This window comes from Cannabis sativa, chromosome 8 (genome assembly GCF_029168945.1).
Source record: "Cannabis sativa cultivar Pink pepper isolate KNU-18-1 chromosome 8, ASM2916894v1, whole genome shotgun sequence".
Taxonomy (NCBI): domain Eukaryota; kingdom Viridiplantae; phylum Streptophyta; class Magnoliopsida; order Rosales; family Cannabaceae; genus Cannabis; species Cannabis sativa.
Genome location: NC_083608.1, coordinates 27,675,278 through 27,819,456, shown reverse-complemented (window position 1 = coordinate 27,819,456; position 144,179 = coordinate 27,675,278). Strand labels below are relative to the sequence as shown.

The following is a 144,179-nucleotide window of genomic DNA, read 5'->3' as shown; positions in this document are numbered from 1 at the left end:
TTTCTGACTTCCAATCGCAGTTTTCTATTTATACTTGAAATTTAGGGTTCGATGGACGAAAATACCCCTGGTCCGTACGGGATCTCGCCGCGGCCAAGCTTCCTCTCGCCGCGGCGAGAATTTGCCAATTTTAGGTGCTTTCTGTTTCTCGTAACTCGCCGCGGCGAGCCTCTTCATCGCCGCGGCCAGATATGCAAAAACTCAAAAATTAAGTTTTTCTTCGGCTCAGCACGTCTTTTAATGAATTTCTGCACCCGAAACCTCTTTTACTCCAAAGAACCTGAAAACATAGAAAACAAGCGTAATTCCGTCCCAACACAGCTAGAAATGCACATAAATTGGATCCAAAACATAGGCTAAAAATATCCTAACAAACTCCCCCAAACTGACTCTTTACTCGTCCCCGAGTAAACTAAGACTAAACTAAAAAAAAAACTGACAATGATAGCTGAACTTTCCAACAATTAAATTGTTACCACCACCTGCACAACTTCAATCCATCAATAACCAGAATTTCAACTTGCCAACTCTAAGAACTAAGTTGAATGTGCAGTTTACAAGTAAGTAATTCATACAAACATAAAGCATCGCAATTTCCATCAATATCACAACTGTTCCAACTTTCCAACATCCCACTAACACATGATCAATAAGTTTGAATGACATACCTCTCTCCACTAATGTTGACAAATTTCTATCTGGAATCAATAGGTCTTTTTTCGGTTAAAATCACATGGCTTAGGTACATGGGTAGGTGAGAAGTCATTTAGGCTATACTATACCATAAGCACTATTATACCAAACAAACCTAGACAATTCTTTTGCTTTCTTCCCATATATCCCAAAAACAGAAATAAGAGATTGCAATTTTTCTTATGTGTGTACCTCATAATTTTCTTAACTTTTTTTTTTTCAAGAAGACACATTTTTTTTTTATAGGCACAACACACAATATTATTCTTTTTTTTTTCAATCAATCTCTCATTCCTACACTTTATATTTTTTTTTTCACTTACAGCACTTATTCCCCCCAAACTTGCTTCAAGGCTCATGGCATAATAAGATATGTTCAGGGTAAAAAGAGTTTAAAATAACGAATTTAGCTCAGTTAAGTGGTGAAATTTTTTTTTTAAAAAACAGGCTAAGGCTCAACTTTGGGTATACTAAGGATAAAACTTTTTTAGGTAGGCTTGAAAGGCTCAATCGTTCCAAAGAAAACTTGCCTAAATCACTTTCCATCCAAAAATCATCAAGGATTTCGCTTCAAGAGAGTATGTCAAACAAATTCTATTTCATGTTCAATCAGTCATTCCACAATCCAAATAGAACAGAGGTGATATGTGAGAATAGCAAATGTTTTAAATCTACATGAATCACTTCCTAGCACACATCCAATTTAATTCAAACAGTTGCAAGTCAAGCACACAGTTATGTTTCAATCCATTGCACAAGTGAATAACAACAATTTAATCCATCTTTCAATTTAGCTATCACACAAGACTAAAAAAAAACGAAAACAAACTAAACTAAAACAAATAAACTGAAAAATTTAAGTCTCCCCCCCAAACTAAAATGCACATTGTCCCCAATGTATGAAAATAAACCAGGGTGAGAGAAACTTACCTGAGCCCCATCAGAAGGGATCAAGTCCACCCTTTGCGTTCAAAAGAGCCCTTGCACTAAATGAAGAAAATTTACCACCAATAGTGTTGATTTCAGAGTTTTGCACAAGAGTAAGCTCACCTTCAGAACTACCACACATCAATCTTTTCCAACGACGCTGAATCGTTCGAAGTCGCTCTTTAGGCTTTGCTTTCTTCTTATCAGTTTTAACAAAAGAACCCTTCACCACCTCAATCTTGCAACAGGTAGGAATGTCAGTTGGGGCAAAAACATTAAAATTGACCTCTTCATCTTGGACTCGCAACTTTAACTCCCCCTTTTGAACATCTATTAATGCTCGACCCGTGGCCAAGAATGGTCTTCCCAAAATAATGGGAATAGTTGAATCTTCCTCCATATCAAGAATTAAGAAATCAGCAGGGAAGATAAACTTACCAACCTTCACCAGTACATCTTCAATTATGCCACGAGGATGAGTTAGAGAACGATCCGCTAGTTGTAGAGTCACTGTTGTGGGCTTTGCTTTTCCCAATCCTAGCCTTTTGAAGACAGACAACGGCATTAGATTAATGCTTGCTCCCAGATCACATAGAGCTTTAGTTTCCACTGAACCCCCTATAGAGCATGGAATATTGAAACTACCCGGATCTTTAAGCTTGGGCGGTAGTTTCTTTTGCAAAATGGCGCTACACTCCTCAGTTAATGCCACTGTTTCATAGTCCTCCATTTTTCGCTTCTTAGACAATATCTCCTTCATGAACTTCACATAACGGGGCATTTGTTCCAAGGCTTCAGCAAAAGGAATGTTGATGTGTAGTCTTTTGAAGACCTCTAGAAATTTTGTAAACTGCTTGTCTAGATTGGTCTTTCGGAGTCTCTGAGGATAAGGTATCTTCACATGATGATCAATACTGATTGGTGGAGACTGTTGTGGTGGTGCAGGGCTATCAGTAGTTTTCTTTTCTATTGATGTTGGAGTTGGTGCTGATTGATCTTTAACTTCTTCATTGAATGGTTGTACCACATCAGGCCCATCATAATTCTTTCCACTCCTCAAGGAAATTGCTTTACATTGCTCTTTTCCTTTTGCCTCACTAGTGCTAGCTGAATTTCCTTGAGCTTGGTTTGCCACTTGAGTAGCCAATTGTTCCATTTGAGTTTCTAGAGTTTTAATAGAGGCTCTAGTTTCCATCATGAATTGAAGCAATAAATCAGCTTGGATGTTGGAGCCACTAGGACTTTGTTGTTGGTTTTGTTGGGGCTGATTTCTTTGCTGGTAGAACCCCTGTTGGTTGTGCCCATAATTATTATTTTGGGAGTAGTTCCCAATGGCTTTTGCTTGATCCATTGGCAAATTATCCACATCTGCCTGACACTCTGAAAAGTGATGGTTGCCTCCACATATCTCACAAATAACTTGGGCTTGTTTAGCTTGCCCTGCAATCAGCTTTGTCAAGGCCTCAACTTGAGCTGTCAATTTTGTGATGGCATCAACCTCTAGCACACCAGCTACTTTCTTAGTTTGACTCCTTTCAGTTGGCCACTGCTGGTTGTTTAGAGCCATCTCCTCCAATAGATCATATGCCTCATTAGCACTCTTTCTCATAAAAGCTCCGCCAGCTGCTGCATCTATTAGAGTTCTAGTATTACCAACCAGCCCGTTATAAAAGTTGTGAACCAGCATCCACTTCTCTATACCATGATGAGGGCATTTTCTGATTAGATCTTTAAACCTCTCCCAAGCCTCATGGAGAGATTCATTATCTTGTTGACAGAAGTTGTTTATTTCTCCTCGCAGCTTTGCAGAATTTGCTGGAGGGAAGAATTTAGACAGAAATTTTGTTGCTAAGTCTGTCCATGTTGCTATAGAATTCGGTGGCAAAGAATTCAACCAACTCTTGGCTCGTTCTCTGAGCGAGAATGGAAACAACCTCAATCTAATGGCATCGTCGCTAACTCCATTAACTTTAAAAGTTTCACAAAGTTCCATGAAGTTAGAGAGATGCAAATTAGGATCTTCAGAAGGGAGACCACCAAACCGGGCGAAGACTGCACCATTTGAAGGATGGCAGGTTTGATCTCGAAGTTGTTTGCATCCACTGCCGGTGGCCTAATACATGACTGCACTCCCGTCAGAGTAGGGAGAATGTAATCTCTCAAGCTACGGCCATTAGCTTGATCTTCCACAGCGCCTCCATTATTACCATTATTACGCCCATTGTTCCCAACATTATTGTTCACATTGGCAGCCATGATTTCTGCTGTTTCAGCAGTTGCTGAAACTCTTTCTTGCCTTTTGTTCTTTCGATTCTTCCTGCAAGTTTTCTCAATTTCAGGATCAACTGGTAATATGACTGATTGTCCTTGACGGCGCATGCACTTAGGATTCCTGAAATAAATCAAGAAAATATTGCAAGAAAAAGGTTAGAAAAATCAGCAAGAGAAAATATACCAAAGTAGAAGTTAGTATAATTTTATGTAATATTAATCTTAGACAATTCCCCGGCAACGGCGCCAAAAACTTGTTGCAATAATTATAAACGTTACGCAAGTATACGCAATCAAGTAGTAAATCTCACACAGGTGAGGTCGATCCCACAGGGAATTGGATTAAGTACCACTAAATTATACTTATGATTCTATTCGGTAGATCGAAAGCAATTATGATTTAAAAACAGTAAAATATGAAAGAAATTCAGAAAACTTAATAACACAATTTAACGTTGAGCAAGATGAGACAATAGGGAGGAGAATCCTGTTGTTGTTTACCCAAATCGTTAATGCTTAATTACTAGCCTATTCTTGGAGTGAATGACAGATTATGAAATAACCTAGCTCCTTTCAGATCTTCTAGATTCTAAATCACATGTTATCTAATTAATTCCTTAATTAAACTAACATGAAATCAGCATTAAGCAATAATCTACTCGTCACATAAGTCATGCAAATACTTTCGTTTCACATAGAACATTGATTATCTTAATTTTAGCATTCTCAATTCTCACTTTTCAGATTTTGAATTGAGATCATAGAGCATGCACAAGGTGATCAATCTTAAACATGAAATTAAACACAAATTAAGATAATTTCACACACAAGAATTGAGGAATGGTAATTAAACATTAACTAGGCAAAACATTAAACAACAATCATCATCCTCCCTAAATGGGAAATTTAGTTCAGAAACAAATCCATAACCATTCCTATAGCAATATTCAACATAAATAAATTAAAGAGGAATAGAGAAAGAAACTGTTGGTGGATTGACTCTGGATCTTCACTTTGATTTCTTCTGCTCTTCCTGCCGCTTTCTACTGTGTTTTAGGGTTCCAAATCGCTTTTTCTGACTTCCAATCGCAGTTTTCTATTTATACTTGAAATTTAGGGTTCGATGGACGAAAATACCCCTGGTCCGTACGGGATCTCGCCGCGGCCAAGCTTCCTCTCGCCGCGGCGAGAATTTGCCAATTTTAGGTGCTTTCTGTTTCTCGTAACTCGCCGCGGCGAGCCTCTTCATCGCCGCGGCCAGATATGCAAAAACTCAAAAATTAAGTTTTTCTTCGGCTCAGCACGTCTTTTAATGAATTTCTGCACCCGAAACCTCTTTTACTCCAAAGAACCTGAAAACATAGAAAACAAGCGTAATTCCGTCCCAACACAGCTAGAAATGCACATAAATTGGATCCAAAACATAGGCTAAAAATAGCCTAACAACCTCCTATATGGTCCGATGTCGTCCGATGGTCCGTTGGGGTTGTGGGTTGGGTCCGATGGGTTGTGGGTTGGGTCCGATGGGGTATGTGGGTTGGGTCTTATGGGGTTGTGGGTTGGGGTCCGATGGTCATTCTCATGGGGTTGGGGTCCGATGGGGTATGTGGGTTGGGTCCGATGGGTTATGTGGGGGGTCTGATGGTCCGATGGGTGGGGGTCCGATGGGCTATGTGGTTTGGGTCTGATGGTGTTGTGGGTTGACGTTTGAGATTGAAGGTTATGTGGGTCGGGGTGGTGGGAGTCGTCTCGGTCGGATCGGGGCTGTGGGTCTCTGTCGGAGTCGTCTTGGTCGGAGGAGGGGGTCGTCTCGTGGTCGGATGGGGGTGAGGGGACTGGGTCGTCTTGTTGTCGGAGTGGGGGTGAGGGGTTTGAGGGTTCGGTTAAGTTGAGGGTTTTTTTTTGGGTTTTTTTTATAAAAGTGTTGTATATGTTTTATTTTGAAATGTATTGGTTTAAGAATAGAATATTAAAACTGCCCATATATGACTACATTTGATTTTTCCCCATAATACCCCTACCATTTGAAAAACAAATCCCAAACAAAAATTAAAACTTCTCTCTCTCCCTCTCGCTGACCACGCACGACCATCTTTCTCCATCTCGCTGACCACGCACGACCATCTTTCTCCCTCTCGCTGACCACGCACGACCATCTTTCTTCCTCTCGCTGACCACACACGACCACGTCCGCCCTACCACGCCCAGCCACAGACGACCACCCACCACCACCGACAGCAGCCCCCGACCACACATTACCACCGTCCGACCACTCACGACCACCACCCGCAGTCGCGAATATGTCGAAGGTTAGTTTTTCCTCGGTCGGTTTTGGGTTTTTTCAAATTTGAGGTTGAAGACATCGGACCTTCTATATGGTCTGATGCCGTCCGATGGGGTTGTGGGTTGGGTCCGATGGGGTATGTGTTGGGTTTTGTGCCCTAAATAAAACCCATTTCAATATAATCAGATTTACTTATTAATAAAGATTAGAAATAACATTTTATGTTGCATGGTTCACATGATTTATATTTCATGATTATATATATATAATGTATGAATTCTATTTAAGTCCAGAACATATGAATTTGTTAAAGATTATAGTGTTGTCAGCACAGTGGAATATAATCTTAATTATATGTTCAAAAGTTTATTCCCTGATTTGTCAGAACACTGGATTTAGACTGACATGGTATAATCAGCGATAGGTATTCTTACACCTTGGAAAAGTGTTATGTCCTTTCCAGGACATTGGCAAAGTTTACCAGTATCGGATGTATATAGTATACATCGAAAGGGACCGATATTGAACTTTGATTAGATATATTAGAATTTACTGTAATATCTATTCAATTCAATATCACATGTTGATCCTAGATCAAATGATCTTAATCCTGATATGATTAGGTTCAATCTCAAGAGTGTTATCCGTGTTCTTTGATTTGTTAGTTAAGCCTACTTTTGGGTCAGGGTGATACGTACATTTTGGGAACACGGTAGTGCAATTGAGTGGAAGCACTAACATAAATATGGAATCTATAGCATCTATCTGGCGAATAGAAGTAAGGGATGATTTCCTTCGAGCTTAACCAAACAAAAATAAATGGTGGAGTACTCATTTCACTTAGCTGAAATATCATTTATACAAGGTTAAGTATTTTAAGGATAAAGACATTGTAGGGTGTTACAGTATTTAATCCCTTTACAGTGTAGATCATCTATATAGAGGATCATTGATCACATTAGGATTATAACAAATGATAACTAATGACGTGTCTATATCGTGGAACATATAGAGCGTTCTATATGACTGAGAGTGCAATTCCAAGTTCTAAGAGTGGATTCAATAAGGAATTAATAAGTTGGGGAATTTACTTGGTAAATTCGGTTCGACTTATTGGAAGCTCGGATATATAGACCCATGGTCCCCATACTAGTTGAGACCATACTGCTTGTACACTACAACATTTTTACTCAGAAGTAATACCGGCGGAGCCAAACCACCGGTATTAGTGGAGTTATTACCGGCAGAAAAGGTATTCCGTCGGTATTACTTTTGAATAATTGAAAAATAATTAAATATTTATTTAATTTTAGTATTCCCGGCAGAATTTTAGTATTACCGGCAGAAAATCCGCCTCTAATAGTTTGGGCGGGATTTTGACCGCCCAAATTTTGAAAAGACTAATACCGGCGAATTATTGCCGGCGGGTTCCGCCGGTATTAGTAAGGAGATTCTGACCGTTTTATTAATACCGGCAGAACCCCTATTAATACCGGTGGGTCCCGCCAGTAATAAATTTTCTATATAATCCCCTCCCATAACTCAGAAAATATTTTCCATTTCCCCACTCTATTTCACACCACCCCACTCCGACCCTTCTCCTCCTCCTCCTCCCTAGGCCCAACCCTCCTCTGCCATAGTCCGATAGTCCGAGTCGTCCTCCTCCGCCATAGTCTGCTCGTTTGCCACCGTGAAGCGCCATTGCACCATCATTTTTTTTTACAGGTAATGTGTTTTTCACTATGGTTTTTTTATTTTCCCGTTTTATTTTTATTTTTCTTTGATAGTTATTAATTTTTTCTCCATGCTTGAAGTTTTGGGGGAGATATTTTACTCGAAACAGTAACGGAAAGTGAAAACGCGGGAAGAGTAAAAGCTTGGCAGAAAAATTTACAGGTCTTTTTTTTTTTTCAATCTTTGAATTTTTAGTAATTGGTATATTACATTTATATATCTGTGTATGTGTAAATTTTTATGTAAATGTATGTGTAAATATATAATTTTGTGTATGTGTGTATGATATATGTGTTATATGCAAATGCATAATTCTTAAACAATATATTATATGTATATATGTATATACATATATAATTTTAGAACAGTGTATATATTATATTATATGTATATATAATATATTATTAAAAATTATGAATATGTAAATTTATAAAAGTTTAGATTTTAGTGTGTACACATAGTAATATATATAATGTATTGTTTAAAATTTTTTAATATTTAAATTTTTATATAATAATAAATATAATATATATTATATATATATATTGCTTAAAAGTTTTGAATGTGTAAATCTGTAAAATTTTAGATTTTAATTGTATATAGTAATAAATGTATTTTATAATAATAAATGTGTATTTTTGTTTAATATTTAGAATTTTGAATAGTTACAAAATTATAAGCTTGTTAAATAATTAATTATGTAATGTTTTTTATTTTTTTTTTTAAAAATTAGAATAAGAATATATTAATTACTTAAAAAGTTAATTATAATAAAAATAATATTTTAAAATAATTATGTAATATTGTAGTATATAAATAATAAAGATTTAACATTGAAGAAAATTATAAATTAAAAGTGCTTTGAAAAATAAATATACAAAAATATAATTAAGTAGAGTAATATAAAAAATCATAAATAATAAATATAAAAAATTTGAAATATTTTTTTTTAAAAAAAATAAAATAAAAATAAATTAAATTAGTTATAAATTTTTTAAATAAAAAAATGTAATATATATATAAAAGTAATACTTACTTAGAAGTAGAAATATGAATAATTAATTTAATTAATTAATAGTAAAATAATTTTTAAATTATTAAAAGGTATTATTAAAAATAATAATTTATTTTTTTAAAAATACTGAAAATTTAATATGTCATAAATTTGAAGTAATGAATAATAATAATAAATAAATTTAATAAATTATTAAAGTAATATTTTTAAAATAATTATTTAATTAGTTTTTTATAATAAAATAAATATAAAAAATAAAGTAATAATAACTTAAAAATAAAATATAATTTATTAATAATATAATAACTCTTAAATGATGAATAATTTATTTCATAAAATGATATAAAATATTATAAAATTGTGTCATAACATGAAATTTTATATGGTCAATTGACCGTACATAGGGTATTATTGTTGGAGGCTCATCCCAACAACAATACCCTATGTACGGTCAATTTGGGTCATTGTTGCAGCAACAACCGGTGTATGGTCAAATGGGAGAATCTCCACAACAGCCTATGTATGGTCAAATTTTCAGTGCGCAGAGCCAGCAACAACAGCAACAACCTATTTTGGTTTGCCCGCATCCTCGACAGTTTATGGAGATCTTACCTACACCGCAGACTGGACAACCTTATTATCACCTTGCCCTTGACTCAATCCCGTGATAATCTTGATGGTTCAAGACTTAGCTCGAATGCAAATGAATTTTTAGAATATACTGATTTGAATAATTATAGTTAGGTTTTTTTAATTATGTCAATTTTTATGTTTTAAACTTTATCTCAAGACAATATCCTAATTTTATTGAAGGTAATATAGTTTATTTTGTAATGGACAAATTAATATTAATGCTTAATTTCTTAATACTAATGTTTTATATTTAATTAATAATATATTTATAAAATAATTATTATATATAATTATAATTAGTTTAATTATAAAATATATTAATTATTATATATATTAATTTAATTATATATTATATTTAAGATAATATATTGTTTTTTTAAAATATCTATAAATATTAATATCGGCGGATCCCACTGCTATTAATCCGCCGGTACTAATATTATTACCGGCAAAATACTATTTTCGTCGCTAATAGTCACTTATAGCGACCAATTAATACCGGCGGAATCCGCCGGTATTAATTAATGCCGGCGGTCTCGTCTATTATTACCGGCGGGTGTCTCCGCCGGTAATACTTAAATTTGTTGTAGTGTGTAAGACTCAGTTAATTGATTTTAATTAATCAATTATAATTCTAAAAGTTAGACTATGTCTACTTTATGAATTTTATCTAAGTAAGGGTAAAACAGTAAATAGAGAGTTTAAAGGGTATATTTATTAATTGGAAAACTTTGATTAGTTTTTATTAATAAATAAAATAAATGACAATATATTATTTAATAATTAATTATAGTTATTAAATAATTAGATTTGACATTTATGTGGTTGAATGAGAAAATTGGCAATTTTGGAGAATGGGAAACTAGGAATGATAAAATAGGAAAGTTGCAAAAGTGAGAGGCTTGTTTCTATTTTTCTATGGCCGACCACTTTGCTTCCCTTTTATCATTTTATTTTTCATTTTTAAATGCCAAGTAATTCAACCTTAACCCTATGTGGTATTGTATAAATAGAAGGTAAAGGCTTCAGGTTTCACAGAGAATTAGATCTAATTCTTTTCAGTTTTCAGAGTGAATTCCTCAGCCACCACTTTTCTCTCTCTCTTTTCTAGTCTCTGTTTTCAAAATCCCTTGAGTGAATGAGTAGTGCCCACACACATCAAGTGGTACCTCAATTATAGTATGTAAGACTATGGAAAATCAACCATCAAAGAAAGAGAGAAAGAGATCCAGATTCAGATCTTGATAATGCTCTGCTACAGAAAGGAATTAAGGGCTAGAGATCTGAATGGAAGGAGTCATAATATTCCGCTGCACCTACTGTAAGGTTTCTTAAACTCTTATGTGTTTATTTCATTGTTTTAGAATTTATATTAGGATGTTAATCAAACATACTTGTTAGTAAATCTAGATCCTGGTAAAATATTTCCAACAGTATGTGGGTTGGGTCTTATGGGGTTGTGGGTTGGGGTCCGATGGTCATTCTCATGGGGTTGGGGTCCGATGGGGTATGTGGGTTGGGTCCGATGGGTTATGTGGGGGGTCCGATGGTCCGATGGGTGGGGGTCCGATAGGTTATGTGGGTTGGGTCTGATGGTGTTGTGGGTTGAAGTTTGAGATTGAAGGTTATGTGGGTCAGGGCGGTGGGAGTTGTCTCGGTCGGATCGGGGTTGTGGGTCTCCGTCGGAGTCGTCTTGGTGGGAGGAGGGGGTCGTCTCGTGGTCGTAGTGGGGGTGAGGGGGCTGGGTCGTCTCGTGGTCGGAGTGGGGGTGAGGGGGTTGAGGGTTCGGTTGGGTTGAGGGTTATTTTTGGGTTTTGTATAAAAGTGTTATATATGTTTTATTTGGAAATGTATTGGTTTAAGAATAAAATATTAAAATTGCCCATATATGACTACATTTGATTTTTCCCCATAATACCCCTCCCATTTAAAAAACAAATCCCAAACAAAAATCAAAACTTCTCTCTCTCCCTCTCGCTGACCACGCACGACCATCTTTCTCCCTCTCGCTGACCACGCACGACCACGTCTGCCCTACCACGCCCAGCCACCGACGACCACCCACCACCACCGACAGCAACCCCCGACCACACACGACCACCGTCCGACGACGCACGACCACCACCCGCAATCGCGAATATGTCGAAGGTTAGTTTTTCCTCGGTCGGTTTTGGGTTTTTTCAGATCTGAGGTTGAAGACATCGAACCTCCTATATGGTCCGATGCCGTCCGATGGTCCGATGGGGTTGTGGGTTGGGTCCGATGGGGTTGTGGGTTGGGTCCGATGGGTTGTGGGTTGGGTCCGATGGGGTATGTGGGTTGGGTCTTATGGGGTTGTGGGTTGGGGTCCGATGGTCATTCTCGTGGGGTTGGGGTCCGATGGGGTATGTGGGTTGGGTCCGATGGGTTATGTGGGGGGTCCGATGGTCCGATGGGTGGGGGTCCGATGGGTTATGTGGGTTGGGTTCGATGGTGTTGTGGGTTGAAGTTTGAGATTGAAGGTTATGTGGGTCGGGGCGGTGGGAGTCGTCTCGGTCGGATCGGGGCTGTGGGTCTTCGTCGGAGTCGTCTCGGTCGGAGGATGGGGTCGTCTTGTGGTCGGAGTGGGGGTGAGGGGGCTGGTTCGTCTCGTGGTTGGAGTGGGGGTGAGGGGGTTGAGGGTTATTTTTGGGTTTTTTATACAAGTGTCATATATATTTTATTTTGAAATGTATTGGTTTAACAATAAAATATTAGAGTTTTTAAAATATAGTTTTTCAAATTTCCTTTTGTTTTTCCAATATCCAACATGCACGTCAATATAAATGATTTACTCATATATATTAAACAAACGTGCGGATTTATAATTGCATCATGATGAACATACACATAAAGCATGCATGCATGCATGTCAACTTGTCGTAAAAGCTTTTTATTAGAATCAAATCTTGGAAACATATATTTGCTGTACCTATATATATACTGCTCTTTACGACAATTAAGGTAATATTATGGCTATAATGTAGATATAGCTACTAAAAATAATAATAAAAAAAAAAAGTTAAACAAAAGCAATTTTCCTATAGCTAGCTATATATAGCTACAATCTCTCTCCCATCTCTCTCTGTATATACATATATATAAATTACATATAGCTCTACAACGATATGTATTTAGAGTATATATAGCTTTTGTTTACTTTTTTGGATTTTTTTTATTTCAAAGTTAAATTTTGGGAGTTGAAAAGAAACTCTTTTAAATGACTCCCATTGGAGGATGGACCGAAATTTTTGGGGTCCCTTTTCTACCAAATAAAAATTTAGAGAATAACAACAAAACGAAGGTGATAAAAGGAAAAGGAGATCAGATTGGATTTGGTAGAATGATAGATGTATGATACACAAGTGGGGTTTTCCCAGAATTTCATGCTGGATACATAGTCTTTTAGAGCTAGTCTCTCTAGATATGGTCCATATGGAAATGTAGTTTTTAATTAGACTAAAATATTATAATATAATAATGAAAAGAAAAACTATATATTAAATAGAGGAAAGGATATGAGGGTGTGGAAAATATGTGGGTACGGAGGGGGACTGGATTTAACTGCGACCATTATATTATTAGTGTGGAAATTATTAAAATAGAATATTATTATTTTTTTTTTGGAATAAAAATAGAATATTATTATTATTAATTAATAATATTTGTGTTTTGTTGGGGTGGTGGGATAGCATGAAACATATGATTATGGGTGTAGCAATGAGTAGTAGTGAGTGGGTCCCTTCTAATATTGTTTTTTTTGGATTGTAAGCGTGGGTGCACCACTTCCCACTATAAACTATCTATACTCGGCTGCACAGCCCTTCTCCCGTCAACTCAGCCCTAACACAAACCACCCACACACCCACCCACCCAACCACAGGCACACACACACTTTAATTTCTTCTTTTTTTTTGGGGGGTCACTAGCTCATACATAGTTATACATACATACATACCAATATATATTATATACTGAAATTGATACTATATATGACTGACATAAGTGTGGTTTAGAAAACAGACTGAAGTGGAGTGTATGGTATGAGATATAATTAATTGTCAATGAGAAGAAATAATCATACATCTTATATATATGTTATTAAATTTCTACATTATCCACTCTCTACCAATTTTTATATTGATTTTTAAGTGAACTCTATTACGAGACTGTTGTAAAGTAGTTCAAGATTTTGTTAAAGTTTTTTATTAAATCTATCACTTGGGAAAGAGTGAGGAACCGCGTACTTATTTTAGGATAAATATGTGTATGTATATATTGGAATTTTTTAATATAAGCTTGTCAAAAAGATCTACATATAGGAGTGCCATTCAATGAATAAAAGAGTGTCATGTACGTGGGGTTGTTTTTTGTTTTGAGAAATATGTAATTATTTTATACGTTATCATTTTTCTCTCTTTGTCTCTTCAATTCCCTTTTTCTTCTTCTTTGTCTTTGTTTTTCTATTGTAAATTTGTAACAGTAAATCTGAATGGTGTTTATATATCCACCCACCCAATCCTTAAAAGGCAGACGAAACTCAACTAATTTACATTCATATATTCAATTTAATTGAGGATTTGAGAATTTTATTCCAATGTTTATTTTGAAAATTTTCTTTCATTTTTAATTTTAGGTCTATAAATTTATGTGTTATTTATATTCTTAAACCTCTTCCCTGAACCTTTAAGACTAGAATCACAAAAAATATCCATTTATGGATATATCTCTAAAATACAACATATGAAAAAGAGATAGAAAAAAAATGAGAATTTGATTATAGGATGGGTTCATTGAAAGAGGTGGTGATTGGGTTCAGGTAGTGGGGTTGGACTTATCAATGGTTTGTGAAAGGAAAAAGGTCATGATAAAGTTTTAAAGAGAGAAATGAAAAACTGAGAAAGAAACGAAACGCAATTAATGTGACGCCTCCTAAATAATTTGGTAGATATTAAAGTTTAGGTAGCATGATTTAATACATAAATAATAACTGAAATTGAAAAATTGAATGAAATTAAATAAAAGTCCTCAAATTTAACAATCTCAATAGTTCACGAAAAATTTTTAACAACAAAAAAAAATTCAAAAAACATAATTTTATAAATATCAAAATTTAAAAAGTAAAAATCTTAATTAACTTAAAATAAAAATTATAATGACAATCGGTAAAATTGGTAGGAAAAAAAATAAAGAGGGGTGAGTATATATATAAATATATATATATACATATATATCCTTCCATCTATCAATCATGACATGATATGATGTAAAATTCATAATTTTTTCTATATTTATTATGTAATCTACTATCACTTGGCAAAACAAAACTAACTCATCTTAAGTGGATACCTTTAATAAATGAGTTTGGACTGAAAAAATAATTGGCTTTAATCACTTTTCTTTTTCTTTTCTTTAGAGGTAATAATATAGCTTTTTCTTGCGTTGATTAATTACTTTACGTACGTACTCTTTGTTACTTTCCCCAGTCTTTCTCTTTTACACACTTACGTGCCTACATACATGAATTTATATAGGGAAATTTGATTTTCTATACTTAGAAAATCAAAAAATTTGATTTCTAAACCAATAATTTAAACCCTAAAAAAACTATACTTTTTTTTTTCAAAACCCCAAAAATACCCCCAAACTAAAACTATCTCTCTTTCTCTCTCTATCTAGCCGGTCCCAAGAATCCCACACCCCAGGTCCGATGGTCGGACCATGGGGTCCGATGGGGTCCGACCAATCGGACCCATCGGACCCCAAGGTCCGACCATCGGACCTCTCTCTTCCCCTCTCTCTCAAATCGCAGGAAAAAAAAAAAATTAAAAGCCGGTCGGACCGATGGGTCCGATGGTCGGACCTTCGGGTCCGATAGGTCCGATGGTCGGACCCATCGGACCCGAAGGTCCGACCATCGGACCTCTTTCTTCCTCTCTCTCCAAAATCGCAGAAAAAAAAAAAAAATTAAAAGACGGTCGGACCTTGGGGGTCCGATGGGTCCGACCATCGGACCCATCGGACCCCCAAGGTCCGACCATCCACCTCTGTCTTCTTCCCTCTCTCAAATCGCGGGGAAAAAAAAAAGTTTCGGACGGGGTTGCTCTTTCGGGTTGGGGTTGGGGTCGGAGGGGTTGGGGTCGTGGTCGACGGGGGTGAGGGTGGTGATCGGCGTTGGGGTTGACGTGGGTGGGTGAGGGTGGTTCGGGTGAGGGTGGGCGGTTGGGGTGAGATCAAGGGAGAGAGAGATGATGCAGAGAGAGAGAATATTGTGAGGGGGGTATTTTTGGGGTTTTGAAAAAAAAAGGAATAGTTTTTTTAGGTTTTAAATTTTTGGTTTAGGGAAATTTTTTTTTGATTTTCTAAGTATAGAAAATCAAATTTCCCTTTATATATATTGTTGACAATCCTTTACTCCGATAGCATCTAGCCAGAATGTTTTTGTAAATTATGGCCAATACCAAATATATAAACAGTGATAAAATATATATATATTACACTTACGAATTTTGCTGTGAGCAAATTAAGAGTATATATATATATATATATATATATATAGATCACATCAGTATTTATTCTTCGTGCTACTATCAAATATTGTATCCTCGTTTATTTTCTTATTACACAGAAATTAAATTTTAGTGATAGATGTATATCATTCACAATTTACTTGAATTGCAAGCAATTAAGTAAGAAAAACAATAATAAAAAAAAAGGCATAAAAGTAATAAGCCCAATATTATATCAATCAAAGGATTTGATTTGATTTTCTTTTGTTTCTGTAGAGAGAGGACAAGACAAACAGAAGTTGAATATAAAGTAGTAGTAAATTCAATCAAAGTGTTGGAATTGCTTTTTCTCGAGAGAGAGGGCATTACAAGTGCATGTTTGACTGTCTTTCTACCTCCAATTTTGTCCAAATTAATGAGAAATACAATATTAATTATTATATCCTTCATAATATCATGTCCACATGTCAAAACGTTACAAGAGAGTCTCGAAAGCTCCATGAGACCTTAAGAAGGCAGATTCAATAGCTAGTGGATCGACATTCATTACTAAAAATAGTTAGTGACAATTTTTTTAAGTATAACATAAATTTTTTTGATTAAATATTATTTTTCGTTATAATAAAAAATTATTTGTAACAAAAATATTATTTTTTCATTGGTGCATCTATGTGAGCCATCTAGCTAAGTCTAAAAATCTCCAACAAGAATCAATCCAATCTCAAGACTAGAGAAGAACACAATGTGGAGCTATCCCACTCTACCTATTACCATTAACCTCTTCTTAACATAAGACATATATATATCTCATACCCTTATAACCCTAAGGGGTTATTTACTAATTAGGCTTAAGTGGCGCAATAATGATATACTATAATTTTATGGGCCAATTATAGTTTTAAGGGTGCTCTCATGTGTCTTTAATATAATATACAATTATTAACCATCCCATTATGGTAGAAAACGAATATTGGGCACATAGTTAATGATTGTGTTTGAAAAATCGTGTTTTTGCAAATGTTAGTTGTATATAAGAAAATATAAAAACTGGAAGCGTTTGCAGAAGCAGAAAGTAATTCTGCTACAGCAAAACGGAACAGGCAGAATATAAAATATTTGCAGAAAAAAAATAACTTGACACAAGAGATTTATACGTGGTATCAGTGTTCTCACGAACACTCCTAGTCCACGGGGCCACGCCTAGAGAATGAAATCAATTAATAAAGTATCAAAATTACAAAGACAATTGACTTAAACAAGTTTAGACTCCCTCTAAAGTATTGCCGCAATCCTTTGTAATCCACTTTATGAATCTGACTTCTTGAAACACCTTCAAGTCTGAACTCCCTTCGTCTTTGAAGTGTGAGTGCTTACTTCCTCCCGAAGTAAGGCTTCAACAAGTCTTCTCCCGAAGACCAAATGCTTACTTCCTCCCGAAGTAAGGCTTTACCAAGTCTTCTCCCGAAGACCAATCTCTTGTTCAGTGAAGTAGTTCTTCACAACCTCTAGGACAGAGTAAGAACAGAAATAGAACAACTAGAACCTAGATGAACAACTAGGCTCTCACAAAACAAAGAAACACTCTTCTCACAAAAAGATAAATGCAAAAAATGATTAATGGAAGAGATCATCCAAATGGTTGCTCGCTAGGCTCTATTTATATAACATAAAAACCTTAGAGGCAACCACAAGTTCAAATCTACAGCTGTACAAGAACTTTCCTAAAGAAACACGATCTGCTACAACAGATTCGGATGCTGACGCAGCAGATCACACCAGAAACGGGAAACTTGCTAAAATCGGGTCTGATCCTCTATCAATGCTTGATTCCTGCCAAAAACAGATTAGATATTCTGATTGTATCAAGATACAACCGAAATCAATAAGGAAAAGACAATAATCAAAGTTTTCCTAAAAAAAGACAACTTTCCAAAAGAGAATTCCTTCTCTTTTGAGAAGTTTTCAACAAAGGAAAGTTCAGCTGAAAGTGCAACTTTCCAAACAAGGAAAAGGGCAACTACAATCCGAATTTATAAGGCAAGAAATCGAATATGAATGCACAACAAACTTACCATAAAAGGAAAAATTATTTTGTCAACTAACTTGCCAAAAAAAAGACTTTACAGTGTTTATAGTATTAAGTTCATGATTATATTAGTCCACCATAATAATTCTAACATTCCCCCACTTGCACAATATAATCAACCACCATAACATTGTCTATCACACATATAAGGTAACCAATTAAGACGTACATAATATCATATCGACATGATACATATATATATTATGTATGAATTGACCTTGAAGACATTTATCCATTAACAATCAAACTAAACATGCATGAGGTACAACAAAATTAAGACTATGCGCATTCATCTCCTTTTATACCTGTCACTTCAATAAACAACACATATATGCATACATATGTCAACAATAACTAGAAGTGACTACAATATCATTATGCATGTTCAAAACACAAATCATAAGCATTCCATACAAGATACTAGCAAGTCTGATACATAATAATAAAACTCCCACTGAGCTCAACAAGCAAGGCTCCTAACAATCCCATTCGAGCAACATGCTCTAAAAATACACATACAGGTAAGCCTTTCGTTAGTGGGTCTGCTAACATGCCAGTGCTAGGCGTGTATTCAATAGAAATAAGAGACTTTGTAACTTTTTCTTTAACAAAATAGTACTTTTTGTCAATGTGTTTAGAGCGGGAAGTACTTCTGATATTTTTAGAGAAAGCTACTGCTGCGGAATTATCACAATACAATTTCAGCGGCCTCGAGATAGAGTCCATAACACCCAATGCGGAAATGAAGTTCTGCATCCATATTGCTTGACATGTAGCCTTATAACACGCCATGTACTCTGCCTCCATTGTTAAGGATGCTGTGAGTGTCTTTTTGACACTTTTCCTCGAAACAGCTCCTCCAATTATCATGAAAATGTAGCTTGATGTGGATTTCTCATCATCCACGCATCCTGCATAATCGGCGTCACTAAACCCAACTATATCAAGAGTGTCAGCTCGCCGATAGGTCAACATATGATCCTTAGTATCGTAAAGATACCGCATGACCTTCTTAGCTGCTTTCCAATGGCTAAGTCAAGGATCACTCAAGTATCTACCCAACACGCCAACAACTAAAGCAATATCAGGGTGTGTGCATACTTGAGCGTACATGAGGCTACCCACAACTGACATGTAAGGAACCACTTTCATTTCATCTCTCTCTTTATCATTTTGTGGATATTGGTCCTTTGAGAATTTATCACCTTTTACTATTGGTGCCTTTCCAGGTGAACAAGCATGCATATTGAATCTTTTCAAAATTCGATCAATGTAAGCTCTCTGAGACAACCGAAAAGTACATTTAGTTCTATCTCGAAAGATCTGTATCCTAAGTACATACGAAGCCTCACCAAGTTCTTTCATATCAAAATGGTCAGATAACAATTGCTTTGTCTCAGACAATAGATTTTTATCATTAGAAGCAAGCAAAATATCATCAACATACAGTACCAGGAAGATGAAGCAGCTCCCACTAACCTTCATATATATATACATTGATCAACTTTATTCTCCATGAAACCATTTGCAGTGACAACTGCATCAAACTTGAGATACCACTGTCTTGATGCTTGTTTAAGTCCATAAATAGACTTATTGATCTTGCAAACCATATGCTCCTTGACAGGCTCCTCAAAACAAACATGTTGAGTCATGTAGATATCTTCATACAAATCTCCATTTAGAAAGGTAGTTTTTAGATCCATTTGTTCAAGTTCCAAATCAAAATGAGCAACCATATCCATGATGATTCGCTAAGAATCATTGGTAGAGACAGGTGAGAATGTTTCTTTGAAATCAATACCTTCTCTCTGGCTATATCCTTTAGCAACAAGTCTAGCCTTATACTTTACTGGCTGGCCACTTGAGTCATATTTGATCTTGTAAACCCATTTACACCCAATGGGTCTGCAACCTTTCGGTAGGACAATTAAATTCCATACTTTGTTTCGCGACATGGAACTTGACTCATCTGTCATTGCATTCAACCATAACTTAGATTGAGGACTCCTCATGGCTTCTTAATAACTAACTGGTTCAGAAGCGTCTCCCTCATCATAATCATGTTCTTGCAAATAGACAAGGTAGTCATCATGAATAGCAGATTTGCGGGCTCTCTTTGATCTTCTCAACACAACCTCACCACCATTAATATCACAATTTTAATCTTGCATATGATTCTGAGGTTCATCGTGAGCTTCTGTTGGAATTTGTTCAATCACAGGATCAATAGTAGGAGCGAAAGTGGAAGTAACAGGTATAGGGACATAAATACGTTCTTCCCTGAATATAATTTCTCTTGACCCTTGACTTGAACCAAATTCATCTTCAAAATAGACAGCTCTATCTGATTCTATCACCCTGGTGGTGTGAGAAGGACAATAGAATCTAGAACCCCTCGAACCAATAGTGTAGCCTAAGAAATAGCCACTGATAGTCTTCGAATCAAGCTTCTTAGATTGTGGATTATAGGGCCTTACTTCAGCTTTTCATCCCCAAACATGAAAATGACGCAAACTCGGTTTCTTGCTTGACCACAACTCGTATGGTGTCTTTGGGATAGACTTGCTAGGCACTTGATTCAAGATATAAGCAGCAGTCCTTAATGACTCCCCCCACAGAAATTCTGGCAAGCTAGAATGAATCAACATACAATGTACCATGTCAAGAAGTGTGCGATTCCTTCTTTCAGCAATTCCATTTTGTTGGGGTGTCCCTGGCATTGTATATCTTGCATCAATACCACATTCGAGCAAGTATTTGGCAAAAGGGCCGGGGTTCCTTCCAGTTTCATCATAACGCCCATAATACTCTCCACCTCTATCAAAATTGACAGTTTTAATCTTCTTTCCCTTCTGAAGCTCAACATTCGTCTTGAAAATCTTGAAAGCATCTAAAGATTCAAATTTTTCACGAATGAGCTTAACATGGCCATATCGGGAAAAATTATCAATGAAGGTGATAAAGTATTTATAACCATCCATAGCAGGTGGAACAAAAGGCCCTCAAATATTAGTATGAATAAGCTCTAACACATCTACGTATCTGTGTGACTTACTCTTTCTAATCTTGGCAGTCAAGTTTCCTTATATACAATCAACATAGGCAGTAAAATCAGAAAAATCAAGATCCTGAAGTACACCATCTTTCACCAATCTCTCCATTCTATCTCTAGAAATATGGCCTAAACGTTTGTTCCAAAGCATAGAAGATTTCAAATCTGATCTTGCACGTTTAGAGCCAACAATAGCATTAAGAGAAGAAAAAGAAGGACAAGAGGGAGAAGTAGCAGGAACAACATCAAGTAAATCAAGCTTATATAAGTTTCCATACAAAGTTCCATTTCCAATCAACATAGAGTACGATACAAAGTCAGTTTTCCAGTTCCAAAATGAAGACCATAACCTAGTCTATCCAAAATAGATACAGAGATCAAATTCCTTTTAATAGAGGGTAAATAAGCAACATCGTGCATCTCCAAAAAATGCCCAGTATTCAGCTGCAGATTAACAGTACCAAAAAATTCAACTCTAACTTCAGTATCGTCTCCCATGTACACATACTCCTCCAACCTACTCCGCCTTCTCCAACTTGTCACTGCCTGCAAAAAATTCGTAACATGAATTGTATCACCAGTATCTAACCACCAAGTGTTTGAGGGCACATCAATAATATTGGATTCCAAACAAACCATCACAAGACAATTAACTTTCTTCTTTAAGTGAGCTTTGAGCTTTCGGCAATCAACTTTCTTATGCTTGAAGCATTGACAAAAGTTGCACTTCCCTTTGAAAAGCTCATTCTTATGACCAGTTAAAGAAGAGCTTGCTTGTCCATTTCCCTTAGGATTGATGGCTTTCTTCTTATGAAACCTTTGGTCACTAGAGTTGTTGGGAGTGAACTTTCTCTTGTGAGAATTGTTTGGATTGGTCACCATGGAGATACTTCTTGCTGTTCCCTTTTTCATGTCCTCTTCTTCTTTGGCAAGAATAGCAGTCATCTCCTTAATGATCCACTACTCTTTTTGAGCATTGTAGCTTGATCTGATCGAATCAAATTGAGAAGGAATGGTTTCCATCACAAACCACACAATGTAATCCTCACCAAGATCGAATCCCATGCCCTTGAGCTTTTGGTAACAACCCGTGAGCTTGTCAATGTGGGCTCTAATATCACCCATATCGGCATAATTAGTGCGATGGAACAAAGTCAAGCACTCATTTTTCTCATTCTTTGAGAACTTTTTGTAATTTTCCTTTATGGTAGCAAGAAAATCCTTTGCATTTTCAATCTGAGGAATACTATCACGAATGGACTCATCCATGTGATACCTCATAAGCATCAAAGAACAGCGATTGGAATGCTCCCAATCTTCATAGGATTTCTTATCCTTTTCAGTGGCATCATCAGTAGGTTTAGGCGGTGCATCCATTCTCAAAGCAAAATCCACTCTCATAAGAGTCAAATTCGACATGAGAGATTCTACCCACTGTTTGTGGTTGGTTCCATTCAGTGTCAACATGGCAGAGGTTCTTGGAATGCTTAAAGCTAAATGAGAAACAAGAGCAATAACCATTATATGCATGTTATAACAAAATCATGTCATTTGTGCTCTTTTTCTCATAAATAAATGATCGCAAATTAACAAATGATCATCGTGTATGCTAGAGTTCTTAGATGAAATTAATAAAGTAGAACTCATACACAGGTAAGAACAATCTATTAAATATTATAATCAAATACATTAATTTACTATCAAATGGATAGATAAATTGTGATTCATAATATTTAATAAATTTTCTTCATCATATTAAGCATCCTTAGCAAGCAATTATTATCGATAGGATAATTAACTACTTATAAGGATCTTAATATTATTTTGGAGGAAGATACAATATTTAAATGTTCCTCATTGCCAAATAATTTTCCATGCTTAATCTTACGATAGGTAAAAAAATAAGCACTAATTGTTTAAAAAAACATTAATTTATGCCACAACAAGATAATATTAATAACTAAGATTATGAATAAATTCATAAATTAATATTATGCATAAAATTAAGATATGGAAATGATAGAATGCTCTAAATGGAATAAATTGGTGAAAAATGGCCCAAAATTTAACCTTGCACGTGCCCCCACGTGCCCATTTTCTTTCCTTTTTTTTATAATTGGCGTACGACGTGTTGTTTTGAAAAAACGACACGTCGTTCGGTGAAAACGACATGCAATAGGGACATAAAAAGACCCGTCATTTTGCGCTGCTAAGGGGCTTGACCTATTATTGTACGACATGTCATTTTTGGGAAATGTCATGTCGTTTGCCCCGAACGACATCCAAAGGGGCAGGAAAAATGACCGGTCGTTTTTTCTCGGTGGGGGCTGAACCAAAAGGCGTACGACATGTCGTTTTTGCCCAACAGAGGCAAACAACATGTCGTTTTCTGTCGTCCCTATCACCCGAAAAACCCACACACGAGTCTGCAGGTCTACAACCCAGATTGGTGCAACATGGTTGTATATACCATCTCCGGCCACCAAAATTGATGCCGTTTGAGGGGTTTTGTTCCATTTTCAATCCTCTATCAATTTTTAACATCTATTTCATCCATTTTCACAAAATAAACATTACCCATAAAATACAAATCCAAAAATGGGTTTCACCATTAATGAACACCTCCACAACAATGAAAAATAACCATCCAAAAATATATAAACCCAATTGAAAAAGTAAATCTCATATTTACACAACATTAAGCATATTAATCCGAAAAAGCAAAAAAAAATAATAAATTTCAGATTTATAAAATGGGGGTTTTTTTAAAAGAAATGGAGCTCTAAAATCAATAATTTTGGCTCTAGATACCAATTATTAATCTCAAACACAGATTATGAGCTCATATTCAATTCCTCCCTATGTACTCAAGGGAAGTACTCGTACTATTGGTCATCGGGGTCACGTGCAAAGTAACAACAAAATTTACCCATTTCATCTCGAAAGTACTTTTGAGTATGAATATGAAGCGGTTCATCGGTCCTTACCTGCCTGATCTCGTAGCCTTTGGTTTCGAAGTAGTGTCTCCTACTACCTATTTTAGTTTGAGTAGCAGGTCCCTTTCCCCTCATAAGTTCTCATGTCTTGTTTCATGAGAACATTTAGAAGGACTTTGTGGAGGACTCTCGTTGTTTTGAGGTCGTTCAACATCAGGTGGAGGACCCATTGGTTGGTGCCCTCAAGCTTGAGTCCTCTCAAACTCTTGCTTGAAGGTACTTTCCCTCCAAGAGGTCTCCACACCTGGTGTTTGTATAGTACATGCCCGGCTACCAAGTGTGGTAGTGGTATTCCAAGCATTAAGGGTTTTTCTTTGAGCACAAGTTCCCACGTGACTAGTTGGTTGTGTTGGAAATTATTTTACTAGGATCTTAGATCTACTCACAAGTATGTTGATTAACACCCTAAATATGAACTATCTAAAACGATGAAATAAACACATATAAAGTTTCGTAAACCTTACATTGGGTGCAGCGGAATATAATGACTTCGTTCAGATATCTAGCCCTTGATTCCTTTCTGTAGCAGAGCATTATCAATATGTGAACCTGGATCTCTTCCTCTCCTTCTTTAGTGCTGAAACTCCTTCTTGCTGAAAGTCTTTCTTCACGATCTTCCTCACTATGATTGAGGTATCACTTGCTGTGTGTGGGCACTACTCTAACACTAAGAAATTTCGAAATTCAAGAGGGAAGAGAGAGAAGAAGGTGGCGGCTAGATAGAGAGAGGCTCAGGTTTTTCTCTGAAGGAAAAAGTAGAAAATTTAGTGTGTCAATTTCCTGAAGCCTTCACTATCTATTTATAGCATTCCACTAGGGTTAGCTTTGAATTATTTGGCATTAAAATAATGAAAATATCAGTTTGAAAAATCATTCTAAGTGGCCGGCCATATAGTGTAATGGGCCTTACTTGGATTTTGCAGTTTTCTCAATTCTGCATCTGATTTTCTCAAAAACGCCAATTTTCTAATTCAACCATTTAAATGTCAATTCTAACTATTTAATAACTATAAATAATTATTAAATAATATTGTCATTTATCATATTTATTAATTGAACCATACAAAGTATCATAATTAACAAATATGCCCCTAAAACTCTTTCTTTACAATTTCGCCCTTACTTAGTGAAAAATTCACAAATAGACATAGTCTAATTTTAGAATTATAATTGATTAATCAAAACCAATTATATGAGTCTTACAAGCAATATTATCTCAACTAGTGGGGGGACCATGGGTCTATATAACCGAGCTTCCAATAAGCAGATCAAGAATTTATAACCTAAATTCACTGACTTATTAATTCTTCGTTGAATCCACGCATAGAACTTAGAATTGCACTCTCAGTATATAGAATGCTCTATATGTTCCACCATATAGACACACCATTAGTTATCCATTGTTATAATCCTAATTTGATCAATGATCCTCTATATGAATGATCTACACTGTAAAGGGATTAGATTACCGTTACACCCTACAATGTATTTTATCCTTAAATCACTTAACCCCGTATAAATGATATTTTAGCTTATGTGAAATGAGATCTCCACCATTTATTTTCGTTTGGTCAAGCTCGAAGGAGATCATCCTTTACTTACTATTTGCCAGATAGAAGCTATAGATTCCATGTTTATGTTATCGCTCCCACTCAATTGCACTACTGTGTTCCCAAAATGTACGTATCACCCTGACCTAAAAGTAGGCTTAACTAACAAATCAAAGAACACGAATAACACTCTTGAGATTGAACCTAATCATATTAGGATTAAGATCATTTGATCTAGGATCAACTAGGCGATATTGACTTGAATAGATATTACGGTAAGTTTAATAAATCTAAGTCAAAGTTCAATATCGGTCCCTTCCCGATGCATACTCCATGCATCCAACCTGAGTTTTACTTTAACCAATGCTCTGGAAAGAACATAGCATTTCTCCAAATGCAAGTAAATTCTTATTGTAGATTATCATATCAGTAAAACCCTGTGTCTGATAAATCTAGGAAACTTTATTCACATAGTCATGTTCACTTTCCAATATGTTGACAATACAATAAACAGGATTAAGTATGTGAAAATGGTTTCAGATGAATTCATACATTATGTACATATACTCATGAAATAAATCATGTGAATCATGCAACATTAAATGTTATTTCTGATCTATATTAATAAGTAAATCTGATTATATTGAAATGAGTTTTATTTAGGGCATAAAACCCAACAAACTCCCACTTGCACTAATATAAAACAAAATGTGCATTTCAAATAATCTCAACTCCTTGATGTACAAATCAAGTGTAGTAGTAGTAAACTCCTCGTAATAGGATCTGAAAGGTTGAATTAAGCACAACCTTTTCTCCACCATTACTCTTCCTTAATCACAAAATCATTGATAATGTGAAATTCCTCTCTATATGTCTACTCTTTTTGGGATACTGGATTATATATCTTTGGCAACTACTTTTGGTTAATCAGGAAATAACACTAGTAGTTTAGGCAATTTGGAATGGTGCCAAAGATGTATAGAACTTTCCTTAGACTGAATAAGTACCTTTCCTGCAACTTTAACATTCAGTCCCTTTCTGGTAGACCTAGAGACTTCAGATAGGTTTTTACACTTCTCCAAAATCACTATTCCACCCCAGAGTAATCACCATCTTATGAGAGAGATTTTCTAGCACAAAGGCAAATTTCGAAATCTGATGTGGTGTAGTCTAAGAGCTTTAAACACACCCTTATAGACTAACATATAGTTCCTCTTCTTTATCTTAAGATTTACTTGATTGTCTTCCAATGTTCTTCTCCTGGATTAATCTGATACCTACTCATTACTCCCACTCAATAGCAGGTGTCTGGTCTAAGGCATACTAAAGCATATCTGAGACCTCTCACTGTTGATTTAAGAAATTCTTTCATGGCTTTATCTTTTCTGGAATAGTTGAGACTTTTCCTTAGATAAATAAAATCTATGCCTAGAAGTCGAGAAGCTTCTATAGATTTCCATTAGAAAGAAAATGCTTCAGCATCTTACTAAAGTAAGTTGCTTGCATTAGAGTAAGTAATTACCAAGTATACCACAAGCCATAGGTTTAGATAAACTCAAACCTATAATACTAGGAATAGGAAGTTTTGTTAAGTTTATTGAATAGACTTATAAACGAAAATTTCCTTTTATGTCCTTGTAATAGAAAACTTTAGGTTACTCCATGTGAATGGATCAAACTATAGTTCTTTTGGCTTTCTTCTTAGTTTCTTATCTTGACAATCTATTACTTGTTTAAACTCGCAATGGATTTTAATCACTAGTGTCTCCCAAGTCATAAGAAGGTGAGTTCCTAGAAACTCTCCCACTACGACAAGGTACCATGAATTATGTCTAAGAAAACTAAATGGTATTGATCTCTTCGGTTGTGACAAGACAACAGAGGCAGTGGGATCATCATATGTTAAATAAGATGATAGAACACTTTTGGAATCAAGAAATAAATATCTCCTTTATTTGCTACTTTGTTTTCAGACTTAGTCATTTTCTTAGAAAAGTAGTATTTGTTTAAACAAACACTTTCTTATCTATTGACTATGGGATGGTCCACCCCTAATCACTTAGAATAGCTAACAAACCATGGTTAACAGTTCTAGCTTTTCTTAAGATTTTGATTAGGTCATCAATGAATCTAGTAATGATTTACATTAAGTATACAACCATTACATCATTCTGAAAATGTATTACCATAGAAGGATTTAGGCAACGACTAGTAACTAATCATCAATATGCAAATCGAAATTTCTGGGGAGGTAAGTTTGGATATAATTCAAAAATCAATTTAATGATCTTTGAACTGCATATCTACTAACTATTTCTCCACCCCTATCAGTTCGCAAGATCTTTAACCACTTACCTTAATGGTTTTCCACCATTGCTAGAAATTAATGAAATTTTTCAAACATTTCAAATTTCTTTGCTTAAGGTATAATCTAGAGTGATCGTTTTAAGAATACAACGAAAAAACTCATATCCACCCCTGAATGTGCATCCATCTGCGAATGAGATGAACTTACTTTCAGTGGATATAGGCATATTAACTCTTTGCAGAGATTGATCTTGTCAAAACCACTATGAACAAGATACAAATGCCATAGATTAAAAAAGTGTGGTAGTGTCTTTTGATGACTTAGGTTTAGTTACATCAAAGAGTTCTTAGAATAGTGCAAGTGGATCCTGGTCACAGAATACTAAACTCATATTCCATACAGTTTGAATCCAATACTAGAAAATGGTATTAAACACTTGTGAAAGTGTAACTGTATTGTATCCTGGAATTAGAAATATAAGAAAATTTCTGTTTGGAGTCTAAACTTAAAGTCAAAGACTTAAATTTATACCAAATATAATGAGTAATTCTATCTTGGACCACCACTACTAATTTAACTCTAAGTCTGATTTTCCCATACAAGTAGGAGATTTCTAAGATTGAGGATTTATATCAATTGGGAATAAAATTTCGGGATTATAATCATATGCGTCATTTAATTTCTTAAGAGAAAATATAGAATGACATGATATGATATATTCATCCAATGAGATGTTATTGAGCTAATTTGAAATGAATAAGCTAAGAGGAATTAGGATAATTTCGTTTATAAATAAGAATCCAACGATGCTTCGATTAGCGAGAGTCAAAGTAATCTTCTTTATATATAATCTTCTTGTTTCATATTGTAAAAATACTAGTCTAAGGTGTCATCAATTGATGAACAGCTAGATATTGCATATACAATATTTATCTTTCGAGATCTAACACTATTATGTATGCCTAATGATGAAAATCCATTAGGGATTTATCTCATTAGATAAACAAACCAAGTTAGACCAACAATGAAGATTCGAAATTAAACTACAATTTAATAACAGAAAATAACATGGCTCAATATAAAATCATACACAATTCAGAAATTATTAAACATATAGCAAGTAGGAATGACCAGTGAAAATACTAAAACATACAATCCTAAATAATTTCCAAGGTTTCCAACAAACTGATACAGTGTCCCGGTAGGCGAGAGTCAAAGTATCATTCATTGAATAGAGTTGTCAGCTCATCTAAAATGCAAATCATTCTAGCAACCTTTTATTCAATCAAAATAAGAATCCAACGTTGTCCCGACAGGCGAGAGTCAAGGTTATTCTCATTGTATGAGCTTCCACCATTGTTTCATGTTTTATAAGTTTATCTCTAAGTAGTCACCGTAGGGGAGAGTCTAATAGAGACGAAAACTTACAAAACACTTATCAAATGAGATCTTACGGTGTTAAATGCGTTCAACGAATAACCATCCATAGGAGGACGAAGTCTAGCGTCTTGAGGTTATATTGAAAACATTTAACTATTGTAAGACCAACAATGGAGATCGAATATCCTAATAATAATAAAGCTCATTATTTAAAGAGAGTTGTATTTTCTTTGATACTTATTTTAATCTATTTATTTTAAATATATATTTATTTAATTAAAATTTCCAATTTAGAATGAAAAATTCTAAATATAAATTTTAATTTAATATTTATAAATTTTACTTAGATGGATATGAAAATAACATGAATTTCTTCCATCTTAGTAATAATTTCCCATAAATATTTAGAAAAATATTCAATTTAAGTTGTTACAAAATTAATTTAAATTAATTTACAACTCAAATTTAATTTTCTATAAATATATATTGCATTTCGAAAAATTAAAGTATTTAAGAATACAATTTTCGAAAATGCATGTAAAAATAAATCCTGGAAAAATTATTCTAATTTAATGTTGGCCCAAAATTAATTAATAAAATTAATTTACAACAAAAAATATAATTTTCCTATTTAATTAAATATTTAAGAAAAATTTCAAATATTTAAGTATGATGATGAATATCAACTTAAATATTAATTTTCTATTTAATTAAATATACTAGAAAAATACTTCAAGCAAAAACAAATAATATCTATCTAGATTTTCATGGACTAATTAATTCAATTTCTAATAATATACTTTAATTCAATTATTTTAAATTAATCAATAAATGAAAAAATTATTGATTTAAGTTGGTCCAAGAATTAATTAAAATAAATAATTAATTTACAACTTAATCTATTTTTCAAGATAAATTCAAAATCATCTTGCATTATGAAATGCAATTTCGAAAATTGATTAATAAAATAAAGAAAAAATATATTTTGAAAATTATTTAAATTTAGTTGAAAAATAAATTTCAACTAAAAATAATTTTCTATTTATTTAAGTGTCATGAAAAAGAAATATTTAAGTATCGTGATGAAAATCAACTTAGATATTTAATTTTCAAATTATTTAAATGTATTAAAATCAACAAATAAATAATTAAGTGTAGAGAAGACTTAATTATTAATCTCTAGTTTAATACTAGGAAAAATATACTTAAAATAAATTGTACCAAAATTAATTATTTAAATAAATAATTTCACAATTTATAATATTTTCCTATTTAATATTAGAAATAATAAGTAGTCTAGAAATAACTATCTAGAAAATATCTTATTTGACTAAGTATCTTTTCCACAAAATTTGAAAAATATCTAATTTAAGTTGTATTAAAAAAAATCTAGAACTTAAATATATCAAATTTAAATTTAATTAAATATCAAAAATTAAGTTGTAACCACGTAATTTGAAAATATTCCATTTTAAGTTAATATTTGAAAAAATATCAACTTAAAAAATATCTAAAGAATCTTAATAACCAATTCCTAAAATTCCTCAACTTAATTTTGAAATTTTAAATCCAAAAGATATTCAGATTTAAGCTGATTAGTTATAGATAACTAAATATCAACTTAAATAGAAATATTTAATGAAAAATTTAAATTAAGCTTCAGAAAGAATCTAGATGGTTATAATTCTATATTTAATTAAATACAAGAAAATACATATAGTTTAGCTTAGAATAAAATTCTTTAAACTATGGTTTTCTTAAATTAATTTCAAAATAAATGAAATTAATTATGTTGCTAATCAATTTTATTAGGTTAAACTAATTTAATTAACCTAGTACAGTTATTCAAATAAGGCAAATGGGCCTTCACAATTGGGGTGGTTCATGTGAGGGGGTGTTGGGTTCAGTATGTCGTACCCACTATTATGGCTCCCAACTCTCACACAAGGCCCAAAAGAGAGGAATTTAACCTTAAAATGAACAACTGTTATTAATTGAATAGGCCCACAAACTAAATGGGCCTAAATAAAATCTATCAAAAACTATGATTTTATTTAGTAACAACAACCTATATGCATCTATAATAAAATTAAACACATAGGCTCACACAGGCACATAATTTGGATAGATCCTATCATGTTGCTAGGTCATACACAGATGAAAGAAGATTGTAAATATACCTGTTACAAATTATTTACATGACCAAGGGAGCCATGAGTTAAAATCAGATCATTGGATCTGTTAACAAGTTAACCATGGCTATTTGCAATCAAGCAATAATAGGTTTTAAAAACTTACAAACAAGCTAAAACACATACTCCTGCAACAAGGTTAGCTGGATAGTTGAATGTAGGATTTATTTAATTTTAAATAATTAAATTTCGGAAATATAATTAAATAATAAAAATATTTAATTTTCGAAAAACTTTAAAAAAAAATATATTAATTAAAATAATATTTAAAATTAAACCTACAATTTTAAAAAATTAGGTTTCAACCAACCTAAATATCATTTCAAAATTTGCTAACTACTTTTAAAAATTTAATGTTATTTTATAAATAAAAATTAAAAAAGATAAATAAATATCTTTTTTCAAATTTTATAATTTAATTTAAATAAATAAAATAACAAAATTTAAAAGTTAGCAAAATATGTTACATCTATTTGAAATTACATGATTATAGTTATCTTATTTTAAATTTAAATAAGGTCAAATTATTTTAAAAAATTTAATTTGAAAAATTTAATATGTGACCTTAAATTTAAAAATAAAATAAGATATAATCAAATTTAAAAATAAGATAGATAATTAAGCAAAAAGGATAGATATTTACTATTTTTCAAATTCAAATTACACTAATATCATGAATTAAATTTAAAAAATATTAATTAATTTAATTATGATAATTAGAATTAAATTAGGAATAGTAAATGTATAAATACATAACTACACAAAAAATTGGAAGTTAAATCCATGAAAAGGCATGAAAAATCGAAGAAAAACGAAAAAAATGCGAGTTGTACGGATAGTATGCTGAGCATACATGTCCGCGCGCGCTTGGGGAGTGCATGGGCGTGGTTTCTCGGCGCAGGAGGGTCACCAGCATGATTTCCGCGCGCAGAAGCTGGTTGCCCGATTCCTGATTTTTTTCAAAACTTCAAAAAATCATAACTAATTCAAATTAAATCGAAATTGAGTTCTGTAAAAAGGTAAATTGCTTAATTTTTTCCATACTATCCAATAAAAATAATTCCAGAAACAGATATTCAAATATTTTTCACGAAAATTCACAAACATCAATCAATCATCAAATAACACTCAATACAACATGATACCATCCAAAACATCAAACAATCGTTTTAAAGTCCAAATTTCTTGCAAGAAAATCAATTACCATGGCTCTGAGGCCAGTTGTTGAAAATTATTTTACCAAGATCTTAGATCTACTCACAAGTATGTTGATTAACACCCTAAATATGAATTTTCTAAAACGATAAAATAAGCACATATAAAGTTTAGTAAACCTTACATTGGGTGCAGCAAAATATAATGACTCCTTCCGTTTAGATATCTAGCCCTTGATTCCTTTCTGTAGCAGAGCATTATCAATATCTAAACCTGGATCTATTTCTCTCCTCTTTAGTGCTGAAACTCCTTCTTGCTGAAAGTCTTTCTTCACGATCTTCCTCACTATGATTGAGGTATCACTTGCTGTGTGTGGGCACTACTCTAACACTAAGAAATTTCGAAATTCAAGAGGGAAGAGAGAGAAGAAGGTGGCGACTAGATAGAGAGAGAGAGGCTCAGGTTTTTCTCTGAAGAAAAAAGTAGAAAATTTAGTGTGTCAATTTCCTGAAGCCTTCACTATCTTTGTATAGCATTCCACTAGGGTTAGGTTTGAATTATTTGGCATTAAAATAATGAAAATATCAGTTTGAAAAATCATTCCAAGTGGCCGGCCATGTAGTGTAATGGGCCTTACTTGGATTTTGCAGTTTTCTCAATTCTGCATCAGTTTTTCTCAAAAACGCCAATTTTCTAATTCAACCATTTAAATGTCAATTCTAACTCTTTAATAACTATAAATAATTATTAAATAATATTGTCATTTATCATATTTATTAATTGAACCATACAAAGTATCATAATTAACAAATATGCCCCTAAAACTCTTTCTTTACAATTTCGCCCTTACTTAGTGAAAAATTCACAAATAGACATAGTCTAATTTGAGAATTATAATTGATTAATCAAAACCAATTATATGAGTCTTACAAGTAATATTATCTCAACTAGTGGGGCGACCATGGGTCTATATAACCGAGCTTCCAATAAGCAGATCAAGAATTTATAACCTAAATTCACTGACTTATTAATTCTTCGTTGAATCCACGCATAGAACTTAGAATTGCACTCTCAGTATATAGAATGCTCTATATGTTCCACCATATAGACACACCATTAGTTATCCATTGTTATAATCCTAATTTGATCAATGATCCTCTATATGAATGATCTACACTGTAAAGGGATTAGATTACCGTTACACCCTACAACGTATTTTATCCTTAAAACACTTAACCCCGTATAAATGATATTTCAGCTTATGTGAAATGAGATCTCCACCATTTATTTTCGTTTGGTCAAGCTCGAAGGAGATCATCCTTTACTTACTATTTGCCAGATAGAAGCTATAGATTCCATGTTTATGTTAGCGCTCCCACTCAATTGCACTACTGTGTTCTCAAAATGTACGTATCACCCTGACCTAAAAGTAGGCTTAACTAACAAATCAAAGAACACGAATAACACTCTTGAGATTGAACCTAATCATATTAGGATTAAGATCATTTGATCTAGGATCAACTAGGCAATATTGATTTGAATAGATATTACGGTAAGTTTAATAAATCTAAGTTAAAGTTCAATATCGGTCCCTTCCGATGCATTCTCCATGCATCCAACCTGAGCTTTACTTTAACCAATGCTCTGGAAAGAACATAGCATTTCCCCAAATGCAAGTAAACTCTTGTTGTAGATTATCATATCAGTAAAACCCTGTGTCTGATAAATCTAGGAAACTTTATTCACATAGTCATGTTCACTTTCCAATATGTTGACAACACAATAAACAGGATCAAGTATGTGAAAAGGGTTTCAGATGAATTCATACATTATGTACATATAATCATGAAATAAATCATGTGAACCATGCAACATTAAATGTTATTTCTGATCTATATTAATAAGTAAATCTGATTATATTGAAATGAGTTTTATTTAGGGCATAAAACCCAACAGGTTGATGGGGAGTCTCTCTCACCAACTCAGAAATACCTTTACGAGAAGTAGTTCTACGATTAGAGTGATAAGCTTTTCTAATCCGTTGTGACATGTTAGCTCTCCACTATTTCTGCTAAATGCATTGGCTTTCAATGTTCCTCTAGTTTTCCACAAACTAGTGTTGAAATTGTTCATGTTGTTTATCGAAAGATTCTCGCAGCTACTGTTGCAAGTCAACCACAGTTTTTCTGAGCTGGGCAAGACGAGGATTGGCCTCCTCAGGGTCATCAATCTCCACGTGAGGCTCCCCAGCTGGGATGTGGTCATTGGTGCCTATCCCAGGAGCACTTGGTAGCGTTAGAGGAAGAGTTGTGGAGTTTTGAGGTCTATTTCTACCACTTGAGGCCTATGAGCAATCCTAATTCTAATTCCATCAATTTGCATGCCCCCAGTTGATTGGCAAGTTGTAGGAATCTTCCTGCCAACACTTATAGAACGTGTTACCACCATCTTACTAATAACTTTCTTTAGTTATGCCTCTCAATGAAAGCATAAAAATGTTGACTAACAAATTTGGACTAGACTTCTAAGCCACACTCGCTTGCTAGATTGCAAGAATAAAAAAGTAATCAAGTAATCATAAGAGAGACAGAAAGTGTCAAAAGCTCCAATTTCTGGAGAGAGAAGCTCTGGCCTTGTGGGTAGTTTTTTAAGCTTAAAAAATGAGCTTATGGAGCTCTCTTTTTTATAGGTGAAGGAGGCCTAAAAAATAGGAAACATTAAAATTGGATATTTCTGACCGTATATGATAATCTAACGGTAAAAATTAGTTGATGGTGGTGATGGCCATATTTTTGAGCCCGATAGGTTTTGCTGCAGGTAACCCAGAGCTTATTTTTGTAACTCTCTTGGGCGTAAGATTTGATGACGATAAAATGAGAATTACGATTGAAGTTTCAAAAATTACATGATAGAGCATTGAATTAGCTTCAAAATACATTTTGAATCGCGTCAATCTAATAAAAATTGAGTGAGTTATTGTTGTTTTACTGAAGGCAGTTCATGACCTAGCGCCTAGGTTGACATCCAGCGCCCAAGTTGACATCCTAGCACCGAGGTTGACATATGATGTGAACCTTGATGTTGGGTAAGTGTATAAACTTCCAAGGGATGTACTTTAAGGTTTCTAAGTATTATTTTGACATCACTTAGCATATTTTTGTGTTTTAGCGAAGCTAGTCACTAGTTCTCAGAGATGTTGCTGTTCTGTAGAAATGAGAGACTCGAAACTCTTATTTTTTGAAAGAGTTGGAAATGAGAAATGCAAAGCTGTGAATTTGACTTCTCTAACTTTATGGATCTTTGTTATTATGAAAAACTAGATAGATGGTCGAAACGGCATCAAAATCGGATAAGCAGAACCCAGCGAACCAATCCTTTGGTCAGCCTAGGCACTCGGTACTTAATCCCGAGCTCCCTGGATCTTGTTTTTGATTATTCTAAGGCTTTTAAATTTGAGGACGAGGTCTCCTACCCCATTTCTAACCATTCTAGATTCAATGGTCGTATCAGATTTGACATTTAAGCAATTGAAGATAGCATCCCAAGTTGATTGTGAACTTGGGTGCTGGGCCCAATTTCTTGGGGCTTGGGCTTGTGGTTTTCTCCCCAAGTTTGCTTGAATCTTCATTATTTTTGATGATAGAGAAATTCCTAGAACATTTTTTGGCAAACTTGATCGGAAACAGTCTAGGTTGACAATATGTCAACCTGCCAGCTAGGTCCTAGTTATGCCCCTCTGAAAATTCTATTTGGTCCCTAGAAATAGTTGAATCTCAATATTTTTTATTTTTGGAGAAGATGCTCGAAAGAAATCTTTGAAAATACCATCAAAAATGGCCCAAGTTCACGAATTATCAACCTAGGAGCTGGGCTTTAGTTTTGGCACCCAAGAGTGTTGTTTCTTCTCCGAAAGGACCTATTTCCCCATTTTCATCAAGATGAAGAAGTTGCAAAAGTTAGATCTCTGATCTGATACTTGGAAGGTACCCAGATTGATAGATTGTCAACTTGGGCGCTAGGTGCTCGGGTCTGGGGCCTCGGGCGCTCAAAAATGAACTTCCTCCAATTCAAATTCTGATGCGTCAAACATTTCTATTGTATGTCTAGTTGATATCCAAATGCATATTTTAACCCATTTTTACTAAGAAGATCTAGGAAACTGAAACGCTAGTTGGACTTGTCAACCTAGGCGTCGAGCCAAACCCTAGGTGCCCAGGATGGCTTCCAGGTTGTAGGTTCGTGTAATTTTAACTCTTAGGGCTTGGATTAGGTTGCTCCATGTCCTCATGATATAAAATACTAAAAGATAGTGAGTTGGATTCAAGTTATTGAAGTTCAAAGTTCTATCTCGAATATCCTGAAGTCCACCTAGGTGCAGCGCTAGGGTTCCCTCCCAGGTTAAATGCTACAATTCAAGTCTACTCAACTTTGTGACATCATCCTTCATGCCAAATGTTAAACATTGATGTCCACATCACCATGAAAAGTTTCTAGATTAACACTCGCCATTTGGATCGGCCCAATACTTACATTTTGGTAACACAGTAGTACAATTGAGTGAGAGCGCTAATTATAGATATGGAATCTATAAGTTCTATTACTATTTAGAAGTTAATTGACAGTTTTCTTAGAGCTGGGATAATAGGCATAAATGGAAAGAGCTCTTATTTTAATAATTATATTAATTTACTGAGATATCTTTTATAAGAAGCTAAATATTTTAAAGATAAAATACATTGAAGGGTAAAATGGTAATTTTGTCCCTACTATATGTATGTCATCTACAAAGGATCTTTGATTGTTTAGATTGAAATAATAGATAATTTATAGCGTATCTATTCTTGGTGAATAGAGTGTTTTATGTAATTAAGAGTGCAATTCTAAATCTATAGTGGATTCAGGAGGAATTAATAAGATCGATAATTCACAGGGTAAATTCTAAAACTACTTATTGGGAGCTTCATTACATAGGCACATAGTCCCACACTAACTAAGATAATATTATTTTGTAGTCTCAATTAATTGATTTATTTAATCATTTAGGATTCTAAATATTTACTATGTCTTCTTTATGAATTTTACTAAGGAATATCATAATTGAGAAGAAAAGAGAATTCATGGTTTGTTTATTAATTATGAGACCTTGAAAGGTCTAATTAGTAAATATATTTAAATGGTAATTTTATTTGATAATTAATTATCATTATTAAATAGATAGAATTAGTACTTATAACTAGAACAGAAAAATGACATTACTGAAGAGAGATAATTTTATTTCATTAATGAAGCAAAATCATGGCAAAAATTAAACTCATGGGCCTTATAGGGAGTTCGGCTATGAGTGATTTATTTAAGTCATTGGATCTTTTGAATTAGCTCATTTAGTTCTAACCCTATACCTAATGAATCTCTATAAATAGAACATAATGGCTTTTGATTCATTACAACACTTTTAGACTCCGTCTTCTGACAAACTGAATCAAACAAAAGACAATTATTTTTCTACTTAGAATTTCGAAATTCTCATGAGTTTTCTACACAAAAATTCATGCTCATTGGTGTTCAGAAGTTGTCCACATATCAAAGCAATACTAAGCATAGTGAGGAAGACTATGTAGTCTAATTGTCATCAGAAGGAGAATTAAGGTTCAGATATTGATCATACTTCGCAATAGAAATAATCAAGGATTAGAGATTTGAATGGAATGATATTATTCTGCTGCCATCAATGTAAGGTTTTCTATACCTTTATGTGTTTAATTGATTGTTTTTAGGAAATTCATCTTTAGATTGTTAGATTATAGAATTATAATCCAACATACATGTTAGTAATTAATTCATGATCCTAGTAAAATATATCCAATAAATTTGTGGTCAGAGTCGAGGTTTAGTTCTGAGTTTGGGGTTAGGGTTGGAGTTCTCTTTCGGGTGAGGTCCAAGTCTGGGTCTGGGGTTATTGGGTTCTATATGAAAATCTTAGTATAATTTTACATGATTTATCAATATAGTACAATAATATATAATACAATACAACACAACAAAATATACAAAACGAGCCCTTATTGTACTTATTAGTTTAAATGTCACAAAGATATACGTTGTTGACAAGTTTAGGTACATGTATAAGTTCATGATTAATTAGTTAGTTTATCTACTAATTCAATCAATCTCTAAGTATATTTATTTTAACATTAAAAATAATTAGGGTAGCTTTTCTCGGGTGATCTATTTTTTTTTTTTTAATTTCTTATTTTCTCTCTTTCAATATATATTCTCTATTTCTCAGGTTTTTTGGAGAGGAATGAGATGAATGATTGGATATAGTTGTTGATGAATTAATTAATCATATATAATTTATTATAAGAATGATTTGTCACTATCACACAATTCCTAGTACCATCCTAATAAAAGAACAGTATGTGCTGCCAAACTCCACAACCAGTAGACGTGCCCTGATCTGACTCATTATCAAATTCTTTCTAATTCTTTCAGCAATGTATAGTGCCTCAATCATGAAATGTCCACATCTTTAATTCCTAATTAATTGAGCAACTATAATTATCACGGATTGATATTAATTAATCACTAATCTTACCTTAGTTAATCAAAATCTTAGCTCTTAATTTTCTTTTTTATTTTTTGTTGTTGTTGTTGATCAATTTTATTAGAAAATGGGTTTTGCTGATCCCTCTATATGAGTCATACCATGCATGATCTTTTCATGAATATTAGTTAGTGGAATTGATATTTATTTAATTAGCACATCATTTAGAGTTACAGTTTTAAATTAATTAATTAAGATCTTAAGATACCCCCAGCAACACCACAACCTTATCTCGCACCCAAAAAAGAAGAAAAAACAGAATTTGGTAGTGACATCATATACTAATTAATTGACTATAAGACAGCAGCAATAACCATTATTGTGTGTAAGAAATTAAACTAATCTTGCGGGCTATATAAATATATACATTTGTATTTCTAGAAATACATTTGTATATATATGGAATATACATACTTATACACTTGGAGCCTATCATCATCATAATCATCTTTGAACTAAATGAAATTTGCGTAAGCAATATGTCTATTTCGAAGCTTTTGGGTTCTCCACTATTAAATTTCTAAACCAAGTTGGATGGTGGCTTCTGACCCTTTTAGTTTTGTCCTCTGTATTATTTTTGTTCTCAGTTAGTTAACTGAATTAACTAACTATTTTCCCCTTTTCTTGGGTTGTTTTAGTTGTGTCAGAGAGTTAGTTAATTCAGTTAACTTCTCTCCCTTAGCTGTTTTTGATCACAGCCTTTGTATATATATAGGTTCCATTGCTCTGTAATCTTTTAACTCAACTTTAATAATAATCAAAGCTTTTTCAATTCCGCATTATGGTATCAGAGCAGGGAAAGACATACTTTCCCTGATCGATCCTGCTTACTCCGGTCTCCTTCTCCGGCTTCCTTCTCCGGTGCAGACGTCGCGTTTCTTGTTCCCTCCGACGTTCTAATCACTGCGTTCATCCCTCTGTTTTCTGTGTTTCATTCATGTCGAATGAAACTCCTTCCGTAATTCAAATGGAAAGTGAAGATCCCAATTCAAAGTCTGCTGATAGTCCTTCTGCTTCTACAGGACATGGAAATCAAGATCTTCAATTCATCAATCACAAAAACCCACTGGAAGATCCGTCAAACCCGTACTACCTGCACCATGGCGATAACCCAGGTAACGTTCTTGTCTCTCAACTTCTCACTGGACAAGATAACTATGCTTCTTGGAGTAGAGCTATGCAACTTTCTATATCTGTCAAAAATAAAATTGGGTTCTTGGATGGAAGCATTCCTAAACCAATGACCTCAGATTATACTTTGTATAATGCTTGGGTGAGGAACAATAATATTGTCATTTCTTGGATATTAAACTCGGTTTCAAAAGAAATTTCTTCCAGTATTCTATATGATGAATCTGCTGCCAACATATGGAATGATCTAAAAACTCGGTTTCAACAAAGAAATGGTCCTCACATCTATAATCTTAGAAAGAATCTAATGAATTTAAGGCAGGAAGCACAAACAATCAGCATATACTTCACCAAGTTAAAGACCATTTGGGAAGAATTAGCCAACTATAAGCCAAATTGCACCTGCAATGGGTGCTCCTGTGGTGGAGTAAAGAAAATGCAAGAATACAATCACATGGAGTATATAATGTCCTTCCTCATGGGACTCTCGGACAACTTCTCTCAAGTCCGTGGGAGCATCCTTTTAATGGATCCTCTTCCTGATGTAAATCGGGTTTTTCACCTTGTCACTCAGGAAGAAAATCAGAGATCAACCATCACTGTAGGAAACGATCCCACAACCAGTCATGCCTTTGCTTTTCAAGGAGATAAAGGGAACAAGAATGATAATCCAAACCAGAAAAATCAAAACCCCAAGAAGGGAAGACCCTTCTGCACACATTGTAACATTCATGGACATACCATTGAAAGGTGTTACAAAATCCATGGCTATCCTCCTGGTTTCAAGACAAACAAGCAAAAGGAAGGTATGGCAAATCAATTCCACACCAGTGAAGAAAACAAAGAAAAATCAGAGGAAGCTCACACTCTTTTGCCACAACTAAATGCCAATCAATACCAACAACTTCTTAATCTTCTTGCCAATCAACAAACCACTGTGAGTACATGCGATCCTAGCAATTCAACAGGTAATTCAGGTATAATTCTTACCTATGCTTCATCTAAATTCTTTGACACATCATGGATAATCGATTCTGGAGCAACCAGACATATATGCAATAATCCTAAAATGTTTCAAAGTATTTCTTATGTGCCCTCAACTAGGTTGATCTTACCAAATAATGAAGCTATAATGGTGAATCAAGGTGGTACTGTTGCTATCTCAAAACAGCTGGTTCTTGAAAACGTTTTATATGTCCCTGGTTTTAAATTCAATATTGTATCTGTTAGTTGTATAACTGGGACTAATGAACTTAAAGTTAAGTTCTATACTGACAGTTTTTGCATCCAGGAAAAACTATCCAAGAATGTGATTGGCAAAGGTAAAGCTTGGAATGGTCTATATGTTCTGGAAGATGGTCAGATTAATGCCTGCAACAATATCATTACAGCTGATATGTGGCATTGTCGTTTGGGCCATCCCTCTCATAAACGACTGGCCTTACTTTGTAATAAAATTCACTGTAGTATTGACAATATTCATAAACAAACTACTTGTTATGTTTGTCCTTTGGCAAAACAAAAGAAAATACCCTTTTCTAAACATACTGGTTTTGCAGAATCTAAGTTTGATTTAATACATTGTGATACTTGGGGACCCTATCACATTCCCTCACATACAAATCACAAATACTTTCTCACTCTTGTTGATGATAAGACAAGATTTACTTGGATTTTTTTGATGAAACAAAAATCTGATGCTGTGAAAATCATACCTGAATTTTTAGCTTATGTTCAAACCCAATTTAAATGTGTGTTTAAATGTTTCAGGTCTGATAATGCACCTGAATTAACCTTTAAGGATCTCTTTTCAAAATTTGGTATCTTACATGAATTTACATGTGTTGAAACCCCCGAACAAAATGCTATAGCAGAAAGAAAGCATCAACACCTTCTAAATGTTGCTCGGGCTTTATATTTTCAAGCCAAAATGCCCATACACTTCTGGACAGAATGTATACTCACTGCTGCATATTTAATAAATCGAACTCCTACACCAAATCTTGACAACAAGAGCCCCTATGAAGTCCTTTTTGACAAATTGCCTAAGTATGATCAATTGAGAAACTTCGGATGTCTTGTTTTTGCAAGCACTCTTACTGCTCACAGAAACAAATTCTCACCAAGGGCTAGAACTTGTGTTTTTATTGGATATCCACAAGGTGTAAAAGGGTACAAGTTATATGATATTAATACTAAAGAAATTTTTATTTCTAGAAACGTTATTTTTCATGAAAAAATATATCCCTTTCATCGTTTAAATGTCTCTCAAAATTACATTGATCCATTCTCCACCATGGTTCTTCCTTCTCCCAACATATCTAATACTGATGTTGATGATTTCCCTATAATTACTAATGATAATTCCTATACTAATGAATCCTTTGAAGAGCAAGACAACGATCCCCTTCTGGACACACCAGCAGCATCACCTGCTGAACATGCTACTGCTGAACAAGAAATCGAATCTCAGACTCCTCTAGTGCAGCCAAGAGAAACCCCTCCTGTACCCAGGCGCACCAGCAGAGTCACAAAAAAACCAGCATACTTGCGTGATTATGAATGCCATTCTCTATTACAGGACAAAAATTCTACTCCCCATATTCTTGATAAGTTTTTGTCATATGAAAAATTATCTGACACTCATAAAGCCTTTATTTCTGTCATAACAGCACTATTTGAACCTGCTAACTACAGCCAAGCTTCTCAACATCGCATATGGAATCACGCTATGCAGCAAGAATTATTTGCCTTACTCAAAAACAAGACCTGGACCTATGTTCGCTTGCCTTCCAACAAGAAAGCCATAGGCTGTCGTTGGGTATATAAAATCAAGCTCAATAGTGACGGTTCTATTGAAAGACACAAAGCCCGTCTTGTCGCTCAAGGATATACTCAACAAGAAGGCTTGGATTTTTTTGACACTTTTTCACCAGTTGCAAAAATGGTCACCTTCAAACTTCTCTTAGCTATTTCTACCATCAAGAAATGGCATACCTTGCAACTTGATGTCAATAACGCGTTTCTAAACGGCGATCTTCATGAAGAAGTATATATGCAACTTCCCCAAGGACTGGTTCTTCCCCCAGAATTTGCCAAGGATTCCAATATAGTGTGTAAACTAAATAAATCAATCTATGGCCTAAAGCAATCTTCCCGACAATGGTACAAAAAATTATCCGAGGCTCTAATTCAAGAAGGTTTTACTCAATCCCAAGCTGACTATACTTTATTCACAAAGGGTTCCCAAGACGATTTCATTGCCATCTTAGTTTATGTGGATGATATCATCCTCACGGGTCCAAATTTGTCTCTTCTCCATCAATTACAAACTACTTTAAATGACAAATTTTCCCTCAAAGCTCTTGGGAAACTCAAGTATTTTCTTGGCTTTGAGATAGCCCGTGGACAAGAAGGCTTGGTTCTATCTCAAAGAAAGTATACTTTACAACTCTTGGAAGACAATGGATTCATCGGTTCTAAACCAGCCAAAGCTCCTATGGATCCAAGAATTAAATTGGATGATCAACAAGGAGAACCCCTTGCACAACCCTCAACATATCGACAACTTGTAGGCAAATTACTGTATCTCACTCTCTCAAGACCTGACATAACATTCGCTGTTAATTTGCTAAGTCAATTTATGTCTTCTCCTCGAACACCTCATCTCCAAGCAGCACACCATCTTTTACGATACTTAAAAGGAACTCCTGGCCAAGGTTTAATGTACTCTGCTGCTTCTTCTCTCCATCTCCGCGGTTATTCTGATTCCGACTGGGCATCATGTCCGATTACTAGACGATCCACCACAGGATTTTGCATCTTCCTCGGTGATTGTTTAATTTCCTGGCGCACTAAGAAACAACCAACCGTGTCTCGGAGTTCTGCTGAAGCAGAATATCGCGCTCTTGCTGCCACTGGAAGTGAACTTACATGGCTGCAATACCTGCTTCACGACCTTCAAATTCCCCAACATCAACCGGCATTTATATACTGTGACAATCAATCAGCTATCCACATTGCAAACAATCCCACTTTCCATGAGAGAACAAAACATATTGAGTTGGACTGCCATTTTATTCGTGACAAAATCAACAAAGCAAAGTTACGCCTCAGCCCTGTCAACACAAACCAGCAACTTGCAGATGTGTTTACCAAGCCCCTTGCCTCTACTATACTCAATTCTCACATAGGCAAGATGGCTGTATACGACGTATACCATCCATCTTGAGGGGGGGGTATTAAATTTCTAAACCAAGTTGGATGGTGGCTTCTGACCCTTTTAGTTTTGTCCTCTGTATTATTTTTGTTCTCAGTTAGTTAACTGAATTAACTAACTATTTTCCCCTTTTCTTGGGTTGTTTTAGTTGTGTCAGAGAGTTAGTTAATTCAGTTAACTTCTCTCCCTTAGCTGTTTTTGATCACAGCCTTTGTATATATATAGGTTCCATTGCTCTGTAATCTTTTAACTCAACTTTAATAATAATCAAAGCTTTTTCAATTCCGCATTATCCACTCTGTATTATAATTGACTTAATTGGCCCACACACAATAAAGTAATTAAGTTCTATTATAAATTATTATTATATAATGTAAAATAAATTTTCTTAAGTGGGTTGGTTTTAACATGCTATATGTGCACCTACATATTGGGTACTTTTCATGAAGTCATCAAATATATAGCTCTAGCTATATATAATTGATATCCATCTCTAGAGATTAGGGGTGTTCGCGGTGCGGGTGGTGCGGTTTTTTAACCATTTTTTCAAACCAACCTGCACATGCGGTTTTTCCAATTTTCCAAACCGCACCCGCACCGCGATACTAAAAAACCGCAAAAACCGCACCGCAAAAAATGATGCGGTGCGGTGCGGTTTCTACGGTTTATGCAGTTTGAACTATCACAATTTTTTTTTTGAAGTCATCACAAAATAATTAAACTATCATTAATATAATTATTCCAAAACACTTAAGAAAATACAACAAACTTGAGACTAATAAAAGTTATAACAACAACAATAAGTTAATAATCTTTTTAAAATTTCAACAACACACCGAAATTAAAATAATAAACTTGAAACTAATTAAATTCCAACAACAATATAAATGTACAAACACAAACTTCTAACTCCAAATTTCAATACACATGTATGGGCTTGAGTTTGTTGCTAAGAAGAGAGGGTTTGTGAAGAGTTATGAATTTTGTCCTAAGATTTATGGGCTTGAGTTGGGCTAATATGTATGGGCTTAATTAAATAAATATAAAAATTAAAATTTTAAAACATGCGGTGCGGTGCGGTTTGAATCGCGGTTTAATAATTCCAAACCGCAAACCGCACCGCAACGCGCGGTGTGGGGAAAATTCAAACCGCAACCGCACCACGAAGAATTTCAAACCGCATTTTTTTTGCAGTGTGGTGCGGTGCGGGTGGTTTGAGCGGTTTGAGCGGTTTGATGTACACCCCTACTAGAGATAATTAATTATACTCTCCTAAAAGTATTCTCCTAAAAGTATGATGAACTAGAAATGGTCAAAGTACTTGCACAATGTAGGGTATGTAATTTGAAGATTTAACTACTTTTTTTTATAGGTTTTAAACTAATTAAACAGACTAAGAATTGTGTTAGAAATAGTATTAATGCGACGCAGGAGATAATATAGTACTCCTGGTACTGTTAGATCAAATATCATGTATATGAAAGCAAAGCAAAGCCACTCATATATAAATATATATATATAGATATTAATTAGATTAAATTGAATGTCATTGAGTGTCTTTTTGATTGCACTTGGAGACACTTTGACGACGCTGCTTTCTCCAATTTTACCAAGAATGGGACAACTCTCTCTTAAAAGTATTAATTATAACCACAAATATGAGGGTTTTTTTTTTTTTTTTTTTTCAAACGTGTAGCTAGTATACACTATAATGATGTATATGTGGTCACTAGTGTTTGTGACCTGGCTCATATACATCCTTACGAGACAATAAATTATTATTTTCGAAATCATGAGATTTATATAATTTCCTTATCGTAAATTATTGGAGAATTAATTATTATGCACACATTAAAGAAAAAGAAAAAAAAAAAGTCCTATTAACACACACTGATGTCATTATTCAGAACTCTTTGCCCCCACCATCAAAACCCCCTTTTTGACCTCAGAACTTCTTTATTTATTGATCTCCTTTTCAGGGGTCACGCCCTAACAATAAAAACTAAAAAGCAAACGAAAAAGAAAGGCAAGAAAGATAACAATAATGTGTTTATAATTAAGTTTATTTTGTTTCTATCTAGCTATCTATAGCTTTGTTAAGTATATTATTATAATATTTTTATTATTATCATGCAAGCAATGGGGTTCCGATAGTTTTTTAAAAAAAGTATTAAGTGGTACTTTAAAATGCCAAATATGTTATTATTAATGTAACTTAATATTAAATTTTACATATTTTAATTTACATTTAACATTAAATTATATATATTTTAATTAAATAAATAATATAAAAAACCACTGAAAAAAATTACAATACTCTATATTTGTATGATATTAGACACAAATTACACCGCAATTTGAGAAAAGTACTATGCGTCTTGGGTTGATAACTAGTGATAATGATCAAGCTATATATGCACACATATATATAGCTCTAGAGCCAATAATAGCGAGGCAACAAAGTGAATCACAAAGCAGTCATAGAAAATTACAGTACCACTGGCATGCATATACATTATCTAAATATATAAGTATATTTAGCTTTTAAAGCATGATTTTGATGAGTTCAGTTGTTTATTGAATTATTATTTAATTATTATATTATATACATATATAGAAAACTTTTTAACGTGTGTATTAACATGAATGATTACTAAATAAATTTAACTATAAATATTAATTTTAAAAATATCAAACTATCGAATTTTGATCTAGTAACGAATAATAAAATCACAAATTTGAATTTTTATGCTTAATTTAACTACTTAATTAAAAAATATCAAAAAAATATCTCTTTTTACACTCTATCAAAAATATGTCCGTACAAAAATATTTAACTCAAACTCAACTTTCTTTTTTCTTATTTTTCTTGCTAAAAACCTTTTTTTTTTTTTTTTTTACCGATGGAACAATCTCGGCCCATATAATATAAAAATGAGAGATTTTTTTAATTAGATAAAAAAATTAAGCATAAAAACTCAAAATTTTCTAATTTTAGCCCTGCATGGGTAATACCCGGTCCACCCATACATATATAAATATATAATACGAATTACTTCTAAATAAGTATTATTTATTGATGAATGAGTATTAATAAAAAAATTAATTATAAATTCTAATTTTAAAAATATTAAAAATTTAATAACAAATAATAAAGAAAATTTAATTTTTATATTTAATTTAACTACTTAATTAAAATATATATAATCTCTTCTAAATTCTAATACTATATTAAAAATATATTTATATAAAATTTATTTAAAACAAACAATTTTTTTTTTCCAAATTACCTTCAGCCTATAATATAAAAATAAAAGAGTTTTTTAATTCAATAAAAAATTAAGCATAAAAATTAAAAAATTTCAAACAAAGAAAAAAAAATTCGCCCATGCTTAAAAAAGAAAGAAAATATAAATGGACCCAAAATTATTTATTGTATATCAAGCTAGTGTGTGTCCCCATATATATATATACATCTCTCTTTTACAATTTTGGATATTTAAGCTGGCAGCAACTTGATGAGCTAAAGTTATATAAATTGGATTTTTACTCCATACATCATCTTATCTTAAAATTTTACATATAAATTTATATGGAGTAACACAAATTTAAACTTTTTTATATTTTCATTTATATATTTTACGGCCACGCTAATCTCTTCTAAGATACAATTTTTTCGTTCTCTCTAATTTCACCTTCAATTTTATTCATCTTTTATTAACTTAACCTTCACTATATATAGTCACGTTTACCTTCAATAACCATGACCAACAATAACACTTTGAAAAAATTAATAAGCAATCATACAGTTCTTTAAAAAAGGCTATTACACATAGAGAAAATAAAATTATTGCACTTACCAAGCTAAAAGAAATGCTAGGTACCACAAGACTCAAGAGAGCAAAAAAGAACTATGAACAAGAAAATAGCAAGAAGAATATACTCTGTTTTTCTAGATGTAAAACAGAGCAACTCTTACTTATGGTACCTATATTTGTATATATATGTGTGTGTTTATATGAGCCAGATTGAATAGAAGTGTAAAAAATAATTTTTAATCGATAACTAAAAACAACTAAACATGATGAATTTTTTTCTTATATAAGGTAGAATTGTAAAAAACTTTTCTTATGCCATTCTCATACACGTACTCCATTATTATACATATGATCAACTCTCATGCACTTACTCTACTAGTACTTGCTCCACAATAAGTCTCAAAATACTACAAATGAATACTTCACATTTTTCAAAGTAATTAATATCTTGCATATTAAATTAGTTTGTGATATATGTTAGACTTTGAAATTATATTAGACTCTTTAGTGTGTGATATTAATGTGGTAGTTTCATAGGTATTTTAATACCTCTAACACTCATGTTTATAGATGCAAGTGTAGTATTATATTTTGTTGTTTTGTAATTTAGTTTTTGAATTAATATATTGTAGAATTGATATGTTGTTTTTTTGTTGTTTGTAATTTATTTTAGGTTGGTGCAAAATGAGATTTATGTCTTGTCGTTTTTGAGTTGTTTGTTGGTTGTTTCACATTAGAATAATATAATGTGGAGTAAAAAAATTTCAAAAAATACTAAGAAACCTCCTTCGAAATCATCTAAAGTTGATCCTAAAATGAGTTTTGAAACGCATTGCGAAGAAGGAAATGGATGATGTTGCAGAGCCATCTGGTTCTAAAAAGAAGACCTCTTCCAAATAAGATTGAGTCTCGTAAGGCAAAGAGAACCAAATCTTCGAAATCAGTCAAGGATGTAAGTTGGGTTCTGTTGTTTTTCGATTTTTTTTTTTAGTTTTTTTCTTGTTGTTGTGTTTTTCGTTTGTTGTTTTGTGTTTCAAAATTTTCCCCCATGTTTTAAGTTAACTCCGATTCTGACTTCAAGGATGAAGTTCCTGATTTAGAAGTGAAGCCTAAAGTTAAACCCAAGGTATGTTTACCTTGATTATTTTTCATTTTTTTAAGTTAATTTTTTTAATCAACTGTTGTTTTTCATTTTGTTTTTGTTTTACCTTTTTTATATTCACGATTTTATGTTTTGTCTCATTTTTTAGTGTATTTCTTTATGTATTTATCTTGATGTTGTTTTTGTGTTATTTTTTGGTTTTGTTTCTACTATTAAATAATTTGTAGCATTATTATTGGTCTTTTAATGTTGTATTGGCTTTTCCTAAACAGTTGTTTTAATGTTTGTTTTAAATAGTTTTCGTGTTGTTTAATATAATATCACGGTTGACAACTACTATAGTAATTTCATGTTTTGCAGATTGTTGTTAATATGTTCCTTGGAAGTTGTTCATCTTTTAGGCTGTTTATGTCTGGGTGTTTTTAAAATATTGTTGTTTGGTTTTTTTTTTTGATTTTTTTTGGATGCTTAGATTATGTTTGTCTTTTTCATATTTTTGAAAATTATTTATTTAGTTGTTCGAATTTTTTGTTTATAATTTTTATTGTTATACCTACTTTCAGGTCCCTCCTAAGAGTTCAGAAAAGTTTGAAGACTTTGATATTCCCCCCCAAAAAAAGTATGATTCAAAACAACATAATACAATGCAACAGACAAATTTTATTAAAAGAAAATCAAACTATTTGATAAATTATTTATATATATATAAAAAAAAAAAAAAAGAATGAAAGACCTATACCGCTAAAGCAGATGCACTGGTTGGTGTAGAAATTACAATCCGTAGCAAACGCTGATTCTAAACGTTTTTCATCCTAATCCCCAAAGATATATAAATTTTAATAATCGTTCTAAGGCATGATGTAAAATTGTAATAAATAATAGTAATCCAAACAAATCAACAATAACAATCATAATATAGGAAGATTAAGATAAACTTGAAACTTAAATCATCCAAGAGAAAAAAGTCACAAGCTTTATGGTTGAAATATTATTATAAAATCGGTTTCACAAAAAAAAAAAAAAAAAAGAAATATTATAATTGTCGGTGCATTGCGGGTTTGATGTAGAGTTTTTTTTTTTTTTTATATAATAAAATGTAATTAGTTGATATATATATATAGGTTATTTTAAGTTTTTTTTTACAATACTGATGTGTTTTTAATTTTTATATTAAAGTTGGGTTGTTGTCTAATTATTTATTTTTTGATATTCATAATTACAAATAATAATAAAAAAATGCTTAATTTCATAAGTATATTTTTTAGTTGAAGTCTAATTTGTTTCTAATTGGGTAATTTCTTTTATTAATTTTAAAATTTCATTTTAGTTGGCAAAATATTTTAATTTATATTTAATTAATATTAATCTGGAGTTATTCCCTAATGATTTTAAATCATGGTTTCATAATTTTATTCTAACAAAATTTGTTTATTTATTCCAACAAAATTATGGTTTTAGCTTATTTATTCTAAAACATTTAAACATTATTATTATTTTTTTTTATGTTTTTTTAATTTCTTTTTAGGTTGTTGTTGTGCGATTTGTAAGTTTTTTTTTCCTTTTCTGTTCACTTAATATGTTGATGTCGAATTAATTTGTATTTTGAAAGTTAGGTTGTTATTCAGTTATTATTTTTGTTGATATTTAGTTATTTTTGTGTTATTATTGCGTTGAGAAAAAAGGCCTAACAGGACAAAGCCCACTACGTCCAAACTTGCCACGTGGGGCCACTGACGAGTTTTGATGCTGTAATCCTACGCGTGTCAGTCAACTTTGATGCCTTTCCACTCGCGTGTGAGTCTCACTTGCTCGCATATCCACATGTATGGCTCACTTTCTTATCTGCATCTTGGCTTTCTTTTTACCGTAATTTTGAAAATAAAAAATTTAAAAGATAGTATTTTTGAAATAAGTAAAAAGTATAAATGTTTATTTTTTCTTGTGATGATATAAATATTTATTTTTAGTAGTATTAATCCCAAATAGAAATAATCCCTATATAAATATATATAGGGACACGATTTTATCCCGTGATGTACTTTTCACGAAATATATTTTGTGATGTACAGAATACATTAGATGAGTCTCAGGGTACGTTACCATTTTTTAACCCTAATTACCCTTAGATCAACCCCAGCTCTCAGATCAAATAACTCCACCATCTAACGGCTGTCGTACATCACAGAATACATTCTGTGAAAGTACATCACGGGATAAAATCGTATCCCTATATATATACTAGAAGAAAGTTACGTGCAATGCACGCATACTTAGTTTTATTTTAGATATCATGTTTCAAATCTTTTTTACCAATATAATTTATACAAATTAACTTACAATAAAAAGAAATAAACATTACGAGAAATTATCAACTATTCATTTTAAAAAAAAGTCTTACAAAGTAAAGAGTACAAAACTTTATAATTAGAGAAAGTATAAATGCTATTTATTATTATATTCATTCTAACCATTAATAAACCAGTTCAAAATTAATGAGACAAGAGGAAGAAAAAAATTAAACATCCAATTAAATTTCACATCATTTTTTTTTCCTTTTCCAATTCTTTTTTGGAATGAAATGGTAAAAACATGATTATATAATACATGCGTTCAATGTCATTGTAAACTAAATAAATCAAAATTACCTAAAGCATGTGTTATCTCCTGCTCAAATCACTTTATAGACTCACAGAAGGGATTCGTAATCTACATATAACTTATAGGGGTGTGCAAAAAGTCATCCAGTCCAATTATAACCGACCGATCCAATCCAACCGATCCAATCCAACCGATCCAATAGAATCGGATATCCAATCATAATTGGATCGGATGTAAATTTTAAAAATCCAATTGGATCAGATCAGTTGTTGGATCAGACATCCAATCCAATGGATAACCTACCAAACCGATCCAATTATGAACCAATAGTCATCCAATTATATTTATATATTTTAAAAATATATTTATAATTTTATATATTTAATATATTTATTTAAAAATATATATTAATTGATTTAATATACATTTAGCTATGCTAGGTAAGCAAGGTTGGAGGCTTTTGACGAATATTAGTTCTTTAGTGGCTAGGGTTTTTAAAGCCAGGTATTACCCCCATTCCTCGTTTCTTGATGCTGAATGAGGTGCTAATCCAAGCCACGTGTGGCGGAGTGTTCTTGAGGTAAAATCTGTGGTTAAGATGGGTGCGAGATGGCGTGTTGGCGATGGTCGCTCTATATCGGTTCTCAATCAACATGGCTTCCTTGTAAGGAAAATTCGCATGTTACCTTTTCTCATGTGGCTCTCCAGGACTGTACGGTCAATAATATATTAAAAGTGGGCTCTCTTGAGTGGGATGATGAAATTCTTCACGATTTATTAGTTCAAAGGGATATTGATTTGATCCGTTGTATTCCTTTGTCTCCGTCTTCGGTTGAGGATGCTTGGTTTTGGATGTTGGAGACGCATGGGGATTATTCTGTCAAAAGTCCTTATCATCCTTTACAAATAAGCAATGGTAGGTGAAATACACAAGACAATTCGGCTTTTTGGAGGATATTTTGGAACTTGAAATTGCCTCCTAAGGTGAAGAATTTTCTTTGGTGGGGTCTTACTAATTGTCTTCCCACTCTTGTGTCTCTGCGGTCTAAAAGGGTCCACGTGAGTGGATTGTGTCCGATGTGTAGTCGAGAGGATGAGATAATTCTTCATATAATGGTTAGCTGCGCTTTTACTAAGAGTTGTCTGGACAGGGGGTTGTGAGGGACAGTTGGAGGGGGTGAAGCTGTTGTGTTTGGCAGTTGGTTTGATAATGTTTGGCAGGTATAGCCTATGGATCATATTGAGAGGCTTGCTATGCTTCTTTGGGGAGTTTGGGGAGCTCGTAATGCTTTGGTTTGGAATAATAAGGCTTTGTCGGTAGAGAGAGTGGTGAATGCTGCAATTACTTACCTTGATTCTTGGAAGAATGCTCAGCTGGAAAGTAGAGTTGTGTTGCCAATTTCTGGTCTGAATACTTCCAGGTGTGAGCAATGGGCTAAACCTTGTTTTGGTGAGATTAAGGTTAATTGTGATGATGCTGTCTTTGAGGATGACAATAGTCTGGGTTTGGGGTGGATTGTTCGGGATCATAATGGTTTATTCATTGATGCGCTGGCGGTTAAAACATATGGTCAACCTGACCCGTTCTTGGCTGAAGCTATGGCATTGAAGGAGGCGCTATCAGTTGGGTGAGGGGGTGTGCCCGCTGGTGTGGTTATGGAGTCAGACTCACTGCTGCTGGTGCAAACCGTGCAACAGAAGAAGCGGTTGTTGTCTCCGGTGGGGCTTTTGATTTCGGATTGGGTTGCTCTTATGCAATCCTCTCTTTTATTTCCTATTTCAATTAGTTTCGTTAAACGGTCCGGGAACCAGGCGGCTAACCTTTTAGCTCGTTCTTCTAGTTCTATTCCTGGCTGTGTTTCCCGTGGGGGTTTTGTCCCCGCTGGTTTGGAAGCTATCTTGGTAGCTGATTTGATTTAATAAAATTTAATTTTTTGGCTCAAAAAAAGATATACATTTAACACATAAGATAAAAGAAAAAAACCTTAGATTTAAAAAATATTAATTCTCATCTTCCTAAACGCTAATAAAATTATCAATACGTATTGAATAAATTTATTTTTTAACAGTTTTATTATGAGATCTTAAGAATTAGGTTGGACTAAACTAATGTTTATTATATATGTTGGATTATTAAATTTTAAATTATATTTTTTATATATATTTTTCTTTTTAATGAAATTAACTAAAATGGTAGCTAAAATAATAAAAAACCAGTCAATGCATCCAATAGTTGGGACCGATCCAATCCAATACATCCATTGGATCAGATCGGATCGGATGACTGAATTTGATGGGATTAGATCGGATGACAAAATTATATATCCAATAAATAATTGGATTGAATCGATTGGGTCCAAATCCATTGAATGTGATCCAATGAACAACCCTTAACTCGCATTACACCCAATATGTCCCCTGCATACCATAGCCAACAATAAATATAATAATGACCATACTAAGTGAGGATTTAAAAGTAGCTAGGAATAGATATTAAAAATTGCAATAAATTTGACAATCTTTCTGATATCATGTGTATTTCTATCATCTAAGAATGCAGGAAAATGCCTACTTGCTTCATCAAGTGTTTAGTCATGACTCATCATTGCAACTGCAAGGGCAGTCAAAACTTCTCTTAACATAGAATCTAAATGGCTCTCTTTCACTTTATATTATGTTGTGTAATCAATTTATATAATATATATATTAAGTTCATTATTGGAACCAAATGTACTTTCTCTAAGTCTCTGACTAAGTGACTAAGATCGAATCTGCACCAAAGTTGAAATTTATTTTACAATATGTCAAATTTAATTTTGTACAGATATTGATATGCAAACTTATGCTCGACATGACATAATTTCAAATATGCATCTATTTTGTATGTTGCTTCTTGCCACTTTGTTGGTAGTCTATATTTAATAACCTTACAGTTTAAAATTAACATAAGTGGAAAAGGGAAGAAAATCTAAAAACTTTAGGCACCTAAGACTTCCTGATAAAAGAACCACCTTTTCTATAGCTTATGGCACCAAATATTTCATTAAAATTAGAGGCGTGATTTATCTCTACCTAGAAAAATATATCTCAGAGGTATGAATATCTATACTTGGAAAAATAATTGTAAGCCAAAAAACATATACTCTTCTGTATCTTCTTAATTTTTTCTGAATTGTAGAATGTGCCATATGGAAGCCACATAATAGGTGAGTAAAATTGTATACCTGCACTGGACAATCATTAAGTTTCAGCCTACCACCATACTTCATACGTCTTACTTCATATTTAGACTCCAAACTAAAAAGCTTTTAACTTATCAGGAACCTTCAGGAACCAAAAATATGTAATAAGAAAGGAATGTAGTATCCATATGCAGTACCATGAAAGTTTATCAACTTCAAAAAACATACCCGATAGTACCATGAAAGTAGTAAGTTTTTAATTGCACAAGGTCTATAAGGCCCTTGAAATCTCTTACCAATCCAATAGGCACTTACATTGCATCAGTGTTATGGCAAAGCTTAGACCGTACCTGCAAGATAAAATCAAAACGAAAATATTAAGAAAAATAAAACAATAATTAAAACTTAAAAAGCTGAATACATTAAAGATAATTTAAAAATTATGTGTCATTTGTGTCTAATATAAACCAGTAAGGCCATTCATAAGTCTTGTCAAGCCTTATTTATGCAAGTTACATCATTTAAGAATGGTCTTATAGTTGCATCTCAGCAACACAATTATGTTACTCAAAATCTTCAAAACTCAAAAACATTAAACATAAAAATCTAAAAATTTAATATGTTGAATGAGAATTCTGAGCTAGAAACAAAATCTTCAAAACTCAAAAGCACTAAACATAACATAAATCAAGAGATTTCAAATCTCATATCTATATTGAAGATAAAAATTAATATATAATGCAAATACGATTAAATGATTCAGAAGCAAATCGAGTGACATCAGTCGATACTGTAGTATCTCAGATCAAGTGTTGGATAATATTCAGTTTCATCTTAATTAATCATTAATCACCAATAAGTTCAAAAATCAATAACAAACCTCAAATGGGAAATTAAGGGTTAATTCAGTGGTGGCAATATTATTATTTGGTTCGATTCTACTAATAAATTTCCTTAACCATAATCAGAAGAGGGAGTTTAAATCCTCATCGCAACCACAATTTTCCCATGTAAAAAAACCAAAGCTCAAAAACCTAAATTAATAAGAACAATCTAAATAAAAATTTGAAGAAAATCAAAGAAAAACATGTTGTGAAAATATGTATATAAATAGAATGCTCAGTTCAGCGGGATTATCGACATGCAAAGTCCTCTAAAAAGAGGAGCCTGCATTCCGGTCTGTTGAGCTTGAATATTATGGAGTCATCACTCCAATCTCTTAACTATCTTAAAGATAATCAATTCAAAACAAATTAGAAGTAAATCAAATGGGATTTGATAGATTTACTCAGTGGTGGCAATTGTAATTATTGGTTCGATTCTGCCAGCGAGTTTCCTCAATTTTAATCGAAAGAGGGAGCAACAAAGACAGTGACAACAAACCATGCAACGACGGCTTAACTTTAATTTAGAAATTAACAGATAATTAGGGTTTAATTATGAAACTATTAGTTATGAATTATTAGTTTACAGAGATTTATTTGAATTCAGAATGCATTTTATATGTCATATATGGAATTTCATATTTTTGCATGTTTTGTGCCCGGCAACATTGGAACACGGTGTTTGGCTAGTAGAATCACATCTTAGTATTTTTAGTATAGCGGGGCAATATAGTTAGACATTGAGAATGTCGAGAATAGTTGAGATTTAGAATTTAACAAAAATACCCCTAAGTGTTTGTTATGACTTTTAGTGTGGGCAAGGGCAAAATGGTCATTTTTCTTTATGGTATTTTGTCCTTTAGTGGACATTAGTTGAATGAATAATCTGATTTTAATCTTTTAATTATTTAGATAAAACCAAAGTTTTATTTCTTTTTTCTAGAAAATAAGAAATTTAAGGAAAAACGCATTTCTCTCTCTTTCAACTCTCTCTCTCTTTGGAACCCTCCTAGAACCAGCTAGGGTTTGGGTTTTTATTCAGAAATTCAAGGTGTTTTACAACAAATTGTTAGTGATCTCTACTCAAGGTAAGTTCCTAGCACCATCCTTTTAGTTTCTTGAACTTTAAGTTAGAGATTTTGCATGAATTTTGGGTGTTTGAGTTCTATAACTATTGTTAGTGTTTAAATTATATTTTTGAAGTTAAATTATGGTTAGATAAGTTGTTTCGAGTTGGATTTGTTGGCTGTGGTATTGATTGAGCAAGCTTTGAGTTTTAGAACTCAAGTTTGGCTCTTTCATGGTAATTTTTGATCATGAGCTTGTGTAGTTGTTTTATTGCTTAGAATATGTCTTTTGGGGTATAATATGCAGGTCTTGAAGGTTCGGTAAGGATTGGAATCGAATTGGTTGGGTTTTAGAATTTTTTGAGGTTCCCCTTGGTTAGTTTTTTGCGGGATTTCAATGATTACTTATGCCATTGTGACCGTAGTAGTACTAGTTTTCCCCCTCCTCATGCAATTCATAACTTCCAGAGCTTTATCTCTAAGCATGACATGTTTCCCCTGCCCCATTCGGATAACCGGTTTACATGGAAACCGTCTTGAACGATTGGATTGGGGAATCATCAACAATGCTTGGGGTAACTTGTTCCCTAATGCCATCCTCCATCATCTTTCCTTCTATGGTTCTCTAACATGATGAAAGCCAACTGGAACAAGGCAAACACTCTGGATAGTAATTGTTCTCCCCTGTCTGTTTTCCTTAAAAAAATAGTAGGATTGCATTCACAGAATGAAATCCTAGAATAAGGACAAAAATAACTTCAAACACTGAATCTAGAAATTGCAAACTGCCATTGACCAAATCTACTCCAACTATTCCCTCTCCAGAACCAATATTAATCAAGCTAATAAACTCCAACCCTCCCTTGACACTTTGTTACTTAAGGAGGAAGTGTTCTGGAAAGAGAGATCTAGAGTCAATTGGCTTAAGGTGGGGTATAAAAAAAACTAAATATTTTCATAATAAGGCCTCCATGAGGAAAAGAATTAATCATAAAAAGGCCAATACCCTGGAGATAAGGCCCTGGGCCCTGATGGTCTTAACCTCTTTTTCTACCAAAAGAATTGGTCTTTGGTGGGAAAGATTTAGAAACTGGTGTCCTTGACATCCTCAACAATGGGGCAAATTTGGACCCTATCAATGAGACCACCTTGGTCCTTATTCCCAAGAAGAGCAATGTCTCAACGGTTCAGGATTTCAGACCTATTAGTCTCTGTTCCACAGTCTACAAAATTGTTTCTAAATCTTTAGCCAACAAGTTGAAAATTGTCCTTGAAGACCTCATCTCTCATAATCAGGGAGCTTTTCTTCATAACAGAATCATTTTTGACAATATTCTCATTGCCAACGAACTCATAAATGCAATCAATATTAGAAAGAGCGGTAAAACAGGGTGGGTAGCGTTACAACTTGATATGGAGAAGGCTTTTGACAGGGTCGAGTTGGATTTCCTCAGAATTTTCCTTACTCATCTGGGCTTCCCCACAAAATTCATTTCCCTCATCCTCAATTGCATTTCTACGGTCACTTTCAAGCTTTGCATTAATAACCATCTCTCCCCTCCTATTCAACCCTCTAGGGGTATTAGACAAGGCAATCCCCTATCCCCTTACCTATTCTTATTGGTGGCTGAAAGCCTCTCGGCAATCATCCATCTCAAATCTCTTGATCAATAATTCTATGGGATTTCCATCTGTCGCTCGGCCCCATCCATCTCCCATCTTCTTTTTGCTGATGATAGCCTGTTATTCACACATGTCAATAATGTCAACAGCAATGCTATCAAGGATATCCTTGCTACTTACAATCAGGCTACTGGCCAAACTGTCAACTTCGCAAAATCCTCCATCCTTTTCTCACCCAACACCAACTCTACTGATAAACAAAATTTCCTAACCTCCCTGCAAATGAGTGATAAGCCTTTCATTGACAAATACTTGGGGGTTCCCCAGTGCCTTTCCAGATCTAAGAAATCATCCTTTCTCTTCCTTCTCCAAAAGGCCGGCAGTAAATTATCAGCCTGGAACTAACATCTTTTCTCTAAGGCTGGTAAAGAAATCCTCCTCAAAGCGGTGATCCAAGCTATCCCCTCGTATACCATGTCATGTTTTAGGCTTCCTCTTTCAATTTGTAGGCAGTTTAGTAGGATTATGGCCAACTACTGGTGAGAATCTTCAGGTACTCATAAGATTCACTGGAAAAAATGGACCCACATTTGCAGTTCCAAATTCTTTGGGGGTCTCGGGTTCAGGGACATCATACACCACAATCAAGCCATGCTTGCTAAGTAAGCTTGGCACATCTTCTCCAACCCCAACTCCTTAGTCTCTTCCCTCCTGAAGGCCAAATATTTCAAAAATAGTAGCTTTCTCCAAGCCTCTATTGGACACTCTCCTTCTTACTGCTGGCCCAGCATTTTGTGGGGCAGGGATCTTCTAAATAAGGGTCTAATTTGGAAAGTGGGGGATGGTCAATCTATTTCCATCACTTGCTATAATTGGATTCCTAACTCCAGCCACATCTTTTTTAAGGATAATTCTTCTCCTCCTGAAGATAAGGGTTCTTTTTTCATCAAGGAGGATGGTACTTGGGACTCTCTTACACTCCACAATTATTTCCCACAAGATTTACTGGACTCCATCCTCAAAGTGTCTATTGATTCTACTAGTCAGGACTGTCTCATTTGGGTTAATAGTCCTTCAGGTTTATTGACTGTAAACTCTGCTTATCACTTAGCAAATTCTACCTCTTCTCAACCATTGTCCTCTTCTCCGATCACACATTCAAACCCTGGTGGAAGGCAGTTTGGTCCTCCTTGGTTCCTCCCAAGATCAAGCACTTCATTTGGACGGCTTTCCACAACCTTCTCCCCTCCAACCTCAACCTCCACTCTCGTAAAGTCCTCGATAGCCCTTACTGCTCTTTATGCCCCAACCGAATTGAATCCAACTCTCATTCCCTAGTTCATTGCTCCAGAGCAGGTAAGTATTGGAAACAAACTCGCTTTAGAACTTTTTTCAATAATAATAAATTTAGTGACATTGAAGATTTTATGCTAAAAGGTTTTGAAAGTTTTCAAAAAGAGGATCTTGAAATATTTTTTGGAATCATTTGGGCAATTTGGAATTATTGTAATAAGTTTCTTCTTGCAGAAAATAAGAATTTTCATAAGGAAATAGAGGACTATATTGTCTCTTATTTACAAGAATACAAAGATGCGCAGTCCAAGATTATTCAATCGTCTTCTCAACCATTATACACTGCTGCCACTCATGACAGGGACCCAAACCAGCTGATCCCTTCCCCAGGAATGTATAAATTAAGCACTGATGCAGCCACGAAATATCAGGAAAACAAGCATGGCTATGGTACAGTGATTCAAGACTCCAACAACCAGGTTATAGCTTTTTTCTCTTCTTCAGCCACCTCAGGTTTACCTCCTGTTTTTGCAGAGGCCGAAGCCCTTCCCAGAGCATTGCAGTGGGGTCAAGCCGTCCGTTTCCCAATTGAAACTGTGGCTACTGACTGTCAAGACTTGATTTTCAAAATCCAGAGGAAACAAAGGGATCTTTCAGCCCTCTAAAGCCTCATTTGGAAGATAATCAACTCTCTATTCTCCTTCCCGAAGATGTCGGTTGTGTACACTCCAAGAGCCATAACATCCTTGCACACAATCTAGTCTGAGATGCTTTACGAACTGACGAAGCATTTTTGAGGAACAACATTTGTTCTCTCACTCAGTGATTTGTAACCAGCCCTCATTGTCTTTCTTTTGGGTTACTAATCTCTTTCAAAAAAAAAAAAAAAAAGTGGAGTGTCCTAAAGGCATGTCTAACCCGGGAGCCTATTAAAATTCTATATTTGCTGTGCTGGTGGTATTTACCCAATTTACATCATAAGGTGGTGCAATCCTTGCCTAACAAGCCGGTGTTATTAAGTTGAGTTAGACTGAATATTCCTCCTAAAAAAGCAACCCAAACTCTACTATATAAATAAATATATACATACACATAATATAATTTTTATAATCTGTGTTCTGTCGATTTCTATAACTTCTACCTCAATCGAACTAGTGTCTTATCATTTCTACATAGTTATATATACACACACAAATTTCTTTGATTATATGAAAGCAAATTCGTATTACCAATTTTGTGTTGCTATAGAGAGAGAGACACTTATATATTGACACTATATTAATATATACTCAAAGTCAATGCGCATCTCTATATTAATGATCAAAACTCTGATTTCCTTCAAGATAACAGGATGGAGGAAAGCCAGGAAGATATATAATAATCAAACAAAATGTAAATTTTAACAAGAAAAAGAAAATAAAGATAGAAAGATAAGATTCAAGGGATTCCATGAATATCTTGTGTGTAGATGTAATCTGCATGAGCAGCCATGGACCTTCTAATCAAGCACTCCTCTTCACTTTCTAAACCACCATTGCACCCACCTTCCTCCAACCCTGTTTTCTGATCCTACAGACACATTATATATTATTGTCATTATTATTGCCATAAAATAACACACCATATATTTTGCCTTAATTAACAGAATATATGTATATATACAAAAAGAAAACTTACAGTGGAAAGTGATGGTATTAATCCTTCAGAAAGAAGTGTAAATTGATCTTCTAGTGGGTTAGTGGTGGTGGTAGTGGTGGTTTTTTGGGTTAATAATCTGCTGGCTTCAACTCTTGATAGATAAAACACAGCTAGTATCATCAAGAAAGTAAGGCTCTTCATCAACATAGCTAAAAAGCTGCACCTTTTATTTGATTGAATAAGCTTGGGAGGAGAATCGCAATTTTAAGAGAGAAGGGAATAGTTGTAATTTGTTTATATACAAATGCAGAAGTGATGATAGCTATAAAAGTGAATTAATTAATTAGTGGTGAGTTAGTGATTCTTTTTTCATTCTTAATTTAATTTTTTCAATGGAGAGTAAGGTTCCATGAAATGGGCAATGTTTCGAAATTATATTGTAATCAATATATGTAATATATTGTCCTAATTAAAAAGCTGGATAAAATAGAAGTCAAACCCTTCTCCATTACCCAAATTCAGGTCAATGCTTCTTTCTCACCTCCTAGGAAATGTAACCAATTTAAAGCCATTATAAAGAAAGAGTTTGTATATATAGTACTGAGGGACATCATAGAGAACAGTTTTTTCTTTTCTTCTCTTTTTTTTTTTTTTTTCTCTTCATTCAGTCTCCTTTTCATTTGTTATATAGTTTTTGTGACAGCAAACTAGCTGTAATAAATCATAATATGCAGCTGCATGTGATGGACACCTGTCAATGCTGGATATATTTGTCATTTCATAACATTCTAAATTATTATTATTATTATTATTATTATTATTATTATTATTATTATTATTATTATTCACAATTGTATATATTATAAGTTAATTTGGATTTTTGTTTATAATATTAAATTATATTTTTAAATTTTTATTTATTTAATTTAACTAAAGAAAGTTTGATGAAAATAATTTGGATCAATTTGGTACATGGTACATGTTAAAATGTAGTATAAGTAGAATTGTCGTATTAGTAAAATGGAATAAAATTATATAAAAATATTTAAATTAAATAATTTTAATAATTCAAGAGAAATTTTTAAAAATCTAAAACATTTGAAGACATAACTTAGTACATGTGAAAGTTTCAAAAATATTAATTAACCTTTAAATTAGATATATTAATATGTTCACGATCATTCTGCATTCAATTTGGTGTTTAAAGTCATACAATTATAAAATTATACATATAATGAAAATAACATGCAAATAGTTCACAAATACTCGCCAAGACATTTTGTTATCTAATCACAAAATATCCCTGATTTTAAGTCTGGCTGCCATATATATGCATATATATGAATGGAATATTGGGTTGGGATTGTGGGTATATAGTTTATCTGAATAGAATCAAATTAATAAAATAAGAATAGCGGTAGAGAGAGAGAGAGATCATAAGGGTCAAAACTAGATGATAAAGAGAGCACAATCAATTTAGTCAATATCATGTCTAAAAAGTCTACGGATTTATAATAAATGAATTTAGTATTAAAAGGGAATTTATAAGGCACACTGTTCAATAATTTTAATTAAGTTCTCCATGCATTAATCAATTATTTTCTTTTAAAAGAAAATGTTTGATGATGGGCCTCGACAAAACTCTGCATGGGAAATTCAAACAATAAAATTGGTCATAAAAGCATTTAAAGAACATAAAGTAGAGGGTTTAAAGAAGGAAACATGAAGCTACACATTTCAATAAATGAAATCCTTATTAAAAGATCGTGCGTCATCTTTTCAGACAAACTATGTTCTCGAGGCTCTCACTTGACTTTTAAGTAGTTCTACTCTTAAATAAATGATACCTTTGGTTTGTTTTTTTTTTTTTGAAAGAACAACCAGTTCATTAAGCAGAAAAATAGATGGGAATCACAGGGGGAATTCCCTCCCCTTGATACAAAATGTGTTGTTCATAGGCGACTCTAGCGCCCTTGGCCACCCCATCCGCCACAGTGTTTAAACTACGGTTAATATAAAAAAACTTGCACACAACAAAGTTCTTTAAAAGTTTAACAATTGAAAAATAAATTGTAGAGGATTTCCACTCAGGAGGTCTGTCTTGAGTAGAAAGAGCCGTGACAGCTACCAAGGAATCTGAGAGAATGTGGACTTCTTTCCAGCCTTCCTCAACCGCCCAATTTAGCGCCAGAAGAATAGCTCTTAATTCTGCTTCTAGAGCAGATTGCGAATGAGACCTTTGGGCTTTAACAAACCACCTGCCAGTTGACCGCTCCACTCCAATTGCAGCAATTCCTGCCACTCCTTTAATCCAGGAAGCATCCGTAAAGAGGACATGTCTGACCTCCTCAATTGGAGAACTCGTCTCCAGATTGTCATCTTTTAAAGACATATGGTTTTGATGTAATTCCATGATCGTCCCTTCTGAACAAGCAAGCGCATTCTTGATCTCTCGAACTGCACTCATGATGTTAATGATAGCTGAAGTGGGATTGGCAACCAAGTTCCTAGTCCAAGTGGCATTTCTCTGATGCCAAATTTCAGAGAAAACGCACCCGATGAAATTAAGCAACTCCTTTCTGTCCTGAAATGGCAGAGAAGATATCAAATTCTCCACAAAAGTACGCATGTTACCGCCTGGAATACAATCAATCTTCAAAGGTAGATTGCTTCCAAACCAGACCGCCTTAGCAAAACTGCAATCCCGAAAAAGGTGAATTGCACATTCCCCTCCCCTGTCACATAAGATGCAGTCTTTATCCCGAACAAAAGGGAGTCTATTCTTAGTAGGAATAGCTTCATTCAGCAGTCTCCATAAGATGATTGAGGTTTTTGGGTGAATCCCTCCTTCCCACAACCAATTCCAGACCTTATTAGGAGGAGCAAACCTCCAAGATTGATCTAAGAAATAAGCAGATTTAACAGAAAATTGCCCCGTGAGACTATTCTTCCAGTAGATCTGATCTGAGAAAGGGGTTGGTATTCTAGGAATCTGAATGATACGATTCCCTAGCTCTTCTCCAAATATTTGAAAGATGATCCCCTCGTTCCATTCATTGTCTATGGAGACATCAGCTAGAGTTGAAATCGTGTATCTTCTCAATCGAATTTGTTGCATCAACTCTGTGAACTCATGATGATCCAACCAGGGTATCCACGGTTGTGTCCAAAAATTGATGGTGTCCCCTGAAGCAGCCACAAACATTGAGCCCCTTAACAAAATATCTCTTGTTTCTAGAATGGCCTTCCATTTATGAGAATCATTACTTTTTGAACTAACACTCCAGAAGCTTTCAAATTTACAGTATTTTTCCAGAAAACATTTTGTCCAGGGTCTATCTTTGTTCGAAGCAAGAAACCACGCCAACTTAGCCATCAAAGCTTTGTTCATATCTTCACATCTTCTCAAGCCTAGTCCCCCCGAGGCTTTCGGAGTGCAAATATTATCCCAAGCTTTTAGAGCAAGGAATCTATCCTTCTCTACATTTCCAAGCCATCAGTACTTTCTCATTAAAGCATCCAATTGTCGACAACTGGATAAAGGGATCTTAGTTGTGGACATCGCATAAATTGGCATCGAAGAAGCTACAGATTTCAAAAGGGTCAATCTTCCTGCATAAGATAGCAACTTCATCTTCCAACCCTCCAGTTTCTTAGTCATACTATCTTTCAATCTTGCATAATCCTCTTTCCTCCTTCTCTTGAAAATAAACGGATTGCCCAAGTGTTTCTCATCTCCTCGAACCATCTCAATCTTGAGGATACTAAGAAGCCGACATCTCCTCTCCAAACTTAAGTTCTTGGAAAAAAACACACCTGATTTGGATTTACTACAAGTTTGGCCAGACCACAATTCATAGGTAGATAAGCACTTTAAGAGAGGATTCGCATCATTTTCATTAGCCCGAGCAAAGAGGATGGTATCGTCAGCGAACATTAGGTGAGAAATCGGAGGAGCAGAGTGAGATATTTTGATACCATGAACCAGTCCGCAACTTTCTGCCTTGGATAAAAGTTTGGATAAAACCTCTTGACAAAGAAGAAACAAGAATGGGGATAAGGGGTCCCCTTGCCTCAAACCCCTTTGAGGAAAAATCTTCTTTAAAGGGGAGCCATTTAAAAGAACCGAGTATGAAACACTTGTAACACATGCCATTAGTAGTCTTCTGCTTCTTTCATTGAATCCATTAGCACTAAGAACCTTCTCAATAAAGCTCCACTCCATTTTATCGTAGGCCTTGTGCATGTCTAACTTGATAGCCATAAGACCTCCTTTGCCCCTCTTGTGTTGAATTTTATGAATGATCTCCTGAGTGAGTATGGAAGATTCAGCAATCCATCTTCCAGGGATAAAGGCGGATTGAAGTGGAGAGACCAAATCTTCCATTAGCGGCCTGAGACGATTGGATAAGATCTTTGCAATAACCTTGTAGGAAAAGTTGCAGAGGCTTATTGGGCGAAATTGATCCATGATTGATGGGTACTCCACTTTGGGAATGAGGCAAATAAAGGTGCGGTTAAGCCTGGGATCAATGTACCCATCCTGAAAAATTTCTTTAACCGATTCACAAAGACAAGAGCCCACTATATTCCAGTATTTTCTGAAAAAACAACCTGAAAACCCGTCTGGTCCCGGGGCTTTCAAGGGATGCAAACTGAAAACGACTGACCTTATCTCGTCATTGGAAGGGCTTTTCATCAGATCTTCATTCGATTGATTGGAGATGCGATTTACAAACAGCTCTTCAAGATCATTATCAATAATTGGCCGAGAAGAGGAATAGAGATCCAGGAAGTAGGAATTGATGGTCCTTGCTATATTATTCTTGTCTTTCCAAGTCATCCCATCTTTATCCTTGATTGACCAAATATTGTTTCTCCTTCTTTTAATGACAGTGGCTGTGTGGAAATATTTTGTATTGCGATCACCAAGAGCAAGCCAAACCTCCCTGGATTTCTGCCTCCACATACTTTCTTGTTTCAGCCAGGCTTCCATCAACTGGGATTGAATTCTGAACTCTTCTTCACTGGAGGCATCCGAGATAGGTTGTTGCTGAATCCAATCTAACCTTCGCTCCAAGTTCTTTATATCATCTATATTGACATTCTTCAAACTCCTTCTCCATACTTGCAGCGCGTTTCTTGTACTGCTTACATTTTGCAAAAGAGTGTTAGTCGCTCCACGACTAGATAAACACCACGACTTAACCACTTCCATTCTGCAGGAGTCCTCCCATGTCCAGGCTTCAAAAAATCGAAACGGAATAAAGCCTTTTGTAACAAATAAATGTGTATCCAGAACGATCGGTGCATGATCCGAGATGGAAATAGGTAGATTTTGTACTCCCGAGTCAACATATTCAGTCACCCAGTTAGCAGAGCACAACGCTCTATCTAACCTTTCTCTGATAAGTCCCCCCTTGAATCTTTTGTTTTGCCATGTGTATTTGCCACCGATAAATCGAACATCGACACACCCTGTATTCTCAAAAAAGTTTCTGAGCCATCGTGTTTCAGCATAAGTCACTTTGTTTCCTCCCATCTTTTCTTCTTGGTTTTCAATACAGTTGAGATCACCTACCATTACCCAGGGGATTTGACAATTGTTGACCTCCTTTTCCAAACTACTCCAAAAAACATCTTTAACTTGATTGTAAGGGGTGCCATATGCAGCATACAGTTTCCATTGAAACTGGATTTGTCCATCCCAAACAGTTGCCTCAAAAAAACCTTCAGCCGCATAGTTAATTACCATATTAATATTACGATTCCAAATTAGACATGAACCTCCAGCAAGGCCATTCGCACTAAAACAGCTTATCTCAGAAAATCCCAAATTACGAGCCAGAGCCTCCATTTTTTCTTTCCTTACTTTCGTCTCCATCAAAAAAATACAATCCGGATTGTATTTTTTAACCCAAACCATTAAGGCTTGGGATGTCGGGTCTCTTGCGAGGCCCCGACAATTCCACGATAGGCACTTCATGGGGCGGTTGGGGGCTTGATAAGGGCCGCCTCCTCGCCCGAGTGAAAATTTTGTGAGCATTCCACCTGAACCTCAACAAGGTTAAGAGTATCAATAAGATTTCTATTTGTTTCATCTTGAATAGTTGTCGTTGCCTTTTGAATTGCCTCTTTCTCAGCAGTCGTTTTCCTTGATCGGGACCCTTTTCTCCGGCGTTTATCATTCTTTAGAGAAGAGGATGTAGCACCTGAGCCCATCTTAAAAGGAGTGTCCAAAGTGGAAGAAAATTCAGGGAGTTTGGGCACCTCATAGGAGAACTCCATGGTGTTTTCGGGTGTGTGCTGAACATAAGGAACAAGAGTGAGACTGGCTTTTCTCTTCTTTTCTTGGGGGCATGGATGGATTAGGTTGGTTACATCTTCTGGGTCATGAAACAAGGTTGGGATGGGCTCAAATTTTTCTATGGATGGAGGGCCCATTAACTCTTCAGCCAACCCAATTTCCTCAGCGTAAATGGGCCAAGGGAAGTGGGTGGGCTCAGGGTGTTTATGGGGTTGTCTTGACACACAAAGTTCAGCATGGGGTTTCTCTATCATTTGTTCATATGTGGGCCCAGTTTGGGCCATGATAGTGGTGAGAATCCCATTATCCTTAGGGTTAGGAGGGGGTCTTGAGGAAAACTTTTGTAATATATCATTGTCTGATAAGGTACAAGAATAACCTTGATTATGTATTTGATGCACCCTAGGAGAAACTGACCGAGTTTTCCTTTCCCTGAGATTACTTCTTGATGGTAGAGAACCAGCTGGCAGAGGTTTGTTTTTATCCCTCGGGCAAGAAGGCAATTTTTCCACAATTTTCAAATTTTTACCAAACTTGGCTCCTGGAGAGTTTTCGTTGACCCTGATAACTTTCCTTAATGGTTTGCTAGCCTGGACCGGTTGCAGGGTAGGTTCACTGTCGATGTCGATGACCGGTTGCTTTCCTTTGTCCTTGGTTTTTGCACTATTTTGTGGTGGTCTCCTCACCGACATTGTAGTCCGGCTTCCCTCTTCTCTGTAATACTGAAGTTGGTTTCTAGTGTTAAAACAGCTAAACACTGTTGATTCTGCCTTCATCCAAGGGCCATAAGCTGGTACCGTGTTAGGTTATTTTTAGTATTAATTTTAGATTAAGTTTAGTATATTTTTAATTAAGTTTTAATCGTGTTTGGAGCATTTTTATGCTTGTTATCTTTTATTTTTGCAGATTTAAAATAGAAGAAGATTAGAAAAATATCAGAGAAAAAGATGGGAAAAAAAGATAAAAATATCATGATATTTAAAATAGAGAAAATTGTGCAAGCTGAAACTTCAAGCCTGAATTCGACGATGTTCTGATTATATTTTGGAAAAAATCAAATAATAAAAGTTCTAGATCTCTCTTTTATCTTTCCGAAACATCTTGAATCGTCCAATTCTGAGCAATATTGAGAGAGTTATGGCCAAAATAATATCAGTCAATGCAGCAGAAAAATCACTTCCAACACGGGCCGCCATGCTCCCTAAACAGCACAAAAATCGTATTTTTATCTCACGTGGGTGTTGGGGGTTTCCTAGTTCGAATAGGCATTTAACATGTGCGTTTTTCCATCTTTTTAGGCCCTGAATGCCTATATAAAGAGCAGAAGAGCGTTGATTTCATCAAGCAATTCTAGAGAGATAAAAAGTGAGAGTTCAGATACAGAGTAGAGAGATCAACTGCAATACTGGAGACATACTGCTCAGGGTTTTCAGCATTCTTCTTTTCTTCTCTTCTCTATTTTTCATCTCTTTTCTATCAGTTAATATGTGTATTTGTGCTTCAATGAACATAAGTAACTAAATACTTTATTAGGGTTAGATGGATATTATTTAATATTGTTTTATGGTTTTAATATGATTTATTTTCCTCCTAATTTCTATGTATTCTATTTTATTTGTGCTTAATTACTTTTAATTGTCTGGCCACCAATTAACTGTCTATGATTTTGATGCAAGATCTGAGAAGTGAGTGTCAAATATGCTATAGTAGAATAGAACTGAATTTCGATATAGGACGAGAGTACCTATATGGTTTAGATAGCTTATAGGGTTTCTGTGTTTAATGCCTGTTGCATGTTAAATTTATCACGAGAGTAGAAAGTTTACATGTTATTGAGGTTTATATATCTGAGAAGACTATAAATTACCTTAGTAAACCTGCTATTGCATAGGAATTAATATTAGAAAAATAATCATATTAAGCCATATTCAATAAAAACAATTGAAATCAACACCCTAGTTTATTAACTATCAATTTTCTCGAATCGTTGCTTCCAACTATTTTTCTTATACTTCATTGTTTTTCCTATCTTTTATTTAATCAAATAGAGGTAAAAGTTTAATTTTAACGTACTTAACTCCACTCCCTGTGGGATCGACCTCACTCCTAGTGAGTCTACTACTTGAAACGATACGTACACTTGCGTGTGCTAAATATCGCAACATACCGCATCTCCTTCAGGTGGAAAAGCTAGAGCCGTCGACCGAAAGCAAGCCTTTTTATCATGTCCAAGGTACCCACAGTTGTAACATAACTTAGGGAGTTTGAAGTACCTGAACTGAATCCACTCCTTCCTTCCCCTCTTAATATCCAGAAAAAAAACCAGCTGAGAGTTGAAATGAGGTATCAATCTCTATTTGAAATTTCAAAAATCCTCTTCGAACAACTGTCCTTGTATTTGCTTGATCACTCCGGATGAATCTTCCTGCCTTTGAAGCCACCGTACGAGAATTGACTCCGTTGAGATAAGGGGTGGGCAAACCTGAAGCAATGGCCCAGAACATAGCTTTCTTCATGTTTACATTGTACCAGTCACCATCCTCCGGCCATTCTTGGAGGATCAGAAGTTTTCCATTAATTATCCAAGGCCGGTTGCGTAAAACCTCAGCACAGTCCTCTGATTTATCAAAGAAAATACCCCAGACTCCTGGCTTCATAGTCTTGAACTTCCAGTTCCCCCTGAGCTTCCAAATCTGAGAAAGGATAGTTTTAAGTCTAGACTTAGAGACCCCTTTGTCATCCATGAAACTGGCAAGCACCCCTGAGCTAACAATCTCAGCAGTGAGTTCAAAATCGGGCTCTAAATCCAGGGTCATAGACTGAAGGAAGTTGTTTCGTAGAGTTTCGAAATCATCTTTTGGGTCCTCATTGACATCATTGTTTTGAGTCTCTTTTTCCCCCTCTCCATTAACTGTAGCACTAGATTCCTTATTGTTGTCAACAGATTGGGGTAGTTGAGAAGTAAGTTCATATTAATTTCAGGATCCCCTGCATTAACTTCAGTGTCTCCTGTAGCCACAGATCCTGTATTCGCTTCACGTGATACACCTGCTTTGTCCCTCATATCTTGCATAAGTGAAAAAAATAACCGTTTGGTTGAAATCTTAAAGAACCCAACAGAATGGGAAAGAAAAGAACAAAAGCACCAGAGGATTCTCTCGAGTAAAATTTTAGAAATAAGACATTCCGTCAAGTTGGTATCCCAACACTCTCATAGCCGAGAGAGAAAAAGCTCCCAACAAGTAATTGAAACATCAAAATACCTTTCGTTTGGTTACAAAGAAAGAAATCCTTCTATTATATCCATAACAGAAGATCACTACCCATTCTTGTTCAACCAAACAATCAAGTTGAATTAATCAACTCTTCTACGTCTTTGGCTTGATTTGATTTAAGTTCGGGTATTTCGCACATATAGTTCTTACTTCTTAGTATATATAAATAATAGTTGGAAATGAAAGGTTCGTTTGCAACGTCGTATTAGATAGTATTGTATTATACTGAATTGGATTATATATCATATTTTACATAATACTATGTTAAACTTTAATTTATATTAAAACATTATATTTTTTAGGTGTCTTAAAATTAATACCACATATAATTTTACATAAAAATATTATATAAAATATAATTTAATATAATACTATACAATACAATACGGTGTAATACGGCGTACCAAACGAACCCATAAATCATTATTAAGTACGTGCATTAAAAAATGATCTTAGTGATGACAACTTTTTAGACACAATATAAATTTTTTATGACTAAATATAATTTGTAGTCACAAAAAAAATTACTTGGGACTAAAACATAGTATTTAGATACAAGCTGTCACTAATTTAGTTCTTTTAGTCATAATAAATATTGTCACTGAAAACATATTTAGTCACAATAAAATATAATTTTGGTGGCCAATATACTTTTATCTACAGACTTTTGAATCACAACATAAAATTTTTTATAATTAGTCACAACTTCTTCTTTTTTAATCACAAGTTTTATTATGACTAAAAGTAAGATTTTTTATAGTAAAAATTTCTCATCCCAATTCCCTAGCTACCACACAGAATATATACATGTATATAAGGCGTGGAGGACGTGCTGAAGGCATGTAACCCTTGTCAAAACATGTAGGTTATAATTATGTATCTAACTTTCATCAATTATGTTTAAACAATTGTCAAAAGAAAAATTATATTTAAACAAGAATTTGATTGTTGAAGTTTAGATCATCAATCAATCTGTTTATATGTAAGTGCATATAATTTTTTTCTATTATTATTTACTAATTAGCAAAATTTCTAACAAACTTCTAACTATTTAAGGGAAGAGTCACTTGGACTCCTAACATCCCCCTTCAAACTAAGTGTGGCATAGGAAAGCACACTTAGTGTGTTCCTAAGATAGGAAAAATGAGTACTAAAAATTGGCTTAGTTATTAAATAGTCAGCAACTTGATCTAAGGCAAGAACATGTTGAACATTTATAAGACCTTGAAACACTTTGTTTTTAACAAAATACAGATCGATTTCATTATGTTTGGTACGAGTAGGAAAAACAAGATTAGCGTAGCCATAATCATTGTACTTTGATTGTGATACCAAATGATACGAGGATTGGCCAAGGGAAACACAGCTCAAGTAAGAGTGATTGAATCTAGGTGACTTCATTACACTGGCAAGACTTCAAAATTCAGCTTCTATAGAGGAGCGAGAGATGGTAGTTTTGTTTCTTAGAACACCAAAAGACTAAAGAGTTTCCGAAATAGATATAGAAGTCCAATGTGGATCTACAATCATCTGGATCAGAGGCCCAAGCTGCATCACAAAAAGCTTGAAGCTAAAAATGAGAAGCTTTGGAGAGGGTGAGACCATGGTCCATTGGGTCAGCAAGGCACCTAAGAATACGCTTGGCATCAATCCAAAGAGGAAAGAGGATCGGTCATAAATCGGCACATTTCGTTGACACTAAAGGCAATGTCAAGTCATGTAAGAGTGGCATATTGTAAAGCACTAGCAAATAATTGATATGTACAAATGGACATCAGGAACAGGGCCGCCTTCATATTGAGGCCACTGGAAGCTACCATTCATTGAAGTGTTTTGAGAATTAACCCTCTACATATGAGCCTTGTGAAGAAGATCATTGATATACTTGGCTTGGGAGAGATGAAGGCCATCTATGGTGGGAGTCACTTAGATTCCCATGAAGCAATCAACAATTCCAAGATCTTTTAATGCAAAAGTGTGACAGAATTAAGAAATCAGAGATGAAACAACTTGATCATTGCTGCCTATGACCAATATGTCATCAACATTCATGAGTGAATATGTAAAGTAAGAAGGGGTAGATTGTATAAATGAAGAATGGTTCACTTTGGCTGAAGAGAAAACAAACTGAAGTAAAGCTGCAATCTCTAAACAAGCTCTAGGAGCCTGTTTGAGATCATAAAGAGCCTTTCAGAGTTTGAAAAATGTATTTAGATAAGTGGAGGCAATGAAGTCAGTGTTGACCCATACTCTTAACTCTCCTTATTTTGATGATTAACAAATATTTGATTATTAATTACTTGTCACTAATGTTTTGTTGATTTTGTAGCACAAATAATTAAGGATTTTTAAGGCAAAATTAACTCCAACGACAAAATGGTAATTTTACCAAAATTCTCGAAAGTGACCCAAAGTTGATTCTAAGACTCAAAGAACTCAATACAAGACTTTATGAAGGTTTATTTACATTTCCTAGTGTTGTACAGTGATTTACACAAGTCCACACTTAAAATTTCTAAGTATGAAATTTGGCTCACTAACTTGTGTGACATGTTATTTCACAAAAATGATATCTAAATTTTTTAAATTGATTTTTTAGGTCACTTATCACTAAACTAAGAGAATGCAATTAGAATTTTTAAAATTGGATAAACGAGCTAAGACTTATGAGCATTTAAGTGCCGAAAAATGGACTTTTTACCATTTGTAAGGTTTTGATTAACTGTTTCCAAAACAGTGAACCGTTTCTCTAAGAAACTAGCTTACTGTTTGGAAATGGTGGACCGAAACTCCCAGTGGCTGTCTCGTTTTTTGTGTCTAATAGCTATAAACGGCTATATTTCACTCTAACACTATATAAACTTTGTTTTTACTCAAAAATAAATGTTGATTGAGCAGTTATTTTGTATACCAAACACATTCAAGTGATTTTAAGAGTTCCCAAGTCTAAAATCCAACAAAACACTTGTCACACACTTTGAGCTAAAATTTATATTTATCTCTTATAAGTGTGCTTGCTAATCACTCTAGGTTCTTCATTGTGTCATAATACTTCTAGAGTGAGTTTGCTTGTAATTATAAATATATTTTCAAATTTTTATTGAGGTGAGGTTGGTACCGGTATTGTAAACAACCCGGCTAGAGTGAGATTGACACTACAATAATCCAAAAAAGAGGTTGTAGTCCTTTGTAGTAGAAAACTATTGTAAGAGGTTTGGAAATTCCTTGGTGAGAAATTCCTAGTTGTCAGGGTTAGTCAAGCCCATTAACTTGGCTCAATAGTGGAACTCAAAACTAGGTCTATAGCTTTGAAGACCAAGGAAGTAGGTGGCTATGTTCTACCGAACCTTGTAAAAATTGAGAGTTTGTAATTTCTTACCCTTAAACTCTTTACTATAGAAGCTTGATTATTTGCTATCTATATTTGCTTACCATACTATTTACATTTACTTGAATAATTTGATTAATTTCTTAATTTTGTGTTGAAAGTTTTAATTTACCAAAATTAGATTAAATTTCGGATTCACCCCCGCTTGGAATCATATCTTGGGCTAACAATTGGTATCAGAGCAAGGGCTCATTTATTTGATTAGATTTCACAATCTAGAGCATGGTGTTTCTAAGTAATTCACAAAATAACATGTTAGAAGGTTTGAGCATGAATAGAGAACCATACTTCAATGGAGTAGACTTTTCTTATTGGAAAAATAAAATGAAAACTTACCTTCAATCTATGAATTATGATTTGTGGCATATAGTGTCGAATGGTCCTTACATTCCTAAATATGTTATAAATGGTGTCGAAGTTGTTAACAATAATGAGGCATATGATGAGAATGATAAGAAAATACTTTATAAAAATACTAGAGCTAAATATGCACTTATGTGGTTTGGATGGAGATTTGTTTAAAAATATTAAACAAGCCTCTACCGCCTTTGATATGTGAAAAATACTTGAAGTTACTCATCAAGGGAACTAGTGCTATGAAAGAGACTTAAATTTAAATTTATTCCACTCAATATGAGAACTTTAAGATGAAAGAAGATGAAATCATTACTAACGTGTATACTTTTTTTACTACAATTACTAATGGTTTGAACTCTCTTGGCAAGGTACTTTTTTTTTTGAAGAAAAGCATTCATATATAAATAGAATCAGCTAGACCACATGGTCGTTACATATTAGTTGTTCAAGGATAGAGGAATGCGGAATACAACCAAACCTCAGGTGGGAGAACGCCCACCTAGCCACATTATGGGCTGCAAAATTATAATTTCTACTAATATGTTTGAAAGTACAGCCAACAAAAGAAGGAGAGGATCTAATACAAAATGAGACATAGTTCTCAAGCTCCCAACGGGACTCCTTCCCATTAATAGTGTTGATCACTACCCTCGAATCACTCTCAACCATAATAAATTTTGAGTCGCGAGCCATAGCCGTCTCTAGAGCCAAACAGCAAGTCACTGCTTCCCCACACAGAGCATTAAAAAACTCCAGTTTAGATGTAATGACCCAGATCACCTTGCCAAAATGATCCCTTGCAACTACCGCAGGGCACATGCTATCCAGCCCCACTCTAACGTCACAATTCAGCTCCAGCCAATCTTGGGGGATGCCAGATATTGGTTAAACTCGAAGAAGGGCAAGGGAGCAAATAAGCATGGTGATATGCAAAAGATAAACAAATAGAGTCAATGCACTTTTTAATATCAACGGGACAATTATTGTGTACCTTGTCATTGCGCGTCCGGCATATAGTATCAATAATACAAGATGCATAAAGGAAAACTTCCTCTGTGTTAATGCCTTTGCTTTTAAGATCCCACAAGAATTTAACCTAGTCCCACATCCGAATCCCAGTATCGCATAAGGGGAAAATGCCCCAAGGAGAGGACCGCCACAAGTGAAAAGTCACATTACAGGAAAGGAACAGGTGTTCAATAGATTCAACATCTGTTCCATAAAGAGGGCAGCTATTGTCCTCTATTGGAAACCTTTTACTAATCACCGCACAGACATGGAGAGCTTTGGACAGGATGCACCACCATAAAATCTTGAGCCTCTTCGGGATTTTACTGTTCCAAAACTTTCTCAGTGTTCCAAGAGATGAGAGTAGCCTAGTTGATATTCTCAGTGTTCCCGGCACTAAACATGATCTCCAATCAATAGACCATTTTCTTCCTCGCTGCCAAAAGGACCTCTAGCTCAGAATTGGCTTTGTCTTTTGTGGCAAGGGAAGCCTCCAAGACCTTCACACGCTCCTGGGAAGTGTCTGAAGACCCCTTTGAGCCATCACGAGCTGAGCTCAGCTTCATCAGGGCTTAAAAACAAAGAAAAACAACATCAATGTTAAACATTACAGCTCTAGCCAACCAGTCCCCTCACTGGACTGCTATGACCGGCCAAACCCCTATATAATTTTCCAAGGCTGGCCAGCCATATGTAAGCAGCTCCATGGCCGACCAGCTTATACAGTGCCAACAAGATGAACAAAGCTGAAAGCATACCCCACCAGAGAAAGATCCTAAAGTCCAGCAGAGTATAGCCTGTGAGGCACACTATCACCCAACTCCTTTAAAGCCTTATCCAAGAAAGGAATAGCCCTCTCTATACGCCGAGTGGCTGACTCAGTAGCTCTCTGACCAATAGGTGACCCCGCTCCTCTGCTGGGCCTCCGTGTACTTTGGCCGGTAGGCCAAATCATAGGCTGTCTCACTAGTGCAGCTCCTAGTGGAGGAGGAGGAAGTGATGGTCCACTAGCATCTGCACCATGAGAGGTCCTGGCCACCTTAGCCCTCACCCGTCCAGTAGGCTCATCTGAAGGCCCACCTGCAAGACCTCTCAACTTGGAAGACATGTCTGCAAAAAGAAAGTAGCAAAGTCAGAAAGCATTCATAAATATTCAATACAAGAACAAAAGCATGTTGTTACAAACTATCAAATACCATCATCATCAGAAGAGGAGCTATCAGAATCCACAACTACAGCCTTGCCCTTGCCTCTAGCTGTAGGCACGGGGCGTGTAGGTTTATCAGAAACTAGGCCTCTAGGCTCGATATGAAGGGAGGCATCACCTACTGGACCCCCACGGGCCAGGCGCCTACGGAGAGCTCTCTCTCTTCTCTCCAGATTCTGTGCAATGCAAGACAAAAGGTACTTCATCATCATCAAGGTCAAGGCCTTGCCCGTCTCCACGGCATGCCTCATTTTTAGCTGGCATCCTTGCAGCTCCACGAGCAGGAGGATACAAGCCATACATTTGGAAGTTGTCAACACTGGTCAATTGAATAATGTTCCTCTATTTAGCTGACAAAGAAAGGATGTGATTCACTCTATCCCTTATTTATAATGTGGGAATGGAACACTTGAAAAATGGTACTCTTTGGAACCGTCGATGGCGAATCCCCTTAACATCCCAAGCAATGAAGTACTTGTTAACATGCTTGCTGACTCTTAGCATAAGTGAGATGTTGGAATCATATATCCACTGGTGGCCAACTTGACTAAAATAGAAGTATCCAAACCGATGTTGCTATGAAGTAAACTCCAAGTCAAAATAGTATCAGACCTCATAAGGAGTGGGTTGGGACCAGCCTAGCTCCTTATAAAGAACAAACATCACTAAAAGGTACCTGATACCTTTTGGGGTGATTTGTGTTAGACACATCCTGAAATAAGCAGCAATGTCACGAAAGTACAAATGAAGAGGTAGTACGACACCTTGATCAATATAGCATTCTGACCACACCATCCATTTGAGAGCCAACTTATGCACTAGTTGATTTGGGGAAGGTATCTTACAACAAATACCCTTTACTAGCCCAGCAGCCTGCATTCTCTTAAAACTGTCCTTCGAGAGAGCTGAAACAGGGGAAATCCACCTATCCCTTTGTGAACTTGCATCAAGAATCTCAGACTTAAGGGATTCGTTCTAGACATGGTCTAAGCCGAGTACGGAAGGCTCACTGGGCTTGTTCAACAGTTTATCGTCGTTATCATAACAACCTAAAGGATAATTGGTTAGGATGACGCAAGGCTTGTGTCTCTTCCTCCTAACCTGTACATCCTCCACACAATTGAATTTAGCCCCAGAACTCCCATTCTCATGACCCGTTCCAAATCTAATATCAGCATGAGGCAGGGGAACCCCTTCTACAATCTTGATGTGACCCCGTATAGCTATTCTGGTCGTGTGGGGGTCGTACAAGGTCACCCTGTCATTTCTCTGTTTTGTATCAACCATAACAACAAAGAAAACAAGGGACCTACACAATTGTCACCTCCCCAATTCAACACCAGGCACTACCTTCACGGAAGAAATAAGAGAAGGTGAGCAACCTGATAAAGCTACAAATATATTCAAGTCAATGATACCTAAGGGTATCTTCCAAGTAAAACAAAGGGTACAAGGTCGACCAACGATCAAGTACCGTCATAGGTACAATTACCAAGACATACAGTAAGTTCTAAGTTGCACAATTAAATATAATGGACTCATCATCTAGCCTTATAGAGTTTCTAAGGGAAACTACGAATAAGGCCACAGTTGTATATGCCTTTAAGGCCGCTACAAAACCCGAGCTGAGGATAAAAGAGGGAGAAAACTGGCTACCCGCTTGGAGCCTTGACCTTGGCCGGCTAGGGTTCAAGGTCCTAGTGGCCGGCGAGACCCCAAGTCCCAGCTTAGTGGCCAACTAGGAACCCTAGTTCCAGGAAAAGGTCGGCCAGCCTAGGGACACGGTCCCTATGGCCGGCCAGACCCCATGAAAGCCACCCATGACCGGTCAGGCTTCAAACAAAGCCTCCTTGGCCAGCCAGCATGTGCATGGATCAAAACACATGATTTTTCAAGAACTCAAACATGTTCTTTGTGTTCTTCGTGACTCAAACAGCCAAGAATCACAATAAAGGTAAGATTCAGATCTTTTTGTCTAGAAATCACACATTATCTATCCTAAGGCTATCATGCGGATAAAAATATCAAATGGACTACAATCTAATGTAAGAATCAAAGCATGTTCAAAACAAGAAATAATAGTCATGCATTTATGGCAAAATTAATCAAATCAAGTGAAAAAGCATGGATGGAAAGCTTACCTAGTATAATATTTCGATGAAGATGAAGGTGGGAAGCTTAGATCGTTGAAATATCACAAAAATCTCGTGGAGAATGAAGCTTCAAGGTTCGACCACCTAGAGAGAAGGAAGAGCTTTTCTAAGAGCAAATTTCTAGTGAGAGAAAGTAAAAGTGAAAAACGAAAGGAAAAAAAGGTTTCCCCCCAAAACTCACTTATGTAATACATGTGGGCCCCCTTTTTCTCACTTACTTCACCAACCGCCATAAAGGCACTTAAAGTAGTTATTTCTCCACTGCAATGAGATCAAATAGTCAAGATAAATTCAAAAAATGCATCACTTTTTATTCAACAAAGGTAACAATAGTCACGTTGCCAATTTAGTTGGCAAAGTCCCTATTTGAATAGATGTCCGCATAGGCACTTGGGGGGAAATGTTATCCAAATTTTTATCCCCATGACATGATATGCTTATGTAGACAAAACAAGTGTCATATGACAGTACAGCTCACCGAAAGGAAGCCCAAGTCAGCACCTAAACAAAGACATTAGCACTCAAATGAGGATCAAGTGACAGACCAGCTCCCTCTCAGAAGCTGGCCAGCCACCCCTGGCCGGCCAGCCTAAGGACAGCACCATGGCCGACTAGCCTGGCCACCACAAGGGCCTAGTCAGCCAAGGAGTACTCTACAGGTCTCACTAGACACTCTTACACATGGCTAGGAGCAATGGGATGGGAATTGGGCCCCAAAAGCTCAACAGAATGGCTGAATAATATCTAGAATGAAGGGCATTTCGGTCTTTTGTAAATATCTAAATATCTAGAATTGAATTGTAAACCTAGGGTTTAAGGCTTCCTCTATAAAGGCCTTAACCTCTGATTGAAAACCTAAGTAGCCTAAGTTGCCTCTAAGCTAGAAACATGATCTCAAACTCTATGTGTCTGATAAACTCTCTCTCTCTCTCTCTCTCTCTCTCTCTCTCTCTCTCTCTCTCTCACACACACACACACACACACGCCTACCTTAGGATGTCCAACACCCTAGGCTGTCCAACACCCTAGGCTGTCTAACACTTGAGTTTTTCCAGTCATTGATTCATACATTGTAATCCTAAGGGTAATATGGCAAATCCCACCTATAACGATCTGGATAGTAATTTCCTCGATATAATACAATTAAAAGGAGAGTAGGTCATTACCCGCTATCACAAGGGGGTCGAACCTCTATAACAAATGTTATTGTCTATTGCTTTTCATTCTTATTTGTACACACACGTGGCAAGCATCAGATCTAAACGACTTCGCTGTCGGTTGATCACTTTTTGAGGTCAACACCATCCTTATCTCTGTTGGAGAATTATATAATCATACTCGCCCCAATAACCATCACTGATGGTGCAGAATAACCAATAGACTATTGGGAAAAAAGTCATGGTTACCCGTAATTCTATTTAATTTTTATAAAATCTAATTAAATACATATATATTATTCATAAAAAATTAGATAAATACACAAACAAAAAAATAAATAAAAATCAACCACAAGAATCATTAATCAATGAATTTTGAAGGAATAAATTGAAAATATGATATGGTAACATAGTGGCGTTTGATAATATTTTTTTAATCAGTTTTCTATTTTTAAAATTGAAAAAATGAAAATATTTTTAAAAACATGTTCTATAAAATTGTTTTCACTTTTCAATTTTTTAATTAAAAATCAAAAATTTGAAAACAAAAAAAAAGTCACTTTCAATATTTTTTTTCAACAGTTTTTTTTTCCTAATCAATATTTTGGACTCCGACAAAAATTTGAAGGGCATTTCGGTCTTTTGTAAATATCTAAATATCTAGAATTGAATTGTAAACCTAGGGTTTAAGGCTTCCTCTATAAAGGCCTTAACCTCTGATTGAAAACCTAAGTAGCCTAAGTTGCCTCTAAGCTAGAAACATGATCTCAAACTCTATGTGTCTCATAAACTCTCTCTCTCTCTCTCTCTCTCTCTCTCTCTCTCTCTCTCTCTCTCTCTCTCTCTCTCTCTCTCTCTCTCTCTCTCTCTCTCTCTCTCTCTCTCTCTCTCTCACACACACACACACACACACACACACACACACACACACACACACACACACACACACGCCTACCTTAGGATGTCCAACACCACTAGGTCATCCAACACCCTAGGCTGTCTAACACTTGAGTTTTGCCAGTCATTGATTCATACATTGTAATCCTAAGGGTAATATGGCAAATCCCACCTATAACGATCTGGATAGTAATTTCCTCGATATAATACAATTAAAAGGAGAGTAGGTCATTACCCGCTATCACAAGGCGGTCGAACCTCTATAACAAATGTTATTGTCTATTGCTTTTCATTCTTATTTGTACACACACGTGGCAAGCATCAGATCTAAACGACTTCGCTGTCGGTTGATCACTTTTTGAGGTCAACACCATCCTTATCTCTGTAGGAGAATTATATAATCATACTCGCCCCAATAACCATCACTGATGGTGCGGAATAACCAATAGACTATTGGGAAAAAAGTCATGGTTACCCGTAATTCTATTTAATTTTTATAAAATCTAATTAAATACATATATATTATTCATAAAAAATTAGATAAATACACAAACAAAAAAATAAATAAAAATCAACCACAAGAATCATTAATCAATGAATTTTGAAGGAATAAATTGAAAATATGATATGGTAACATAGTGGCGTTTGATAATATTTTTTTAATCAGTTTTCTATTTTTAAAATTGAAAAAATAAAAATATTTTTAAAAACATGTTCTATAAAATTGTTTTCACTTTTCAATTTTTTAATTAAAAATCAAAAATTTGAAAACAAAAAAAAGTCACTTTCAATATTTTTTTTCAACAGTTTTTTTTCCTAATCAATATTTTGGACTCCGACAAAAATTTGAAGGGCATTTTGGTCTTTTGTAAATATCTAAATATCTAGAATTGAATTGTAAACCTAGGGTTTAAGGCTTCCTCTATAAAGGCCTTAACCTCTGATTGAAAACCTAAGTAGCCTAAGTTGCCTCTAAGCTAGAAACATGATCTCAAACTCTATGTGTCTGATAAACTCTCTCTCTCTCTCTCTCTCTCTCTCTCTCTCTCTCTCTCTCTCTCTCTCTCTCTCTCTCTCTCTCTCTCTCTCTCTCTCTCTCTCTCTCTCTCTCTCTCTCTCTCTCTCTCTCTCTCTCACACACACACACACACACACACACACACACGCCTACCTTAGGATGTCCAACACCCTAGGCTGTCCAACACCCTAGGCTGTCTAACACTTGAGTTTTGCCAGTCATTGATTCATACATTGTAATCCTAAGGGTAATATGGCAAATCCCACCTATAACGATCTGGATAGTAATTTCCTCGATATAATACAATTAAAAGGAGAGTAGGTCATTACCCGCTATCACAAGGGGGTCGAACCTCTATAACAAATGTTATTGTCTATTGCTTTTCATTCTTATTTGTACACACACGTGGCAAGCATCAGATCTAAACGACTTCGCTGTCGGTTGATCACTTTTTGAGGTCAACACCATCCTTATCTCTGTTGGAGAATTATATAATCATACTCGCCCCAATAACCATCACTGATGGTGCGGAATAACCAATAGACTATTGGGAAAAAAGTCATGGTTACCCGTAATTCTATTTAATTTTTATAAAATCTAATTAAATACATATATATTATTCATAAAAAATTAGATAAATAGACAAACAAAAAAATAAATAAAAATCAACCACAAGAATCATTAATCAATGAATTTTGAAGGAATAAATTGAAAATATGATATGGTAACATAGTGGCGTTTGATAATATTTTTTTAATCAGTTTTCTATTTTTAAAATTGAAAAAATGAAAATATTTTTAAAAACATGTTCTATAAAATTGTTTTCACTTTTCAATTTTTTAATTAAAAATCAAAAAATTTGAAAGCAAAAAAAAAGTCACTTTCAATATTTTTTTTCAACAGTTTTTTTTCCTAATCAATATTTTGGACTCCGACAAAAATTTGAAGGGCATTTCGGTCTTTTGTAAATATCTAAATATCTAGAATTGAATTGTAAACCTAGGGTTTAAGGCTTCCTCTATAAAGGCCTTAACCTCTGATTGAAAACCTAAGTAGCCTAAGTTGCCTCTAAGCTAGAAACATGATCTCAAACTCTATGTGTCTCATAAACTCTCTCTCTCTCTCTCTCTCTCTCTCTCTCTCTCTCTCTCTCTCTCTCTCTCTCTCTCTCTCTCTCTCTCTCTCTCTCTCTCTCTCTCTCTCTCTCTCTCTCTCACACACACACACACACACACACACACACACACGCCTACCTTAGGATGTCCAACACCCTAGGCTGTCCAACACCCTAGGCTGTCTAACACTTGAGTTTTGCCAGTCATTGATTCATACATTGTAATCCTAAGGGTAATATGGCAAATCCCACCTATAACGATCTGGATAGTAATTTCCTCGATATAATACAATTAAAAGGAGAGTAGGTCATTACCCGCTATCACAAGGGGGTCGAACCTCTATAACAAATGTTATTGTCTATTGCTTTTCATTCTTATTTGTACACACACGTGGCAAGCATCAGATCTAAACGACTTCGCTGTCGGTTGATCACTTTTTGAGGTCAACACCATCCTTATCTCTGTTGGAGAATTATATAATCATACTCGCCCCAATAACCATCACTGATGGTGCGGAATAACCAATAGACTATTGGGAAAAAAGTCATGGTTACCCGTAATTCTATTTAATTTTTATAAAATCTAATTAAATACATATATATTATTCATAAAAAATTAGATAAATACACAAACAAAAAAATAAATAAAAATCAACCAATAGAATCATTAATCAATGAATTTTGAAGGAATAAATTGAAAATATGATATGGTAACATAGTGGCGTTTGATAATATTTTTTTAATCAGTTTTCTATTTTTAAAATTGAAAAAATGAAAATATTTTTAAAAACATGTTCTATAAAATTGTTTTCACTTTTCAATTTTTTAATTAAAAATCAAAAATTTGAAAACAAAAAAAAAAGTCACTTTCAATATTTTTTTTCAACAGTTTTTTTTCCTAATCAATATTTTGGACTCCGACCAAATTCAGACCCAAATCTCCATTCAAATTAGCTCACCATCCACCCTAAGTGCGTGCACGACTAATTCATGCGTAGCCTTAATGGCCAAAAGATATGCATAAATAAGGGACGCCTTAGGAAAATTAGACAGTTACTAAAAAATACATCAAATATAGAGCTTAAATCATTACAGAAAAAAAAAATCTCTTAAAAAAAGGTAGAGATTAAATATAAACAATCAGGCTCAAAAGAATAGAGAGGAAGTCCAATTTCAGCAACGAATCCAATACAACCATTACTAAAGCTACAACTTCCACCTGAATAACAGTGAGATTTCCTTGAGTCCAACTTAATCCAACCAAGAAAGTAAGAATTGCTATTAGCAGGGCCGGCCCTGAAATGTAGTGGGCTATAGGGTAAAAATTATTTTTTGGGCCCTTATTTAGAAAAAAAAATGGTATTTTTCAAAATCAGCAAAAAAATTGTGTAATTTTAAAAGGGCAAAATTTTTTTTTGGGCCCCTGGACTAGGTGGGCCCTAGGCACAGGCCTAGCCCGCCTATGCCCAGGGCCGGCCCTGGCTATTAGAAAAGTTGATACCTAGACCAAAAACACCAAATAAATAAATTTAGTAACTTCATATATAAACGTTAAAATAACAAATTTAAAATTATGTTATATAAATTAATAATATAGTAAAATTTTGAAGAAAGAGAACTGTGATAAAACTTATCTTTTGAAGTCATTGCCTCTTGACTAAGTGAGTAAAATAAAAATATACCTATATAAAAAGTATATTAGCACACTACTTAATGGTAATATTATAGTGAAAATTTTTATTTAAATGAAAATATTTTGAACTATTATATTATGAAAAAAAAAAAAAAAAAAAAACTTATCTTTACTAACTGCGGAACAAATCATGCGTCACTGGTACTTCACGATATTCTTAGGATAAACACAAAACAACCACCACCATATATTGATACCAAACAAAATACACTGAGCACATACAACTATACTACAAAATAAGTCACAACTTACAAAAACAAATTACCAGTTAACTTTATGGTACACAATAATATTCAATAAACATTAAGTAAAAATTAATCAATTAAAACTTCTTAAAAGAAAAAGCTAAGCTAGATTAAAGAAAAATGCAAGAGCTAATAGATTCTCTTTTATAGGACTATTTTTAAGTTTATCAAATTAAATAAGATCGGTTAAAAATTTTAAAAATGATCACAGAAATTATGATTCTACTTAAAAATAATAAAAAATAAACATAAAATTAAAAAGAGTAAATATGGTAATTAATAAATAAATCGATTATATTATACCAATAAACTACATACATGCTATATAAAATATAAGTAAATACAAATTAAATATACACTATGTATAGAATGATATATAAAGTATCTAATATATAGTTAAATAAAAAAAATAATAACAATAAATACCAAAAAATAATGATAATAATATCATACATTCTACTAAACACATTTTAAAAGTAATAAATGTAAAAAATCATTCAAATAAAATAAAATTAAATACCTTTTACTTTGCCCACAAAATGGGGATAAAATTAAAAATAAAAAATAAAAAATAAATATAAAATACAACAATGTTAAATACAATAGTTATAAAGAATTAATTGTTCAAAAAAATATTAATAAAAGTTAAATAATATATATAAAAAAAATTCAACTCAATCGATTGCCAAAAAAAACCCTAAATAATAGCATGTCATTCAAAATTAGTAGGGGTGTTCGCGGTGCAGGTAGTACGGTAACCATTTTTTCAAACCAACCCGCACATGTGGTTTTTCCAATTTTCTAAACCGCACCCGCACCGCGATACTAAAAAACCACAAAAACTGCACCGCAAAAAATGATGCGGTGCAGTGCGGTTTATGCAGTTTGAACTATGACAATTTTTTTTTAAATCATCATAAAATAATTAAACTATCATTAATATAATTATTCCAAAACACTTAAGAAAATACAACAAACTTGAGACTAATAAAAGTTATAACAACAAAAATAAGTCAATAATCTTTTTAAAGTTTCAACAACACACCTAAATCAAAATAACAAACTTGAAACTAATTAAATTCCAACAACAATATATATGTACAACTAACATACTTTCAGCAATAGATTAAAAATAAAACAAACACAAACTTCCAACTCCAAATTTCAATACACATGTATGGGCTTGGCTTTATTGTTAAGAAGAGAGAATTTGTGAAGAGTTATGAATTTTGCCCTAAGATTTATGGGCTTGGGTTGGGCTCATATGTATGGGCTTAATTAAAATAAAGGGTTAATTTCACAAATGCACAAAAACAACAAAAAAAAAAAAACAAAAATACGGTTTCACGGAATTTTAAATATTTTTACGATTTTTTTGATTTTATTTACATAAAATACGGTATTTTTATGTTGAAATTTTGTTCATTTGTTGTTAATTTTTTGTTATATGTATGTTATTTTTTGTTATTTTTTTGTTGTTGTTTTCATGTTACTTTTATGTTGTTTTCTTGTTGATTTTATGTTGTTTTCATGTTATTTTTTTAGAAAACCGTAAAAATGTAAAAAAAACATTCTTTGAATGTAAAAAATGTAAATATTTTACAAAAAATGATGCCTTATGTATTTATTCCTTAAATAAATATAAAAATTGAAATTTTAAAACATGCGGTGCGATGCGGTTTGAATCGCGGTTTAATAATTCAAAACCGCAAACCGCACCACGCGGTATGGGAAAAATTTAAACTGCAACCATACCGCGAAGAATTTCAAACTGCATTTTCTTTGCGGTGCAGTGCGGGCGGTTTGAGCTGTTTGATGTACACCCCTAAAAAATAGCCTAAAATAATAATACGGTCAACCTCTCCAAAAATATTTTAAATTGTATATTAATTGATTGTAGTTACGCAAACTAAATTTCAGGCAAAAAATTCTGGACAAAACCTTCTTCAACGATAACAATTACGCACCATACCACCAATTATTGGAAATTCTCAGTCACTGGTAGATTCTAGGCTCTTCGCATCGACAGCACGCCTCCATGACATCCGACCACAACCTTTGGCACTCATCATGAAGGAAGACCATCCATCTTTCACTACCAAAGACTTCAGGAATCATCGGAACATCCCAGCCAGTAAACTAATTCTTGCACAATTATCTTTACACAGAAAAGAGAAAACCATAACAGAATAATATGAATATATAACCACAAAATATACTAAAAAAAATATAACCACAATATATACTCAAATAAAACAAAACATAACAAAAATAATAAACAAATAAGAACAAAAAAACATAGAGAGAAAAGGAGACTCCCTTGTCGGCATTGAACACCATGGCGTCAAGAACACATGAAACTTTACATGTTTAGTAGCTTTGCCTTAGAAGAATCAACCATCTCAATCCCATGACACCCTAATCTAAAACAATGACGAACAACTCCATTCAAAGGAAGAGATCGCAAGACTAAAAACCACTTGAAACATGCGGCTTTGTAGACTGTTTCGGAGTTCATCAAGTAGCATTGGTGTGCGACTTGATGGGGTCCAGAAATCCAGACGATTTGGTAGAGAACTCAGGTGCAAGGATTTAGAAATAATCATTTTTCCCATTTGAAAGTTTATTTTCCACACATATTCTAATCGAATAACTAAAGCTAACAGTAACAAGTGAATTATATTGCCACCTCTACATTGAGACACTTTCCCTTGTCATTGTCACGGTTTTGGTAAATTAACCATCCAACGGTTTAAGCCATATTCCACTTCAAACCTTTTTCATGGGTCCCTACAATAGCTCTCTGCCAATATAAGATATTGCTAGGATAAAAATCTTCTTGTTCTTCATGATTCAGATAAATATTATCCGGGTTTGGCATCAGATTCTTATAGTTTTACGATTTTCTGAGGTACACCCTTTGGTTTTTTTGTATCTTGATGACAAGTCTACATGCTTTTTTTGCTGTAATTTTTTACTTATCTTATACAGTTTGATCTTATTTTAATTTCAAATCTTTGTGTTGAGTGTGTTAGATTATGTATCTTCAATTTTTTTTATTTATTTTTCATTTTAAACTCATTGTATCCCAGCAATTTTTGATCTACTTGTATGGAAAAGCGTGCTTTTGGATATAAATTTATGGGGTTTTTTTGTGTGAAATTGATAGGTCTTTTATGGAATAAGAAAAAACAGTGAAAACTTACGGGTGGATACCAGGCACCCGGAGACTTCAAGTAATTCAAACTTGAAGGCTTTCAGTGTAAATATTTTCGGTTGTCACAAGATTTCATACATCCCTTTTTATTGTGATAAACGGTTTGTTGTTTTAGTTCATGTGGGGGATTAGTACTATGTGGATTTATATCAGGCTTAAGCTTAATGAACACTCAAGCAATCGGCAAAGTTTTCACTTGTTTATATGTACAGTTATAAGTATTTAAACTTTGGACTGGGGCAGAGTTTACCCAACTAAACTACTTGCTTCATCATGATAGTGGTAAACTTAAAAAAGAAAACTAGCGATAATGCTTGTCGCACTACCAATGTGCTGCACATGGATTAGTTGTACATGCTCTTTAGATAGGTAAACAACTTGTTTGGTTCGATAATTTTTTATATTGTCTTTGGGATGTTTAGTTCTTATAGTTTATTAGGTTGTTAGACATTGGTTTGTTAATTCAATGATATATTCATTAAAATGGTGCATTGTAATAATATATACTTAAATTTTAAAACACGCATACCAATTTGATTTTCTAAATAGTTCATGTCATTCCATGATTTTATGGATTTGCTAGCTTTAACTAATTTAGTATAATCTTTTAACGTTTGTTGTTGTCAATCTAATTTGAATCCAAATATCATGTTGTGCAAAAAAAAATACTAGTTGATTTAGTGCTTACAAGTTTCATAATTATTCCCTTTGGTAAGTGTTGTTTGTTTGTTAGGTTTAGACTAAATTTCCTCTGTTATTTTTCCAAAGATTCTTTAAGCTTTTCATTCCCTTCATTTTTATGCCTATATCAGATATAAAGTGCTGAAAACGAAGAATGGTGGGACCAACAAGAATTGGCCTCGCAGGTCTTGCTGTAATGGGCCAAAATCTTGCTCTCAACATTGCTGAAAAGGGATTTACGATTTCTGTTTATAACCGAACCACCTCAAAAGTTGATGAAACGGTAGAAAGTGCTAAAAAAGAAGGAAATCTTCCCTTGTATGGTTTCCATGATCCTAAATCCTTTGTTCAATCAATCCAAAAACCTCGTGTAATAATCATGCTTGTAAAGGTTGGGCCTCCTGTTGATCAAACTATAAAAACACTATCAAATTACTTGGAGAAAGGAGACTGCATCATTGATGGTGGTAATGAGTGGTATAAAAACACAGAGAGAAGGGAAAAGGCTATGGCAAAACTGGGCCTGCTTTATCATGGAATGGGAGTTTCAGGTGGTGAGGAGGGTGCTCGAAATGGGCCTTCTATGATGCCCGGTGGGTCCTTTCAAGCCTTCAAGTACATTGAAGATATCCTTCTTAAGGTGGCTGCTCAGGTTCCTGATAGTGGCCCTTGTGTTACATAGGCCAAGGAGGATCAGACAATTTTGTTAAGATGGTTCACAATGGGATTGAATATGGTGATATGCAGCTCATTGCAGAGGCCTATGATGTGCTTAAGTCAACTGGAAAACTCTCTAATGAAGAACTACACCATGTTTTCTCTGAATGGAACAAAGGTGAGCTTTTAAGCTTCTTGGTTGAAATCACTGCTGATATATTTGGGATTAAGGATGACAAGGGAGAAGGCTATCTGGTGGACAAGGTTCTTGACAAAACAGGAATGAAGGGTACTGGAAAACGGACAGTTCAACAAGCTGCTGAATCTGTTGCAGCTCCCACTATAGCTTCATCATTAGACTCGAGGTTTCTTAGTGGTCTGAAAGAGGAAAGAGTTGAAGCTGCTAAAGTTTTCAAATCAAGTGGTGTTGGTGACATTCTTACTGAGCAAGAAGTAGACAAGAAAAAATTGATTGAGGATGTGAGGCAAGCACTTTATGCCTCCAAAATATGTAGCTATGCTCAGGAATGAACTTGGTACGTGCAAAGAGCGCTGAAAAAGGTTGGGACTTGAAACTTGGTGAGCTTGCAAGATTTTGGAAGGGTGGTTGCATTAACTTGGCTATTTTGCTTGATCGTATTAAGAAAGCCTACGATAGAAACCCTGAACTTGCAAACTTACTTGTGGATACAGAGTTTTCCAAGGAAATAATTGAACGACAGCATGGGTGGCGAAGAGTAGTTTGCCTCGCCATCAAATCAGGCATTAGCGTTCTAGGCATGTCTTCTAGTCTTGCTTACTTTGACACATACAGGAGGGATAGGTTGCCTGCTAATTTGGTCCAAGCTCAACGAGACTACTTTGGAGCTCATACATACGAGAGGACCGACATACCAGGATCCTTCCATACCGAATGGTTTAAGATTGCTAAGCAGTCAAAGATTTAATTTAAGCCTCCTACCCTATGAGTAAGAGGTCATAAGGTGTTTTTGTGTTTTTCATATGCTTATGAATTTATATGTCGAAGATGTCTATTGAACTAGGTGAGTTGTTTGACTAATTTCTTATTATGCTTCTTGTAATTGTACAAAGTTTGAGTGCTGTTTTTCTTGGTTTCTTTAGAAGCTAAACAATGGCACCATCTTGCAGTTAATGAAAAATTGCTCTCAGCATTTGTCGTTGGTGTTGTGCATCTCTCTCTCTCTCTCTCTCTCTCTCTCTCTCTCTCTCTCTCTCTCTCTCTCTCTCTCTCTCTCTCTCATCAAGTATGCTATGTTTGAAAACTAGCTTCTATTCTATCCGTAGAACTATTTTACTAACTTTTGACCAGTTAAAATATAAATACACGTGAATCTTCTTCTTTTATTTTTTATTTTAAGTACTGGAAATCCTCACTAAATAGTACTGCAATAACATCATTACTAGTTACTAAAAATATCTTCACTCAGTATCACTTGTTACTGAAAGTTCCTCATAATGATCTTGGAAAGAATGGGATCAGTATTCATCACAAGCAACTACGTTCTTTGTCATGGAGTTCATTCTCTTCTTCTTCTTCTTCGATATTAAATTATTAATCCCTGCGCCTAAGAACATATTTTCATCTGGGTTTGTTTGTGTTATCTATCTACAAATAATGTAATTAATAATTATCATTTTGTACTTGCTAGAGAAAATATACTTATGCAGGACCTAATTATCTTTACTATTTTGTCATTTTGACGCTGTTAATTATAATATACATCACGTCACCTCATAAAGCATTTTAATTAATGTATATTTATACATTGCTATAAGACAACATGTGGTGCAAGCAAGCATAATTTATATAACAGTAGTGCCTTATATTAGAATTTTATACCATGGATTCAGTTTGGTAACCAGGATAATCAAGGCAATAGCAAATAAATTTGAAAAACTGATTTCATGCAAACATGCAGTCTCTCATCCCTTAACACATATAAAGAACTAAGATAAAGAAAAAAGTATTCAAGTTATTTTTACAAGTTTGGATACACAAGAGAAGACATTGTGTCAAAACAGAGAAAATATGCTATTTCAGAATAGAATCAGAGACGACATCATCAACAACAACAACAACAAGAACAACAACGAAAAAGTTTAAAAGAAAATATTTGGCCACTAACTAGTTTGGTTGGTGTTTTCATGTTTTACCTCAACCTTAGACTTGGCTAGAAGCACTTTCAGCTTTTCTAACTTTCTCAAGTTCTTTCTCTCCTTTAGTATTCCTTCTACTTTCAATTCTCTTCTTCTCTTGCTTGCCAAGTTTAGAACATTTGCTATGCTGAAGTACATTTACTCTGTTTCTAAGAGCACCCGAGATTTGACTTCTCTCCTTCACTCCAAGCTCACTGAGAGTTGGACCAGAGGAGGCATCTGAAGCCATGGAGTCATCACTTTCACCATTGAAGTCTTCACCTTTATAAGGTTTGTTTTCATTTTCGTGTAGACGATCATCGACTCCATGTTGGATTTGGGAACCAATGTACATTGTCCAACCGGATTCTGTGTCGTAGGTAGGCTTCTCTGAACTTCCAAAAAGATGGGAAGAAGACTCCATCTCTAATCCCACCAAGACTTAAAAACTTTGATAAGATTGTTTTTATGTAATCTACAGTGTGAAAGAGCATCAAACACCTTGGTTCACCATCCATATATATAGATATATAAACTGGTTACTAGTTGCTATTTACATTTTGAAAAACTGAGATGACTCCTTTACAAGGACAAAAAAACAACTTAATAGATCAACAGTGTCATTATTCAAGTGGAAGGTACATACCACTACCTGGCAACCCTATCCACCATAATTTACAGTGCTTAGATGACTAGAAGACAAACCAATGGTGATAAAAAGAGGATCCAATATTAGAAAATAATTATAATAAAAAAATTATAAAGAAAAATCTTAAGACTGTATGTGATATTAGTGAGATAAGCTCACTTGGGTTGTTGAGTTTTTCACCTGGAAAATTACCACCTTTTATTTCTCTGCCTATTTCATAAATAAAAAGGGCAGCTTTTAACTTGGGGATAGCAGATGAGCCAACCCCCTCCTTCCCCACTTTCACAAACATTTATGTAGCTTTACACAGTCTCTTGTTTATCTGTTACACTTCTTGAATTCTCCTGCTGTTTTGTCATCAACAAAGGGTAGCCTTTTTTCTGTGAATCGAATTAAATGCACCCCTATCAAATCGACTTTTTGTCATTTTCCTATAAGGTTTGGATAGTTTGGACAAAAGGCAGTTTGCTTCTGCTTCCATTATCATTATTATGATTATTATTATTATTATTATCATTATTTATTTTTTTTAATTATTATTTGTCTCAGTATTCTGGTGTACTTGTTTAGACTCTTCTCTCCCATGTTACACCAGAATACAATTATTACACTTAAACTGAAGAGCCATATAAGTAAAGTAATTACCAGCAGTAGAAAAGAAAGAGCAAATCTTAACTTTGACAATGTTGGGTTGGCTTCTTCTTGATTCTCAAGGAAGTTAATAATCTGAAGTAGTTGAAAGATTATATCTGGTCTTTGCTCATCATTATGGAATGCATTCCCACTTTATGGCTTTTTTGTCCACTAAGGGTATCTAACCTAGTTAGGCCCACTTGTCTTTTGCCTATATCTAATCCTTATGTTATGTTCTAATAATCACACCTTAATTACACATGCTGGAACCCAAGTAGTTGACCTATTTATTAATATGCATAAAGAAAAGGCAGGTATCCATTTGATTTGCTAGCTTGTGTTTTAACAAAGTAAGTTTTTGTATCCTATATTCACTAATAATGATCATCAGTCATCACTATAACAAAAAATATAGGTTACCAAAGTTGCATTTCATCAAAACACAAGTTACCAAATTAATAGATTCTTAAAAAAAACGGAACTAGGTTGATTCTTGGAGGAGCAGCCTTAAAAACTAAATGTAATACTTTTAAGCGTAGACAAGCCTTTTCATGACATTTTTTTGAAAGGAAAAGAAAAAAAAAATAAAAGATCATTGTCTGAACTGCCCTCTAAAAATCATCTCAGCAGAATTTTTAGTGTCTGTTGCACATTCAAAAGCCTATAAAGTCGGTAAACATCATTATAAATGGTGGGGTTTTCTTTTGTAGCCATTAACTGTGACACTTTTTTTTTGGCCTTCATGGAAGCTATACTGTTTTAGATACGTATTTATCAATTTATTTACGCAGCAATTACTATATCTAATTTGTAAAATTTTCCATTTTGATACAAGGCTGGTTTTAGGATTGTTCTAGTTAGACAAGTAATCCATTTTTTGGTGGTTTTTGGAGACTGGCAAAACTAGTTCTCTTTACTTCTTTCCTCAAATTCGGTGGTACTTTGATAGATTTCATAGGGCTTATTATGTTGCTGAAGTGAAGATCATCCTACTCTTTAAAAAATAAGTTCATATATAAAAATTACCCCTTCTATCTATTTTTCCTCCTTCAACATACAAGTCACACTTTTTCAAAAAAAAAAAACATACACTTGACATGGTGGCTTGGGTCAGCTTTATATTTTTAATCAGAAAACAATAGTCCTTTTATACATAATAATTAATTTAAAATAGACGGATACTTATAATGAGAAACTACCAACATATAATTGATATTTCCTAAAAATTGATACTTTTATTAGTAGTCAGATGCCCTTACAAAAATACCAAAGGAATATTCCTTTTCTTTTATATATTATTAATCCGATCTATGGTATGAACCTTGAACTTTAGATTTGCATTCATGCTGCCTGCCAAAGGCAGCTGATCTCAAGTGAGGAGTTTGTCTAAGGGCCCAAATGGGGATCTTTTTAGCTTTCATGCTTGATGCAAATTGGAAATTACACGAGTTTTTATACAAATTGTGTAAAAATATGGCTTTTGTAAAAATATATCTATTCTATATAAAATGTGTCTGAATACTTAGTTTATGAGAAATTCATAGGTGACTTTTATTTATATTTAATAAAATAATAAAATATTATTTATATATAATAAAATAATAAATAAAAATAAAACAAATCTCACTAATATTTGAATTGATATTTGATGTTAATCATTTATCTGTTTTTATTTTTTAAAAAATACTTGAGCTTACTAAAATCTATAAGAACAAAACCAATGAAGAAAATTTTAACAAAAAAAATTAACGAAGAAAAAAAGTGTCATAAACATTATTGAATAATGGCAATTGCCAACACAAGAATTTCAGCACAAAAAATTATACTTGATCCCTAGACAAGATTATCATCTTCCAATCCTAATAATATAAATAATGAACAACACCTCATTAGTTATTCTAGGAGAATGATGCATGGTAATGTCAAAAAAATCATTAGATGATAATAATATTTCTCTAACAATGATACCCTAAGTAAGAACTAAGAAGTATTGTAGCGTTTTATTTGTAAGAGCATGAATAATATTAAGACAATTGGATTCCACAATCAAGCTCTTATTCTCCTATTAAAAAAAACACATTAATATACATGTAAATGATTCTTAGTTTTACAATAATAAATTATTAATAAACTCACAATTTCATAAAATTATAAAGTAGTAATTTCAATTAATTTTTAAAAATAATTTATAATTTTTTCAAAGTATTGGTTATGATTATTATTTCCAATTTTATAAAAAATAAATATAATTTTTTTAAAAAAAAATAATTATTAGAAACTTGCCATAAAAGGTTATTAGATTGTTACCTTATTAATTTTTTTTAGTGCCCATCAATGAGTATTACCCATTTAGAAGTGTTCCATATATATATATATATATAAAGTATTTTAACTAAAACATTTCACATTATAATTTCTGAAAAAGAGACTTTTTATCTAAAACTTTTAGATAGATGTTATGAAGTTTTCTTAAACACTATAATATTTTACATCCAGTATTTACTTTTAATTATCAAAATTATAAATTACATTATTTAGATATACATAATAATAATCTCACCTAATAGATAATAATATTTTTTCTTTAATTGTTAATTATATCTTTTAAATAAATTAAAAAATACCTAACATAAAATTAATATACGTGCCTCGCACGTAACTTTTTACTAGTATATATATATATATATGGGAAAAAATTCAAAAAAAAATGTTAAACAAAGGGAAAAATAATATAAAGTAATTAGTTACCCTAAGGTGATAAAAATTTCAAGGTAGTACATATAATCTATTTTTGCTTAGAATCATCTCACTCATCTTGATTTTTTCAGCTTAGATCATAGAGCAATTGAATACTCGGTATCTCTACCAGCTCAAAATAACCGTGTTTTCCATCGCCATAGTCGATTTTGATTTGAACAATTTTAGCTCAGGGATTCCGAATGTAAAATAATCGTGAATAACTGGTTTGTGACAAATGAAGACATATCCATGAAGTTTTTGCTGCAAAATATCTCAGCTTATTCTAATGCCCTACAACATTGGCATAATAACAAGTATGGTCAAATGAAGCGAAACATTGATGAAGCGCAGAAAAAGTCAGTTGGTTTGCATAACAGTAGTGATTCATCTCCTTCCCATGTTGCAAATATGATTGATACTGAGAAAATATTGGATGACTTGCTTGAAAAAGAGGATTTATATTGGCAACAGAGAGCGAAAATTGATTGGCTGAAAAGTGGTGATTCTGATACAAAAAAAGTTCATGCTAGAGCGAAGTCAAGATACAACAACAATAAAATTAAAACTCTTCTTGACAGCAACGAAAGAACCCTCCATTCAGATGTAGAATTTGCAACAGAAGCCTCGAACCATTTCTCTTTACTGTTTACTTCTACTGAGGCTGATGATGAAGCTCTTACCACTACATTAGAAGCTATAAATCCTACAATTACTGACGACATGAATAGATTTATGTTGAAGGAGTTTACCCGTACTGATGTGGACGATGCTCTACATTCCATGGCACCTGACAAGTCCCCTGGAATTGATGGCATATCTGTTTTGTTTTATCAGCGACATTGGGACGTAGTCGGACCTCTTGTTTCAAAATGTGTGTTGCAGATTTTAAATGATGGTGATGATATTGAAGCGATTAACTCTGCATTAATCACTTTAATACCAAGGGTGGAGCAACCTATAAGACTAAGTGAGTATAGACCAATTAGTTTATGTTCGGTTCTATACAAATTGGTCTCGAAAGCCCTTGTGAATAGATTCAAGACGGCTTTGCCAGCAGCTACATCTCAAAACCCAAGTGCTTTTCTCCCGGGAAGGTTAATTACCGACAATGTTCTTCTTGCTTTTGAATTGGTTCACTGTTTAAAGAATAAAAAGAGAGGTCGTATGGGTTATACTGCTTTAAAGTTGGATATGGTCAAGGCGTTTGATCGGGTAGAATGGATTTTCTTAAAGAAGGTTATGTTAAAGATGGGTTTTGATGCGAAATGGGTTGATCTTATCATGCGATGTGTCTCTTCCTCAACTCTATCTTTTAACATCAATGGTGTAATCCATGGTTCGGTCACCCCTCAAAGAGGTCTTCGCCACGGTGATCCACTATCACCTTATCTCTTTTTGATTTGTTCGGAGGGTATTTCAGTGTTATTACAAAAGCAAGAGGAGCTTGGAAATCTTAAGGGGCTCTCAATTTCTAGAAATGCTCCTTCAGTTACTCACCTTTTATTTGCCTACGATAGCCTTCTCTTTTGCCAAGCTAATGAAGCCTCATGCCAATCGATAAACAGAGTTCTAAATGTGTATCATTGTGCCTCTGGCCAACTCTTAAACACTGAGAAAAAAGTGATGTCTTTCTCTCCAAACATCAACGATGTTGTACAGAACAAATTTAATAGTGTGTTGAGCATGCCGATTTGTGATCTTCATGAAAAATACCTTGGTCTTCCTTCTTACGCAGGTTGAGATAAAAAAGAACCATTCAGCAGTATTAAGGATCGAATTTGGAAACTCGTGAATTCCTGGCATGTGAAGCTTTTCTCTATAGGAGGACGGGAGATTCTGTTAAAGGCGGTTGTTCAATCCATACCTACATATGCCATGAGCTACTTTAGTCTCCCTAAAAAATTCTGCCAACAAATTGAGTCTATGATGGAAAATTTCTGGTGGAGTTCAAACACAAACAAATCTAAGATTCATTGGAAGAAATGGAGTCTTCTTTGCCAATCTAAGGCAAAAGGAGATTTGGGTTTTTGTTCTTTTCTCCATTTTAATCAAACGCTACTTGCGAAACAAGCATGGAGGATTTTTGATGATCCAAATTCTCTTTTAGCTAGAGTCTTAAAAGCTCGACTCAAGCATGGAGATTTTCTTACTGCTTCCAAGGGTACTTTGCCTTCTCTTACTTGGAAAAGTATTTGTGATGGGAGAGACCTTCTAGTCAAGAGACTTCGTTGGAAAATCGATCTTGGGAATAAAGTTCAATGTGCATCCAATCCTTGGCTGCCAAGTACTACTTCATTCATCCCGTATTCTTATTGAGGAGATTGTGAGTTCACTGATGAACATTATATCACGCCTGATCGTCAATGGGATCTTACTCTTCTTGAGAGGCATTTTAGAAAAATTGATGTAGATCGTATCCTTGCTATTCCTCTTAGTTCTACTCCAAGAGAGGATAAATTATTTTGGCATCATTATGATAATGGTATTTACTCTATAAAGACTGGTTATCACTTAGTCGAAAGCATTGGAAAAATGAATGATTCTTCTTCATCTTATTCGAATAGATCTTGGTGGAATAGATTATGGTCCCTTACTTCACCAAAGAAGGTCAAAATCTTTGCTTGGAGGGTTATAAACAATGCTATTCCTACTGCTGCTAATCTCCACCATTGCAAAATCACAACTATACAGCTTGTTCGCTTTGTAATTGTCATTGGGAGTCAATAGGTCATGCCCTCTTCTCATGCACGAGACCAAGTCAGGTGTGGTCACAAGCCAAATTCTACAATCTCAATCCCAATGTCACCAACCTCCATGGCTCTGATATTTTCTCTACGTTAGTGGCTGCTTTCAATAATGTTGAACTGGAGAAAATTCTATGCCTTATGTGGTGTATTTGGACAGAAAGAAACAAGGAATTCCATCAATCTAAGCCAAAACCAGCAAATGTTATTTGCACTTTGCTGAAACTTATCTCTAATAATTTTACAAAGCTCAAGTACACCCGATTAGTGACTCTAGGTCCTTGGCTAAAATTCAAAGACCTGCTCATGCAAGTTCCATTAATAATAGCCTTCGAACCCCGATTACATGGAAACCACCACCACCTGGATCCTTCAAACTGAATGTTGTGCGCCGTTTGATAGTGATGGATCGGTTATTGGTATTGAAGTTAGGGGTGAAAATCGGTCAGTTATGGTTGGTTTTTTACAATTTTATAACTGACCGGTCGGTTACGGTTTTTATTTTACGAAAATTGTAACTGATCGTTTAGAAATTATAACCGTATAAAACCGACCGTACGGTTTTTGGCAGTTTTTTGGTTTGCCAGTTTTGGATGGTTTTTGGGGGTTTTGGCGGTTTCTTGGTTTAACTATTTTTTTATTTCAAAAACCGAAGCTGACCGCCATGTCAAAAAAACCGAAACTGAAACCGACCGCCAAATTCGGTGATGAATTGGAACTAAAAATTCGGTTACGGTCTGGTCGGTTTGATGGTCGGTTTGATGGTCGGTTTTTGGTTTGTCGGTTTTTATGAACACCCCTAATTGGAGTTGTCATAAGGGATTATTTTGGAGATGTTATTAGAGCTTTTTCTAAACCTTTGTGTGGTTGCTATTCAGTCAAAGAAATGGAAGTGAATGGATTGATTCACAGTCTAAAATGGGCCCTTGAAAATGGATTGAATATTGATTTCGTGGAGATCGATCATTTTCATGATTTGATTGATGATATTTCTCTTTTATTATCCTACTTTCCTAGAGTTGTTGTTTCTCATGTTAAGCGTGAGGCTAATAGAGCCGCTCATGACTTAGCTAGATTCACTCTTCGATTGGATAATAATTATTTTTGGTTGGGGGAAATTCCTTCTCCAATCCACTCTATTATTGTAATGGATTCTATTCATTAATAATTATAGTTTTTTTTTAAAAAAAAAACAATTAATTTCTTTTATTTTTAATTTTTTTATGTAATATAAGTACTAACTTTTATAGTTTTATTTTGTTTATAACTTAATTGTCTAATATTATACTTTCAATCATAATAAATGCAGATTCTTCAAATAAATCAATTAAAAACAATAATTATACCATTTTTGTAATTTAATATATTATTTTTTTTACATGGAGTCATTTTTGTTGGGTTTTGTGTCCTAAATAAAACTTATTTCAATATATAATTAAATTTACTAATTAATAAAAGATCAGAAATTATTTTATATTGCATTGTTTACATGATTTATTTCATGATTATATGTTTAATGTATAAATTCTATTAAATCATGAAAACAAGACTTAGGATTTTCTAATTTTCTCTCTTGATGGGGGAAGATGAGAATAGAAATTGGCTCTTGTTTCTTGGGGACCACAACCAATTTATAACCTAAAAGCTAGGTTATTAATTTTAAGTATTTCTAATTTAGTCCCTCAATAAATTAACAATATCGCTTAGGGTATCTACACATTTAGCCCATGACACTTTAATACTCAATGACCCACAATTACTAAAATAATCACTTTATTTTGGGTCATACTTTAAATAGCAATACACTAATATACATATGAGCCCATATTGAGGATTTTAATCCAACAATCTCCCACTTGAGCTACATATATTTTCAGATAGTGTGTAACCTTATAAGCGCTTAAACTTTTGCTATCATAATTATAGGTATTTTAAAATAATCTCGTCCATTGATTATACTAACATAGGATCAAAGCGGCTTTCGCAACATTTAACGTAGCTAAACCCATCAATGGTCACGTATATCAATATAATCAAAGCTAATTAGTAATTTTTTCTCCCGAACTTTGACATATACCAAATTATGCCCCCTGAACTATTGAGATTGTTAAATTTAAGGACTTTTGTCTAATTTCATTCAATTTTATTGTTTCAATGATTGTTTATGTACTAAACCATTCTCCCCAGACTTTGATATCTACCAAATCATTCCCCTCAAACTTTGATATGTACTAAATCATGCCCCCTAAACTTTCATCCATATTATAATTTTTTTACTAAAATTAGATAAAAGTCCTTAAATCTAACAATCTTAATAGTTCAGGGGGAATTTTTAACGGCCAAAAAAGTTCAGGGGGCATGATTTAGTACATGTCAAAGTTCGGGGGGGAAAATTACATGCAAATGTGATCTTAGCATGCCTATCTCCAACTGGTCCTCCTTAATTGAGATCAATCCTTTAGTCTTTCTACCCTTATACTTAAACCTCAGTAGAAAGAATACATTCAGAGTACTCAAAACTTAAATCTATACTATATTTGCAAAATTAAACCATAAATATGTGTTAGCTTGATAGATCATTCCAAATACAAACTCCCACTAAACCAGCACAATCTTAAATAATACCACATCCATATATGAGCAACAAGCTCCTGAAAGCCCTTAAGTGGTATATCCTTAATGATCCAGATCACACAAAATATGGAGTTTGTCTTTATTATGTTCTATAGACACCTTATTACTCTGAACTTTATTTTAATAACAATTAACTCAAAGTCAATGTGCCTTTGACCTTATAGAGTTCATGTTGTTACTAAAATACAACGTGATTGATTTGTTGTCACAACATATATCTTTAATAGCTTTCAATACCATTTCTAATTTTGCAGCCATATGCAACAAAAAATCTCATAATTAAAAGCTTTATAAGATCAGAATCAAAAATCTTAATGATCTCCAATATTTTCTGTTTTCTGATTTTTGATAAGTGAACATATAGTATTTTGTTCTCCTTAAATTCCTTATAGCCCATTTGGATGCATACCAAAAGTTCCTTTTATGGTTACTTAAACATCTATCCAACATTCTTAATATGTATTAGTACAAATATATACATGCTTGAGCATATATTAGATTCCAATGTAAATTAAGAATCTTCTATATTTCTTGAATTCTAAGGTTACTTTTAGGGCAATGATTTAGACAACTTATTTTCTTTAGCTACAAGCCTATCACCTTGTATAGTATCTTTCATCCCAAAAATTTTGAATACTTTATTGATATATCTCTTTTGTTATAATTCAAGAATATCTCAAGAACATTCTCAACAAATCTTGAATTCCTAATACAAAATGAGTATATCATTAATAGCAAGCAATCTTTCACCAATATAATACCAGGATCATATTCTTACTCCCACTGAACCTGTGATATATACACAATCATCAAAAGCTTATATCTCAAAACCAAATGAGAATACTTAATAAAAATTGTGTTATTATTGACGAGAAGCTTACTTGAGTCTATACATGGATTTTCCTAATTATTTGTAAACTATATTCTTTGGATCTTTGGATACAAAGTTTTCTGGTTGCACCACATAACTTTTGTCATCAAAATTACCATTGATAAATGACACTTTAATAATCTATTTGATATAACTCAAGACCATAATGAGCAGTCAGTGTCATGCTTTTCCTGAAATAACTTTCAATTAAACCAAAAGAAAGTCTATTTAAAATGAATATATACTTTATGAATAATTCTTTACATACAAGACATAATGTGCATCTCTCCACATTGCAATTTGCATCCCTCTTGATTATAAATATTTATTTATAACCAATTGGTTTTACACCTTATAGCAATAGGAAAATTACCAAAACTTTATTGTCTCACATCAATTTGTACTCCTTATTTATGATATCAATCCAGTTTTGAGAGTTAGAACCTTCATGGCATGATAAAAATTGATTGGATCATCGTCTATCATTCCATTATTTCCTTATGTCCTTTCTCTCATGGATTTCTGTAATGACACTGATCTTTGAGGTTTTTGAGTTTGATTATCTGAAACATTTACTATATATTGAATGGGAAGCTATTTGATATTATCTTATCAAGGTTCTGGATTCACTTATTGATCAACGAAAGTCATGAAAACGTAAACATTATCAAAAGTGATAGTTGGAATAGAGTTTAATGTCAATTCCTTCTCAAGAACAACATCTATAATAATTTTATTTCTCCCCCAAACTCAACATCCTCAAAATTATTAAAGTTTCTCGTCTCAAAATTGAACCATAGTGTGGGATCACAAAATTTGTAGCTTTTTAATTACTAGAGTATACAGTAAAGTATAATTCCTTACTATTTTGGAGTCCATATTCCTTTATGAGGCTTATAAGACCTCATCTTGGTCGAACATCCACAAATAAAATATATCTATATGTTAGACTATAAGTCTAACTGCAACCTTAGTTTATAAAGAGTTTTAACTTATACTTTACTTGATACACAATTCAGGATTTATGTTGCAGTCTTAAGTGTTTCTCTCCAAAACGAGTTTCATGAAGAAGAATGAATAATCACACTTCTAGCCATGTCCTTATATAAATGTTAATTACATCTCTCAAATACCCTTCATGTTAGTTTGCCTAACATTTTGTATTGGAAGATAAAATTACACTTCTTTAGTAGTTGTGCAAAATAATCTTAGACGTTAATCACTTGATTTGTCATACCTCCCATGGTAGTGTTAACCACCATAGTTAGTTTCAACGACTTTAATTTTCTTGCCTAGTTATTTTGTCAACTATGGTTTTGAAAATTTAAAAGAAACAACGTCTGAAGATTAATGCCCTTATGAACAAAATAAATTTCATTAGTCTAAAGATAAGATACTATTATTGATCATTCCATGAAACCATGAGGAAAGATCTACCAAAATATAGCATAAATTCTTAGATAATAAAATTTTATTTTGTCACTTGATTTCTTTATGTTTGTTTGTTACCCCTTTATAAAATCTAAATTTTATTAAATCAAGGGGTCAAGAATTCTATTAAAATATATGTAATATCCGCTAACTCCGAAAGGGTATTTTTGTAATTTTATTTAGCTGAGAGTATTTATTATAATTATTGGTGATTAATTAACTATTTATTTAGACTTTAATAAGAATAAATAGTATTTTAGTAAATTTTACGTAAAAATGTGTTGTATGAATTCATGTTTTACGTTAAGAATGTTTGTTTGAGTCCATGCAATATGTTTGTGTGAATCAAAATAATAAATGCTTATGTATGGTGTGTCATGCAAGTGAAATGGACCTATGTGTTACGTATTTTTACGTAAGTTTCTGTATGAGTTTAGAGATTCATACTTGAATGTATTTTGAGTGTATTGTTGTGTTAATGAATGTCTAGGATCTTGTTCTCAACAAGGAAATTCGTTGAGGTGCTCGAGGTAGCAAGTGTGGTCTTAGCAACTGAGGTAAGAAGAGTGGACATCTGTGCACAGGGTGTATGTTATGCATACAACTTGGGTTGGTTTGCTATTTAATTTGATTGTGTTATGATTTCCTTATATTTTGTGAGCATCGTTAGCATGAGAATGATATTAGGGTCTTGCTGCTTGTGTGAGCATAACACTTGCAGGTTATAACATTATCATGGGTGAGTACAACTTATGGTAATTAATTGCCCTGTTGGATGCCAAGTGTGAGAATAACACAAGGCAGGGCAGGTTACCTCATGTCTGATCAACATGAGTGTATGGTGACTATCGTATGTGAGTATAATGTGCGGTATGAGACTTGGTTTATGCATGTGAGTACAACATGCGTTGTGAATATATTTATTAAATATGAATTATTGTTGATTAATATTAAGAGGGATTTATGTCAAGTATCTAGTTAGGAGGGTTATGTCCTACATAGCTCTTCTTACTGGGCGTTAGCTCACGGTTACTCTGTGTGCAGGTAAGGGTAAGGCTAAGCAGTGAGATTGAAGAGCTCGAGGCGTGGACCGCATGTTAGGGGGGCTGACACAGTATTTTGCTTTTAATGTTTTTTTTTTAACTGCTAAACATTTTGGAACTATTATTTTGACTTAACTAGTTCTTATTTAAGTTTACAGTACTAAAAGTATTTTATTTTAAACAATGAGATCTCATGCTTGGATATTTTTCAATAAAGAAGTATTTGATTGTCTTTATCTTATTGAATTGTTTTATACGGACTATCCTATGTGACATCTCGGGAAATCGGGGTGTTACAATATAAGTCTTTCTATTCTCCTTAGGGAGATATAACCTTAATACTTATACCAAAGTATAATAGAATTCTCATGATTCAATTTATATTTTGTACCATAAGAAAAATTATAAGGTTTCTTTATATGAGGCATATTTCAATAAATTTATAAATTAAAGAACTAGTAGAACTAATATTGGAAAATACTTTCAAACTCTAATTGAACAAGAATGACCTAATTTATTCAAAATAAAATTCAAAACCAAAAAATCATCTAAGTGATGATACTGTATAAGCCTTTTCTAAATCCGAAAATAACTAGTTTTTAACCATAGTTTGAATATCCTTATAGCCTCAACTATAGGTGTTTTCCTATTGCCCTAAAAGATGAATCTTTCATCATCACTTGGCTTTTAGTTTCATAGATATCTTCCATAGTTATACTTACATAAGCAATGTCATAAAATTTTGCTTACTAAGTATATAAAGGTACAATAAATTAAATCATTTACAAAACAAACCAGAAATTCATTTTCCTTAGATATGCCTAATGGCATACTTTGAACACTTTAGCCTTATTTTTAATCCCTCTTGCAAAAGTCATAGATAATTTCATATCCAATATATTTTGCATTTTCTTTAGTAGTGTTCCATATGCAACATCCGGAGTTTTATCTTTATCCTTTATTTAAACAATGTAGCTAAAGAAGCATGCTTGCCTCTTTCCTTTAGTTAAAAGTTTGCCCATTTAGCATGAGAATTAACTATATGTCGGTGGATATAAATGAAAACATGAACTTAAAAGGAGAACAAATTAAACAAGGTTCACTAAAGAATCCTTATAACACAATAAGTTCAAATAATGGCATATCCCATCTTAAGATACCAAACACACATTAATATCAAATCTTTGGACAATAATATTAACTGTAAGCGGTACTCTTGTTGTAGCAATCAAATATTGATAATAAATCCTGTCAATCTTTGGACTGTACATATTGTTCACATAAAAACCATATAATTGTCACATTTTTATTACCACAGGTATGTGTGCACTCAAAATAAGTATAACCTTCCTTTGGGCCGATCAATACTTACATGAAAAATACACACACAAACCTCTAACATTCCTCATGAGCAATCTACGCAAGAGAAATTGCTTTGGCGACATCATATTTCAATCAATCAATTTAGAATGAAAGACAAACTTTAGTATTTTATTTTTAGTATGTCATATTTAAACTTAAAACAATCCAAAAAAAAAATATTCATCCTTATCTTAAATTGTCCAATTAAAGAAAAATCCTTAAAAATAAATTTGTAAACTAATAACAAATATTTTGCATCTATATAGAAATCTAAATTTATATGTATGTTGAAAACTAAATTTACTTTATTATAGCTTTTAAAAGAAAAGCTTCACCAAAAATAGCCCAATTACAAAATTCCAAACATAAAACTTATATGTAGCAAACTAAGCATGGACCTTACTTTGACATTACACCATAATTCAAGATGAGTTACAAAATCACCACAGAGATTATCTTTACAAGATGGATTAAGATTATCACTATCTATGGATTAAGGTACGTTTCTGCTATTTGGTTTCTTCTCTTTGAATCAACAAAAGTATTCTTTAGATCTATGTTTTTTACACTTATAATTATATGTAATATATTTATCTATGGAGTTGAATATTGATATTACATATTTAATGAGTGATAAAGTTTTTTAACATACATCAGATTGGACTGATATCACTAATTTATCTTAGGTCAATAGATCTTAATCCTGAGATGGTTAGGTTCGATCTCAATTGTATTATTTATGTTCTTACAACACTTCGTGAAAGCTAACCAATAGTTTGGGCGAATACTTACATCTTGGAAACATGATAGTATAATTGAGTGGGAGCGCCAATCATAGATATGGAATCTATAGCTTCTATAAGTATTTACAAGTGAAACGATGATTTTCTTCAAGTTTGGCGTATAGAGCTGGCCCTAAAGTTATATATATTTTTATTGAAATTTATTATAATATTTTGAAATTGTGTAAATTTTTCTTAAAAAATATAAATAATTATAATTAGCAACGGATGCTGCTACTAATGTCTGCTACTAAAGATGTTAGGTATTCTCAGAATTCGAGATTGACAAAAATAATAGAAGTGGGACCCCTCTCCGTTGCTAATACTCATTAATAAAAACCAGGATCACGCTGTTGGGTTTTATGCCCTAAATAAAACTCTATTTCAATGTAATCCAGATTATTCAATATCAATAAAATAACAGAAGTATTTTTCATTCATTTGTGTATGTTTTGGTTCATCTTATCAATTGCTAGTCTATTTGATTTATAAATTCATTCAAACCCTTTTCACATACTTGATCATGTTTATTGTGTTGTCAACACAGTAGAAAGTAAACATGACTATGTGAATAAAGATTCCTAGATTTATCAGAACACTGGGTTTTACTGATATGACAATCTACAACAGAGTTTACTTGCATTTGGAGAAATGCTATGTTCTTTCCAGAGCATTGGTTAAAGTAAAGCTTGGGTTGGATCCATGGAGTATGCATTGGAATGGACCGATATTGAACTTTGATGTAGATTTATTAAACTTACCGTAATATCTATTCAATTCAATATCACTTAGTTGATCCTAGATCAAATGATCTAAATCCTGATATGATTAGGTTCAATCTCAAGAGTATTATTCGTGTTCTTTGATTTGTTAGTTAAGCCTACTTTTGGGTCAGGGTGATACGTACATTTTGGGAACACGGTAGTGCAATTGAGTGGGAGCGCTAACATAAATATGGAATCTATAGCTTCTATCCGGCAAATAGAAAGTAAAGGATGATTTCCTTTGAGCTTAACCAAACGAAAATAAATGGTGGAGTACTCATTTCACTTAGCTGAAATATCATTTATACAGGGTTAAGTGTTTTAAGGATAAAATACATTGTAGGGTGTTACGGTAATTAAATCCCTTTACAGTGTAAATCATCCATATAGAGGATCATTGATCAAATTAGGATTATAACAATGGATAACTAATGACGTGTCTATATGGTGGAACATATAGAGCGTTCTATATAACTGAGAGTGCAATTCTAAGTTCTATGCGTGGATTCAACGAAGAATTAATAAGTCAGTGAATTTAAGTTGTAAATTCTTGATCTGCTTATTGGAAGCTCGGATATATAGACCCATGGTCCCCACACTAGTTGAGACAATATTACTTGTAAGACTCATTTAATTGATTTTAATTAATCAATTATAATTCTCAAGTTAGACTATGTCTATTTGTGAATTTATCACCTATTAAGGGCAAAACAGTAAATAGAGAGTTTAAAGGGTATATTTATTAATTAGGAAATTTTGATTAGTTTTATTAATAAATAAAATAAATGACAATATATTATTTGATAATTAATTATAATTATTAAATAATTAGATTTGACATTTATGTGGTTGAATGAGAGAAATTGCAATTTTTGAGAAAATGGGAAACTAAAAATGATAGAAAAGGAAAGTTGGAAAAGTGGAAGGCTTGTTTCCACAATGCTATGGCCGGCCACCTTTGCTTCCCTTTTCTCATTTATTTTTCATTTTTTAATGCCAAGTAATTCAACCATAACCCTATGTGGTCTTCTATAAATAGAAGGTAAAGGCTTCAGGTTTTACATACACTTTACAGCATTATTTTCTGTCACTCAAAAACACTCTTGAAGCCGCCACTCTCTCTCTCTTCCTTCTCTATTTTTCGAAATCCCTCTAAGTGATAGAGTAGTGCCCACACACATCAAGTAATACCTCAATCATAGTGAGGAAGGCTGTGTAGAATTCAGAGTCAACAAAGAAGGACATTCGGGCTCAGATCTTGATTATACTCTGCGACAGAAAGGAATCAAGGGTTAGAGATCTGAGTGGGAGGAGACATATTATTCCGCTGCACCCAATGTAAGGTTTCTTAACTTTATATGTGTTTAATTTATTATTGTTTTAGAAGTTCATATTTAGGTTGTTAAATCAACATACTTGTGAGTAGATCTAAGATCCTGGTAAAATAATTCCAACACACGCCACTATTGAACATTGGCCGCGTGGAGTAAAGTTAATAGCCGCAGAACCTTCACCACCACTGCCGCCGCTAATGCTATATAATGTTATACTAAAAAGTTAAGTTCAAGCAAAATAAGAAATTTAAGGATTTAACCGTTAAAAATTCTAAAGTTTATTAACACTACTTCTCTTATATGAATATATAAAGAGTGAGGATACATGCTTTTGCTACCATTTTCAAAAATTTGTTCAGTGTATCTTAGTTTTCTTATGGGTTGGTTAGTTCTCATTCTCAGTAATTGTAAAAATTAGTTTTTCCTCTAGAAAAGGAATCTTTTATAAGAATATTCTATTTAAATAAATATATGTTTATTTAAGGAAATAAAATAAATAATTGATTTTGTAATAAATGAATATTTTATATTCATTGAATCTGGACAAAATCAATTACGTAATATTCTATATATGGTCAGATTTAAATATTCATTACCTGATTTGATAACCTGAATTAATTGTCAAAATATTTTGACAATTAATGTGGTGCAGATACTGATGGAGTATCTCACTTATAAATATAGGGTTTCGGTCCTCGAGCTCCTCACTCATTCTGTTCATAATAGTAAAATTCCATCTAAAGAGAGTTGAGAGAGAGAGCAAGCCCGATTACCCACGGTAGTCAATATCCTTTGTAGATCAAAGCTTGTTGAGTTTGAAGCTCAAAGATTTAATGGCTGGAGGTATTTCGATCCGTAGTTATAGTGCATATATGTTTTATTAATTCTGTACTTTATACATAATCATATATGTTTCAGTTTATACAAATAATTGTTTAACAATTGGTATCAAAGCAATCTATAAATCTCTACCTTGATTTTATTTGAGTTTCATATATATATACATATACGATCGGTTCTTAATTTATATATATTTTATATATATATTTATATTCATATAATTTCGATCATATATATACATTTTAATTCAATCTATGTATATATATTCATATTTTAATTTTGTTTATATGTATACGTAAGTATTGTTATATATATACGTATTGTTATCCCAATTTTTGCACTCTGACGTGGCATCACACGATGGTGACACGTGGAATCAACCTCAAGTATCTGCTCGGAGAGTGTAGCCCGAGCAGGATGCCTCGCTGGCATACTTGAAGCAAACGGATCAGCGATTCGCGCAGAGGAATCAACACTTAACCAATTCAACTTTCGCATTATGACTCATCAACGAAATCTCAATAACTCAGGGATCAGATTACAGGGAGATGGCATACACATGATCCCACAATCAGTGTATACTGCGTCAATCCCACGATCTTTGTACTCAGCATTAATCACACGATCTTTTCTATTTATATCCATTGTAACGAGAAGGGAAACACTTCCTCTCCAAATTTACAGCCCTATAAATAGTGATACATGTTCACTGGGCAGAGGGTCGCAAACAGTTTAGTCGAGACCTTACCCTAAATATATTATCTAAGAATTCTTATTCAGAGATACTGTTGTAAGAGCTATGAGAAAAGGAATCTTTCTCCTTGTTCTTGAGTCAATACAAATAACGAGGATTAGGCTATTACCGAACTGCTCGGGGCTGAACCTCTATAAAATTCTTGTGTCTTTATATTTGTTTTACTATATATCAATTGCTATAAATCACTTATCGCTTACTAAATAAGAGTCATTGTCGTTGGCTAAAAGCGAGGTCAACACGTATATACATTTTTTTTATATATATTTATATATTATACGTTTAATATATGATTTTATTGCATAAAAAATTATATGTGATACTCTCTTTCATACCTTTATGATATTTTTATGCGGTATATACATTATATATGTGTATATATAAACATGAAAAATTGGAGTTTTTGGTCCGTTGATTGTTTTATTTTGTTTTTCTTTTACGGTGTTTATTTCGAACTCTATATACATCACTATATTCATATAGTATTATAGATCGATCTAAACATGTAAAAAACCATTGAAATCTGAAAATTTATTTTTAAGAACTCATACGGACTAGAACTTTTTTATTAAAATTAAAGTCCAATTTTTACGTGTTTTAATAGCCTAAAACCTACATGAATCTCTTTATTTATGCATGGAGATTCAAATGGGATTGATTCCATAAATTTTTATCGTCGGAATTTGTTTTCCTGTTCGGGTTTGGGTCGGGTCCATTGAACCCATGTGGCTGAAAAACGGGTCAAAAACAACCCAGTTGGCTAAGGAAGACGACCCCAAACGACGTGTCGTTTTTCCATGTGTGAGGCAGCCTTCATGAAAACGACACGTCATTTTTTGTCATTTTTAAGCAGCCAGACTTCATGAAAATGACGTGTCGTTTTCCACATTGTGGAAAAATTACGTGTCGTTTTTTGTCGTTTTAAGCAGCCAGCCTTCATGAAAACGACGTGTCGTTTTTTGTCGTTTTAACCAGGCAGCTTTCATGAAAACGACGTGTTGTTTTTCCACACTGCGGAAAACGATGTGTCGTTTTACGTCGTTGTGGGCAACCTTCTTTGTAGAAAAAGTGACATATCATTTTGCATATAGCTAAAAACAACATGTCGTTTTCGGGGCAGTAATTTTCAAAAAAAAAAAAGGAAAATTCCAAATTTTTATAAATTTTTTATTTATTTAGAATATTAATTATTTTCTTATTTTGTGTTAATTTAGTCAATAAATTACGTTCATTCAATTTCTATTTTTAATTTAATACATATATTTAGAATTAATATGTTATTTAGTATAAATTGAAAATGGAAATTTGTTTTAATTTAGTAATTAATTACAAGATTTATTTAGGCATGTAATAATTGTGCAATTTGTATAATTGTGCATTAATTATTTATTACAAAATTTAGGTAATTTATTGTTTAAATTAATAAAATTTGAAAAATCTGCCATTAAGTATATTCTTTAATTTTGCATTTAATTCATATCATATAATTAATTGTACTAATTTGTATATTTACCTTATTTATACAAATTAATTATTAGTACAAATATTTAAGATATTATATGGTTATAAATACATAATTAATTACATATTATGGAATTAAGCATTTAATACAATAATTATTTTAATTTGTATTTATTTGACAAATTTATTTTTAATACAATTAATTTTGATTTGTATGATTTAAATGCTATACATAAATTCATTTTATAGTGCTAGATATATTTATAAATATTCAAACATTAAGATAGGTTGAATATTTTTTATAGCACATTAAGTTTCATAAAACTTTATAAAATTATTCATAAAATATTCATAAAACATTCCTAAAATGAATAAAATATGAATAAAATGTGAGTAATTTTATGGTTTGACATAAGAAAACATGAGTCTAGGACAAATGCTCATATCTAGAGCGGTTTTTAATGATCTTTGGACGACCACACTAGGAGCACTAATCTCGGTGATTGTCTATTATGTTAATAACGAAATTAGGTAGAGCCCAATACCTAATGTCAAAGTGAAAATATAATTTTATATAATTAGGGAGTAGCCACAGCATCCTTATTTGTATAAAATTATATATTAATTAAAATTCACCTTAATAGACATAACTTGTAATTAATTATATAGGTATAATAATTTTACCCCACAGGAATTTTATTATATTTGTATAATTAATTAGGATAATATGTTAAATTAAATTCTCTTAATTTATCCCACAAGGAGTTATGGAGATTTAATTTAATAGTGTTATCAAAAATTTAATTAAGTAGATAATAAACCTTCATTTTTGTAAACTAATCGTTTAATTAAATCTATCATAAGGTTCATTTAATTTTATTAAATTTAGAATTTAGCCCACATGCAATTTTAATACTTTGGTGTCTAGTGAACCACATAATTTTAAATAATAAGGAAGTAGCCACAGCATCCTTAATTATATAAAATTAAATATATTAAGTGGATCAAGATCACATAATGGACATGAATTATGTGAACATAATAATCTTACCCTACAAAGATTTTATTATATTTACATAATTAATATGTTAAATTAAATTCTTTTAATTTATCCCATAGGGAATTATGTAGATTTAATTTAATAGTTTTATTATAAAGTATAAAATTTTGAAACATTTATAAAATAATTAAGTGTTTCATACCTTTCATTGAGATAGAAATATTAAACTTTAAGTTTTTCATAAATTGTGTAAATCTATCATAATCTACATCTAAATCTAATCTTATTAAATTAAAAATTTAGCCCACAGACAATTTTTCTTTAATAAGATTTCATATTTAAGCATGTTTATATATTGGTAAAAACATGATTCATTTAAATCTCAAAACTATATATTAATTATTATATAATTTTACTACATCATTATTCATAAATTTCTTCAATGCCAGTAGAAATTTCCAAAACTTATTCTGATAACATCATCTAAAATGTACAGTTTTATTGTATAATTAAGAAAAATAAATCACACTTTATTATCACCAATAAATTTTCAATTTATTGTGTATGAATTCATTCTAATATAGTTAATGTGATTATTAACACATAGTGGATTATTTTAGATTGTCATTCCACATTCATAATTTCTTGCAAGGTTTACAAATAAACCTAAGAAAGTCAGTAACTGTGAGCAAATCTTATCTACAGACAAGATGACTTCTCACATTTAGAAGTTTAAGGAACAAGCAATATAGTAGTGGCTTTGTTTTAAAATTAGCAAAGACCTTTATGTTCCAAGCTTCTTTTGAAACTTGATTTAGACACATTTAAAGGTCTTTACTACAAAATGATGTCACTCATAAAGATATGCAAGTTCAATCTAACAATAAGAAATGTGTTATTAATAAGAATTCTTCTACATTATAACACCAAAGATTGTGAAACATATCTCCATAAATAGAATAAATGTTTGTAAATGGTGGGGATATTCATTACACTTGATTTTACTAACTTTATTTAGAACTTGTGTGAATTTCATTAAGAAAATGTATTTCAACAAGTCAAAATCGATGCACATTAAAATTCTATCATATTAGAAATCATACAAGTCAATTAATTTTATAGACTTGGATTCAAATTTTGCATCTCTTTTTAACGATTACTCACATAAATTATATTTCTACAAAAAGAAAGATTTTTATGTTTCAAAGACATTAAATCTTAAGTAGAGAAATAGTGCATTTTGCATATTAAGATAGTGAGATCAAATATAAAATGGAGAACACTGCATTAAAATTCGTGAGTATAGATAAACTCCCACTCCATTTGCAAATTTTCTTTAAAAGCATGGGTTCATTACCCAATACATATGCCTGGTACACCCAAATTATAGTGTGTGACAGATTTAAGAAACTAAGCATTTTTGGTAATGGGGTGGAGTCTACATATATAGCAAACTCCAAACTTTCTTAAATCTTTGTCGATCGATACTCTTCAATGGGAGTGTACATATCGAATCGTGCTCTAACCAAAGTTATTTCTCAAATATATTTTGAGTTATGATAAGGTTGAAAATCGACTTTATGATATGTACACATTTTAGAAATTCATGTATACAGTTAGAGTGCAATTGTCAAAAGAAAAGATCTGGGCCCAAAACCATAAATGAGCATTTCATCTGAAAAGATATAAGATCTAAGGGTTACGTATTTTATTATCCATCTCACAATACTAGAATTGTGGAGTTAAGAATTAACTTGATCAGTGGGAGTGATCAATCTAGGAACCTAGTTTCTGAGAAAGATCATTCATATTTTCTCAAACTTCTACCTCAAGTATTAGATTAATTATGATTCACAATAACTCTTAAGGTTAATGGTTATTGAGATATCATAACTAATCATTAATAATCCACAAGTCATTGATAAAATTCTAATAAGTTATGTTATTTAGTAATTGCTTACAATTTCTAAAATAACATGCATATTAAACCATTTCCTCTTTTAAGAGTTTGTCGGTCCATCCTTAAGAGTTCAACTACAATACTAATTTGAGACACAAAGTAAATTATGGAATGCAAAGAATTGAAATTGTAGTACAATATGCCAAAAATGAAGAAATGAATATTTTAAAGAGCAATAAAGTTTATCTTTAGTAAAGTTGCCGAATGGGGTGGAGAACATTAATTAAGCATAGATTTTTCACCAATAATATTCATTAGGCAACATTGAGAAACATAAAGATATAATAGAATATTCATTGCTAAGAATTTCATTTGAACTAAGAATCAATAACAAAAGATTATAAAAGATTCTATTATAGACCTTGGCATTTGTTGCTCGTTTCAATTCATTAATCAATTCCAAACAGTGAACTAGAGGAGAAGGTATGCAGACTGCCATAAAGTTTTTCCTCTAATAGCTAGTGGTAAACATATGCAAGCTTAAAGTGTCTACCTATAGATTAAAACAAATATCTCACAAATTGGTATTATATCATCTTTTCTTTTAGGTTTGAAAAGAGAATTATGGAAATAATTATATACCAGAAGGTTAGTGGAGTAATATTTATTTTATACATAGACAATATATTAATTGTAAATGATAATAAAAGTTTTCTATATAAGGTGAAATAATACATATCTCAAATAATTATTTGAGATAAAGAATATAAATAACATATATAATTTTAATTAATTAGAAAGTAGCCACAGCATCTCTGATTAAATAAAATTACGTATTATTCATCTGATATAACTTTTATCTTTAAGTGTGATAAATTCAACTCAAACCAACATCAAAAAAATGATCTGGAATGAGAATAAATTAAAAACATTCCTTTGCTTCTATTTTTAGAAGTCTAATGTATGACTAAGAGTCTGAATAAGACTTTCTATTGCATTTGTTTCAGGATCGTTAAGTAGTATTAGAATAAATAAAGTTAAGACCACTTTATTTTTCATACAAAGTGATGAGGTGTCTTTAAGATACTAAAAATTATATTCATACATATTTTGTTAAGATGAATTGACCATCTAGAAATATAGTTAACCAATTAGATTCTAACATACTTCACTGGTTATATTGATTCACGTAAATCATTACGTCTTTAAGATTGTCAGTAAGTTGTATTGTGGAGAATCTTGATTGTTATTTCCACTATAGAAGTCAGATTCATTTATTATTTTGATGATACATCTCGTATGATGTATTATAGAGTTTCATAGTAGGCCTAGAGTTCAAAATTACAGTTTCATTAGGTCATTTAGAAAATTTTGCGATAAATTCAGTTATAATATTACTGGTCGATAGCATGTCGACATTAAGTATTTAGTCATAAAAATGTGTGATAAGTAGTCATTAATCACGCAAACTGAATTGGGTAATCGCATATCCTTGACTAAAGGCATGCCACAACACAAATTCAAGGATCATAAAGTAAATATGGAATTCAGTTAACCCATATGCAGTTTATTATTTGTACAACCAAAAATTATTCAATGAAACTCTAATTTCGATATTTTCTCATATTTATGTGCACCTTAATTTTGTTAGAAAAAATTATCGTAAGAGGACCAGAATAAACATAAGGCGTAGGGTTTATTCGCTTAAGTACATTGTCACATAATGTACATTGTTATATAGTAAATATATTGTAATACATAGAAGATAATACTCGACTCATAATGAGGACATGTCGCTATGATTCGTATGTTTATTATATAATGAGGAACGTTGTGTTTTGAATGTTTTAGTCTAAATGCTAACCAAGTGGGAGAATATAAAAATATTTTTATTTAAGGAAATATATTTCCATTTAAGAAAATAAAATAAATAATTGATTTTGTGATAAATGAATATTTTATATTTATTGAATCTTGACAAAATCAATTACGTAATATTCTATATATGGTCAAATTTAAATATTCATTACCTGATTTGATTTTCTGAATTAATTGTCAAAATATTCTGACAATTAATGTGGCACAGATAATGATAAAGTATCTCACCTATAAATATAGGATCTCGGTCCCCGAGCTCCTCACTCATTCTGTTCATAACAGCAAAATTCCATCTAAAGAGAGTTGAGAGAGCGAGAAAGCTCGATTACCCATGGTAGTCAATTTCTTTTGCAGACCAAAGCTTGTTGGGTTTGAACTGGAGGCATTTCGATCCTTAGTTATAGTGCATATATGTTTTATTAATTACGCACTTTATACATAGTCATATATGTTTCACTTTATACGAACTCGTTATTGTTCGAAAATTCATTTTCAATGACTAACTGGTTTCAATAAGAACACCCAAAAAAAAACGTATCAATACATTACATTCAAGTACATATTAATGGTAATAATATATAGTAATTGGTGAATTAAAATTCTCATATTCTTTATTTATTTATAGCATGAATGAGTGCATGCATGCAAATGCAAAGTATGTGTACACTTTTTATTGAAGTAGAATTTAATGAAGTTATTGCTGGACCTAAATACAACACAGAGAGAGTTGAATGAACTTTGAGACATGTGCCAATTTAAGTTTAACTTTCTCTTCTCATGAAATTATTACCTCAACCCAATATGCCACAACAATAAATTATGCCACTTATGTACATAGAGGGCACTCTCTATTTTGCACTTTACTCTTAGCTGAATAATGACAGGTGTTTCTTTTAAGTAATGTTACTTTTAACAAATTATTGACCATGATATTTTGTTACTATTACAGTTTTACCATTATTAATCAAAAAAAAAAAATATCTAATTAAAAGAAAATAAATTTATTTTTCTAATTAATTAATATTATTAAAGAAAACTAATAATATTAATATGAGAAAAATGTAAATGTTTTTCTATAATTATTTTATTAAAACTATGAATATTAAGAATAATATATTAACTTAAAAAAATAAATAATTAAAGATATATTATTTTTTATTTTATTTTTATGTGAAGACTAATAAAGATATCTTATTTGTTTATTTTTATAGAAATGAAGATAAAATGATATTTAGTTAGGATGAATGAAAACATAAGAATAAGAATGAGTAGAGATATTAAAATAGAAATAGAATGGAATAAAATTTAAAATGCATAAAAATTTATTAATTTTTTCTAATTTTACATTAGAATAGGCTTTCACCAAAAAGGGCATCCAATTAGAATGATATTCAATATTTCAAAATGTAACCAAACAAAAGAATGGAACAAAAATTGTTTTCTTTCCATTTCATTACCTCCAACCAAACACCTTAATCTTTGAAAGCACCCCCCTAATAAAAAAAAATATTAAATAAATAAAAAATCTAAAAACATATACTTAAAAGATATAAAAATAATTATGTATTGCAATCTATAAAGTTATAATAATAAGAAGTTTGAATTATTCTATTTAAAGTACATAGTAAAAATAATTTGTTATGAATTTGAATTACTCTATTTGCAAACATAATGAGAAGTTTATAAGTAGAAACAATCAAAATAAGGAAATATTTAGTTTAAAATACATATTAAAAAAAATTCCCATATAAATAGTTAAAAAACTCTCATATTAATATTATCTTTTTTATATCTCTATTCCTATAAAATAAAATAGGAAAATTTACACTTGGTATTGTGTTTCCCAATTTTTTTTTACAATTTTACTGTTATAAGTATAAATTTACATTTTTTTAATCTCATTAATATATTGTACACTGCATTTTTTATAAAAAAAAAAAAATGATTCTATTTTGTTGAAACGTGGCAATTCAATATTTATTTTAATCAATTTTATTATATTTTAAATTTGTAAAAAGTGTTTATTTGATTGGGCATGTCACTTTTGTGACTTTTTTTTTATTATTATTATTTTTATTTAAAATTAATGATGAAAAGTTCATACACCTTCTAATACTTATTTTTATTTGTGTTTTTCATCTATTTTAAAAAATAAATAAAAAAAATTGGACAAGAGCCCACATGATTTTTCCCTTCCCAAAAAAAAAAGTATGTGTTTATACATATATACATTCCTTTTGAATTAATGGATAAACATACATTATTTGTTAATTTGATTGGGCATGTCATTTTTGTGATAATTGTTTTTTTTACTTAAATTTTATGATGAAAACTGAAACTTTTAATACATATTCTTATTTGTATTTTTTTTTTTTTTTTGGAAATTAGACACGTAATCTCTTCATTTTCAAAAAAATATATCTATTTATATATATATACTAGATTGATGTTACGTGCAATGCACGTATAATTAGTTTTCTTTTTAATTAAGTTTAATTAAGTGTTACGTGCAATACATGTATATTTAATTTTCTTTATTAAATATTTATTTTTAAAAAAAAATTGAAATGAGACTTGAGATTTTAATTTTTGAGAATTTTTTTTTAACTATTGCGGCAATATTAGTGTATATATGTCTCCTATCAATAATTAGTACTTCATATAATCATGATAAATCAAATTTGACTTACCTTACAAACATAATTAAATTGACATACATTAATGTTCAATATCGGTCCCTTCCAATGAATACTCCATACATCCGATACTGGTAAACCTTGCCAATGCCCTGGAAAGGACATAACACTTATCCAAGGTGTAAGTATAACTATCGTTGATTATCATGCCAGTCTAAGTCCAGTGAACTGACAAATCAGGGAATTAAACTTTCGAATATATAATCATGATTATATTCTACTGTGCTGACAACACTATAATCATGAATAAATACATATGTTCTGGACCTAATAGAATTTATAATTATGAAATAAATAATGTGAACCATGCAACATAAAATGTGATTTCTGATCTTTATTAGTAAATCTGATTATATTGAAATGTGTTTTATTTAGGGCACAAAACCCAACATGTCACTCAAAGACAATTTATCTCTTTTGAACTATCCCTACCAATCTATATAAATACCCCTGAGGAAAATAGGAAAGAGTGATCGTTCAGGCAGAAAGAGAGAAAAAACTCACCAAAAACATTCTTTGTATAAAAACTCTCATTAATAAAAAAAACTCGTAGATTACGGCTCATTAATGCCCGAACCACGTAAAAATCACATGCATTAATTATTTTAAAGTTCTCATCATTATCTCATTTAATTGGTTGCCGAAAATCTCGATCACAGTGGGTATATTTTAAAAAATATAAAAGTAAAAGTAAAAATTAAATAAGTAAATTAAAATGAATATAGAATGTAATTTTTTTTTTTTTTTTGAAGTATTTAGTTTTTACCGTAAACTCTCTAACAATTTGCTTAAAAAAAATAGAAATCATATAACGGGTCAACAAAACAATCCTCTTAAATTATAGCCCTCTAAAATGACTTGCATTGCATCCACACAAAAGATGTTTTTTTTATATATTTTAAAAAAGAAAATAGTTCGACAAAAAGTATGTGTTATTATAATAATATTATATGGTGAAGGTGATATTTTCCTAATGAGAGAGTTGAGAGATAACATGGTTGGATTTATACTTTTGGAATCAATTAGCACCAATGATGTAATACCCATGTGGCAGTGGCGCCAAACGAAGACTCTTTCCTCGTCACATGGGAATCTTTACCCATACAAGAAAGAAAGTATTGCATTATGTTAGGAATCAATATCCCTTTTTCTTGCTAAAAAAAATATCCCTTTTTCCCTTTTGTAGATCAATAATCTATTTGTTGATAATTATGGGGTTCTATCTAAGGGATATGACTCTGATACCATGTTGAGAATTATGGTGTTTTATCTCAAAATCAATTGTCAATGAATGGAGTAGCTCATATTCTTATATATGGCTTAATACTTTGTCATTTTCTTCCATGTAAAACAATGTCCACAATACTATTTACAATTATAATAAAAAAAAAATCACAATTAAGTTGTACATAATTCTTATACAAAATAATATATATTTAATTTTAACGATATGTAACTTTTAATTTTTATTTTTTTTATTTTTTATAAATGTTTAAAATTCTATTTTTGTATAGTTAATAATATAGAATATTAAGTTAAGTGGGGATATTGATTACAATCTATTCAATTACTCTTTCAATTTTTTTTATTAAATTTTTTAATTTTGTAGTACATAGAAATTTAAGAAATTTATACGGAGTTTTTAAATTGCTACAGAGGGCCTCGTTTAAAAATACACAAAAATAATTAAAAAAAAATTACAAAAACGGTTTTATGGAATTTAAATATTTTTACGATTTTTTTATTTTATTTATAGAAAATACGGTCTTTTTGTGTTGTACTCTTATTAATTTATTGTTAATTTGTTGTTATTTGTATATTATTTTTTATTGTTGTTTTGATGTTATTTTCATGTTACTTTTATGTAGTTTTCTTGTTGTTTTCGTGTTATTTTTATAAAAAACTGTAAAAATATAAAAAAAAATCTTATGCAATTTTTTTTTATAAAAAATAGTGCCTTACGTAATCATCTTTTATTTTTAATTAAAAAATAATCAAATAGTATCAGTTTATTTTTTTCGAGTTCAGTATAATAACATCACCTATTTATTGATAATCTAGCACCACTACAAATTTACATATCAATATTAATTTAATTAAAAATCAAATTTTATGTGGTCAGAGACTATAATAATTTCACATTTCTTTTCACAAGAAGATCCTATACTCAAATCCCCTTTTTTAAAGGAAATTTTTTTTTATGTATTTTAATTTAATAATTATTATACAATAATATTAATTGTTAAATATCACTAAACCTTAACAACAATACTCTTGATGATTATATGTATGAGCCCAGAAAACACGAGCACGACTAAGCACGAAAAAATACAAGCTTGGGCATGACATGACACGATACTACAAATTGGCACGACACGACACAAAAAATATGTCCTTAAACACGACACGTAAGTACGAATAGACTAACCCAAAAGACACGACATGCAACAAATCCAAAAAGTACGACATATAAAAAAAAATTATAATTTATTATTATTATTAATACGATTTGAATTTATTAATTATAAATAAGTTAGAATAATAATAAAACTTCAATGTAATACTAAATACTATAATTTTATAATTAAAACTATTAAAACATCAAAAATTAAACTAAGATTATATAATAGTTTCTTTGTAGAGTGTAATATAAAAATTTAAGTATTTATAAGTAAATATTCAAATTTTAATGATGCTAATAATTTTTTATATGATTATTTGTAAAATATTATTGAAAATTTATATAAAAATAACTAAAGTTATTAAATATATATACTTTAGTAACTGTAAAAAAAAATAAGAAAATTTAAAACACGAATTAAAGTCCAAATATAAAAATGAGCTAATCTGTTTAAGAAATACGAGCTAACACGAATAAAACACGATATGAATCCGAGCATGACACAAAAATATCATGTCTACGAGGTGTGTCTGACCTACCCTTTAAAAATATTAACACGGCACAATACAACTTATGTTTCTGTAGCACGACACGACACACCCGGTTTTTTAAAAAAAAACACAAATAAATAATAGGGTAAATACCATTTTGGACTCTGTGTTTTACAAAAGTTATCAATTGAACACTCTATTTTGTTAAATGATAAAATGGACCCTGTATTTTTCAAAATGGTACAAATAGGACCCTTAACTTAATTTTTGACAACTTTTTTTTTTCATATAACCAACTTGAAAAATACGAACAGATACAGTTTTGTCATAATACTTTTAGATCAGATTATCAATAAATTTTATCTTGACAAAAAATCAGTTCAGTGTCCTATTTTAACAATTTTGGAAAATACAGGGTCCATTTTGTCCTTTAACAAAACAGGAAATCCAATTGGTAACTTTTACAAAACATAGGATCCAAAATGGTATTTATGTATCACCCATTCGGACTCACACATCCCTAAATGACGAAATGGCAATTTAGTAAATTAACAAAAAATATAAGTGGTGTTTAAACAATTACAAACAACATTGAGGGCAAATTTGCAAAAGTAATAATTAAATGAGGGGATAAAAGGAAAAGAGAAAAGAAAAAAGAAATTAGATGAGCTGGACTGGAGTCGAGAGCTGAACCCCCCATTCTCATCGTGAGACTACGAAACTAACTCGCATCGCAGTGACTGAAGACACAAGGCCCAGAGAGAGACACCAGTTTTCAGAATCTTTCGGCTTCAGACTCAGAGAAAGAGACTCAAACTCAGAGAGTCTCTCATGTTGTTCCATTTTTGAGCTCTCCACCACAGTGTGACGCCTTTCGTTTTTATTTGTTTTGAATCGTTGAAAACAGATTTTCTGAGATGGATTTGATTAAAAACGTCAAGTCTCGAAACTGGGAGAAGGAATCGCATCCACAATACCAAGATTTCTTTCTTATTCCTTTATTTGCTCTCTTCTTCTTCTCCGTTCGATTCTTTCTCGATAGATTCGTATTTGAGGTACTTCGTTATAACATATGTATTTATATTTGCTAATCTTTTCGGTTGCGGAAACGGTGCTTATTTAAATGTTCATTGTTTGTTGGTTAATTGATCTATTCTTGGATTTTTTGTTCGTTGAGAATGTCCTTTGTTAATCTTTTGATACGCCCAGATGAGATTTTGACTTGTCTTTGATGGGTTGTGCTTAGTTTTTGTGTTTATGAATACTGTTGGTCAATATTTAACAAATCTGTGGAATTTAACATGTAGTTTTTGCTATTGTGACGAGCTTATGCTTTGAATCAGTGTTGGAGTTGTTTATGTTTTTCGTTTTTTCTTCTTCTCTTTTACATGCCTTAGTTTGACTTTATCTTCCTGTTTATAACTTCATTTATTACTTTCGGATGAGCAAGAAGAGAGTATTTTAACTGGGAAAATTAGGTGAGAATGAGTGTTAAAAGGATTGAAAATTACGTAATCTAGTTAGTGTGATTTGGTTTTTCATTATTCCAATAGTAATTATACCGGTGAGTTGAGCATTTATTTGGGCTGGACGCTTCTCAATGTTTTTCTATAAAATGTTGTTTTCACATGTTTTTCCATACTTTTGTATGTCATAAATTTGATGCATGTCTTTTATGACATTAAGCAATTTTGAAGTCCTAAACTTACTTGCTCCTACTCTAGGCTTGAGGAGTAAATTTGGATTCTCAGCAAAATTGAAGAAAATAGAATATCAATATCATTATTGATTGGTTCCCTATTTCTTACACTATGAGTTGCCATTGTATACGCTTTTGTTTAATAATTTATGCACTTTAAAATCACATCATAATATGATTGTCCTTTTACTAATAATCTATGCACTTTGGAATTAATGTCTGGCAAACATGGTAAGGGTGCATTGAATATGGTGGGCTACACTTAGTCTAAAAAGACTTAGCTAATATTGTTTAAGTTACCCAATTTCGAATTAGGCTTCATCATTTATTGTTCAAGATCAGTTTGTTTTAATTGGTAAAAAAGTGACAAAAGCTTCTTACTTATTTATTTATTTTGTTAAACCATATTTATCTCGTGCACAACTCAAGAGATTCCTAAACCTATTTGCATTTGTACTTTTCTTTTATGATTTTATGTTCTCACTCTCATCTTTGCAGAGCCTGGGAAGACGATTGATTTTTGGGAGGTGGCGTAATGTAGGGGCACTAGAGAATGAGGATACACGGAAAAGGATAAGAAAATTCAAGGAGTCAGCTTGGAAATGTATTTATTATCTGTCAGCAGAGGTTCTGGCTCTCTATGTTACATATGATGAACCTTGGTTTACTAACACAAGAAACTTTTGGGTAGGTCCAGGAAATCAAGTCTGGCCCGACCAGAAAATAAAGTAAGATCATCTAGAGTTGGATGTCAAATGACTTTTGCTCCTAAATCAGATATTCACATTCTACTGTTTTTGTAGCTGATATTGCTTTACCTGTGCATGACTAAAATGAGAATTTCAGCTTTGCTAAACACCGGAATAAATTTATATGGATGTCAGGTTGAAATTGAAGGGATTGTATTTGTATACTGGTGGATTTTACACATACTCCATCTTTGCTTTGATTTTTTGGGAGACAAGGCGGTCCGACTTTGGGGTGTCCATGAGTCATCATGTTGCAACATTCATTCTCATAGTGCTATCTTATATTTTCAGGTGCCTTTCATGAATTTCATTTGAATTTGGTTCTGTTTTCTTCATGTCAACACCCCCTTGCTTTGAGGCTAAGTACCTACATAAAATACAAGGAAGGGGCTTATGTGGTTACACAAGTGTATTGTCTCCTATCTCATGATGGAGAAGGTGTGAAGGCAAGATTTAAATATTACAAAATAAGATTGAAAAAAATTCTTGCAGGTTTGCCCGTGTTGGTTCAGTTGTTTTAGCTATTCATGATGCTAGTGATGTATTTCTGGAGGTAGGGAAGATGTCAAAATACAGTGGTGCTGAAGTAGTAGCGAGCTCTGCATTTATTCTTTTTGTCTTGTCTTGGATCATATTGCGCCTCATTTACTACCCATTTTGGATTCTCTGGAGTACAAGGTTAGTATGATATAATGTCTAACTGACATAGACATGTTTGGTTTGGCTTCTAAACGTTGGTTCGGGATTTAAAACTTCAGTTTTAGTCCAGGTCAAATAAGAATCTAGTATTTCTATAGAAATCTATTGTGAATATATTCTTTATTAATCTATAAAGCAAGTGTCATTTAAAATGTTGTTTTAAGTTTGTGATCAGAGTATAGTGGTGTCAAAACACTAATGCCAAATCTGTGAAATTATGGATCAATTCTTTGCATTTTCAGTATCTTCTGAAGCTGTAGTTGTCAGCCTCTTTTTCCTCCCTGTCAACACTTTATGGCTGCATGGAATCAAAACCATATTCTGCCATATAAGTATAAGAACAGTTTCATGAAAGTTTTAAGCACACTACACAAAATATGTAGTATGAAAGATAAATCTTGTTTGAGAATCCATTCTGCACAACTTTTTGGGGAGATAAAATTTCTTCTATCATGCAATTAGAAGCAATATTTTTTCCATTATGTATTATTCATCAAATTTCTTCTCAAAATGTTTAGATCGAAACATTGAATTAAGAAGCATTAGAATTAATTATTTCTTTCTTTCCTTATTTTTATGGTGGCAGCTATGAAGTTCTTCTTACGTTGGACAAGGAGAAGCACCCAGTAGAGGGACCGATTTATTATTATGTGTTCAATACTCTGCTATACTGCTTGCTTGTACTTCATATTTATTGGTGGGTGTTGATGTATAGAATGCTTGTCAAGCAAATCCAAGCAAGAGGACAACTTAGTGATGATGTTCGATCTGGTGAGTAAAATCTTGTGTTTTCTATAGTCTAGGCATGTATTTTGTGCACAATCATCCATGATGATATTGAAATAGAATCATAGTTTTTGCTTTCAAATGGGTTTGTTTCTTACTTATACTAGACGTCCTTATATGACCATTAACATCTTCATTATTTTGTTATAAGTAATTTTTATTTAAAGATAGCTGTTTGCTCAAGTTGTTGATTATCCTTTTATGTGTTGTCTGATTTTTGGGTGTTTTCTTCCATAATTTCTCCACAGATTCTGAAGATGAACATGAAGATTGACCAGGAGACAATTTACTGCTATAATTTTGACACTGCAAAAGGTGCTTTAGATTAGAACAAGCTATTGGGACCCCCAAATAAACTGCATTTTATGTTTGATAAGCATACAGGATGTTGTTAGATAGGAATGGACACTATAGTTTGCATATGGAATACATTCTTCTTTCTTTTCGTAAAACTCAATATATTTTAGGGGGAGTGGTAAGACTACTGTACTGCAAGATGATTTTAATATTTGCGAGCTTTCAAATTGCAAATTATAAACTCGTTTTCTCTCTATTTCCTTCACTTATTTTTGTTGAGAGTTGTGGAACATCAAAGTGCATCGTTTCATTTTCTCGTTATATCATACTAAGGGAAACTCTTTTGTTGATTTCTTCTGCAGATCAGAACAGCATACATTTCATGTAAATGAAAAATTGATAAATATATATTGGTGGAAAATTTTTCTTCGTATTTGAAGGTTCCGTATAATACCTCGGTGTTCAGATTTGGGAGCAGGTTGAAAAAGGGTCTCAGCTGCTTGAAATGAGAAGCTTGATTCTTGATCTTGATCATAGATTTTGGATATTGTAAACCAGAAATAGTTTAGTGTTTTGGCTCAAGTTTGATATGTTTTGAGGAAGTTAACATTAATTCTGAACTGTATAATTTGGATAGGAACACAGTATCTTCCCCAAGATTTATAAAATGAATAAATCATTTTTTTCCACTAAGGCATTGATTGTAATCATGAGTTTCCTTGTCTTTGAACTTTTCAGTTATCCATTGGTTGGGTTGTCTGGGTTAAACTGTTTTATTATTTGACTTGAACTTAATCACTTATAGTCAGACAAATAATAATATACATAAAATGGCTAGTACTTTTTAGTGACCGTAATTATTCATAGGAAATAGGAAAAAAAAACAGAAAAATACAAAAAAGGAAAAGAAATTACAAAAATACTTTGGGCCGGCCCATTAAACATTTATACAGTCCACATACAAATATTTACAAAAATACCACATGCATTTCAGCTGTACAGAGCGAATCATGAAGATGAAAATACGCGATCGTTTCAAAACTGCAAAACAACTAAAATGAAACCAAAACGAGAAAAATACAACTATTAATTTTGGCGAAATCAACTGGAAAGGAAAACCTGCAATGATCTAAACAGAAAATGACGAAAAAAAATCAGAAAAACTGTGAAGAAACTGAAATTACACATTTGTTTTCTTATCTATATTCATGAAATGTAGATCTGTAACAAACAGATCTGGAGCTCCCACCAAACCCAAAACAAATGTATGATGTGAAAAATTTTAAAAAAACCTCATGAATAATACATTTACGTTATATACATTTGCATTTTAATTGATTACTGGTTTCCAATATAAATATATTTTTTTAGAAACACAATAAGAAGAGTAAATTCGAATTAAGGTACAACCAGTTACGTATAAGTCTGTTTATTTTTTTTTTTGGTTGTCTTATAGTTGCATTATCGTTTTATGATAGTTTATATATTATGCATGAATTTAATTTGACGGGGACTAAGAAATAGTAGTTATACATAGTAAGTTTTGTGCAAATAGTTGCATAGTAATTTTATAAAGAAATAACATATGCAAGTAGCAAAACTATAATAAAACTACTAAACAACTGTATACAAACTAAAATACAGGAAAAACTTGAAAATTTAAAAAAAAAAATCTCATGAATAATGCATCTACGTTATATACAGTTTCATTTTGATTGATTACTGGTTTCCAATATAAATATATTTTCTTAGAAACACAATAAGAAGAGTAAATTTGAATTAAGGTACAACCAGTTACGTATAAGTCTGTTTATTTTTTTTTTTTTGGTTGCCTTATAGTTGCATTATCGTTTTATGATAGTTTATATATTATGCTGGAATTTAATTTGACGGGGACTAAGAAATAGTAGTTATACAAATTAAGTTTTGTGCAAATGGTTGCATATTAATTTTACAATGAAATAACATATGCAAGTAACAAAACTATAATAAAACTACTAAACAACTGTATACAAACTATAATAAAGCTAAGGAGTGAGAAAGATGTAGGAATTAATACCTACACCACAACAAGAGATAAACCAGTCAAAGAAAACAATGGTCAAATCAGACCTTTACCCAGTCAAAGAAAATTTTGACTCCTTGATATTAGAACCCCACAAAACGACAGCCTCCCCTTTAATCGAAGCTACAGGACGTTTTTAATTTAATTGATAACCCTAAAACCATCAGACATATATATACATCTTTTTCTCAATCATACATTCAGCCTCTAAATGAAACCTAGTCGTGAGACCTTTGTTCTTCTTTGAAGAACACAGCAAAGACACAAACAAAAAAAACCAACCCAGAAATTAATACTCTCAGCCCAGAAAATTTACCCCAGCTGAGCCTTTTCTCAACCCAGAAAATACACCTTAACCCGAGCCTCCTCCGACGCTAGCACTAACAGCGGGTCTTCCTTCTTCTCCGGCGATGTCTTCAGCGGCGTTTTTTTTCTTTGGCCCATCGTCTTCTCCTCCGTTGGAGGTGATCTCCGCAACGTATCTCTCAGGCGACGCCACAGAAAATCCGGGTTTGGAGGATCCCGACCCACATGCTGCGACGGCGGCGGTGGCAGTGGATTTCACCGAAAATGGGTCTCACGGTAAAGCAGTCGGAGTCTTCTGGGTTACTTCCGCCATGAATAATTTCCAGACATACCCACAAGATTGTGTGTGCAAGTGGTAAAAGTGTAATAAAATAAACTTAAAGTGTATAAAAGTTGCTTTTACCGTATTGTAGTATATATGTAATAAAGTTAGCCTTTTGTATTTTTAGTGTAAAAATTTCTAGAAAATACTAGTAAATATTGATTATAAATTATAAATATATGCGATTTCCAAAATTTAAACCCACAAGAACAAGGAATGATTGATGGAATCCATTGTTATCTCAGTGTACATTGGAATGTCTTTTAGGAAGAGAGGAGATCCTTGGCTTTATTCTTTGATCATCTACCTTAGATATGCTTCTTTCAGACATACAGATTCCAGAAGCAACCAACATTTCAGCATTAAAATCTGGATTAATTGATAGTACAACAATTTTCTCTAATAGGCAAAATGGTCAACATAAAAACCTATAACTTGTTAGCCAAAAATGCACAATTCCATAAGAAAATCCCGACCAAAAGAAAAAACCCCCAAAAAAAGGTGTTTTGACTCAAAACTTAGTTGCTCAGGTATACATATTAGAACGAAAATAATGATCTCTATTCTGGCTGGACCATAAACATTCCTCCAGTCCACGTGAAAGCTTGAGGGTTGGGGGAATCTCAGTTTAATCATCTTCCATATCTTCTTATTTTCACAAACAATATTAGATGAAGTAATTCCATCAAAAATATTAAATGTGGCTGCTGGGATTCGAGCCCAGGTCTCCACGGCCACAACGTGGAATTCTCACCACTAAACTACAGCCACTTCTTTGTTTCATTGTCTCCACAAGTATATATTTTACGGTTGAAGTAAAGGAAAAACTGTGAAAAAAGAGTAAAAATATGTTATTTTTTTTTTCATATATATATATATATATATATATTAGTGGCAACTCCACGTGCAATGCACGTGAAACAAAACACACACATTATATATATAAATAAGGTAAATAGCAGCATAAGTACTTAAAGTTTTAAGTTTGTAAGCTGCATAAATTCAATATTAATTTTTAGCGGCATGAGTACCCAATGTTTATAAAACTGTAATTTTCTTCCAGTTTCGTCAGTACAGATTCTATTTTGAATTTATTAAAAGAACATTTGGAAGTAATTGATACTATATATTTGTAACTAGACCCAATGATCTAGAATTCGAACCTTATATGTGCCATGTTTAAGACAATAACAGAGTGTACTGATAAAATTAGAGGAAAAATTACAATTTTACAAACACTGGATACTTATGCCGCTAAAAATAAACATTGAATTTATGCCGTTTATAAACATAAAACTTTGGGTACTTATTGTTGGAAAATTGTTGTGCTCCAATAGAAATATCAAACCAACATGATTACAACTCAATGACAAATAATACAAAGGACAAAAATATAGATTAAATAATGTTACACATGAACCACAATATATATATATATTATATATACAAAAGAGATGTGAGAGCAATCTCAACACCACATACACCACAAGTGTATAATAGGGGAATCACAAAACTTGAACAAGGTTTTACACCTTTGTCCAAAAGCTTATTTCCCCCTACCACAAGCACTTAGGGAAAAGAAAAGAATGGAAATAGCTTTCTGGATTTATCAAGCCTTTAGTGTTTCTAGCAATGTGCTCTCTTGATAGAAACTTCTTCTCTCCAAAGTAAACTCAGGACCTCTTTTTATAGTGTTTTGAGGATCACATTTGAAAATCAAATCATTTCATCACATGGCTGTTACCAACACTTAATTGGTGTTTAATGGGATAAAAATGTTGGACAAGAGAGCTGGAAACATGCTCAATTAATTTATGTATGTTTATGAACGTTTTCAAAAATCTGGTTCCAGATCTTCGAAAACAACCATAAAACAACATACAAACAACTATCAAAACAACTGTTTCCTGAGAACTCAAAATGTAACTCCTCTCCGAGTTAAATCATTTCCCAACGTCCCAATACCCATTTAAATGATATAATTGAGTATTGTAACAGTTTCTAACAGCTAGAAACTTATCCCATTAATTCCATAACTCTCATATGTAAGAACTCACTGTTGGGAATTATTTTACCAGGATCTTAGATCTACTCACAAGTATGTTTATTAACATCCTAAATATGAACTTTCTAAAACGATAAAATAAACACATATAAAGTTAAGAAAACCTTACATTGATGCAGCGGAATAAATGTCTCCTTCCACTCAGATCTCTAACCCTTGATTCCTTTCTGTAGCAGAGTATAATCAAGATCTGAGCCCGAATCTCCTTCTTCTTCAAGCTTTGATCCTTCACAGTCTTCCAATCTATGATTGAGTTACTGCTTGCTGTGTGTGGGCACTTACTCTTTCACTAGGGTCACGAAAAAGATGAAGGAAAAGAGGGAGAGAGGTTTCGGCCAAGGTAGAGAGTGAGGAAGGCTCAGTTTTCTGAAGAAAGAAATTTCTGTCAGAAAGGCTTATTGAAAACTTATGTTTTGACTGAGCCATCACTTTCTATTTATAGGCAACTTACTAGGTTTAAGTTTAGAATTATTTGGCATTAAAATAATGAAAATAATAATTTGAAAAAGCCTTATAAGTGGCCGGCCATAGGTGTTGTAATGGGCCCCACTTAATTTTGCAATTTTATCAAATTTTATCTCTATTTTCTCAAAAATGCCAATTTTCCAATTCTAACCTTTTAAATGCCAAAACTAATTATTTAATAATTAAAATACATTATTAAATAATATTGTCATTTAATTTAATTATTAATTAGACATAAAAAGTCCATTAATAAATAAATAAACCTAGAAAACTCTTTTCCTTACAATTTCACCCCTGCTTAGTGAAAATTCATAAAATTAGACATAGTCTAACTTTAGAATTATAATTGATCAATCACGAATCAATTAATGAGTCTTACAAGCAGAATGTTCTCAACTAGAATGGGGACCATGGATCTATATGCTGAGCTTCCAATAAGTGAACCAAATTTACCAAGTAAATTCCTACTTATTAATTCTTCGTTGAATCCACTCTTAGAACTTAGAATTGCACTCTCAGACTTATATAGAGCATATTGTATGTTTCACGATACCAATATACTATCTCATTTAACCATTGTTATAATCTTATTGTGATTTAAAGATCCTCTATATAGATGATTTACATCGAGATGGGATTTCTTTACCGTTCTCACCCCTCAATGTATTTTGCCCCTTAAAACACTTAGCTACCTGTAAATGGTGTTTAGTGATCTAATAATTAGTCAGTTAAACAAGAGCTCATCCATTTACTTCTATTTGCTAAGCTCGAAGGGAATCATCACTTAACTTCTATACACCAGTAGAAGCTATAGATTCCATATTTATGTTCAGCACTCCCACTCAATCATACTATCATGTTCCCAAAATATACGTATCACCCTGACCCAAAAGTAGGCTTAACTAATAAATCAAAGAACATGAATAGCACTCTTGAGTTGAGCCCAAGCATATCAGGATTTAGATTCTTTTCAATCTTAAGATCAACTACTGATATTGACTTGGAAAGATATGTATAACGGTAAGTTTGTAATATCTTAACTTAGTTGCAATATCGGTCCAGTCCAATGTATACTCCATACATTCGAAACTAGTATACTTTACTAATGTCCTGGAAAGAACATAACACTTACTCCAAGTGTAAGTACACATCATCGCTGATTATCACATTAGTGTAAATCCAATAACACTGATGAAACAGGGACCAAAACTTTTGATTCATATGATCACAATCACATTCCACTGTGTTGACGATACTGTAATTGTGAATAAACATATGATCTGGATTTAACTGATTTTGTGTGTATGAATGTAATAAACATATTAAACATATTAAACCATTAGCATGTAAAATTCATGCAAACATCAATCACTTCAAATTTCTTATATTGATAACTAATCAGATTGTAAAGAGTTTTATTTAGGGCATAAAACCTAACACTCACATAATTACATATTTATCAATTTTGATCCTTAAGTTACAATCTACTTTCAGATTTGTAACTCCTCATATGTTATAATTTTATGTGTATTATTATACTATATATGATATAATATAACCTCCAACACATAATATATATTAATCTCATATTAATATATAATATGCCACATTTTAATCTTTATTATATATTTGTTAAATAACAAATATATAACACTTATGCCGCTATTTACTCATATAAATATGCAATAAAAACCACACACAATCAGAACAAAAAATAATTAGATAGTTATTTGTTCAATATATGAGATATTATATTTGTTATGGAAGTTTGAGTTTTTGAGATAAAAATGTTAAACTAAATCTATATTTAGTATAATTTTAGTGGATGTCTTATATATTTATGCGAGTTTTATTACTATGTATATTTTGAGAGTAATTTCAACTTCTCTTAAACACTTGAGTTTAATATTTTCTTCTCAGACTCTCTCAATTAAATTTTACCAACTAAAATTTAATTACACCAATTTAGTTTTTAAAAAACAAAATAATAGTGTAAGAATAGTTTGAGTTACAAAAATATATATATATATATATATATATATGATTATATGTACAACAAAGAAAAACAAAAGACTATTATTACCTGTAATAATATTTTCTATTCCACCAACTTGTAAAACACGTACCACACATTTTTATTCTATTTACTAATATTTCTTTCACTTTTACTAATCTAAACATACTTGCAAAAAAAAAAAAAAAGTTTTAATTTGTTTTTAATTTTTATTATTTTGAAATAACCACATTTTTTCATGTGTATATAGGTATACTAGTAGAATGTTACGTGCTGAGCCACGTAAATGTTAGTCTTATTTTTGTTAGATTATGGTTACTAAATTAGTATAATTATTTGAATTTATTTTATAAAAGTAAATTGTGTGTCAGTGCATTTGGTAAGTAAAACATAGTTGTTCTATAAATTTATGATATATATATGTACATTGTTATTAATAATAAAAAGTAGGTTAATCTCAATATATATACTCATATAATAGTTATTCTTGTGAAAAAATAATTTATGATAAGTCATAAGAACATATGATTTTAACATTTATTATTTATTTTTAAAAAATTCAAATAAACAATATATATGTTTTACAAAATTGAAAGGAAACATTATGTAACGAGAAATAAGTGTCATGTCATCTTAAAATAGAGAAAAAGAATTATTAAATAAAATAATATAGAATACCCAATAAAAAATAAAACAAAGCATAGTAGAACTTTATTTTAATCTTCCATCGATTTAGCAGTTTGAATGGTGAATTGATTGTGAATGTATACCTCTCATCGTATGACTTTAATTGAAGTGTGCAGTACATAATAATATATATATAGCAACATCTCTGGAGATCACAACATCTAATATTTCAGTACTATTACACTGTATAATTACAACATACAATATATCATTACACTGTATAGTTAGAAAAAGAAGACCATAACAATATGTCTTGTGTATACTGTATAGTTAGCTTGGTATCCTTACTGAAGAAGAAAAAAAGGTCCACAATAAGTTAATATATTTTACTTTGAAAAAGACTGCGTAGCTATATATTAACTTTATTCATTTAGCTTATGAGGTAGAAGAGGACAATTTTGATAGTGGGTGATAATGAATTATTTTGTACTCTAGTTGGTACTTAGATTCTTGAAAGAGTGAGAACAAGAGTTAATTCTAAGCCAATGATAAATTTAGCACAAGGTTTAATTATACATGGTCACGAAATACTCAAAACAGAACATGATTAAGTGAACATATCAAATTCACATTGGTGTATTTACATCTATGATTGTAGAACAAATACCATGACCATGTATTGTGTGTGGAGAGAAAAGCATAAGCAAATTTACAAATTTACAAGTCAGCAAATTTTCATGGTAATATGAAACATTAGAATTTTTTTCTCTGTTCAGTATAATAGAAAAAGAAAGCAAAGAATATATATGGTAAAGAAAACTCAATGAATATTATTCAATTACTACCTAAAATTAAACCTGAACAGACAATTTTGATTTCTTGAAAAGAAGAGAGGATTGATCGATTGGGATTTCTTCTTTCTCAAGAGTTTCACGATGAAGAGAAGAAGAATTGGAACAGAGGTAGGCTTCACGCGGCCGTCTCCATAACCTTTCAATTGTTTGGTGCAAGATATAGGGTTTGAGATTTAAAAAAAAAAAGAAAATTATAGATGAAGATAAATTAAGGATTTGAAAGTTAAGGGAGAAGTTAATCTCCCGTTAGTTTTTATGTTAAAAAAAACGTTAAAAAAAATAAAAAGCCACCCAATATAACAAAAAAAATATTAAAATTTGGGATATACGGTTTGTTAGAGAGATATGTGGCTAATATGATTTTTTTTAATTTAAAAAAAGATTGTTTAATTTTTTGGTTTTAATTATTGGGTTTATTTGTTAACGGGAGATCAAACTATTAACATCGTTAAATTTAACAGAATTTTTTAAGGTATATTCTGTTAAACCAAGAAATGCCGTTAAATAGGCACTTTTAATATATAAAGATACATAAATAAGATATAAGCTAAGAATATATACGTAAATTATGCATATATAAAGAAAAAATATATATATATATGGTACGCTGTATTACACAGTATTGTATTGTATAATATTATATTAAAGAGAAATTTGCGGTGAAACCTCCTTATATTTTAATTTTTATATACTAAACTCCTTTATTTCTTTTTTTTTTTTTTTTTTGTGGCAAAACTCCCTTATGTTTTAGTTTTTATACACTTAATCCTCTTTTTTTTTTTTTTTTGTGGCAAAACCCCCTTATGTTTTAATTTTTATACACTTAACCTCTTTATCTTTTATTTTGGTAGCAAAACCCCCTTAAGTTTACTTTTCTTTACAAATTTAAAGTTTTAGTTAGATATTACCGTTAATAATAACTGGATTACTACTGTATCGACTTCGAAATTTTACTGTTACAGTGGTTATCCAGTTGATATTTAACAGTAATATTTAACTAGAGTGTCAAATTTGTAAAGAAAAATAAACATAAGGGGGTTTTGCCACCAAAAAAAATAAGGGGGTTAATTAAAACATAAGGGGGTTTTGCCAAAAAAAAAATAAAGGGGTTAAGTGTATAAAAATTAAAATATAAGGGGGTTTGCCACAAAAAAAAAAAGATAAGGGGATTAAGTGTATAAAAATTAAAACATAAGGGGGTTTTTCCGCAAATTGCTCTATATTAAATTGTATTTTATGCAATATTTTTATGTAAAACTACATGTTGTATTAATTTTTATGGACATCTAAATATTTAATATTTTAGTATAAATTAAAGTTTAACATGGTATTATATAAAAATATGATATATAATCTAATTCAATATAATACAATACAATACGACCTAATACTAGGAGTGAATATCTATCGGGTTGACCGAGTTTCGAGTTCAAAAAATTGTACCCGGACGCGACCCGTGAAATGGTTCAGGTTCGTGGGTTTCGGGCTTGCGGCTTCGCGTGTCTACGAGTTCGGGTTGGTCGAGTCAACGGGTTGACCCGGTCAACAAGTTGACCTTGTCAACTCGTTAATTTATTATTATTTTTTAAAAAAAAACTAAATTTTACGTAATTTTTTTCTATATTTTAAATTAAACATATAAGTTATAAACTTATAACGCCATACTCTATATTCATTACATTAAAATGAAATAAAAAAGGCATTAATTTCAACTAAAATATAAAATCAAGTTCCAAACTATATATCATATATTATATATTGTTATTTTTACATTCTTTACATTAAAATAAAATAAAAAATGCATTAATTTCAAATTTAAAATACAAAAGTCAAATTTCAAACTATATATAATAAAGGGAAAAAAACAGAAAAATACAAAAAAGGAAAAAAAAATTACAAAAATACTTTGGGCCGGCCCATTAAATATTTATACAGTCCACATACAAATATTTACAAAAATACCACATTCACTAAGCCTTCATCTGTACAGAGCGAACCATGAAGGTCAAAATACCGCGATCGTTTCAAAACCGCAAAACAACCAAAATGAAACCAAAACGATAAAAATACAACTATTAATTCTTGCAAAATCAACTGGAAAAGAAGACCTGCAATGATCTAAACAGAAAATGACGAAAAAAAAAACAGAAAAACTGTGAAGAAACTGAAATTACACATTTGTTTTCTATTTTATTCGATCAAAATAACTCCCCCTAATATCGAAATCTATATTCATGAAATGTAGATCTGTAACAAACAGATTTGGAGCTCCCACCAAATCCAAAACAATGTATGATGTGAAATTTTTTAAAAAAACCTCATGAATAATACATCTACGTTATATACAGTTGCATTTTGATTGATTACTGGTTTCCAATATATATATATTTTTTTAGAAACACAATAAGAAGAGTAAATTCGAATTAAGGTACAACTAGTTACGTATAAGTCAGTTTATTTTTTGTTTTGGTTGCCTTATAGTTGCATTATCGTTTATGTTAGTTTATATATTATGCAGGAATTTAATTTGACGGGGACTAAGAAATAGTAGTTATACATAGTAAGTTTTGTGCAAAATAGTTGCATATTAGTTTTATAATGAAATAACATATGCAAGTAGCAAAACTATAATAAAACTACAAAACAACTGTATACAAACTAAAATACAGGAAAAATTCTTTGAACATCAACATCCATGATAAATCTCATTGTTACCCATTGATGATATAAAAATGGACAGGAAACAACTAGATAAAAAACATATTAAAAAAAATAATACATACAGAAGGTGTTTACACTATTAAAAAACTATGAAAAAACTATTACAAAATGAGAAATAATCAAATGAAGAAACTGAAATGAAAAACAATAAAACATCTCGAAAAACAAAAACAGAAAAAAAAAAAAAAACAACAAAATAAAACAGAAATTAAGACTAAACAAACAAAAATGAAAAACTCATAAAAAGAACAAATAAATTAAACTAAAAAAATAGAAGCCCTAAAAAACCAAACAAAACTAAAAGAAATGTTAAAATGAAAAACCTAAAATAGTAAAATCGATAAACACAAAACACACTAATGTCAAATACGAAAAAAAATTTAAAAAGGGGGGAAACGAAAAAGAAACCGAAAACAAACCTGAGATCGAAGACCAGCTCCATCTTAATCATTTTTTGAGCATTATCTTGATGAATTTTTTCCTGGGCAGCAACTTTTGATTTTTTTTAAGAGGAGCTCGCTCACGTTTCGACAGTTGAGAAGCAAAATCGGAATCATCGTCTTATTCCTATTAGCTACAGATTTCAACCCCATTTTAGAACTTTTCTTTGGCAACGGAGGAGGAGAAGAGTTCACCTATAGAGGTTTTATTTTAAAAAAAAAAAAAAACTAAAAAGAAATTGAAAATAATAAAAAAAAAAGGAAGAAGAGAAAAAGATAAGTGAATGATGTAAGGTGTGATTGATATAAGTCATCAATCTATGACGTGGCTGCATGCATGGAATTGATGTGTAAGTGGTATAATTGTAATAAAAGAAAGAAGAAAGGTAAAAATGATGATGTAAGCGTGTAGGAGTTTTTTTGTAATAAATTGAGTAAATTAGATTTTTGATGTAAAAATTTCTATAATAAATTATCTATTGTTATATTTTAATATATTATCTATGTAATAAAAATAAAATGATTAGATTTTAGGTTTTTTTATTTTTTTTTTTTTTGAAATAGAATTTTTATTACTAAGCAACACTAGGCACATCTGCTATTAAAAAAGCAGCAGCACAAGAAGGTAAACTATCAGTCCAAACTTCGGACTTTTGAGTCATGCGACACCACTTAGCTAAACTATTAGCAACTTTATTACAATTTCTGGTAAAAAACAAAAAATGAATCGACTGAAATTGGGTCTTCAATTGAATGATTGTTTGCACCAAATGCCCCCAATCTGTTGGAGAAGAAGCACCTTTAGTAATAGCAGATATCATTGTTTTGCTGTCTGAGGCTACCCACACGTTTGAGATGGACCATTTAATGGCTAGCTTAAGTCCCAAAAGAATAGCAGCAGCTTCGGCAAGATTGACAGCCATACAACCAGGTGTGTACATAGTTTCAGCAACAATTAAACCACCAGCTTCGTTACGAATTATTGCACTTATTCCACAGCCTTCCTGCCCGTGAACCAGTGAAGCATCTGAGTTGACTATGAAAACATCCTTAGGAGGGGGCTGCCAGAAAAGAATCGGCTTAGAAGGAGGAGGACCTGGGCTGGTTTCTTGCTGTCCCAAAAGATGTTCTATGGTTTCTATCGCCCAAGGAATCCAGAAGTGAATGTCCGGGTCCCTGTTTTGAAAAATAAACTGGTTCCGACGTTGCCAAATCAACCAAGTATAACCCACAAAACGGATAAACTCCTCCTTTGAAAGGTGTTCCCATTGCCACCAAAGGAATGCCGAAGCATTAAGGCCAATGAGATCAGTAAACTTGGAATAACCCAGCTGTTTCCAAATTTTTTGAACCTTAGGACAGCCCCATAAAGCATGAGTTATATCTTCCTCTTGTTGTAAGCACCTGTCACAGTTAGCTAATAAGGACATGCCTCTCTTTCTCAATTCCATCTTAGTTGGGATCCAATGGTTAAACACCTTCCAAATGAAATTTTTCATTTTCGTAGTTAGTCTTGACCCCCAAATGAACTTCCACCATGCTTTTAATTTGGAGTTGTTAGAACATGCTGCCCACTCCGGATTGAGAAATCTCAACTTATACCCACTAGCGACCGTGTAATGTCCATTGTTATTTAACCCCCATGTAATCCGATCCGGTTGGTGAGTAGATGGAATGATGCCAAGAACCCAAGGAATATCATCTTTATGAAACCAACTACTCACTTCATTGATCTTCCAATCTCCATTGGTAGTTAGTAATGAATTAAGAGTGACATCTTGGGGAATTGGAACCTTTGTTCTTAGCTGGAAAGGGAATTGTCTAGGCAGCCATGGGTCTTCATTAATTCGAATTTTGCGACCATCTCCAACACTCCATCTATACCCTTTTGTTAGAAGATCACGACCCCATAATATCCCTTTCCAAACCGAAGACCCAAAGTGGCCTAATTTGGCTTCAAAAAAGGTTTCATTTGGAAAGTAAAGGGCTTTCAAAACTTGGCTGAGAAGACTTTCAGGTTCAGTTATTACCTTCCAACCTTGTTTAGCCAAAAGAGATTGATTGAAATCTTCTAAGTCTCGGAATCCCATGCCTCCTTCCTCCTTAAGTTTACACAACTTTTGCCAATTCCCCCAATGTATCTTGTGTTTGTTGGAAGTTGATCCCCACCAAAAACGAGCGATTAAGCTTTCAATTTCATGAAGAATGCCTTTAGTGATTCGAAAACAACTCATTACATAGCAAGGAATAGCTTGGATTACCGCTTTGATTAAAATTTCTTTTCCGGCTTGAGAGAAGAGACCCATCTTCCAACCTTGGAGCTTTGCTTCCACTTTCTCTCTTATTTTACCGAAAATCTATTTTTTGTTTTTTCCCACAAAGGAAGGCATCCCTAGATACTTGGTATGGTTCTTGACAAGGGTTACTCCTAATTGAGAAGCTATTTGATTAGCCAGAGAGTCATTGATCTTGTTTCCCACACATAATTCGGTTTTCTCCAAGTTGATACACTGCCCAGATAAGGAGGAATACGTCTCAAGAATTTCTTTTAAGGTAATGCTCTCCTCTATATTGGCGTCAAGGAATATGAGACTATCATCCGCAAATAAGAGGTGAGATAATTTTTGCTCCATGGAACCAAACCGTAAGCCATGTATTCTCCCAGCCCGTTCAGCTTCAAAAATTAAGCAAGAAAGACCTTCAGAGCATATTAGGAAAAGGAAGGGCGATAGAGGATCACCTTGTCGTAGACCTCTTTTGGGAGTGAAATAGCCTTTGATTGAACCGTTTATAAGTATTGAAAAGGAGACTGATTGGATACAATTCATAACTTTTTTAATCCACTTCTTCTCATACCCCAAGCAAATCATCATAGTTTCCAAGAAGTCCCACTCAACTCTATCGTACGCCTTTGACATGTCGAGCTTGACGGCCATTTTCTTTCCATTTCCAAATCGACCTTTTCGCATACAATGGAGGCTTTCAAATCCAATAACGGCATTATCTTGAATAATCCGACCTCCAATGAATGCACTTTGGTTTGCTGAAATAACAGAACTCATGCTTTGCTTCATTCTATTTGCTAGACACTTCGAGATCACTTTGTATATGACATTACATAGGCTAATAGGACGGAATTCGGACATTACGGTGGGCTGTTGAACCTTCGGTATAAGGCAGATCAGAGTTTCGTTGAGCAGTTTGCAATCGGCATCATTATTGAGTACATCCAAGCAGGCCGAAATGACCTCTTCGCCCACTACCTCCCAGTTTTTCTGGAAAAATAGACCTGGAAGGCCATCTTTACCCGGTGCTTTAAGGGGATTTACTTGGAAAATGGCTGTCTTTACTTCATCACTAGTAAAAGGCTGCATCAAATAATCATTTTCAGCATTACTTAGGCGATGAGGAACACATCTATGGAGAATATCCAGCAGATCCGAACCTCTATTCGCTTTGGTAAAAAGGCGCTGAAAGTAATTAATGGCGATAGCTGCAATCTCTTTCTCATTGGTTCGCCATTTTTTTCCTTCATCGAAAAGCCCCTGAATAGTGTTTTTCTTTCTTCTATGAGAAGCCTTGAAATGAAAATACTTTGTATTTCGGTCTCCGTGTTTTAGCCAAAGAGCACGGCTCCGTTGTTTCCAATATATCTCCCTTTTTTCCTCCACACAGTTTAGATCCATTTCAAGCTTGCGTTTAGTGAGCCAATCTTCCGTACTAGTTGAGTTTGCAAGGCTATCAATCTTTCCTTTGAGTTCTTTGGACTTGGCAAACATTTCCTTTTTTTGTTGTATGTTCCAAGTATTTAAATATTTTCCACAACTCTGTAGCAGCCGAGAGATGTGAAGCACCGGTTCCCTCCTAGTTTTGTTTGCCCACACCTTTGCAATGATCTTTTGACATTCTTCGTTGTTCGCCCAAGCTTGTTCAAAGTGAAATCTAGTGCCCCATTTTTTGTTGAATGTGTCCACCATCTTTCCCGGACTTGCTTGAATCAAAAGAGGTCTATGATCCGAATTCCACCAACTTAAGAGGGAAACTTTATTCTTTCAAAAGTTGTCCTTCCAATCGGGATTGCAAAACACTCTATCAAGTTTCTCGAAAATCAAATTTGTGGCCCTCCCATTGCACCAAGTAAAATCATCCTCTTCCGGCTTAATTTCTCTTAGCCAACAATCCGAGATAGCTGTTCTGAAATTCCTCATAAGATAATCGGGTTTGTGCCCCCCTCCCTTCTTTTCGTTTCTATGAAGAATTTCATTAAAGTCTCCACCACATATCCATGCACCATTGAACATCGGTTTGAGCCTTTTTAAAAGCTTCCAACTTTCTAATCTTCCCCCCGGGTCGGGGCTGCCATAGAAGCCTGTAAAACGCCAAGTAAATCCCAAGTCATTTTCCACAAGGGCATCAATATGAGACCTCGTGAAAGATTTAATCTGAACCATGTACTCATCTGACCAAAGAAGCGCCAAACCACCACTTTTACCCTTAGCATCGACTGAAAAACAACCAACAAAACCCAATTGGATTCTAATTTGCTCCATTCGAACACTATTCAGCCGCGTTTCTGACAAGAAAATCATCCCGGGATGATAATCTTTAACATGGGATTTGAGGGTGTTTAATGTCCAAGGGTTCCCAAGCCCTTGGACATTCCAAAATAAGGCATTCATTGCTCTCGGCGACTCAGTTTCACTGAGTTCGCCGCTTGCAAATCTGTCCCAAAGGTCAAATCAGAAATCTTCGAAATGGCCTTTGTATCACAACCCGTACCTTCACTGTGCTCGTCCTTCATCATCACCTCCTTAGTATCATTACCCCCTTTATTCTTGGTTCGTTTAGGAATCACCTTTCTTCTCTTTGAAGGGCCCTCCATTTTTTTCAACGAGGCAAGATTATGATCATAACTTATGGGAACATCTATTAACTTCGGCATTGGTTCGGTGTGATCATTAAGAGGATTCGGTTGACACTTAGTAGTATAATTATTATGTTGCTGTTGCAGAATTTCACCCATATCTTGATAGCTTTCTTCCCTCCAAGAACCATCCCTTTTTGAACTTCCCTGTCCAGTAATCTTCACTCCCGAACCCAAGTTGATACCAGAATTCTTTGTGTAATTAGGACCTTCTAAATTAATACAGAACCTGTCCTCCTTTTG

The 144,179-nt window shown here is 33.0% G+C and overlaps 5 protein-coding genes, 1 long non-coding RNA gene, 6 other non-coding genes and 1 pseudogene across 12 annotated transcripts; 5 read left to right on the top strand and 8 right to left on the bottom strand.

The window, feature by feature from the left end:
• The first annotated feature begins 3,317 nt into the window (after window positions 1-3,317).
• Window positions 3,318-3,424, top strand: LOC115701610 (small nucleolar RNA R71). The gene has a single exon (XR_004008603.2). It is a non-coding gene; the product is annotated as a small nucleolar RNA R71 (small nucleolar RNA).
• Window positions 3,425-15,053: 11,629 nt separating this feature from the next.
• On the top strand, window positions 15,054-15,406 carry LOC133030058 (uncharacterized). The gene is made up of 2 exons (XR_009683961.1): window positions 15,054-15,280; window positions 15,343-15,406. It is a non-coding gene; the product is annotated as an uncharacterized LOC133030058 (long non-coding RNA).
• A 38,102-nt stretch (window positions 15,407-53,508) lies between these two features.
• LOC133030525 (uncharacterized) lies at window positions 53,509-53,910 on the top strand. Its single transcript, XM_061103299.1, has one exon. The coding sequence runs from the start codon at window positions 53,509-53,511 to the stop codon at window positions 53,908-53,910; it is 402 nt and encodes a 133-aa protein (XP_060959282.1).
• A 2,303-nt stretch (window positions 53,911-56,213) lies between these two features.
• On the bottom strand, window positions 56,214-56,306 carry LOC115701749 (small nucleolar RNA snoR31). Its single transcript, XR_004008735.2, has one exon. It is a non-coding gene; the product is annotated as a small nucleolar RNA snoR31 (small nucleolar RNA).
• Window positions 56,307-56,361: 55 nt separating this feature from the next.
• LOC115701769 (small nucleolar RNA R30/Z108) lies at window positions 56,362-56,460 on the bottom strand. Its single transcript, XR_004008750.2, has one exon. It is a non-coding gene; the product is annotated as a small nucleolar RNA R30/Z108 (small nucleolar RNA).
• A 113-nt stretch (window positions 56,461-56,573) lies between these two features.
• LOC115701728 (small nucleolar RNA Z107/R87) lies at window positions 56,574-56,677 on the bottom strand. The gene has a single exon (XR_004008715.2). It is a non-coding gene; the product is annotated as a small nucleolar RNA Z107/R87 (small nucleolar RNA).
• Window positions 56,678-56,744: 67 nt separating this feature from the next.
• Window positions 56,745-56,843, bottom strand: LOC115701770 (small nucleolar RNA R30/Z108). The gene has a single exon (XR_004008751.1). It is a non-coding gene; the product is annotated as a small nucleolar RNA R30/Z108 (small nucleolar RNA).
• A 4,768-nt stretch (window positions 56,844-61,611) lies between these two features.
• LOC133030057 (phytosulfokines-like) lies at window positions 61,612-62,765 on the bottom strand. Its single transcript, XM_061102275.1, has 2 exons — window positions 62,005-62,765; window positions 61,612-61,896 (listed from the first exon to the last, which is right to left on the bottom strand). The coding sequence occupies exons 1-2, from the start codon at window positions 62,170-62,172 to the stop codon at window positions 61,765-61,767; spliced, it is 300 nt and encodes a 99-aa protein (XP_060958258.1). The 5' UTR covers window positions 62,173-62,765; the 3' UTR covers window positions 61,612-61,764.
• A 1,088-nt stretch (window positions 62,766-63,853) lies between these two features.
• LOC133030524 (uncharacterized) lies at window positions 63,854-65,356 on the bottom strand. Its single transcript, XM_061103298.1, has one exon. The coding sequence runs from the start codon at window positions 65,354-65,356 to the stop codon at window positions 63,854-63,856; it is 1,503 nt and encodes a 500-aa protein (XP_060959281.1).
• A 21,486-nt stretch (window positions 65,357-86,842) lies between these two features.
• On the top strand, window positions 86,843-91,520 carry LOC115698917 (6-phosphogluconate dehydrogenase, decarboxylating 2-like; annotated as a pseudogene).
• Window positions 91,521-92,261: 741 nt separating this feature from the next.
• On the bottom strand, window positions 92,262-93,594 carry LOC115700969 (protein SOB FIVE-LIKE 1). Its single transcript, XM_030628651.2, has one exon. It carries the CDS (start codon window positions 92,918-92,920, stop codon window positions 92,522-92,524), a length of 399 nt encoding a protein of 132 aa, XP_030484511.1. The 5' UTR covers window positions 92,921-93,594; the 3' UTR covers window positions 92,262-92,521.
• A 29,950-nt stretch (window positions 93,595-123,544) lies between these two features.
• On the top strand, window positions 123,545-127,826 carry LOC115699743 (ASC1-like protein). Its single transcript, XM_030627280.2, has 7 exons — window positions 123,545-123,958; window positions 125,101-125,330; window positions 125,487-125,642; window positions 125,844-126,029; window positions 126,637-126,821; window positions 127,085-127,151; window positions 127,496-127,826. The coding sequence occupies exons 1-6, from the start codon at window positions 123,821-123,823 to the stop codon at window positions 127,108-127,110; spliced, it is 921 nt and encodes a 306-aa protein (XP_030483140.1). The 5' UTR covers window positions 123,545-123,820; the 3' UTR covers window positions 127,111-127,151; window positions 127,496-127,826.
• A 2,699-nt stretch (window positions 127,827-130,525) lies between these two features.
• On the bottom strand, window positions 130,526-130,597 carry TRNAH-GUG (transfer RNA histidin (anticodon GUG)). The gene has a single exon. It is a non-coding gene; the product is annotated as a tRNA-His (tRNA).
• Window positions 130,598-144,179: the final 13,582 nt, after the last annotated feature.

What these genes read in the sequence shown, in the direction of transcription:
- LOC133030525 (XM_061103299.1), top strand. Translation starts at nt 53,509, where the DNA reads ATGGATCATATTGAGAGGCTTGCTATGCTTCTTTGGGGAGTTTGGGGA.
- LOC133030057 (XM_061102275.1), bottom strand. Translation starts at nt 62,172, where the DNA reads ATGTTGATGAAGAGCCTTACTTTCTTGATGATACTAGCTGTGTTTTAT. An exon ending in TAATACCATCACTTTCCACT is followed by an intron (nt 61,897 to 62,004) that starts GTAAGTTTTCTT and finishes ATGTGTCTGTAG; the next exon opens with GATCAGAAAACAGGGTTGGA.
- LOC133030524 (XM_061103298.1), bottom strand. Translation starts at nt 65,356, where the DNA reads ATGAACAAAGCTTTGATGGCTAAGTTGGCGTGGTTTCTTGCTTCGAAC.
- LOC115700969 (XM_030628651.2), bottom strand. Translation starts at nt 92,920, where the DNA reads ATGGAGTCTTCTTCCCATCTTTTTGGAAGTTCAGAGAAGCCTACCTAC.
- LOC115699743 (XM_030627280.2), top strand. Translation starts at nt 123,821, where the DNA reads ATGGATTTGATTAAAAACGTCAAGTCTCGAAACTGGGAGAAGGAATCG. An exon ending in GTGCTATCTTATATTTTCAG is followed by an intron (nt 125,643 to 125,843) that starts GTGCCTTTCATG and finishes AAATTCTTGCAG; the next exon opens with GTTTGCCCGTGTTGGTTCAG. An exon ending in TGGATTCTCTGGAGTACAAG is followed by an intron (nt 126,030 to 126,636) that starts GTTAGTATGATA and finishes TTATGGTGGCAG; the next exon opens with CTATGAAGTTCTTCTTACGT.